At 48.8% G+C, this 121,981-nt stretch overlaps 1 protein-coding gene across 3 annotated transcripts; it reads left to right on the forward strand.

Annotated features, from left to right (window-relative positions):
- Positions 1–35,428: 35,428 nt before the first annotated feature.
- On the forward strand, positions 35,429–109,819 carry LOC122927081 (gap junction gamma-1 protein-like). 3 transcript variants are annotated; one of them, XM_044278657.1, is made up of 3 exons: positions 35,429–35,452; positions 49,422–49,520; positions 108,307–109,819. In XM_044278657.1, the coding sequence occupies exon 3, from the start codon at positions 108,327–108,329 to the stop codon at positions 109,554–109,556; it is 1,230 nt and encodes a 409-aa protein (XP_044134592.1). In that variant the 5' UTR covers positions 35,429–35,452; positions 49,422–49,520; positions 108,307–108,326; the 3' UTR covers positions 109,557–109,819. The 3 variants fall into 3 exon arrangements, with proteins under 3 accessions (XP_044134592.1, XP_044134593.1, XP_044134591.1); XM_044278658.1 differs by lacking the exons at positions 35,429–35,452; positions 49,422–49,520 and adding an exon at positions 75,280–75,382; XM_044278656.1 differs by lacking the exons at positions 35,429–35,452; positions 49,422–49,520 and adding an exon at positions 92,591–93,015.
- The last annotated feature ends 12,162 nt before the right edge of the window (positions 109,820–121,981 follow it).

Consider the following 121,981-nt stretch of genomic DNA (forward strand, 5'->3'; position numbering starts at 1 on the left):
GGGGGGGGGCACTGTAATATAATGTACCCCAAACCATGTAGTCTCATCAATATAAGGGGGGGGGGCACTGTAATATAATGTACCCCAAACCATGTATCTCATCAATATAAGGGGGGGGGCACTGTAATATAATGTACCCCAAATCATGTATCTCATCAATATAATGAGGGGGGGGCACTGTAATATAATGTACCCCAAACCATGTATCTCATCTATATAAGGGGGGGGGGGGCACTGTAATATAATGTACCCCAAACCATGTATCTCATCAATACAAGGGGGGGGGGCACTGTAATATAATGTACCCCAAACCATGTATCTCATCAATATAAGGGGGGGGGCACTGTAATATAATTTACCCCAAACCATGTATCTCATCAATATAAGGGGGGGGGGGGCACTGTAATATAATGTACCCCAAACCATGTATCTCATCAATATAAGGGGGGGGGGCACTGTAATATAATGTACCCCAAACCATGTATCTCATCAATATAAGGGGGGGGGGGCACTGTAATATAATGTACCCCAAACCATGTATCTCATCAATATAAGGGGGGGGGGCACTGTAATATAATGTACCCCAAACCATGTATCTCATCAATATAAGGGGGGGGGGCACTGTAATATAATGTACCCCAAATCATGTATCTCATCAATATAATTGAGGGGGGGGCACTGTAATATAATGTACCCCAAACCATGTATCTCATCAATATAAGGGGGGGGGGGCACTGTAATATAATGTACCCCAAACCATGTATCTCATCAATATAAGGGGGGGGGGCACTGTAATATAATGTACCCCCAAACCATGTATCTCATCTATATAAGGGGGGGGGGGCACTGTAATATAATGTACCCCAAACCATGTATCTCATCAATATAAGGGGGGGGGGGCACTGTAATATAATGTACCCCAAACCATGTATCTCATCAATATAAGGGGGGGGCACTGTAATATAATGTACCCCAAACCATGTATCTCATCAATATAAGGGGGGGGGGGGGCACTGTAATATAATGTACCCCAAACCATGTATCTCATCAATATAAGGGGGGGGGGGGGCACTGTAATATAATGTACCCCAAACCATGTATCTCATCAATATAAGGGGGGGGGGCACTGTAATATAATGTACCCCAAACCATGTATCTCATCAATATAAGGGAGGGGGGCACTGTAATATAATGTACCCCAAACCATGTATCTCAATCAATATAAGGGGGGGGGGGCACTGTAATATAATGTACCCCAAACCATGTATCTCATCAATATAGGGGGGGGGGGCACTGTAATATAATTGTACCCCAAACCATGTATCTCATCAATATAGGGGGGGGGGGGGCAACTGTAATATAATGTACCCCAAACCCATGTATCTCATCAATATAAGGGGGGGGGGGGGCACTGTAATATAATGTACCCCAAACCATTGTATCTCATCAATATGGGGGGGGGGGGGCACTGTAATATAATGTACCCCAAACCATGTATCTCATCAATATAAGGGGGGGGGGGGCACTGTAATATAATGTACCCCAAACCATGTATCTCATCAATATAAGGGGGGGGGGGCACTGTAATATAATGTACCCCCAAACCATGTATCTCATCAATATAAGGGGGGGGGGGGCACTGTAATATAATGTACCCCAAAACCATGTATCTCATCAATATAAGGGGGGGGGGGCACTGTAATATAATGTACCCCAAACCATGTATCTCATCAATATAAGGGGGGGGGCACTGTAATATAATGTACCCCAAACCATGTATCTCATCTATATAAGGGGGGGGGGCACTGTAATATAATGTACCCCAAACCATGTATCTCATCAATATGGGGGGGGGCACTGTAATATAATGTACCCCAAACCATGTATCTCATCAATATAAGGGGGGGGGGGGGCACTGTAATATAACGTACCCCAAACCATGTATCTCATCAATATAGGGGGGGGGGGGCACTGTAATATAATGTACCCCAAACCATGTATCTCATCAATATAAGGGGGGGGGGGCACTGTAATATAATGTACCCCAAACCATGTATCTCATCAATGTAAGGGGGGGGGCACTGTAATATAATGTACCCCAAACCATGTATCTCATCTATATAGGGGGGGGGGGGAGGGCACTGTAATATAATGTACCCCAAACCATGTATCTCATCAATATAAGGGGGGGGCACTGTAATATAATGTACCCCAAACCATGTATCTCATCAATATAGGGGGGGGCACTGTAATATAATGTACCCCAAATCATATATCTCATCAATATAAGGGGGGGGGCACTGTAATATAATGTACCCCAAACCATGTATCTCATCAATATAGGGGGGGGGGGGCACTGTAATATGTACCCCAAACCATGTATCATCAATATAGGGGGGGGGGGCACTGTAATATAATGTACCCCAAACCATGTATCTCATCAATATAGGGGGGGGGGGGGCACTGTAATATAATGTACCCCAAACCATGTATCTCATCTATATAAGGGGGGGGGGGGCACTGTAATATAATGTACCCCAAACCATGTATCTCATCTATATAAGGGGGGGGGGGGCACTGTAATATAATGTACCCCAAACCATGTATCTCATCAATATAAGGGGGGGGGGGGGCACTGTAATATAATGTACCCCAAACCATGTATCTCATCTATATAAGGGGGGGGGGGGGGGGCACTGTAATATAATGTACCCCAAACCATGTATCTCATCAATATAAGGGGGGGGGGCACTGTAATATAATGTACCCCAAACCATGTATCTCATCAATATAAGGGGGGGGGGAGCACTGTAATATAATGTACCCCAAACCATGTATCTCATCAATATAGGGGGGGGGAGCACTGTAATATAATGTACCCCAAACCATGTATCTCATCAATATGGGGGGGGGGGGGGGCACTGTAATATAATGTACCCCAAACCATGTATCTCATCAATATAGGGGGGGGCACTGTAATATAATGTACCCCAAACCATGTATCTCATCAATATAGAGGGGGGGGGGGGCACTGTAATATAATGTACCCCAAACCATGTATCTCATCAATATAAGGGAGGGGGGGCACTGTAATATAATGTACCCCAAACCATGTATCTCATCAATATAAGGGGGGGGGCACTGTAATATAATGTACCCCAAACCATGTATCTCATCAATATAAGGGGGGGGGCACTGTAATATAATGTACCCCAAACCATGTATTTCAACAATATAAGGGGGGGGGGGGGCACTGTAATATAATGTACCCCAAACCATGTATCTCATCAATATAAGGGGGGGCACTGTAATATAATGTACCCCAAACCATGTATCTCATCAATATAAGGGGGGGGGGGGGCACTGTAATATAATGTACCCCAAACCATGTATCTCATCTATATAAGGGGGGGGGGCACTGTAATGTACCCCAAACCATGTATCTCATCAATATAAGGGGGGGGGGGCACTGTATATAATGTACCCCAAACCATGTATCTCATCAATATAAGGGGGGGGCACTGTAATATAATGTACCCCAAACCATGTATCTCATCAATATAAGGGAGGGGGGGGCACTGTAATATAATGTACCCCAAACCATGTATCTCATCAATATAAGGGGGGGGGGGGGCACTGTAATATAATGTACCCCAAACCATGTATCTCATCAATATAAGGAGGGGGGGGGGGGCACTGTAATATAATGTACCCCAAACCATGTATCTCATCAATATAAGGAGGGGGGGGGGCACTGTAATATAATGTACCCCAAACCATGTATCTCATCAATATAAGGGAGGGGGGGGCACTGTAATATAATGTACCCCAAACCATGTATCTCATCAATATAAGGAGGGGGGGGGGGGGCACTGTAATATAATGTACCCCAAACCATGTATCTCATCAATATAAGGAGGGGGGGGGGGCACTGTAATATAATGTACCCCAAACCATGTATCTCATCAATATAAGGAGGGGGGGGGGGCACTGTAATATAATGTACCCCAAACCATGTATCTCATCAATATAAGAGGGGGGGCACTGTAATATAATGTACCCCAAACCATGTATCTCATCAATATGGGGGGGGGGAGCACTGTAATATAATGTACCCCAAACCATGTATCTCATCAATATAAGGGGGGGGGGGGAGCACTGTAATATAATGTACCCCAAACCATGTATCTCATCAATATAAGGGGGGGGGGGGGGCACTGTAATATAATGTACCCCAAACCATGTATCTCATCAATATGGGGGGGCACTGTAATATAATGTACCCCAAACCATGTATCTCATCAATATGGGGGGGGGCACTGTAATATAATGTACCCCAAACCATGTATCTCATCAATATAAGGGGGGGGGGGCACTGTAATATAATGTACCCCAAACCATGTATCTCATCAATATAAGGGGGGGGGGGGCACTGTAATATAATGTACCCCAAACCATGTATTTCAACAAAATAAGGGGGGGGGGGCACTGTAATATAATGTACCCCAAACCATGTATCTCATCAATATGGGGGGGGGGGGGCACTGTAATATACCAGTGTATAATAGCGCAGGATTCTCCAGCACCTCGCTGTCGGATGGAAAGGTCCAGTAGGGGGTGAACACTCAGATACCGCAGAGCTCCCCGGGGCGGTAGGTTCACTGAAGCCGCAGACATTCAGGACTCCATACAGGAGCTCATCCTCTAGGAGGTACAGGCCGTGGTGTACAAGGGGTTACATCGAGGTTCAGCGCGCCGGGCAGACGTGTGGCCGCTACGATACTAGCGTCCGACCCCTTTAATAATTTAATTATAATGTTTATTTATAAAGCGCCAACATGTTCAGGGGTTCATGTACTATGAGGAGATGGAGGAGACACAAGAGCTTACAATCTATGAGGAGATGGTGGAGACACAAGAGCTTACAATCTATGAGGAGATGGAGGAGACACAAGAGCTTACAATCTACGAGGAGATGGAGGAGACACAAGAGCTTACAATCTATGAGGAGATGGAGGAGACACAAGAGCTTACAATCTGTGAGGAGATGGAGGAGACACAAGAGCTTACAATCTGTGAGGAGATGGAGGAGACACAAGAGCTTACAATCTGTGAGGAGATGGAGGAGACACAAGAGCTTACAATCTGTGAGGAGATGGAAGCGACACAAGAGCTTACAATCTGTGAGGAGATAGAGGAGACACAAGAGCTTACAATCTGTGAGGAGATGGAGGAGACACAAGAGCTTACAATCTGTGAGGAGATGGAGGAGACACAAGAGCTTGCAATCTGAGGAGATAGAGTAGACACAGAAGGTAGAAGTGCTTGGTTTGTACAATGGTCCGGCCATCTTTGGAAAATCGGAGAGCAAATACAAATGAGCCGTCAGCCGCTGGTATCTGTAGTGCTTCTGGGTGCGGTGGAGGATCAGGTTCAGGAGATGATGATAAAAGGCTCTATATGGAGAGGGGTTAGATCACGGTATGTGATTGGCCAACCTGAAAAGATGTGTTTTTAGGGAGCGCCTAAAACTGTGTATGTTGTGATTTGTCCTCATTTCTTAGAGTAGTGCATTCCATAGAAATAGTGCAGCTCAGGAGAAATATTGGGAGTGAGCGGTTCGGATCATGGAGTAAGTTGTAAATCGTTTGCAGAGTGTGCAGTGGCCCACTGCCCGTGTCTGGGGGATTCCTTGCCCCTTAGGAGGTTTCTACGAAATATGTCCCTCATATAGAGCAAGTAGTCGTGACACCAGTTGCAGTTAAGCAAGGAGGACATGGAGTCCCCTTTGTAGATGGTAGTGTTGGTACCCATTGTAGGATTGTCAGAGTGGTGTAGAGTGGCCTACAATGTCTCTGTAGATGCTGTATGCACGTGTCACAGTGCTCCCACCTGGATTTTCCAGACGTGTGTAGTCCGAAGCAAGTGCTAAGGGGGTGAATAACTTGGATGGTGAAGGAATAATTGAATCCAGACTTGTAGTAACGTACCACACAGCTTTACTTGGCATAAACGGTAATCCAAACAATTTCCAAACAATATCTTGGTCATCAGCAGGTATTGGCTTAACTTTGGCAGTAAAACACATCTGCAATAATTTCAGCTCTGCTATGCGGTAGCTTTCTCAGCTCTACTATGCTAGATAGGAAACTTCTCCTCTTCTGCTGGAACTTAGTTTAGCTGTAGTCTGTCTCTTACTTTAGTCCTAGGAACTTCTTCCTGGCTTCAAGCTCTCTTAGCATGGCTTGTAGGCAATGCGAGCCTAGGAGGGGACAAGCAAGGAGGGGCCTCTGGTCCTAGCAGTATCGGGTCGTGAGACAACGGGCGGTCGATCAGAAGGAGGACCCAGTCCTCTATGGCCTTTTGGTACAAGCAACCATGTAGCCTCTGGGCCTAGCAGAGAAACACACAACCTTTCCCCAGGAGGGCGTAAGCTAGATTGACCTCTCACTAACTGACTCCTCCCTCTCTAGAGAGGTTCCTCTCCACGGAATCGAATACACTGCCAATGTTGCTGCCACCTGCTGGTGAACCAGGCACATCACACTTTAACATTGCTTTATAAGGAAGAAATAAAATATGCACATTATTCAGAGGTGACACGAAATATATTCTGGTGACATAAGTTAGCATATGGAGACAGTATCGAGGGGGCAAAGAGTGGTGATGGCACTCTGGGTCATTACATTCCCCCTTAAAAGGCAAGTCGCCCTCGGCTCGTGCTTGGGGTACAAATGTATATATGCTCTAGGGCAGGGGTGCACAACCTGCGGCCCGGGGGCCACATGCGGCCCTTGATACCATTCTGTGCGGCCCCCAACCATCTGGTAACAGACATGTATGCCTATGTCTTGTGGCTGCTCACATGCATTTTTCATGTATTTCTGCCATTAGATGGGAGTCCTGGAAGTGTAACTAGACATTAATGGTATAAAATGTCTGTTCAATATGGTATAAGTACAATATTTCAGTTGTTAATACAGCTTTAAATTTTAATTTCGGCCCTCGTCATTGGTTAAGTCTGGCAATGTGGCCCCCAACCAGGAAACGTTGTGCACCCCTGCTCTAGGGGTACCGAAACATGGATAAAGTGCTGCATGAAAATACATATAAAGACTGTCGTGTGTTACCATCCAATATTGCAACGGCTACCGAAAGGTCTCTCTGCCCTTGTGAGTAGGTTCCCTCCCAGGTATAACCAGAGAACCAAACATTGTGCATGAAGCGCTCACTACTGACTTTACTTTGTGTATTGTGTCTTTACTCTGTATTCCCACCACTATGCAATGAAAACGCCTGCAAACAGAAGGGCGGCTTTATCCTGTCTTCCCTTCTAACAACAAGGTCTAATTATGCTTTACGCTACGTCGTCTTGATGAATGAAACAGGTAGCTACACAATTTTTCCTAAGCCGGCATGCAAGGTCCTTAGGACATACTCAACCTTGGCTAAACACAAGGTGCGAATTAGGAGTAGGAGCCGGTGTTCTCCCACATCTCCATGAGGACTACTTCCTCAGAACACACATAATAGCAGCGGGTCACCCTTAACGATGTTAGTTACTTGGCACATAACCTCTCGGTTCCTTTAAGGACAAGGACCGTTAGTTTCATAATTTAACTCAAAATGAGCAATAAGAGGTGTGGCCTGCTTGGTGCTCCAAGTGAGCAATAAAGTAAGGTGCTGACCGTCTGGCTAACCATTATAAATGCATAGATAATGCAATAAGTGCACAGTAAAACATATCGCGGCACCTGAAAAGGAATGCATACAATAGGCACATTGTTCTTGAACGTTGCTGAAACTTGAAAAATTAGTGCAAAATAATCAAGGCACATTTTTATTAATGCAATTAGGTAGGACACAATAGTCAGTCTATAGACCAAGGCTATCTGGTCCATGTGTCCCATCAGTTGTCCCATGATTAGGGGTGCAGGTAGTCCTGGTATAAAAGGTTCTGGTCCAGATCCAGGTCTCTCTCGATATCGTCGGACCTCGCTCTCCTCTTCCTTTAGGTGGCTAACCCGATCCCGGGCCGCTGGACCTTCCTGCCAGTGCTTCAGCTCGGCCACCGATGCCGTGGATCTATGGAGTAGACTCACTCCCGTGGCAAAGAAACCTTTCAGGGACCGCATAGGGGTATACTGCACCTGCTCTCCTTTGCGAAGATTATGTCTGGCCTGGGGCAGACACGGCCTCTTGACAGACCGCCGACTGACAAATAGTTCCGTTCCCGATCTGTCATCTTGAATATACCGCGTACCTTTTTTCATGTCGAACCTTAGTACGGTTCATTTCCTGCGCTCCAGTATCGGGTCATGAGGCAACACATGGTCGATCAGGTGGAGGACACAGTCCTCGATGGCCTTTCGGTACAAGCAACCATGTAGACTTCAGAGCCTGGGCCTAGCAGAGCAGACAGTGCACACAACACACAACCTTTCCCCAGGAGGGGTAGGCTAGACTGACCTCTAACTTACTAACTCTTCCTTCTCTAGAGAGGGCTGGAATGGAACTAAGAGGTTCCTCTCCAGGGAAACTAACACACTGCCAATGTTGCTGCCACCTGCTGGTGAACCAGGCACATTACACTTTAACATTGTTTTATATGGAATAAATATGCACATTATTCAGAGGTGACACAAAATATATTCTGGTGACATCAGTTAGCATATGGAGACAGTATCAAGGTGCCAAAGAGTAGTAATGGGGTCATTACAAGTGTAGAGCACGGGAAGGATGGTAGACAGAGATGAGGAGGAGATGTAGGAGGTGCAGCACTGTGGAGAGCACAGGTAGGATGATAGACAGTGATGAGGAGGAGATTTAGGAGGTGCAGCACTGTGGAGAGTACAGGTAGGATGGTAGACAGAGATAAGGAGGAGATGTGGGCGGTGCAGCACTGTGGAGAGCACAGGTAGGATGATAGACAGTGATGAGGAGGAGATGTAGGAGGTGCAGCACTGTGGAGAGTACAGGTAGGATGGTAGACAGAGATGAGGAGGAGATGTAGGAGGTGCAGCACTGTGGAGAGTACAGGTAGGATGGTAGACAGAGATGAGGAGGAGATGTAGGGGGTGCAGCACTGTGGAGAGCACAGATAGGATGATAGACAGTGATGAGGAGGAGATGTAGGAGGTGCAGCACTGTGGAGAGTACGGGTAGGGTGGTAGACAGAGATGAGGAGGAGATGTAAGGGGTGCAGCACTATGGAGAGCACGGGTAGGATGGTAGACAGAGATAAGGAGGAGATGTGGGCGGTGCAGCACTGTGGAGAGCACAGGTAGGATGATAGACAGTGATGAGGAGGAGATGTAGGAGGTGCAGCACTGTGGAGAGTACGGGTAGGGTGGTGGACAGAGATGAGGAGGAAATGTAGGGGGTGCAGGACTGTGGAGAGCACAGGTAGGATGGTAGACATAGATGAGGAGGAGATGTAGGGAGTTCAGCACTGTGGAGAGCACGGGTAGGATGGTAGACATAGATGAGGAGGAGATGTAGGAGGTGCAGCACTATGGAGAGCACGGGTAGGATGGTAGACAGAGATGAGGAGGAGATGTAGGGGTACAGCACTATGGAGAGTACAGGTAGGATGGTAGACAGAGATAAGGAGATGTGGGCGGTGCAGCACTGTGGAGAGCACAGGTAGGATGGTAGACAGAGATGAGGAGGAGATGTAGGAGGTGCAGCACTGTGGAGAGCACGGGTAGGATGGTAGACAGAGATGAGGAGGAGATGTAGGGGGTGCAGGGCTGTGGAGAGCACAGGTAGGATGGTAGACAGAGATGAGGAGGAGATGTAGGAGGTGCAGCACTGTGGAGAGCACGGGTAGGATGGTAGACAGAGATGAGGAGGAGATGTAGGAGGTGCAGCACTGTGGAGAGCATGGGTAGGATGGTAGACAGAGATGAGGAGGAGATGCAGGAGGTGCAGCACTGTGGAGAGCATGGGTAGGATGGTAGACAGAGATGAGGAGGAGATGTAGGAGGGTGCAGCACTGTGGAGAGCAGGGTAGGATGGTAGACAGATGAGGAGGAGATGTAGGGGGTGCAGCACTGTGGAGAGTACAGGTAGGATGTAGACAGAGATGAGGAGGAGATGTAGGGGGTGCAGCACTGTGGAGAGTATGGATAGGATGGTAGACAGAGATGAGGAGGAGATGTAGGGGGTGCAGCACTGTGGAGAGTACGGATAGGATGGTAGACAGAGATGAGGAGGAGATGTAGGAGGTGCAGCACTGTGGAGAGCACAGGTAGGATGGTAGACACAGATGAGGAGGAGATGTAGGGGGTGCAGCACTGTGGAGAGCATGGGTAGGATGGTAGACAGAGATGAGGAGGAGATGTAGGAGGTGCAGCACTGTGCTGTGGAGAGCACAGGTAGGATGGTAGACAGAGATGAGGAGGAGATGTCGGGGGTGCAGCACTGTGGAGAGCACAGGTAGGATGGTAGACAGAGATGAGGAGGAGATGTAGGGTGTGCAGCACTGTGGAGAGCACAGGTAGGATGGTAGACAGAGATGAGGAGGAGATGTAGGAGGGGCAGCACTGTGGAGAGCACAGGTAGGATGGTAGACAGAGATAAGGAGGAGATGTAGGGGTGCAGCACTATGGAGAGTACAGGTAGGATGGTAGACAGAGATGAGGAGGAGATGTAGGGGGTGCAGCACTGTGGAGAACACAGGTAGGATGGTAGACAGAGATGAGGAGGAGATGTAGGGGTGCAGCACTGTGGAGAGCACGGGTAGGATGGTAGACATAGATGAGGAGGAGATGTAGGGGGTGCAGCACTGTGGAGAGTACAGGTAGGATGGTAGACAGAGATGAGGAGGAGATGTCGGGGGTGCAGCACTGTGGAGAGCACGGGTAGGATGGTAGACATAGATGAGGAGGAGATGTAGGGGGTGCAGCACTGTGGAGAGTACAGGTAGGATGGTAGACATAGATGAGGAGGAGATGTAGGTGGTGCAGCACTGTGGAGAGCACAGGTAGGATGGTAGACAGAGATGAGGAGGATTGGTAAGGGGTGCAGCACTGTGGAGAGTACAGGTAGGATGGTAGACAGCGATGAGGAGGAGATGTAGGGGGTGTAGCACTGTGGAGAGCACAGGTAGGATGGTAGACAGCGATGAGGAGGAGATGTAGGGGGTGCAGCACTGTGGAGAGCACAGGTAGGATGGTAGACAGTGATGAGGAGGAGATGTAGGGTGTGCAGCACTGTGGAGAGCACAGATAGGATGGTAGACAGAGATGAGGAGGAGATGTAGGGGGTGCAGCACTGTGGAGAGTACAGGTAGGGTGGTAGACAGAGATGAGGAGGAGATGTAGGGGGTGCAGCACTGTGGAGAGCACAGGTAGGATGGTAGACAGAGATGAGGAGGAGATGTAGGGGGTGCAGCACTGTGGAGAGCACGGGTAGGATGGTATTTGATTCTATACTGTATGGGCAACCAGTGCAATGACTGGCACAGGGCAGGGGCATCAGAGTAGCGGTTGGACAGATAGGTGACTCTGGCTGCTACATTAAGAATAGATTGGAGAGGGAAGAGTCTGGTGAGGGGGAGGCCAATTAATAGTGGGTTACAGTAATCAAGCCGATAATGGTTTAGGGTGACCATGAGAGTTTTTTTTGTTTCCATAATGAGAAAGGGGCAGATTCTAGAGATCTTTTTGAGGTGCAGGTGACATGAACGGACGAGAGACTGAATATAGGGGGTGAAATAGAGATCATTGTCAAACGTTACACCGAGACAGCTGGCATGGTCTTGATGGGAGTCTTGATGGGGCCATACACTGAGAGGGAGATATCAGGTTTGGGTAGGTTAGTCGATTGAGAGAACACAAGAAGTTTAGTTTTTAAAAGATTCTGTTGAGGTGTATAGTTGTGTGTCATCAGCACAGAGGTGGTACTGGCAACTGAATCTGCTGATGGTCTGTCCAATTGGGGCTGTGTAGAGAGAAGAGGACCTAGGACTGAACCCAGAGGAACCCCAACAGCAAGAGGGAGAGGTGAAGAAGTGGAGCCATTAAGTGACACACCAAAAGAGTGGGCAGAGAGATGGGAAGAAAACCAGGAGAAGGCGGTGTCCTTAAGGGCGATAAATTGGAGCATGCAGAGACGTCAAGGAGAATGAGCAGAGAGTAGTCACCGTTTCATTTTGCTGTCAGGAGGTCATTTGTCACTTTGTTGAGGGCAGTTTCCAGATTGTGATGCATCAGGGAGAGAGTGAGCAGAGAGGGAGAGCGGATGAGGCGAGAGTAGACCAGACGCTCCGGGAGTTTAGAGATGAAAAGAAGATTGGAGACTGGTCAGTAGTTAGTTGTGCAGGACGGGTCAGGAGATGTTTTTTTTTTTTTTTTTTTTAATAACGGAGTAATGATAGAGTGTTTGAAAGAGGAGGGAAGATACCAGACGAGAGAGGTTGGAGATTTTTGTTAGTTGAGTGGTTACAGCCACAGAGAGAGACTGGAGAAGGTGTGAGGGACTGGGGTCAGAAGTATGGGAGGTGAAACCTGCCAACATTAAAACCTAAAATTATAATATTTGAACATTTAAATTTCGTCTAAAATCTGCAAAATGCACACCAAAATTAAAAAGAAAATTCAGTTCCTCCATTTGAATTTTCTTTCCCACCTCCAGTGCGGGTCATAAGTGCCAAAAAGAAATGTAAAAATAAATTGCCTTTTTCATTAAAAATTTCCACTTTGTCAGTGAATTCTCCTCTTCCTGTAGTGGGGTTTTCATGTCAAAATCATAAATCAAATGAAAACACCAAGTAGAAGCTGAAAATGGTAGATTGAGGTGACAGGTTTCATCTCTTGCAGCATTTTCCCTGCCAAAAGTGAAATAAAAAGGAAAGCCCTCATTTTAACGTTGTGCTAACATTCAGCTTAATTTAACTGACCAATGCTGCTATTTACTTCCTGACAGAGCAGACAGTGAGTCTGTGTGTCCACTAGAGGGCGCTCTGCTTGTCCACATTTCCAACAGCTGCCTATCAGGTCACGTTTACAGTTCCAGTAGATGGCGCTGTGACAGTAAACGCTCAGTACTGTAGATTATGAGTCTAATAGATGCCCCCTCTATTACTGATTATATCATCAACTCTGCTGCCCTGTTCACCCCCTAGATGTCCTAATCACCCACAGCATCTATGGGGTTAATCCGCTCTGCCTTACTTGAGTGAGGATGTACAGCGGACCGGGCCACAGGGGCAGTATGTGAGTGCACGGTGGGCTGATGGGGGTAGTAGTCCTACTCATGGTTTTGCAGCTCCTCGGGTCAGCATGCAGTGATGAGGAAGACAGTACTAAATCCTCCGGGGCACTCTCTATTGCAGGGAACACCAGCCAGATGGAAGTCGAGGTGCCCTTGATGGTAGTGGGTACGCTTGGGGTGCTTTGGTGGCTGGGCCCCTGTGTAAGTGACGCCAGCACTGTGAGGTGCAATTAGGAGATTATGTGGAATAAGGAGACACATTTTCTTAAAAAACTCCCAGTACTTTACTGAAGCTGATCCAAAGGTAATCAATGTGTGCAAAAGTCATTTACAGCAAGGCGGCTTCTACAGGGATTCAGATTAGGTCCCAGAAGTTGCATAAGGGGCAGTTTTCTATGACAACCAATCTCTCTCCCTTGTTTCTCCAGGCTGAAGGGATGTACTATCTCTGCTGTACTGTATAGTCATATACTTCTGTATCCTCTCTAGGAATACTATCTCCTGACAGGCGGTCTTTCTGTCTTTGGTTATGGTGGGCAGCTGGTAGCTTACAATCTCTCCACCTAATGCAAAGGAGACTGGAGCCTGATAAACGACAATTACCTTCCTTTGCCAATATTCTCACGCCCTCTCTGGGTTGCCTGGTTCCTCTGTAAACTTTCCCTTCTATGGGCTGGTACATGGAACTAACTTTGAAGTTTTTGTAACTCTCCAAGATGGCTGCTGAGGTCATACGTCATACACACTGACCTTCTTCTCATCTGAACTGTGTGCGGGGCGGAGTCAACCCTGGGAGGCTTGTTAGAACCTCCCCCTCCCTCTGCAATTTTATTTGAACTCCTATATAAGCACAATTTACATAAAACACAATCACAGTATTAGGCAGTGTGTTTCAGGACACTGCATACCCCCCTACTTTAATATAAGCCGTCCTCGGCGCACTCTTGCCACGATGATGCGTCACCTGAAAAATATAAAAAGAGCATCTTTTTAAATAATTGTGGAGTATTTGTTGCAAAAATGCATGGAGTATGTAGTAATTACTGACATATAACCATTGCTAGTGTGAACAGCATCCAAGGATAGTTGTGGAGTATTTGCTGCAAGAATGTATGGGGCATGGTGTAATTACTGACTTCTAACCATTGCCAGTGTGAACAGCATCCGAGGATAGTACGGTGATTCCAATCAGTATTGATAGGAATGGTGCTAGTTTTTTAACTCATGCTAGCTCATGTGATACCCCTCCATGTGGGGGGTTATTCCCCTCTTATACTGAGGTTCTATGTATATTTACATATAAGAATTACATGGGATTGAGGTGTTGGAGGCTTTAGTTAGTTATTTAGTTATAAGTTTTGTATTTCATTTGTGTTTTTACAAGTCTAAGTGAGCAGTAAAGGGTTAAATGCAAGGAGTGGCTGACATTATAATCACCTGTGTGGTAATGAAAATCCTAACCTGGTTGGTGCAGTTTTTTGCATCCCAGGTATATCGGAGCATCTTACGTGCAGGTACCCCATACCAGGATTAAGATCGTATAGATAGAAACGCATTGGGGGCGTCACCATCATCTATGTGAAGAAGCTGCATTCTTTTAAATTTATGAAATAGAACTGAAGATGTTTATTTATCTCGGTGCTGGACATCTCTTACTACCTTTCTGCACCAGTACATACTACACGCCACCAGTACATACTACACGCCACCAGTACATACTACACGCCACCAGTACATACCACACGCCACCAGTACATACCACACGCCACCAGTACATACCACGCGCCACCAGTACATACCACGCGCCACCAGTACATACTACACGTGAAGACGGGACATCCTCTGCGTCTGGAAGAAAGAAGGTTTGTACACAAACATAGAAGAGGATTCTTTACTGTAAGAGCAGTGAGACTATGGACTCTTTACTGTAAGAGCAGTGAGACTATGGACTCTATACTGTAAGAGCAGTGAGACTATGGACTCTATACTGTAAGAGCAGTGAGACTATGGACTCTATACTGTAAGAGCAGTGAGACTGTGGACTCTTTACTGTAAGAGCGGTGAGACTATGGACTCTGTACTGTAAGAGCAGTGAGACTATGGACTCTGTACTGTAAGAGCAGTGAGACTATGGACTCTATACTGTAAGAGCAGTGAGACTATGGACTCTTTACTGTAAGAGCAGTGAGACTATGGACTCTATACTGTAAGAGCAGTGAGACTATGGACTCTATACTGTAAGAGCAGTGAGACTATGGACTCTATACTGTAAGAGCAGTGAGACTATGGACTCTATACTGTAAGAGCAGTGAGACTATGGACTCTTTACGGTAAGAGCAGTGAGACTATGGAATCTATACTGTAAGAGCGGTGAGACTATGGACTCTATACTGTAAGAGCGGTGAGACTATGGACTCTATACTGTAAGAGCGGTGAGACTATGGACTCTATACTGTAAGAGCAGTGAGACTGTGGACTCTTTACTGTAAGAGCAGTGAGACTGTGGACTCTTTACTGTAAGAGCAGTGAGACTGTGGACTCTTTACTGTAAGAGCAGTGAGACTATGGACTCTTTACTGTAAGAGCAGTGAGACTATGGACTCTTTACTGTAAGAGCAGTGAGACTGTGGACTCTATACTGTAAGAGCAGTGAGACTATGGACTCTTTACTGTAAGAGCGGTGAGACTGTGGACTCTTTACTGTAAGAGCGGTGAGACTGTGGACTCTATACTGTAAGAGCAGTGAGACTATGGACTCTTTACTGTAAGAGCAGTGAGACTATGGACTCTATACTGTAAGAGCAGTGAGACTATGGACTCTGTACTGTAAGAGCAGTGAGACTATGGACTCTTTACGGTAAGAGCAGTGAGACTATGGACTCTATACTGTAAGAGCAGTGAGACTATGGACTCTATACTGTAAGAGCAGTGAGACTATGGACTCTATACTGTAAGAGCAGTGAGACTATGGACTCTATACTGTAAGAGCAGTGAGACTATGGACTCTTTACGGTAAGAGCAGTGAGACTGTGGACTCTATACTGTAAGAGCAGTGAGACTATGGACTCTTTACTGTAAGAGCAGTGAGACTATGGACTCTATACTGTAAGAGCAGTGAGACTATGGACTCTTTACTGTAAGAGCAGTGAGACTATGGACTCTATACTGTAAGAGCAGTGAGACTATGGACTCTGTACTGTAAGAGCAGTGAGACTATGGACTCTATACTGTAAGAGCAGTGAGACTATGGACTCTGTACTGTAAGAGCAGTGAGACTATGGACTCTTTACTGTAAGTTGTATGTAGTTCCAGCAGCCGGAGTTATGGAGGTTGCTGATCCCTGGGTTAAATGAATGCTGCACCTTCAATGGGGCCAATTGGCCCCCCCCCCCCCCCCCCCCCTTTGCTGCCACTAGATACGCCTAATTTATGAAGAGGCGCGCCTTTGTGGCAGTCCCAGCGCCTCTGGCTTTCCTACTTTTTGGCTTACATTTGTGCCTGTGTCCGGGGCTGGAGTCCCAGTGCCCCAGACTTGTGACCCGTTTTACATCTAATTAGTAAATGTGGCCCAGTGTTTCTGTAGGGAGTGGTTGCTTTGTCTTTGTATTAAAGGGGTTCTACAGGCTAGAAATATTAATGACCTATTCTCAGGATAGGTGACCAACATCAGATCGGCGGGGGGTCTGATCCTGGGACTCCCGCCGATCAGCTGTATAAAGGGGAGGCACGATGTGCACTTTTGCCGCCTCTCTTCCTGCTCGCTGCTGCAGGAATAGATGGGAGACTGCACACACCTTCCATCATACAGCTGATTGGCGGGGGTCCCGGGTGTCGGACCCCCACCTATCTGGTATTGATCACCTGTCCTGAGGCCGGGAGAACCCCTTTAATTGTTGTGGTCAGTAACACTTGGGGAAACCGGTTGAATACGGGGAGAGTATTCAGACTCTGGTAGTGGATCAGCACACTGGACAATGAAGGCGTCCCCCCGAAACGTACATGTCTGCCCGGCGCGGGGCGCGCTGAACCTCGATGTAACCTCTTTTACACAACGGCCTGTATGTGCAGTGTGGACGATCCCCTAGAAGATGAGCTCCTGTATGGGATCCTGAATGTCTGCACAAGTCGTTGTGGTCACAGCATTTACCAGAAGATACAATAATACTGGGGGGCAAGCACTCGATACATCACGGAGCAGGCAAACTGTTTAATGCACAGCAATAACATGGGTTATATTATTAAGATAAAATAAATAACACAAATAGCACAATATTGATATAATTTACTGGCAATAAGATATCACTCTGGAAGATGGTGCAAGGAAATGTTCCTGCCGGAATAAGTGTATATCCAAATTGTGTCCTTATTAGCGCATCTGATATTACCGCTGATTTTGTAACAGCCTGTATGTAGCAGCTCGTGCACGCTCTGGTCTAGCGCTGTAGCTTGTCCGCGGGTTATGTCGGAACCGCCAGCTGGGAAAGTTTGTAACCGCAGTAAAGTGTCAACGCACGGATAGTAAAATCTTGCTCACTGAGCACTCACCCCACCTGGCATAGGGTCTTCACACTGGCTGATGCGCGCTCCTGTGTGCGCACTTGGAGCGGATCGATAACCTGTGGTGGGGTCCGACTGTCGTGCAGTTGTTCAAACTGCTCTGTGTATGGCTCCGCGTATAGTTCTCGCGGGAACTTGAGTGCGACGTCACGGGCACAGTTTCTTCTCGCGTTGTATTCTACTGTGGCTGAAAGATCGTCTCACAGATCGCCGGATTCGTTCGTAGAGTTTTTAAATCGCATGGCCATGCTTAATGGAATCTTTCAGAGCATCAGTATACTGTACAGCACCAGACGCGTTTCAAGGTCTAGCTGACCTCTTCCTCAGTGGTATGCTCTGAAAGATTCCATTAAGCATGGCCATGCGATTTAACCACCCCACCACAGGTTATCGATCCGCTCCAAGTGCGCACACAGGAGCGCGCACCAGCCAGTGTGAAGACCCTATGCCAGGTGGGGCGAGTGCTCAGTGAGCAAGATTTTACTATCCGTACGTTGACACTTTACTGCGGTTACAAACTTTCCCAGCTGGCGGTTCCGACATAACCCGCGGACAAGCTACAGCGCTAGACCAGAGCGTGCACGAGCTGCTACATACAGGCTGTTACAAAATCAGTGGTAATATCAGATGCGCTAATAAGGACACAATTAGGAATATACACTTCTTCCGGCAGGAACATTTCCTTCCACAATCTTCCAGAGTGATATCTTATTGCCAGTAAATTATATCAATATTGTGCTATTTGTGTTATTTATTTTATCCTAATATTTTAATCCATGTTATTGCTGTGTATTAAACAGTTTGCCTGCTCCACGATGTATTGAGTGCTTGCCCCCCAGTATTATTGTATCTATTTGTATTTATTGAATAGGGTGATTCAATTTCAGGGTTTTTAGCACCTATCCAGAGTCATTGGGGTTGAGCCTGATAGTATTATTCACAATTTACCAGAAGATGTCTGCGGCTTCAGTGCGGTTTTTTCTGAACTGTGGTCGATTAGGGATATTGACGTAGCGCACTGTCCTGTTTGTTTGAATCAATTAAAGGGGCCACAGTTTCATTTATGGCTGAGTTGTAGGCTCCCATCGTCCGCACATAAGATGCGGCGTTTAAGCTTGTTTTATGGTAATCGACTCCTAGCGGATAATCAGGCAAGTGTCGTGAACGTTCCCGGTCGGACGTCCGTCCTCAGATAATGCACAGAACATAAAACGCAAGATCTTATTACACGTCACATTCTAGGACATCGGATATTACACCGACATCTGAGATTGAAATCCATCAGGATGACCTGCAGTATCGGGGCCTGCGCGAAGCTTTGTCTGACCGTCCTAAAATGTCGCAGGCTTTGCACGCGTATGCGGGTGAATGTATGTACATGGACACACGTATGTAGATGAAAGAAGCCCAAGGGCTGGGCCCACAGGTACAGAGGGCACACGATGCCACACAGACAACGGTTCTTTCCCAGCAGTTGAGCTTACTAAACAATGTAGGGAACAAGAAGCTGAGAATATATAGAACAGAGTGGTGACAGAGAATAAACCACCAGTAAATGTAACACTGTCTAACAATAAACCAGTAAATGTAACACTGTCTAACAATAAACCAGTAAATGTAACACTGTCTAACAATAAACCAGTAAATGTAACACTGCCTAACAATAAACCAGTAAATGTAACACTGTCTAACAATAAACCTGTAAATGTAACACTGTGTCGGGTATATAAAGCAAATGCTTTATATAAATATTAAAAAAATGTAACGGATCAATAGAAAAATTATGCAAACGATATTGACCCATGAGATGGACATAAACATCACAAAAACAGTTCAATCGAGAACCTGAATATTTTGTGCAATCAGTAAAACAGGGTACAAGCGTCTATGCAAAAATATAAATGGTTTATTATACAATAGTTTAAAATACAATCAAAAATCAACGTAAATTTCTATAATATACAATGATATTCAGTACCCAGAATTTGCCACTATATGGTGCCAACAAAACACTACTCAACCAACACAAGAATATTATGCAATCCGGCTTTAAAATTGTGAGAGATATACAATCAATGGATTATACGAAAAACTCAATCAAGAAGATGACAGATACGAGCCCTTGCTACGCCCAAAATGATGACCAATCTCAGATATGAGGTAGTATTGCAATAAAACGTATAAATTATTGGCTTGATATCAAACTAGGGAATATAAAGATTCCCAACAGAGTTTCTCCAATATTATCTCCTTTATTCAGTTATATGCATTGTAACTGAAATCACAGAAAATACTGATGTAGCAACTAACGTTACACGTCCGCAAATGAGCGGGTATATAGCTAAGTATCAAGCCAATTAATTTAGATCAATACATTACCCAAGGGTCAAGTGATGTGCAGAGTCTCGGGGCAGCCAGCTCTCAAGAGTTTTTCCCAATAATCCAAATCTTTCTCCAGAGATCTCCCTTTCTTTCTTTGTTCTTTCTTTGTTCTTTTTGGTATCTGGTTTCTTACCAAAAACTTATCAGATGAACACGCCCTCCTAGTTTGGAACTTTCCAATCATTGTTGGATGGGCATGTGCCTTGATAAGGAGCGTGACGTCGTAATACTACCCAGAATGCACTTTTGCTACTGGTGTAGTATTAACTGCTCATATCTAGGTGGCACTGTTGTATAAGCTATAAGCATCATACCATTAAGGGTTAACTCATACATGTCTGATATTTTCAATACTACACACCTCTGACATCTGGAGGGACAAACTTTGATACGTGAATGTATACTTTGAGGAACATCTAGACAATTCTCACACTGTGGAATTCATGTTCAGATAACAAATACAATAAGGCCTCTAAATCTGCAGGTGCCGTGTATCTTCTAACTGTTCGAGCAAGGGGGGAACTAACTCTCCTTAGGGAGAGAGCACCTTAATCAGTGTTAGGAGACTTATAGGCCATACATGTTCCTCTGGAATTCTGGGAGGGAGGAAATGCAAATGAGCTCTTAACAAGCTCCGCCTCTGATGCCACCAGATGTAAGGCAGCTGTCCTATAAGTCAATATTCAGCTCTTAAAATAAGCCTTGAGACATGACTTGGATATTAAATAAGCCAGCACCTCATCTGCAGACAGCTGTTTCGGGGTCATTGCCCCTCATCAGTGCAGAGCAGAGAGTACTGGCTTAACTGGGTAGGAGGCCTCTGTCCGAGCAAGGGGGGAACTAACTCTCCTTAGGGAGAGAGCACCTTAATCAGTGTCTGTCTAAACATATAATATATTGTTACAATAACACTAGCTCTTTGAACGGCGCAGTAATCTTCTCATGGACTTACTTCGGCCTACACGTAAATCCATACAAAACAGTGAATATAAATCAACATTGCTCTTAAAGGCAATGAATATCAATTATAATTAAAATAAGTAGATATAACTGTTTACACTTATAAACAGTAAACCAGTAAACATACCAGTCTCTAACAATAAACCAGTAAATGTAACACTGTCTAACAATAAACCAGTAAATGTAACACTGTCTAACAATAAACCAGTAAATGTAACACTGTCTAACAATAAACCAGTAAATGTGATGTCACTGGACGAGTTCCTCGTTGGGTGCTCCCTAACTATTGTAATACTATTTGTAATTCACAGGGAAATGATGTCCGTCTCTTGTAACTTTAATCCCTACTCCGGCTCCCAGTATATCACACCCTATTTGCAGGCAGTGAGATAGGAAGGTGACAGCGGGTGAGTCTTTTAGGGCTATGCATTAGCTTGCAGCCTGTATACTGCAATGTAACTGTACTTGGAGAGTTATTGTATGTCCAAATGCCACTTTACCAGTGTGGTGCAATGTGACACGGCAGAGCCGCACTTACAGTTCCTTGAGCAGGTTCTTGGTGCTTTATCTTATTTCCTGGTCCACTCCAGAACTGTATCCTACAGACACGACACTCCTGGGGTTGTCGCTGCAAACCTCCCCTTCATGCTGACGCCAGTCTCCACTGTGAGCCTGTCCAATCCCTTCCAGAATCTGCAGAGAAGATCTCTTCTGGTCTCCAGAGGCACCAAGCACAGCCTCTGTCTGCTCACTTTCTGCCCCTCCAGGCCCCTCCTCCCCTTCACAGGGAGAGTGTAATGGAATAAGTCCTTTGCTAAGAGCAGTGTCAAACCTGCATATTCAGCCTGTTTTCACGCTTGTAGGGGTACACGAACAGCCATAAATTAGCTAATTACTAGCTTTGCAAGCAAAACAGGTTATTAATATTAGGCTACTTTCACACTCACATTTTGGCTATCCGCTTGTGAGATCCGTTCAGGGCTCAGCGTCCAAAACGGATCAGTTTTCATTCTAATGTATTCTGAATGGAAAAGGATCCGCTCAGAATGCGTCAGTTTGCATCAGGTCAGTCTCCATTCCGCTCTGCTTGCAGTGTTTTGGTGTCCGTCTGATGAACCTGAGCCAAACCGGGACAGATCCGTTTTCACTGACACAATCTGGCACAATAGAAAACGGATCCGTCTTCCATTGACTTTCAGTGGGGGTCATGACGGATCCGTCTTGGCTATGTTAAAGATAATACAAATGGATCCGTTCAGAACGGGTGCAGACGGTTGTATTATCTGAACAGATCCGTCCATGACGGATCCCCACAAAACGCGAGTGTGAAAGTAGCCTTACTCTTAGGCCCCTTTCACACGGGCGAGTATTCTGCGCGGATGCGATGCGTGAGTTGAACGCATTGCACCCGCACTGAATCCCGACCCATTCATTTCTATGGGGCTGTGCACATGAGCGGTGATTTTCACATTACTTGTGCGTTGCGTGAAAATCGCAGCATGTTCTATATTGTGCGTTTTCCACGCAACGCAGGCCCCATAGAAGTGAATGGGGCTGCATGAAAATCGCAAGCATCCGCAAGCAAGTACGGATGTGGTGCGATTTTCACGCACGGTTGCTAGGAGACGATTGGGATGGAGACCCGATCATTATTATTTTCCCTTATAACATGGTTATAAGGGAAAATAACAGCATTCTGAATACAGACTGCATAGGACAATAGCGCTGGAGGGGTTAAAAAGTTTTTTGAACTCACCTTAATCCACTTGATCGTGCAGCCCGGCATCTCTTCTGTCCTTCTTCTGTGCTGTGTACAGGAAAAGGACCTGTGGTGACGTCACTCCGGTCATCACATGGTCCATCACCATGGTAAAAGATCATGTGATGGACCATGTGATTACCGGAGGGACGTCATTACAGGTCCTTTTCCTGCACACAGCACAGAAGACAGACAGAAGAGATGCCGGGTTGCGCGAGCAAGTGGATTAAGGTGAGTTATAACCATGTTATAAGGGAAAATAATACAATCTACAGAACACCGATCCCAAACCCGAACTTCTGTGAAGAATTTTTCTCACGCGTGTGCAAAATGCATTACAATGTTTTGCACTCGTGCGGTAAAATCGCGCATGTTCCCGCAACGCCCGTGTGAAAGAGGCCTTCTAGGCAGCTCCATGTAGACTTTTAGCATGTTATCCTTTGCTGCCATCTACTGACCAAAGTGAGACATTGCAGTAATTATACAATTTACACATACAGAGTAATACATTTAAGGTTCCTTGCAGGGGCGGTGTAATGTCCGATGTTCTAGAACGTGACGTGTAATAAGATCTTGCGTTTCACGTGCAGTGATTTTCTAAGGACGTTTTTAGCACTTGTCCGATTATGCCTTTTTAGTTCTCAGCGCTCTGCAGACACCAGATGGCGCCAGACTCCACAATGAGCACACATGACATTACCAGTAAGCTCCTGTCCTGGCACAGCCACCAAGTATTCCTCCTCAGAGCCTCCCGGTGAACACAGGGATTAAATCAAGGATCTAAGGGGTTAAATCTGGCTGTTGTATGGATAGTATGGAAATATGTGGAATTCTCAGATATCCTAGGAACAGCTGCTATATGGAAAGTCTCAGGATAACGGGGAGAGGAACGCTGATTAGAAGTCACAAATACCGGACCGGAAAAGTGCTGGTTCGGGTTTTGGCAGCACCTGGCTGTCCTTAAATAGGCAGCTGGGCTCAGAAGCGAAGTCTCTGTGTTGGGATCTGGGAGCCTTCCTCCACCACACCGGGTTATACCCACCCCATCCTCCACCTTACCGGGTTATACCCACCCCATCTTCCACCACACCGGGTTATATCCACCCCTCCAACTTACGGGTTATACCAATCCTCCACCACACTGGGTTATACCCACCCCATCCTCCACCACATCGGGTTATACCCATCCCATCCTCCACCACATCGGGTTATACCCATCCCATCCTCCACCACACCGGGTTATACCCATACCCACCCCATCCTCCACCTTACCGGGTTATACCCACCCCATCCTCCACCACACCGGGTTATACCCACCCCATCCTCCACCACACCGGGTTATACCCACCCCATCCTCCACCTTACCGGGTTATACCCACCCCATCTTCCACCACACCGGGTTATATCCACCCCTCCAACTTACGGGTTATACCAATCCTCCACCACACTGGGTTATACCCATCCCATCCTCCACCACATCGGGTTATACCCATCCCATCCTCCACCACACCGGGTTATACCCATACCCACCCCATCCTCCACCTACCGGGTTATACCCACCCCATCCTCCACCTACCGGGTTATACCCACCCCATCCTCCACCACACCGGGTTATACCCACCCCATCCTCCACCACTACCGGGTTATACCCACCCCATCCTCCACCACATGGGTTATACCCACCCCATCTTCCACCACACCGGGTTATATCCACCCCTCCAACTTACGGGTTATACCAATCCTCCACCACACTGGGTTATACCCACCCCATCCTCCACCACATCGGGTTATACCCATCCCATCCTCCACCACACCGGGTTATACCCACCCTATCCTCCATCTTACCGGGTTATACCCACCCCATCCTCCACCACATGGGTTATACCCACCCCATCTTCCACCACATGGGTTATACCCACCCCATCTTCCACCACACCGGGTTATATCCACCCCTCCACCTTACGGGTTATACCAATCCTCCACCACACTGGGTTATACCCACTCCATCCTCCACCATACCGGGTTGTACCCATCCTATCCTCCAGCAGACCGGATTATACCCACCCCATCCTCCAGCACACCCGGCCATACCCAGCCCATCCTTCATCAGACCGGGTTATACCCACCCCATCCTCCACCACACCCAGCCATACCATCCTCCACCACACCCGGCCATACCATCCTCCACCACACCCAGCCATACCCACCCTATCCTCCACCACACCTGACCATACCAATTCCATCCTCCACCACACCGGGCTATATCCACCCCATCCTCCACTAGACCAGGTTATACTCACCCCATCCTCCACCACACTGGGTTATACTCACCCCATCCTCCACCACACTGGGTTATACTCACCCCATCCTCCACCACACTGGATTATTTACTTGTTTTTACGAGACAAATTGTAGGTAAAGAGGACCCCTCCCCGGTGTTAATAGCTTCATGCATTCCCCATGTAATAACAATTCTGGAGCATCTGCTCTAATGACTCTGACTCCGTGTTCTGCCATTCCTTTATTATTCCTGCTAGAAGTTATGAATGGCTAGCAGTCTGCAGTAAGGGTACAGAGAGGTGGTAACCAGTTGGGGGGGTGTCCCTGCACAGTCTCACTCTATCCAGTCAGTGCTGCCGTTGTAAGACTGTGCAGACACCCCCCCAACTGGTTACCCCCCCCCCCCCCCTCTGTACCCTTACTGCAGACTGCTAGCAATTTATTCATAACTTCTAGAAGAAATAATAAAGGAATGGCAGAACATAGAGTCATAAGACTAGAGGCTCCAGAATTTTGATTACATGGAGAATGCATGAAGCTATTAAAATAGACATTTTTATATTTTTTTTTATCAACACCCGATGCAACCCTAATACCCACCTCATCCTCCACCACATGCAGTTATACAGTTATACCCACCTCATTCTTTACTGCAACCAGCCATAACTACCTCATCCGCCACCACTCTTAAACAAGAGGAGTGAGGACCTGATCACAACAGCTTACAATCTATGATGAGATAGAGAAGACACAAGAGGAGTGAGGACCTGATCACAAGAGCTTACAATCTATGATGAGATAGAGGAGACATAAGGGGAGTGAGGACCTGATCACAAGAGCTTACAATCTATGATGAGATAGAGAAGACACAAGAGGAGTGAGGACCTGATCACAAGAGCTTACAATCTATGATGAGATAGAAGAGGAGTGGGGATCTGATCACAAGAGCTTACAATCTATGAGGAGATAGAGGTGACACAAGAAGAGCGAGGACCTGATCACAAGAGCTTACAATCTATGAGGAGATAGAGGTGACACAAGAAGAGCGAGGACCTGATCACAAGAGCTTACAATCTATGAGGAGATAGAGGAGACACAAGAGGAGTGAGGACCCTGATCACAAGAGCTTACAATCTATAAGGCGATTGAGGAGACACAAGAGGAGCGTGGACCTGATCTCAAGAGCTTACAATCTATGAGGAGTGTGACACAGTGAGAGGTTTTGTCTGGGAAAACAGGTATTTTCCTCCCAGCATGTTCTGCTGGGCTGATTTACAGCCAGGTGAGGTCAAATACCGGACCGGAAAAGTGCTGGTTCGGGTTTTGGCAGCACCTGGCTGTCCTTAAATAGGCAGCTGGGCTCAGAAGCGAAGTCTCTGTGTTGGGATCTGGGAGCCTTGTTTGGCGTAAAAACAGGTTGGTGCTGCTATCAGCAAGGAATCTTCGAGGCAGAATTGCCACATAGTGTGAATTACCACCAACACTGCAAGGTGACTTTTTGCTTGATTATGACTGCTTGTTTTGTCACATAAAACAGCTACGGATGTCCGTTTACCATCCGCAAACGGAAGGTCTGGTAGAAAGGTTTAACCAAACATTAAAAAGTATGTTGAAATGGGTGGTGGCTGAAGATGGGAAAGACTGGGACCTCCTTCTGCCCTATCTCATGTTCGCAGTGCGAGAGGTGCCCCATATAGCAGTTCCCTTCGAACTGCTATATGGCAAACACCCTCGCGGTCTCTTGGACGTGGCCAAAGAGGCATAGGAACAACAACCCACTCCACATAAAAGTGTCCTTGAGTACGTCACCCAGATGCAAGATCGGATAGAGACAATGCTACCTTTTGTTAGGGAGCATATGGAGGCATCTCAGCGAGCCCAGAGTCGGATCTATAATTGGCAGGCTCGGGTCCGGGTTTTGGTTCTGGTGCCGACCGTGGACAGTAAGTTCCTGGCTAGGTGACAGGGGCCCTACGAGTTACTCGAGAAAATTTGAGATGTAAACTACAAGGTACACCAGCCAGGACGGCGAAAGACGGAGCAGGTATACCATGTGAATTTACTCAAACCGTGGAAAGATAGGGAGACCTGTACAGAAGACCGCCCGCGGCTGGGTTTTCTAGGAGAAGAGGTACCGGCCCGTCTATTGTAAGAAAGGCGGCTGCCACAGTAAAAATTGCTGACAGCCTCTCATCTGAACAGACTCAGGAGGCCAGGGAGTTCGTTAGTCGGAACATGGATGAGTTCTCGGACCTCCCTGGACGCACTTCCATAATCCAGCATGACATTGTCACTGAGCCTCAGGCAAAAGTCCGGTTAAAACCATACCGGGTACCCGAGGCTCGGCGACAAGCCATATCGGAGGAGGTGCAGCTAATGTTGCAGCTAAACCTCATTGAGGAGTCAAAAAGTGAGTGGGCCAGTCCTATAGTACCGATACCCAAGCCAGATGGGACGTGGTGATTTTGTAACGACTTTCGAAAACTTAACAAGGTTTCCAAATTCTATGCGTATCCCATGCCCCGGGTGGATGAGCTCATCGAGAGGTTAGGACAAGCCTGGTATTTTTCTGTTTTGGACTTCATAGGGTACTGGCAGGTGCCCTTAACAGAGGCTGCCAAAGAGAAAATTGCCTTCATCACGCCTGAGGGGCTTTACCAGTATAAGGTCTTACGCCCCCCCTCCTCACACTTTTCAGCAACTAATGGACATCGTGCTTCGTCTACATCGTCGGTATGCTTCAGCTTACCTGGACGATATTGTCATCCACAGTACCGACTGGGAAAGTCACCTACCCAAAGTTGAGGCTGTAGTGGACTCCTTTAGGAAAGCTAGCCTAACCACTAACCCCAAAATTTGCGATTAGAAGAGACTAAGTACCTGGGGTATGTCATTGGGCGAGTGAAGAAAATAGAGGTGATAAGGAATTGACCCCGACCTGTCACCACTAGGCAAATAAAGTCAGTTCTGGGAATGGAGGGCTATTACATGAGTTTTGTTCCCTACTTTGCTACTCTAGCCGTGCCCTTGACAGGGCTCTTGAAGGGACACAAGTCAATGATGGTTCGCTGGGATGATCTGGCGGAAGAGGCTTTCTCCGCTTTGAAGTCGGCCCTGTGTGGGTCCCCGGTTTTGGTGAAGCCCGATTTGAAAAGGGAGTTTATAGTACAGACGGATGCCTCCGGAGAATGCCTCGGTGCTGTACTGCCTCAGGAAGTCACCTGGGGAGGAGCGTCCCATTGTCTTCCTCAGCCGTAAGCTCACCCCAGCCGAGACCTGGTACAGTATAGTGGAGAGAGAGTGCCTGGCTATCAAGTGGGCACTCGAGTCTCTCCGCTATTATTTATTATGGAGAGAAATCCGTGTGGTGACCGACCACTCCGCTCTCAAGTGGATGAGCCAGACCAAGAACAGGAATGCCCGGGTCACCAGATGGTTTCTTCCCCTACAAAACTTTCAGTTTTCGGTGGAACACAGAGCAGGCTGGTTACAGGGAAACACAGATGCCCTCTCCCGGGTACATTGTCTGGCGTGTGTCCACGCCCTCAGGGTTGAACAAAGGGGGGGGGGGGAGTATGTGACACAGTAAGAGGTTTTGTCTGGGAAAACAGATATTTTCCTCCCAGCATGTGCTGCTGGGCGGATTTACAGCCAGTTGAGGTCAAATGCCAGTCCGGATTTTGGCTACACCTGGCTGTCCTTAAATAGGCAGCTGGGCTCAGAAGCCAGGTCTCTGTGTTGGGATCTGGGAGCCTTGTGTCTGGATGAAGGCTTGCTACCTGTTTGGCATGAAAACAGGTTGGTGCTGCTATCAGCAAGGACTCTTTGAGGCAGAAACACCGCAAGGTGACTTTTTGCTTGTTTTGTCACTTGCCTAAAGTGTGAATAAAACACTGAACTGTTTGATCCAAAGAACTTGTCTCTATACTGAATCCGATAATCTTGTCTACCAGAGCGAAACCCTACAGGAGATAGAGGAGACACAAGAGGAGTGAGGACCTGATCACAAGAGCTTACAATCTATGAGGAGATAGAGGAGACATGAAAGGAATCAGGACCCTGATCAAAAGAGCTTACAATCTATGTGGAGATAGAAGAGGAGTGAGGACCTGATCACAAGACCTTACAATCTATGAGGAGATAGAGGAGACAGAAGAGGAGTGAGGACCTGATCACATGAGTTTATAATCTACGAGGAGACACAAGAGGAGTGAGGACCTGATCGCAAGAGCTTACAATCTATGAGGAAACAGAGGAGACACAAGAGGAGTGAGGACCTGATCACAAGAGCTTACAATCTATGAGGAGATAGAAGAGACACAAGAGGAGTGAGGACCTGATCGCAAGAGCTTACAATTTATGAGGAGAGAGAGGAAACAAGAGGAGCGAGGATCTGATCACAAGAGCTTACAATCTAAAAAAAGAGATAGAGGAGACATGAGAGGAGCGAGGACCTGATCACAAGAGCTTACAATCTATGAGGAGACATGAGAGGAGTGAGGACCTGATCACATGAGTTTATAATCTAGGAGGAGACACAAGAGGAGTGAGGACCTGATCACAAGAGCTTACAATCCATGAGGAGACACGTGAGAACCTGATCACAAGAGCTTACAGTCTATGAGAAAATAGAGGAGACACAAGAACAGTAAGGACCTTATCACAAGAGTTTACAATCTGAGGAGACACAAGAGAAGTGAGGACCTGATCACAAGAGCTTACAATATATGAGGAGATAGATGAGACACAAGAGGAGCGAGAATCTGATCACAAGAGCTTACTGTAACGGATCCCCTGGCACCCCGACCGGGTACCTCTGTCGATGGATGCTCCTAGCGCTTCCCGTGGACTCCAAGCACTCCACTTGACACCGTACACACTGCAGACCCCACGAACCGCCGAAGCTTGGTTGAGGTCTCACTGTCTCCTACCCACCCTGGACCTACGACAAGGCTCCAGGCTCCAGTGGGTGAACCTCTCCAAAATCCAGAGAGCAGGAACAGCTCTTACAAGAGCTAGTAGTTATGCCCGGGGAGTATAGCAAATCTTCAACGTATAGCAATCCCCAGTGTCGATCAGTTACCCAAACACCAGTCTCAACATGATGAACGGTAAAAACAGGAACTCTTTATTGAACACACATCATTGATTTATATACACGTGACATACTGAGGACATGACATAGCAGCCAATCCTGTACAGTTTAAACCCAAAACTAACCCTATTCAACAAACACACTGGCATTGTCTGTGACGCAATTAACAAACACACTGGCATTGTCTGTGACGCAATTAACAAACACACTGGCATTGTCTGTGACGCAATTAACAAACACAATTACCAAGCATAATGGGCTAACTTAATCACTCACAGACAGAACACACAAATTTTTTCCCAAAACACAGAAAACACCTCAAAACCCCACATATCGCCCAGTGGCGAGGTTGGTTTCGTCACACCACACTTACAATCTATGAGGAGATAGAGGAGACATGAAAGGAATCAGGACCCTGATCAAAAGAGCTTACAATCTATAAGGAGACACAAGAGGAGTGAGGAACTGATCACAAGAGCTTACAATCTATGTGGAGATAGAGGTGACACAAGAGGAGTGAGGAACTGATCACAAGAGCTTACAATCTATGAGGAGATAAAGGAGACATGAGAGGAGTAAGGACCTGATCACAGGAGCTTACAATCTATGAGGAGATAGAGGAGACATGAAAGGAATCAGGACCCTGATCAAAAGAGCTTACAATCTATAAGGAGACACAAGAGGAGGGAGGATCTGATCACAAGAGCTTACAATCTATGAGGAGATAGAGGAGACATGAGAGGAGTAAGCACCTGATCACAAGAGCTTACAATCTATGAGGAGATAGAGGAGACATGAAAGGAGTAAGTACCTGATCACAAGAGCTTACAATTTGAGGACACACAAAAGGAGTGAGGACCTGATCACTTACTATTTGAGATTGCCCTGATCTATGATGGTGGTGATGTAGTGGTGTGCAGGTAGTGTGTTGGCAGTGATGTAGTGGAGTGCAAGCAGTATGATCGTGGTGATGTAATGGTGTACAGGCAGTGTGATGGCGGTGATGTAGTGGTGTACAGGCAGTGTGATGGCAGTGATGTAGTGGTGTATAGGCAGTGTGATGGTGGTGTACAGGCAGTGTGATGTAGTGGTGTACAGGCAGTGTGATGGCGGTTATGTTGTGGTGTGCTGGCAGTGTGATGTGGTGTGTGCAGGCAGTGTGATGGTGGTTATGTAGTGGTGTGCAGGCAGTGTGATGTGGTGTGTGCAGGCAGTGTGATGGTGGTTATGTAGTGGTGTGCAGGCAGTGTGATGGTGGTGATGTGGTGTGTGCAGGCAGTGTGATGGTGATGTAGTGTGGAGGCAGTGTGATGATGGTGATGTAGTGGTGTACAGGCAGTGTGATGGCGGTGATGTGGTGTACAGGCAGTGTGATGGTGGTGATGTAGTGGTGTACAGGCAGTGTGATGGTGGTGATGTACAGGCAGTGTGATGACAGTGATGTAGTGGTGTACAGGCAGTGTGATGGCGGTGATGTAGTGGTGTACAGGCAGTGTGATGGCGGTGATGTAGTGGTGTACAGGCAGTGTGATGGTGGTGATGTAGTGGTGTACAGGCAGTGTGATGGCGGTGATGTGGTGGTGTACAGGCAGTGTGATGGTGGTGATGTAGTGATGTACAGGCAGTGTGATGACAGTGATGTAGTGGTGTACAGGCAGTGTGATGGTGGTGATGTACAGGCAGTGTGATGACAGTGATGTAGTGGTGTGCAGGCAGTCTGATGGCAGTGATGTATTGGTATACAGGCACTGTGATGGCGGTGATGTAGTGGTGTGCAGGCATTGTGATGGCGGTGATCTAGTGGTTTTCAGGCAGTTTGATGACAGTGATATAGTGGTGTGCAGGTAGTGTGGTGGCAGTGATGTAGTGGTGTGCAGGTAGTGTGGTGGCAGTGATGTAGTGGTGTGCAGGTAGTGTGGTGGCAGTGATGTAGTGGAGTGCAAGCAGTGTGATGGCGGTGATGTAGTGGTGTGCAGGCAGTATGATGGTGGTGATGTAAGGGTGTACAGGCAGTGTGGTGGCAGTGATGTAGTGATGTGCAGGCAGTATGATGGTGGTAATGTAATGGTGTTCAGGCAGTGTGATGGCGGTAATGTAGTGGTGTACAGGCAGTATGATGTGGTGTGCTGGCAGTGTGATGGTGGTGGTGTGAAGGCAGTGTGATGGTAGTGATGTAGTCGTGTACAGGCAGTGTGATGGCGGTGATGTAGTAGTGTACAGGCAGTGTGATGGCTTTGATGTAGTGGTGTACAGGCAGCTTGATGGCGGTGATGTAGTGGTGTACAGGCAGTGTGATGGTGGTGATGTAAGGGTGTACAGGCAGTGTGGTGGCAGTGATGTAGTGATGTGCAGGCAGTATGATGGTGGTGATGTAATGGTGTACAGGCAGTATGATGTGGTGTGCTGGCAGTGTGATGGTGGTGGTGTGCAGGCAGTGTGATGGCAGTGATGTAGTGGTGTGCAGGCAGTGTGATGGTGGTGATGTAGTGGTGTGCAAGCAGTGTGATGGCGGTGATGTAGTGGTGTACAAGCAGTGTGATGGCGGTGATGTAGTGGTGTACAGGCAGTGTGATGGCGGTGATGTAGTGGTGTACAGGCAGTGTGATGGTGGTGATGTAGTGGTGTACAGGCAGTGTGATGGCTTTGATGTAGTGGTGTACAGGCAGTGTGATGTAGTGGTGTTCAGACAGCTTGATGGCGGTGATGTAGTGGTGTACAGGCAGTGTGATGGCGGTGATGTAGTGGTGTACAGGCACTGTGATGGCGGTGATGTAGTGGTGTACAGGCATTGGGATGGCGGTGATGTAGTGGTGTACAGGCAGTGTGATGACGATGATGTAGTGGTGTACAGGCACTGTCATGGTGGTGATGTAGTGGTGTACAGGCCCTGTGATGGCGGTGATGTAGTGGTGTACAGGCACTGTGATGGCGGTGATGTAGTGGTGTACAGATGGCGGTGATGTAGTGGTGTACAGGCAGCGTGATGACAGTGATGTAGTGGTGTGCAGGCAGTGTGATGGCGGTGATGTAGTGGTGTACAGGCAGTGTGATGACAGTGATGTAGTGGTGTGCAGGCAGTGTGATGGTGATGTAGTGGTGTACAGGCAGTGTGATGACGATGATGTAATGGTGTACAGGCACTGTCATGGTGGTGATGTAGTGGTGTACAGGCACTGTGATGGCGGTGATGTAGTGGTGTACAGATGGCGGTGATGTAGTGGTGTACAGGCAGCGTGATGACAGTGATGTAGTGGTGTACAGGCAGCGTGATGGCGGTGATGTAGTGGTGTACAGGCAGTGTGATGACAGTGGTGTGCAGGCAGTGTGATGGTGATGTGGTGGTGTACAGGCAGTGTGATGACAGTGATGTAGTGGTGTGATGGCGGTGATGTGTAGCTTACAATCCATAAGGAGACACAAGAGGAGGGAGGATCTGATCACAAGAGCTTACAGTGTGTGCAGGCAGTATGATGGTGGTGATGTAGTGGTGTACAGGCAGTGTGATGGCGGTGGTGTACAGGCAATGTTATGGCGGTGATGTGGTGGTGTACAGGCAATGTTATGGCGGTGATGTAGTGGTGTACAGGCAGTGTGATGGCGGTGGTGTACAGGCAATGTGATGGCGGTGATGTTGTGGTGTGCTGGCAGTGTGATGGTGTTGATGTGGTGTTTGCAGGCAGTGTGATGGTGGTGATGTAGTGGTGTACAGTCAGTGTGATGGCGGTGATGTGGTGGTGTACAGGCAGTGTGATGACGGTGATGTAGTGGTGTACAGACAATATGATGACGGTGATGTAGTGGTGTACGGGAAGTGTGATGACGGTGATGTAGTGGTGTACAGGCAGTGTGATGGCGGTGGTGTACAGGCAGTATGATGATGTTGATGTACTGGTGTACAGGCAGTATGATGGTGTTGATGTGGTGTTTTCAGGCAGTGTGATGGTGGTGATGTAGTGGTGTACAGTCAGTGTGATGGTGGTGATGTAGTGGTGTACAGTCAGTGTGATGGTGGTGATGTAGTGGTGTACAGTCAGTGTGATGGCGATGATGTGGTGGTGTACAGGCAGTGTGATGACGTTGATGTACTGGTGTACAGGCAGTGTGATGGCGGTGATGTAGTGGTGTACAGGCAGTATGATGGCGGTGATGTAGCGGTGTACAGGCAGTATGATGACGGTGGTGTACAGGCAGTGTGATGGCGGTGATGTAGTGATGTACAGGCAGTGTGATGGCGGTGATGTAGTGGTGTGCAGGCAGTATGATGGTGGTGATGTAGCGGTGTACAGGCAGTGTGATGACGGTGATGTAGTGGTGTACAGGCAGTGTGATGGCGGTGATGTAGTGATGTACAGGCAGTATGATGGCGGTGATGTAGTGGTGTGCAGGCAGTATGATGATGGTGATGTAGCGGTGTACAGGCAGTGTGATGACGGTGATGTAGTGATGTACAGGCAGTATGATGGCGGTGATGTAGTGGTGTGCAGGCAGTATGATGATGGTGATGTAGCGGTGTACAGGCAGTGTGATGACGGTGATGTAGTGGTGTACAGGCAGTGTGATGGCGGTGATGTAGTGATGCACAGGCAGTGTGATGACGGTGATGTAGTGGTGTGCAGGCAGTATGATGATGGTGATGTAGTGGTGTACAGGCAGTGTGATGACGGTGATGTAGTAGTGTGCAGGCAGTATGATGATGGTGATATAGCGGTGTACAGGCAGTGTGATGACGGTGATGTAGTGGTGTACGGACAGTGTGATGACGGTGATGTAGTGGTGTACAGGCAGTGTGATGACGGTGATGTAGTGGTGTACAGGCAGTATGATGGCGGTAATGTAGTGGTGTACAGGCAGTATGATGGCGGTGCGGTTTTACTGTGTTAGGTGAGGACAGTATTTCATGTCCATCATTTTTAATCAGCGGTGACGTCTCTCGGCCTCCTCAGCCTGGAGGTGGCTCCGTGGTCCACTACTCCTCAGTGTGATGCCATGACTAATTAGATGTGCCTCCTCACACCCGGGCAGAGATCTCCCCGCTTGACAGTGCAATGTCTGCTGCCCCAGGACGGTCACTGCCCCATGTCCAGCCCCATCCGTCATCCGGAGCCCAGGTCCATCAGCCGGCCGCTCCCCACATCCTCCTCTCCATCCTGTCCTCCTCACACTCTACTCCAGCAGGTCTCAGCAGCCGGGAGCACAGAGCGGTGAGTAACTCTGCCCACTCCCGGGGCATTCATACTGGGGGCCCATGTATAATGGATGAGGGTGAGGATGCTCCTGGGGAAAGAGATGACAGTATTTATTTTCCTGACTCTGTGCTCTGGTGTAGAGTGTCAGCTCTTGAGCTCAGACTATTTTGCTCCTTCTTCTCTCCGTGAATTTCTTTTATCGCTGTTTTTGCTGGTTGAGACCCTGATAGACATTGGGGTCCAGGGACATATTGATGTCTGCCAGCGATTTAACCCCTTTCTCTCTGCGCCCTTATGGCTCCTGGAGGGCTCTGTTTGTCGGTCGGGGTGACGGTTCTTGTACTGGACAACGATTGTCGTGTGAGTCTGATTATTGCGCTGGATACTGGTTATTGTGTGGGGAGCTGGTTGTCACACTGGGTGATGGTTGTCGTGCAATGCACTGGTTGTCACTCTGGATAATGGTTATCGTGCGGTGCACTGGTTGTGAGGCTGGGTGATGGTTGTCGTGCGGTGCACTGGTTGTGAAGCTGGGTGATGGTTGTCGTGCAGTGCACTGGTTGTGAAGCTGAGTGATGGTTGTCGTACGGTGCACTAGTTGTGAGGCTGGGTGATGGTTGTCATGCGGTGCACTGGTTGTGAGGCTGGGTGATGGTTGTCGTGCAGTGCACTGGTTGTGAGGCTGGGTGATGGTTGTCGTGCAGTGCACTGGTTGTGAGGCTGGGTGATGGTTGTCGTACAGTGCACTGGTTGTGAGGCTGGGTGATGGTTGTCGTGCGGTGCACTGGTTGTGAGGCTGGGTGATGGTTGTCGTGCGGTGCACTGGTTGTGAGGCTGGGTGATGGTTGTCGTGCGGTGCACTGGTTGTGAGGCTGGGTGATGGTTGTCGTGCGGTGCACTGGTTGTGAGGCTGGGTGATGGTTGTCGTGCGGTGCACTGGTTGCGAGGCTGGGTGATGGTTGTCGTGCGGTGCACTGGTTGTGAGGCTGGGTGATGGTTGTCGTGCGGTGCACTGGTTGTGAGGCTGGGTGATGGTTGTCGTGCGGTGCACTGGTTGTGAGGCTCGGTGATGGTTGTCGTGCGGTGCACTGGTTGTGAGGCTGGGTGATGGTTGTCGTGCGGTGCACTGGTTGTGAGGCTGGGTGATGGTTGTCGTGCGGTGCACTGGTTGTGAGGCTCGGTGATGGTTGTCGTGCGGTGCACTGGTTGTAAGGCTGGGTGATGGTTGTCATGCTGGCTGATGGTTGTCGTGCGGTGCACTGGTTGTGAGGCTGGGTGATGGTTGTGCGGTGCACTGGTTGTGAGGCTGGGTGATGGTTGTGCGGTGCACTGGTTGTGAGGCTGGGTGGTTGCCGTGCGGTGCATTGATTGTGAGGCTGGGTGATGGTTGTGCGGTGCACTGGTTGTAAGGCTGGGTGATGGTTGTGCGGTGCACTGGTTGTAAGGCTGGGTGATGGTTGTGCGGTGCACTGGTTGTGAGGCTGGGTGATGGTTGTGCGGTGCACTGGTTGTCACACTGGCTGATGGTTGTGCGGTGCACTGGTAGTCACACTGGCTGATGGTTGTCGCGCGGTGCACTGATCGGCAGACTTTGTATAACCTCTCTGGGCTTCTATACAGACTTTACCGCCGTGCGTTGTTCTATGATGTTCCCACAAGCGGCAGAGAAAGTCCCGTCTGTGTGAGAGAAGACAGAAGTGCAAAAAAGTCTGCAGCCGATAAACTGGCACAGAACGGACTACACCTCCTGCCTGCGGTCTGCAAGGAGTTAAATCAAGCCCTGCAGTGCTGCTGATTGCCACTAGAGGGGGCTGCCGCTATACTACGCCGTGTGGAGACGTAGCAGGTGTCCTGGAGAGCAGAACCTTCTCAGCACCCCCTAGTCCTGTCTCCGGGGTATTACTGCCAGGTCCAATGTACGACTTCTGGGGACGTCTCACGTTTTGGGGACAGCCATGGGGGTGATGTGGCCCCGCATTTGCTATTCTCTAGTCTGCGGTCCTGGTTACGCTATATAGACGACATCTTCCTTGTCTGGTAGGTTCTGTGCGGTCCGGAAGAAACCCCCACATCTGCAGAGTTCTCCTTCCAGGTGACCGTCCAGGTCTGGACGTAAAAACCCAGACCGGCAGAAATAGAACAGCTGCCATCTTTAAAGAGTAAAAAGAACAGGGAAGGACCCCGAAAAGATGAGGAGAGACCCCGACACGTGAAACCTCCGGCCGTGAGAAGACCCCGGAGGTGCAGACTCAGCAGAACACGACAGAAACCCCGAAAATGAAATCACCTTTTATATAAAACAAAGTCTCCCCCCCCCCCCCCCAAAAAAGAACTTACTGTTCAGAAATGGTGACTCGACAACCAGTGCACCGCACGACAACCACCACAGAGCGTGACAACCAGTGCACCGCACAACAACCACCACCCAGCGTGACAACCAGTGCACCGCACAACAACCATCAGCAAGCGTGGCAGCAGTGCACTGATTGTGAGGCTGGGTGGTGGTTGTCGTGCGGTGCACTGGTTGTGAGGCTGGGTGGTTGTTGTCGTGCGGTGCACTGATTGGCAGGCTGGGTGGTGGTTGTCGTTCGGTGCACTGATTGTCAGGCTGGGTGATGGTTGTCGTGTGGTGCACTGGTTGTGAGGCTTGGTGGTGGTTGTCGTGCGGTGCACTGGTTGTGAGGCTGGGTGGTGGTTGTCATGCGGTGCACTGTTTGTGAGGCTGGGTGGTGGTTGTCGTGCGGTGCACTGGTTGTGAGGCTTGGTGGTGGTTGTCGTGCGGTGCACTGGTTGTGAGGCTGGGTGGTGGTTGTCATGCGGTGCACTGTTTGTGAGGCTGGGTGGTGGTTGTCGTGCGGTGCACTGATTGGCAGGCTGGGTGGTGGTTGTCGTTCGGTGCACTGATTGTCAGGCTGGGTGATGGTTGTCGTGTGGTGCACTGGTTGTGAGGCTTGGTGGTGGTTGTCGTGCGGTGCACTGGTTGTGAGGCTGGGTGGTGGTTGTCATGCGGTGCACTGTTTGTGAGGCTGGGTGGTGGTTGTCGTGCGGTGCACTGGTTGTGAGGCTTGGTGGTGGTTGTCGTGCGGTGCACTGTTTGTGAGGCTGGGTGGTGGTTGTTGTGCGGTGCACTGGTTTTCACGCTGGGTGGTGGTTGTCGTGCAGTGTACTGGTTGTGAGGCTGGGTGGTGGTTGTCGTGCGGTGCTCTTGTTGTCACGCTGGGTGGTGGTTGTCGTGCGGTGCACTGGTTGTGAAGCTGGGTGGTGGTTGTCGTGCGGTGCACTGGTTGTGAAGCTGGGTGGTGGTTGCCGTGCGGTGCACTGGTTGTGCGGCTGGGTGGTGGTTGTCGTGTGTTGCACTGATTGTCAGGCTGGGTGGTGGTTGTCGTGCGGTGCACTGGTTGTGAAGCTGGGTGGTGGTTGTCGTGCGGTGCACTGGTTGTGAGGCTGGGTGGTGGTTGTCGTGTGGTGCACTGGTTGTGAGGCTGGGTGGTGGTTGTCGTGCGGTGCACTGGTTGTGAGGCTGGGTGGTGGTTGTTATGCGGTGCACTGGTTTTCACACTGGGTGGTGGTTGTCGTGTGGTGCACTGGTTGTGAGGCTTGGTGGTGGTTGTCGTGTGGTGCACTGGTTGTGAGGCTGGGTAGTGGTTGTCATGCGGTGCACTGGTTGTGAGGCTGGGTGGTGGTTGTCGTGTGGTGCACTGGTTGTGAGGCTTGGTGGTGGTTGTCGTGTGGTGCACTGGTTGTGAGGCTGGGTGGTGGTTGTCATGCGGTGCTCTGGTTGTGAGGCTGGGTGGTGGTTGTCGTGCGGTGCTCTGGTTGTCACGCTGGGTGGTGGTTGTCGTGCGGTGCACTGGTTGTGAGGCTGGGTGGTGGTTGTCGTGCGGTGCACTGGTTATGAGGCTGGGTGGTGGTTGTCGTGCGGTGCACTGGTTGTGAGGCTGGGTGGTGGTTGTCGTGTGGTGCACTGGTTGTGAGGCTTGGTGGTGGTTGTCGTGTGGTGCACTGGTTGTGAGGCTGGGTGGTGGTTGTCATGCGGTGCTCTGGTTGTGAGGCTGGGTGGTGGTTGTCGTGCGGTGCTCTGGTTGTCACGCTGGGTGGTGGTTGTCGTGCGGTGCACTGGTTGTGAGGCTGGGTGGTGGTTGTCGTGCGGTGCACTGGTTATGAGGCTGGGTGGTGGTTGTCGTGCGGTGCACTGGTTGTCGTGCGGTGCACTGGTTATGAGGCTGGGTGGTGGTTGTCGTGCGGTGCACTGGTTGTGAGGCTGGGTGGTGGTTGTCGTGCGGTGCACTGGTTGTCGAGTCACCATTTCTGAACAGAAAGTTCTTTTTTGGGGGGATACTTTGTTTCTTTTCACTCTTTAAAGATGGCAGCTGTTCTGTTTCTGCCGGTCCGGGTTTTTACGTCCAGACCTGGAAGGAGAACTCTGCAGATATCGGGGTTTTTCTTTCGGACCGCACAGAACCTGCCATGTCGTCTATATAGCGTAACCAGGACCGCAGACCAGAGAATAGAAAATGTGGGGCCACGTCACCCCCTTGGCTGTCCCCAAAACGTGAGACGTCCCCAGAAGTCGTACATTGGACCTGGCAGTAATACCCCGGAGACAGGACTAGGGGGTGCTGAGAAGGTTCTGCTCTCCAGGACACCAGCTACGTCTCCACACGGCGCAGAATAGCGGCAGCCCCCTCTAGTGGCCATCAGCAGCACTGCAGGGCTTGATTTAACTCCTTGCAGACCGCAGGGAGGAGGTGTAGTCCGCTCTGTGCCGGTTTATCGGCTGCAGTCTTGTGATTTTTTTGTACTTTTGTCTTCTCTCACACAGACCGGACTTTCTCTGCCGCTTGTGGGAACATCATAGAACAACGCACGGCAATAAAGTGTGTATAAAAGCCCAGAGAGGTTATACAAAGCTGCAGACATGAGGTCTGGTGGTCCGCAGCCACCAATATCAGTGGACCCCCTAAACGTCACTGCCCCGGGAGCCACCAATGCGAGTATCGTGACCTGATCGTCCCCCACCATCCGGCCATTCATATAGTCACCCCCTGATGATGGGAGTCATTTGGGCTGCTTGGGTTTTCCTTTACTGTGTCGCATGTTAATTTGGCGCACTCGCCTATTTTTCAGCGGAATGAATGGAGGGCGTCTGCAGTGCGCCCCGCTTCACTTTACAGGCTCTGTTCTAAGGAGCACCTGTCAGACATGGGAGCGTATGCGGGAGATATAACCGCAGTGTCCAAGATGGGCCAACCCCTTTAACCCCTTAAGAACTAGGCGAAGTGTCGTTTTTGCGTTTTATATTCCTTTCTACCTTAGATTATATTGAAAAATGGGGTAAAACTAAAAAAAAAGAAAACAAGACCTGAATTCTGCTATTTTTTGGGATTCTGTGTTTACAGCGTTTGCTATAAATGACGCGGCGACCCTATTCTGCGGATCAGCATGATCACCGCCGGTTCATGTCGTTCCTATTATGTTTTACTGCTTACATAAATAAAACCTTTAAAAATGTTTATTTTCTGACCCCATAATATTTATTTATATTTCGCTCTGCAGAGTCTTTTTTTTTTTACTTGTTTTGTGCTACAGAGTTCACTGCACAGGAAGGATGATACCATTCGGATGTGATGAAGGGCCTTGTACCATAGACTGCAGTGGAATACCATTGCAGTCTGTGGGATCCTGCCAGGCTGCCTCAGGCACGGCTCTGCCGGCAGGTTGCTGTGACAGCGCTGGGAGTCTTCACATAGCGGCCGATCAGAGCCCCATGATTTCACCACAGAGGCTCCGATATGAAGGCCGAGGGAGCCTCCTTCTCTGTCTAACCCCACAATCTGTGAGGGGTTCAGTGATGGGATCAGACTCCTCTCCGATCCTGGTGACAGCTGCTGCGTATGGAGCGGACTCAGCGTGTGACTCCACTCCATAAAGCCCCTGAACGCTCATGATGTACAGGTGCCTCATGGTCGGTTAAGGGCAGTGATTGCCGGCAGACCCTGGTGCTCATTCCTAATACAGTACCCCGGGCAGATGTGAAGAACCGTTGACTTGCTATGCCATGGACTAGAGTAAAACCACCTTTACATTGCAATTTTCATTTAACTGAAGCTGACATTTTGTGTTCTGAGTTACATTGCTGAGAGATCCTGGAGTTCTGACCCACAACCCCCTCCTCACAACCCACAAGACTACCAGGACTATAGGTGACCACCAAGACTCCCAAAGTGTCAGGAGGTGCAGCAGAGGTTTCCTTTTGTCCTTCGTGACCTGTGAGACTTGGATCTCCTCTCTGTACCATCTCCAGCCCATCAGATGGCTGATCCAATGCTCCTCAGGATCCTCTACAAATTGTTCTGCAGCAGTTGGAGCATTATTCTGGAGCTGATGTCCTAATGTTCCACGATGAGTGTAATAATCTGCAGAAGTCCATGGTTACATCTAATATTTGTACCATTTACTATGGGGAAATAACATACTTCCATACGTTTCTGGGTGTAACAAGTTTTGGCTTTCTTGGCTGCCTACTTGTCGGCTCTCACCACATCGCTCAGCATCAACGACACGTTGGCTTCATTGCCCCAGCTGGATGCATCATGTAGAAATACGAGCGTTACATGTGGAGAGACATTCCTGGTGAATCACAGTCTAGCACTGTCCATTAGCCGCTCTTCCTGCCTCAGCCTCGGCTAGGATTTTTATGGCTGGTTTTTAATAACAGTCTAAAGGCCAGAACCTCAGCTATTACACATCTGGCACGTCAGCAGATGCCAGCTCTCCTCCATTCATGGTGGGATGTCTGGCTGCCCCTCCGATGACAGGAGACATTGTTTTGTGCCCAGCTCAAACTTAAATAATTGATCAATGTTCTGATTCTCAAATCATGGTTGAATGAAGAAGTAAAAATATCCAGAACTAAATTTTCTGATAGTATCTGTAGATCAGAGACAATTGAATGTCCACCCATTAGTGGACGAGTGATCTGAGAGTCTATGCCACTTCTTTGCTGACAACCCTGGGAACAGAACTCCTCCAGCACGTACTATTGTTCTTTGGTAGAAAACATATACCCCTGAACCTCCCCCCATTGAGAAACTGGCTAAGATACTATGTAAGAGATGCGAAAATCAAAGAGGGTGTGGGTGAGAAGAAGCTTTAGGAGAGGAGTGCTTGGAGTCTGTAGTTGAAGGGCAGCTCTGGGTGCAGGATGGTTAAGGGGCGAGGGACATCTATGGATGAAGTTTGGATCTGGGTAAGAAATGGCTGTAGATGATGACTGCTATGTGTGAGGGATGTTTCTGGGCGAGGGATAGCTCAGGGTAATGGCCACTGTGGGGGAGGGATGGCTCTGGGAGAGGGGCAGCTCTGGGTAAGGGATAACCCAGCGTATTGGCCACTCTTAGAGATGTCTCAGGGTAATGGCCATTCAAGGGGAGGAATGGCTCTGAGTGAGGGATGGCTCATGGCGAAGAATGGGTCTGGGTGATGGATGGCTTATGGTGAAGAATGTCTCTGGGTGAGGGATGGCTCATGGTAGATGATGGTTCTTGGTGCGGGATAGCTCATGATAAGGGATGGTTCTGGGCGAGGGATAGCTCATAGCGAAAAATGGCTCTGAGTGAGGGATGGCTCATGGTGAAGAATAGCACTGGTGAGGGATGGCTCATGGTGAAGAATGGCACTTGTGAGGGATGGCTCATGTCAAAGAATGGCTCTAGGTGTGGGATGGCTCATGGTGAAGAATAGCTCTGGTGAGGGATGGCTCATGGTGAAGAATGGCACTGGTGAGGGATGGCTCATGGTTAAGAATGGCACTGGTGAGGGATGGCTCATGGTGAAGAATGGCTCTGGTGAGGGATGGCTCATGGTGAAGAATGGCACTGGTGAGGGATGGCTCATGGTGAAGAATGGCTCTGGTGAGGGATGGCTCATGGTAAAAATTGGCTCTGGGTGAGGGATGGCTCATGGTGAAGAATGGCTCTGGGTGAGGGATAGATAATGGTGAAGAATGGCTCTGGGTGAGGGATGGCTCATAGTAGAGGATGGTTCTGGGTGAGGGATAGCTCATGATAATGGTTGGTTCTGGGCGAGGGATAGCTCATGATAAGGGATGGTTCTGGGCAAGGGATGGCTCTGAGTGAGGGGTGGCTCATTGTGAAGAATGGCTCTGGGTGAGGGATGGCTCATGGTGAATATTGGCTCATGGTGAAGAATGGCTCTGGGTGAGGGATAGCTTATGGTGAAGAATGGTTCTGGGTGAGGAATGGCTCATGGTGAAGAATGGCTCTTGGTGAGGGATGGTTCATGGTGGAGGGTGGTTCTGGGTGAGGGATGGTTCATAATTAGGGATGGTTCTGGGCAAGGGACAGTCCATAGCGAAAAATGGCTCTGTGAGGGATGGCTCATGGTGAACAATGGCTTTAGGTGAGGGAGACTCATGGTGATGAATGCCTCATGGTGGAGGAGGACTCTGTGAGAGAGATGTCTCATAGTGAAGAATGGCTCTTGGTGAGGGATCGCTCTGGGTAAGGTAGACTCATGGTGAAGAATGGCTCTGGGTGAGGGATGTTTTATGGTGGAGGATGACTCCGTGAGAGAGATGGCTCATATCGAAGAATGGCTCTTGGTGAGGGATGGCACATGGGTAAGAATGGCTCTGCGTGAGGGATGGCTCTGGGTGAGGGAGACTCATGGTGAAGAATGGATCTGGGTGAGGGATGCCTCATGGTGGAGGATGACTCTGTGAGAGAGATGGCTCATGGTGAGAGATGGCTCTGGGTGAGGGATGGCTCATGGTGGAGGATGGTTCTGGGTGAGGGATGGCTCTTGGTGGAGTGGGTTTGTTCTATTTTTTAATGTCTGAATTCTGAGCTAGTGTACTAGCCATTGTTTGTGCTCTGTCTGGGTATGCCGGCTTCTGTCTGTATTCCTGTACTGCTGTGTCTTAAGATAGCAGTGTGGTGGGTAACCAAAAGTAAAGTCCACATCCAGGGAGGCAACAGAAAAAAAATCACTTAGGAATTTGCTCAGCATCAAACTGGCTACTTGGCACAATGGTTCCACAGCCAGTGTACGTAACAAAGAGATGGGATAGGGCAGGAATAAACACTGCTGAGGATGGGATGGGGTCCAGTGCAGAGGTGGTGAGATGTGAACTGGAGAGAAGGGTGGAAAGTTCTTCTCTAATGGTGGAGAGGCAGGTTTTGGGGGAAGAGGACTGAATGGTTGTGTAGAGGAGCTGTGGGGACTGTAGGCTGAAGGTTTCTCTGATGTCGGCAGTCTTTTGTTTGAAGTATATGGCTGGGGGGGGGGCACTGGGGGACAGAGAAGAGATGAAAGTGTTAAATAGTTCCTTAGGATTGAGAGACAGGGAAGATATGAGAGATGTGGAGTCTCCTGTTTACCAGCAGCCAGCGAGGACTTTGACGAGGGATTGTTTGTGGTGAAGTGCTCCTTAGAATGTCCTCCATCTCCGCTCTGCAGTCCTGGAGGTCTCAGCTCTTTAGTCAGATTGGTGCCAGGGTTGCCTATTGATTTTTCGGGTTTTGTTATGTGTCAGGGGGAGTCGAGAGCTGTAGTATTTGTGGCAGCATCTGCATCATGGAGGCAACACATGGTAGAGAGCGGCAGAGGAGAGTCAGAGAGCAGAGGAAAGTCAGGATGTCTAACGGCTGTGTACACCTTTGGGGACAATTTTTTTATGATTCCATTTTACTTATTTGGGGCTAAAAATCATGTTTTCATTAAAAATATTGAGCTGTCTGTGATAAAGGGTTAACTGTTTTACTAGCTGTGTGCGTCCTACGTTCACACTTTGTGCCCTCATCTAATAAACCTTATCTCCGTCTGTGGAGTGGTACCTGCTGGAATCCGTGTTGCGAATGGCTCGTACGCTGGCAGTCTCACAAGTCGGCTCTCGCTGGTAGCGGCACTTCGCGCATGCGTAGTTTAGATTTCCGGACGCCAAGGTGTAACTTTTCATATACTTTTGTAGCAGTCTGTAATATAGCGGTCTGTGATGTGGCAAAAGGATGCAGCTGGTATTCAGATAATATCGCCAGACGCGTTTCAAAACCGCAAGGGTTTCTTCATCAGTGGCAGAAAAATATGTGAACATATTTATCTGCCACTGGCGATATTATCGGAATACCAGCTGCATCCCATCACAGGCCGCTATATTACAGACTGCTACAAAAGTATATGAAAAGTTACACCTTGGCTGCTGACCCAGGGTTCTGTCCTATCTGCCCTTGTTTGTGGAGTCACCTGGTGATGCATTGTTGCTGCTTTGTCTGATGGTACCTGTTCTGTGATGGTGTTTGAGGTTATGTCCGTGTCTGATCTGTACCTGTCCTGTATGATGTTTATGTCATCCTTGTCTGTTCCTTGTTTGCCTGGCAGTGCCTACTGCTTCTGATTGTAGTCTGTCCTATGTCCTGCCTGGCAGTGCCTACTGCTTCTGATTGTAGTCTGTCCTATGTCATGCCTGGCAGTGCCTACTGCTTCTGATTGTAGTCTGTCCTATGTCCTGCCTGGCAGTGCCTACTGCTTCTGATTGTAGTCTGTCCTATGTCCTGCCTGGCAGTGCTAAACTGCTTCTGATTGTAGTCTGTCCTATGTCCTGCCTGGCAGTGCCTACTGCTTCTGATTGTAGTCTGTCCTATGTCCTGCCTGGCAGTGCCTACTGCTTCTGATTGTAGTCTGTCCTATGTCCTGCCTGGCAGTGCCTACTGCTTCTGATTGTAGTCTGTCCTAGGTCCTGCCTGGCAGTGCCTACTGCTTCTGATTGTAGTCTGTCATATGTCCTCCCTGGCAGTGCCTACTGCTTCTGACTGTAGTCTGTCCTAGGTCCTGCCTGGCAGTGCTAAACTGCTTCTGATTGTAGTCTGTCCTATGTCCTGCCTGGCAGTGCCTACTGCTTCTGATTGTAGTCTGTCCTATGTCCTGCCTGGCAGTGCCTACTGCTTCTGATTGTAGTCTGTCCTATGTCCTGCCTGGCAGTGCCTACTGCTTCTGATTGCAGTCTGTTCTATGTCCTGCCTGGCAGTGCCTACTGCTTCTGATTGTAGTCTGTCCTGCCTGGCAGTGCCTACTGCTTCTGATTGTAGTCTGTCCTGCCTGGCAGTGCCTACTGCTTCTGATTGTAGTCTGTCCTAGGTCCTGCCTGGCAGTGCCTACTGCTTCTGATTCTTCTCTGTTCTTGCTTGCCTGTAGTTCCTTTCTGGTCTGTTGGTATCTTGTGTTTGCCCTGGCTTCGTGAGAGGGTCCCTGGCTTCCCTGGAGGGGGAATCTCTAGTCTGTGTGCAGCTCTGCCTGTGACCGCCATGCTTCCATCACGCTTGGGGTCCAGGCATCTGCTTCTGTGCTAGTTCCCGTTTGTCTTGTTGTCTGTTCCATGTCCTGTGGTTGCTTGGGTTCCAGTTCTGTTGCTGTCTGTTTCGCTGGTGCTTGCACCTGCGTGGTTCTTTGCAGGTAGGGGCCAAGTGTACCGGGACCTTCCTGGAGGTGCAACCTGTGAGCCCTCGGCCCAGTTCATTCCCACCACCAGGGGCTCTGTGAAGAAGAGGGCTCACAGGCTTTCCACGTTCTTGGTTTTGCCTCTGGTCTGCCGCTGCACGTGGTTCAGTGGTAGTTCTACCCCTATTGCCTACCTGCTTACTGTCATGTGCTTTTATTACACCTGTAATACAGTTCTCTGTGGGTCCTTGGTCTGTTTTGCCTGTGTCCTGTTCACATGAGGTCCCGGAGGTCTGCCTTCGGCCTCCGACACATGACACATACCTCTATCCATACTTCCTTCCATATCTCTATCCCTACTTGCTTCCATCCCTTCCTCCGTGCATGCCTACATGGTTCCATACCTTCCTCTCTTCCTACAACCACACCACCCATCACTACCTACTTCCATGTCTCCTTCACATTCTCTTTCATCTTTCAGTACTTCCTCCAGCATTGGCCCCGTCATGAGAACCTTGTCCCAGCGTCCAGCACAGTTTCCCATAGAGACCTCGCTCTTTCCATTAAACACAAGGCGCGGAGGGCAGCGCTCATTAACCTCCCTCTCCGGGGACTTCTATCTGTCATCTGAATGTGGCTGCAAATATTTTCTCAAGATCCAGATTTTTTCCAAGTAACTGGTAATGAGCTAAATGCAAGAAAACATCCGAGGATAAATAGCTGTTTACTGACCCCAAGTCCTAAATATGTCTCATACCTGACCCCATAGAAGATGGAACATGGAGTACTACAAGGAAATAGTACACACGACACGCCAAGCGTAGTATACCATCTAAAAAAAACGGAAGGATGTCCGACCTAAGCACCTACTATGGTGACATGGACCATGCTGGTATAACCTGGGCATCTCCTGTATATAATTATATATGTACAGCTGGTATAACCTGGGCATCTCCTCTATATAATGATATATGTACAGCTGGTATAACCTGGGCATCTCCTGTATATAATTATATAGGTACAGCTGGTATAACCTGGGCATCTCCTGTATATAATGATATATGTACAGCTGGTATAACCTGGGCATCTCCTGTATATAATTATATATGTACAGCTGGTATAACCTGGGCATCTCCTGTATATAATTATATATGTACAGCTGGTATAACCTGGGCATCTCCTGTATATAATTATATATGTACAGCTGGTATAACCTGGGCATCTCCTGTATATAATGATATATGTACAGCTGGTATAACCTGGGCATCTCCTGTATATATTATATATGTACAGCTGGTATAACCTGGGCATCTCCTGTATATAATTATATAGGTACAGCTGGTATAACCTGGGCATCTCCTGTATATAATTATATAGGTACAGCTGGTATAACCTGGGCATCTCCTGTATATAATTATATACGTACAGCTGGTATAACCTGGGCATCTCCTGTATATAATTATATATGTACAGCTGGTATAACCTGGGCATCTCCTGTATATAATTATATATGTACAGCTGGTATAACCTGGGCATCTCCTGTATATAATTATATACGTACAGCTGGTATAACCTGGGCATCTCCTGTATATAATTATATATGTACAGCTGGTATAACCTGGGCATCTCCTGTATATAATTATATATGTACAGCTGGTATAACCTGGGCATCTCCTGTATATAATTATATATGTACAGCTGGTATAACCTGGGCCTCTCCTGTATATAATTATATATGTACAGCTGGTATAACCTGGGCATCTCCTGTATATAATTATATATGTACAGCTGGTATAACCTGGGCCTCTCCTGTGTATATGTATATATGTACAGCTGGTATAACCTGGGTATCTCCTGTATATAATTATATATGTACAGCTGGTATAACCTGGGCATCTCCTGTATATAATTATATATGTACGGCTGGTATAACCTGGGCCTCTCCTGTATATAATTATATATGTACAGCTGGTATAACCTGGGCATCTCCTGTATATAACTATATATGTACAGCTGGTATAACCTGGGCATCTCCTGTATATAATTATATATGTACAGCTGGTATAACCTGGGCATCTCCTGTATATAATTATATATGTACAGCTGGTATAACCTGGGCATCTCCTGTATATAATTATATATGTACAGCTGGTATAACCTGGGCATCTCCTGTATATAATTATATATGTACAGCTGGTATAACCTGGGCATCTCCTGTATATAACTATATATGTACGGCTGGTATAAGTTATACATCTTCTTGTATACATTGATATACTCCTCAGTGATGACATCACGTCTCTCATCTTTCTCTGTGGACAGATCCTCAGTGATGTCATAGCTTTTTTCTCCAGGAGATTGACCATATGTTGTCTTATTAGTATTTGCCGGCCGCCTCCTGGTCTTCTGGTGTCAGGTACAGGGTTCGCAGGGATCATCCACTGATACGATGCTCTCGGCTCTGATACAATGAGGCCATTGACGACATTCTCTGTGCTGAATGATGAATTGTCTTCTCCTTGTCCCCTAGCGCCAGTCACCTCAGGAGGAGAAGAAGCTGCAAGCCTCTCTGGGATGCTGTGAGGGTCCGGGGGTCTGTAGACTCTGACACTTTCTACATAGAGAGAAGGTAATGAGATCTGTAATATAACGTGTGTGTATAATGTATGTGTGCAGCTGAGTCGGTGGATGTGCTGAGCCTGGAAGCTTCAGGACCATTAGTGGACCTGTCAGGCACAGCTTTGTATAAACTTCCTGTGTTACTGGTGAAGAGTCCTCACTGTAATGGAGAGTCACGAGGAGCCTTCTCACCTTGTAATAGACCCTGTGTGAGTGGACACAGGGCAGCGGGGCAGGCACGGAGCTGGAGTACAGCTGGAAGAAAAACTTAAGTCAGACCTTTGGAGCGACCTGGATTTCTGCATTGATTTATGATACGCAAGCACACTGAACAAACATCCACAGAGCAGGGAGAAAAATTAAGTGAACCCTTATAAGATTTCCTCAACATTGAGAAGGAATTTTCTTCCATTCCTTCCTAAACCTGTGTTTTAGTAAATAAATATTTCTGGGATGCCTTGGTTGCACTGCCCTCTCCAGGTCTACACACAGGAGGTCTACACACAGGAGGTCTACACACAGGAGGTCTACATATAGGAGGTCTACATATAGGAAGTCTACACACAGGAGGTCTACACACAGGAGGTCTACATATAGTAAGTCTACACACAGGAGGTCTACATATAGTAAGTCTACACATAGGAGGTCTACACACAGGAGGTCTACACACAGGTGGTCTACACATAAAAGGTCTACACATAGGAGGTCTACACATAGGAGGTCTACACATAGGAGGTCTACACACAGGAGGTCTACACACAGGAGGTCTACACACAGGAGGTCTACACACAGGAGGTCTACACACAGGTGGTCTACACATAGGAGGTCTACACATAGGAGGTCTACACATAGGAGGTCTACACAATGATTAGAATTATAACCACGGTCTATACTCCTGAGCTTGTTTCTAATAAAGCACCTTATGTTTGGAAGTCCCCCGGGTCATCATCCTTGTGGACCTGGTGGTTTTAACATAGTACCGGTGAGCTCGGCGAGGGAGGAGAGGGTGCTAAGTGTCTTGAGTTTATCTTGTACACCCCCTCCCTAGTGAAGTAAGTGGCCTGTTATGATGTTTAGCGTATGTTTTGGGGTTCTAATTGTAATCATTAGGTGGTGTATAATGACGATGAGTCCGGTCATCTTTATCTTCTGACGCTGTGCCCTCACAAACCAGCAGTGATGTGCACAGAGAGGACTCCTGAGCTCACACACATAATGGAGAGGACTCGAGGAGGTTTGTCAGGGCACAGCGTCAGAAGGCGAGTACGAAGATAAAGATGACGTCTCCGGACTCTTCGTCACTTACACTATACGCTCCTTACTCGGGTGGGGGGTGTTTCAGAACGGATCCCTTTAAGGCCACGACTCTGACTTGGTCATTACAACTCATAAATCTTCTTTGTCACCCATTTTAACCCCTTCACGACCCTTGACATACTAGTACGTCATGGCCGCAATGTCTTTTGGACTTGTGGAACGATCAAAAAATCTTATGTACTCAAAAATGGTACGATTAAAAGCGTCAACTCTTCCCGAAAAAACAAACCCCTACAGAAGACGATCAGGAGAAAAAAATAAATAAATATATGGCTTTCAGAAAATGGAGACTTTTTTTTCAAAAATGCTTTATTATGTAAAACTGAAACATAAAAAAAGACATATTTGGTATTGTCGCATCCGTAACAACCTGCTCTATAAAAGAAACACATGATCTTTCCTGTTAGGTGGATGCAGTACAAAAACAAAAAAGTGGTGCCAGAGCAGCCAGTTTTTAGTTAACTTGCCTCAAAAAAAGTGTAATATCAAGCAATTAAAAATCATGAGTACCCCAAATTAGTACCAATAAATGTGTCACCTTATCCCATAGTTTGCAAAATGGGGTCACTTTTTAGGCGTTTCTACTGTAGGGTGCATCAGGGGGTCTCTAAATGTCACATGGCAAATTAAAATTATCCCAGTGAAATCTGCTCTCCAAAAACCATACGACGCTCCTTCCCTTCTGCTCCCTGCCGCGTGCCCGTACAGGGGGTTACGACCACATGTGGGGGGTTTCTGTGAATCAGGGTAATAAATACTGAGTTTAGTTTGGCTTTTAACCCTTGATGTGTTACAGGAAAAATTGAAAATTTGCAAAAAGAAGTGACATTTGGAAATGTGTCCTCAACTTTCCTTTATTTCTTGTGGAACACCTAAAGGGTTAACAAAGTTTGTAAAATCATATTTCAATACCCTGAGGGGTGTAGTTACTAAAATAGGGTCATTTACCTATTATCTACGCCCCTCAAAGTGACTTCATAACTGAATTAGTCCTTAAAAAGTGAGCTTGTACTTTATCGAACATCCAGAAATCTATACAGACGTGGACAAAATTGTTGGTACCCTTTGGTCAATGAAAGAAAAAGTCACAATGGTCACAGAAATAACTTTAATCTGACAAAAGTAATAATAAATTAAAATTCTATAAATGTTAACCAATGAAAGTCAGACATTGTTTTTCAACCATGCTTCAACAGAATTATGTAAAAAAATAAACTCATGAAACAGGCATGGACAAAAATGATGGTACCCCTAACTTAATATTTTGTTGCGCAACCTTTTGAGGCAATCACTGCAATCAAACGCTTCCTGTAACTGTCAATGAGACATCTGCACCTCTCAGCAGGTATTTTGGCCCACTCCTCATGAGCAAACTGCTCCAGTTGTGTCCGGTTTGAAGGGTGCCTTTTCCAGACTGCATGTTTCAGCTCCTTCCAAAGATGCTCAATAGGATTGAGGTCAGGGCTCATAGAAGGCCACTTTAGAATAGTCCAATTTTTTCCTCTTAGCCATTCTTGGGTGTTTTTAGCGGTGTGTTTTGGGTCATTGTCCTGTTGCAAGACCCATGACCTGCGACTGAGACCAAGCTTTCTGACACTGGCTAGTACATTTCTCTCTAGAATTCCTTGATAGTCTTGAGATTTCATTGTACCCTGCACAGATTCAAGACACCCTGTGCCAGACGCAGCAAAGCAGCCCCAGAACATAACAGAGCCTCCTCCATGTTTCACAGTAGGGACAGTGTTCTTTTCTTGATATGCTTCATTTTTTCGTCTGTGAACATACAGCTGATGTGCCTTGGCAAAAACTTCGATTTTTGTCTCATCTGTCCACAGGACATTCTCCCAGAAGCTTTGTGGCTTGTCAACATGTAGTTTGGCATATTCCAGTCTTGCTTTTTTATGATTCGTTTTCAACAATGGTGTCCTCCTTGGTCGTCTCCCATGTAGTCCACTTTGGCTCAAACAACGACGGATGGTGCGATCTGACACTGATGTTCCTTGAGCATGAAGTTCACCTTGAATCTCTTTAGAAGTCTTTCTAGGCTCTTTTGTTACCATTCGGATTATCCGTCTCTTAGATTTGTCATCAATTTTCCTCCTGCGGCCACGTCCAGGGAGGTTGGCTACAGTCCCATGGATCTTAAACTTATGAATAATATGTGCAACTGTACTCACAGGAACATCTAGTTGCTTGGAGATGGTCTTATAGCCTTTACCTTTAACATGCTTGTCTATAATTTTCTTTCTGATCTCTTGAGACAGCTCTTTCCTTTGCTTCCTCTGGTCCATGTCGAGTGTGGTACACACCATATCACCAAACAACACAGTGATTACCTGGAGCCATATATATAGGCCCAATGGCTGATTACAAGGTTGTAGACACCTGTGATGCTAATTAGTGGACACACCTTGAATTAACATGTCCCTTTGGTCACATTATGTTCTGTGTTTTCTAGGGGTACCATCATTTTTGTCCATGCCTGTTTCATGAGTTTATTTTTTTACATAATTCTGTTGAAGCATGGTTGAAAAACAATGTCTGACTTTCATTGGTTAACATTTATAGAATTTTAATTTATTATTACTTTTGTCAGATTAAAGTTATTTCTGTGACCATTGTGACTTTTTCTTTCATTGACCAAAGGGTACCAACAATTTTGTCCACGTCTGTATATATTTACAAATCGAGGCCGACATCAAGTAGAGCTTTGGGAAATGTAAAGTAATACATATTTTATGCGGTGTCACTATGTGTCTTAAAAGCAGATTATTTTCATATTTATGGTAAATTTAGATTTTTTTTAAATAAATAAAGGCGACTCAAATGTGCCACTGTCATGATGTACAATGTGTCCAGAACGGCTCGGATAAGTAAAAGCTTTCCAAAGTTATTGCCACATAAAAGCGACACATGTCAGATTTCCAAAATTTGACCTGGTCCTTAAAGGGGTTATCCAGTCCTATAAAAAGCCCCCCACATTGGATATACTTACCTCGCTCCCTGCGCCGCTCCTGGTCTCTGCACCGCCGCTTCTGCCAGTGCACGGATGAAAACATCCGGTGTCGGGAGGGAGCAGCCAATGTCAGGCAGGGACGAGCCTCCCCAACATCATGGGGGACACTAGGGAAGCTCATCCCCGTCCTCGTCTACCATTGGCTGCTCCCCCCTTACACCGGAGGTTTTCATCCGTGCACTGGCAGAAGCAGCAGCGGCAGTGAGGGGACCAGGAGTGGCACGGGGAGCAGGGTAAGTATATTCAGTGTGGGGGGCCCGGCGTATTGGGGTCTTTTTATAGGACCAGATAATGTTTTTGGTTATAATGTCTTGTTGCATCCCTTAAGAACTCCTCGGCTTGAGGTCATGGACGCTGCTCCAACATTCTGTAAAATGTTTTCATACATCTTGTAATTCATTGTCCCCTCAATGATTGCAAGACGTCTATGTCCAGAAGCATTGAATCATCCCATATCCATGATGTCCACTCCACAGCATCATACATGGTGCCTCCTCCACCAGCCCCAACCCCTAATCATTCCTCCACCTGTCCCATTCCATGATTTCCCCTCCACCAGCCACAAACCATGTCTCCTCCACCAGCCACAAACCATGATTTCCCCTCCACCAGCCACAAACCATGATGTCTTCTCAATCAGCCACAAACCATGAAGTCCCCTCCACCAGTTCCAAACCATGATGCCCCCTCCACCAGCCCCAAACCCTAATCATTCCTCCACCTGTCCTAAACCACGATGTCCTCTCCACCAGCCACAAACCATGATGTCCCCTCCACCAGCCACAAACCATGATGTCTCCTCCACCATGCTTCACGGTTGGGATGAGGTATTGCAGTTTGTGTGCAGTGTGCTCTACCTCTACCTCTATAAAGTTCCACTTTCGTCACATCTGTCCACAGAGCATTTCTTAGAAGCATTGTGAAACATCCAGGAGATCTCGGGTAAACTTGAGATGAGTGACGTATTTTATGACCAGCAGTGGCTTCTTTTGTGGTTTCATTCTATGAACGCCATTTCTAGTAGCGGACACATGAGCAGAGGTCTCTGCAGTTTTTAGTCATATGTAGGTCTTCTGCTGTTACCCTTTTTGTTTCACCTATTTCAGGACTGTCCATAACAGGACACCAACTCCAAGGGAGAGGAGCTACAGTCCTCAGTTTCCTCCATTTGTGGACAATTTGTGTAACTGTATTGGTGGACACTCAGGTCTGTAGCTTATCTAGACTTTTCCAGCTTAATAATATTTTAGAACACATCTTCTGAGGTCTTCTGAAAATTGTTTGCATTGAGTCCCCACTAACCAATCTTTCTTGAGACGAGCAGATTTGTCAGTAACCAGGCTTAGTGTGCCTTTATTTAATACGAAAACACCATTGAGACAAACATTATCCATCTCCTATAATCTCCTTAACTCAAACACCTTTTGACGTTCCTCAGTAAGGCAGAGTTTCATACGCCAGTCTAACGTCCCTTAGCGTACGGTTGCACAGGCCTCTTAGCAAATGCATCTTCCAGATGTTCGAGCTCCAGAATATGAATTCTCAGTGAGCTGACGTGGACTATAATTTACAACAGTTTTTGGTAGACGTTGGTCTTGAGCTGCAGCTGTCCCTCCTCCTCCGGCTTAGCCCCAGCCACCGTTCTCACTATTGAAAAGTCTCAGTTTATAAAGCAGATGTGGCATAATACCCAACATTATTCCTCCATGAAATGGGGAAAATCGTATAAATCTGCCCTTAATACGGCATTAACGCTACAGCTGTCCACGTGGTATTGTCCACGTTAGTCTTTTTTGGCTGAACCCACCTACAATGGCGCTAATGTGTGTCGGGAGCTCACAGCTCTTCGGGCAGAAGTATTATTTTTACTCAATCCTCTTGTTCTCCTGGAAGATAAGTCCAGTAAGAAATGTCCAGCAGCAGCTTTCTCCATAGATACACGTTCTGCTGAAGCCAATGTGCGTGTGTATGGTGAACCCGGGAGGGAGAGGCAGCTGTCGGCCGACAGTTACTGAATGTGTACGGGCAGCTTTACAGCTCTGCTGCACATACACTATACACACAGCTCTGCAGCACATACATTATACACACAGCTCTGCTGCACATACACTATACACACAGCTCTGCAGTACATACATTATACACACAGCTCTGCTGCATATACATTATACACACAGCTCTGCTGCACATACATTATACACACAGCTCTGCTGCACATACATTATACACACAGCTCTGCTGCACATACATTATACACACAGCTCTGCAGTACATACAGTATACACACAGCTCTGCTGCACATACACTATACACACAGCTCTGCTGCACATACACTATACACACAGCTCTGCTGCACATACATTATACACACAGCTCTGCTGCACATACATTATACACACAGCTCTGCTGCACATACATTATACACACAGCTCTGCAGTACATACATTATACACACAGCTCTGCTGCACATACATTATACACACAGCTCTGCTGCACATACATTATACACACAGCTCTGCAGTACATGCATTATACATACAGCTCTGCTGCACATACATTATACACACAGCTCTGCAGTACATACATTATACATACAGCTCTGCTGCACATACATTATACACACAGCTCTGCTGCACATACATTATACACACAGCTCTGCAGTACATACATTATACACACAGCTCTGCAGCACATACATTATACACACAGCTCTGCAGTACATACATTATACACACAGCTCTGCAGTACATACATTATACATACACACAGCTCTGCTGCACATACATTATACACACAGCTCTGCTGCACATACATTATACACACAGCTCTGCTGCACATACATTATACACACAGCTCTGCTGCACATACATTATACACACAGCTCTGCTGCACATACATTATACACACAGCTCTGCAGTACATACATTATACACACAGCTCTGCTGCACATACATTATACACACAGCTCTGCAGTACATACATTATACACACAGCTCTGCAGTACATGCATTATACATACAGCTCTGCAGTACATACATTATACATACACACAGCTCTGCTGCACATACATTATACACACAGCTCTGCTGCACATACATTATACACACAGCTCTGCTGCACATACATTATACACACAGCTCTGCTGCACATACATTATACACACAGCTCTGCTGCACATACATTATACACACAGCTCTGCAGTACATACATTATACACACAGCTCTGCAGCACATACATTATACACACAGCTCTGCAGTACATACATTATACACACAGCTCTGCAGCACATACATTATACACACAGCTCTGCAGTACATGCATTATACACACAGCTCTGCAGTACATACATTATACACACAGCTCTGCAGTACATACATTATACACACAGCTCTGCAGTACATTCATTATACACACAGCTCTGCAGTACATACACTATACACACAGCTCTGCAGTACATACATTATACACACAGCTCTGCAGCACATACATTATACACACAGCTCTGCAGTACATACATTATACACACAGCTCTGCAGTACATACACTATACACACAGCTCTGCAGTACATACACTATACACACAGCTCTGCAGTACATACAGTATACACACAGCTCTGCAGTACATACATTATACATACACACAGCTCTGCTGCACATACATTATACACACAGCTCTGCAGTACATACATTATACATACACACAGCTCTGCAGTACATACATTATACACACAGCTCTGCTGCACATACATTATACACACAGCTCTGCAGTACATACACTATACACACAGCTCTGCTGCACATACATTATACACACAGCTCTGCAGTACATACATTATACACACAGCTCTGCAGTACATACATTATACACACAGCTCTGCAGTACATACATTATACACACAGCTCTGCAGTACATACATTATACATACACACAGCTCTGCTGCACATACACTATACACACAGCTCTGCTGCACATACATTATACACACAGCTCTGCAGTACATACATTATACACACAGCTCTGCTGCACATACATTATACACACAGCTCTGCAGTACATACATTATACATACACACAGCTCTGCAGTACATACAGTATACACACAGCTCTGCTGCACATACATTATACATACAGCTCTGCTGCACATACATTATACATACACACAGCTCTGCTGCACATACATTATACACACAGCTCTGCTGCACATACATTATACACACAGCTCTGCAGTACATACATTATACACACAGCTCTGCAGTACATACATTATACATACACACAGCTCTGCTGCACATACATTATACACACAGCTCTGCTGCACATACATTATACACACAGCTCTGCAGTACATACAGTATACACACAGCTCTGCAGTACATACATTATACATACAGCTCTGCAGTACATGCATTATACATACAGCTCTGCAGTACATACATTATACATACACACAGCTCTGCTGCACATACATTATACACACAGCTCTGCAGTACATACATTATACACACAGCTCTGCAGTACATACATTATACATACACACAGCTCTGCTGCACATACATTATACACACAGCTCTGCAGTACATACAGTATACACACAGCTCTGCAGTACATACATTATACACACAGCTCTGCAGTACATACAGTATACACACAGCTCTGCTGCACATACACTATACACACAGCTCTGCTGCACATACACTATACACACAGCTCTGCTGCACATACATTATACACACAGCTCTGCTGCACATACATTATACACACAGCTCTGCAGTACATACAGTATACACACAGCTCTGCTGCACATACACTATACACACAGCTCTGCTGCACATACATTATACACACAGCTCTGCAGTACATACAGTATACACACAGCTCTGCTGCACATACACTATACACACAGCTCTGCAGTACATACATTATACACACAGCTCTGCTGCACATACATTATACACACAGCTCTGCAGCACATACATTATACACACAGCTCTGCAGTACATGCATTATACACACAGCTCTGCTGCACATACACTATACACACAGCTCTGCTGCACATACATTATACACACAGCTCTGCTGCACATACATTATACACACAGCTCTGCTGCACATACATTATACACACAGCTCTGCAGTACATACATTATACACACAGCTCTGCTGCACATACATTATACACACAGCTCTGCTGCACATACATTATACACACAGCTCTGCAGTACATGCATTATACATACAGCTCTGCAGTACATACATTATACATACACACAGCTCTGCTGCACATACATTATACACACAGCTCTGCAGTACATACATTATACACACAGCTCTGCAGTACATACATTATACACACAGCTCTGCTGCACATACATTATACACACAGCTCTGCTGCACATACATTATACACACAGCTCTGCTGCACATACATTATACACACAGCTCTGCAGTACATACAGTATACACACAGCTCTGCTGCACATACACTATACACACAGCTCTGCTGCACATACACTATACACACAGCTCTGCTGCACATACATTATACACACAGCTCTGCTGCACATACATTATACACACAGCTCTGCAGTACATACATTATACACACAGCTCTGCTGCACATACATTATACACACAGCTCTGCTGCACATACATTATACACACAGCTCTGCAGTACATGCATTATACATACAGCTCTGCAGTACATACATTAAACATACACACAGCTCTGCTGCACATACATTATACACACAGCTCTGCTGCACATACATTATACACACAGCTCTGCTGCACATACATTATACACACAGCTCTGCTGCACATACATTATACACACAGCTCTGCAGCACATACATTATACACACAGCTCTGCAGTACATACATTATACACACAGCTCTGCAGTACATACATTATACACACAGCTCTGCTGCACATACATTATACACACAGCTCTGCTGCACATACATTATACACACAGCTCTGCAGTACATACATTATACACACAGCTCTGCAGCACATACATTATACACACAGCTCTGCAGTACATGCATTATACACACAGCTCTGCAGTACATACATTATACACACAGCTCTGCAGTACATACATTATACACACAGCTCTGCAGTACATACATTATACACACAGCTCTGCAGTACATACACTATACACAGCTCTGCAGTACATACATTATACACACAGCTCTGCAGCACATACATTATACACACAGCTCTGCAGTACATACATTATACACACAGCTCTGCAGTACATACACTATACACACAGCTCTGCAGTACATACAGTATACACACAGCTCTGCAGTACATACATTATACATACACACAGCTCTGCTGCACATACATTATACACACAGCTCTGCAGTACATACATTATACACACAGCTCTGCAGTACATACATTATACATACACACAGCTCTGCTGCACATACATTATACACACAGCTCTGCAGTACATACATTATACACACACACAGCTCTGCAGTACATACATTATACACACAGCTCTGCAGTACATACATTATACATACACACAGCTCTGCTGCACATACATTATACACACAGCTCTGCAGTACATACACTATACACACAGCTCTGCTGCACATACATTATACACACAGCTCTGCAGTACATACATTATACACACAGCTCTGCAGTACATACATTATACACACAGCTCTGCAGTACATACATTATACACACAGCTCTGCAGTACATACATTATACATACACACAGCTCTGCTGCACATACACTATACACACAGCTCTGCTGCACATACATTATACACACAGCTCTGCAGTACATACATTATACACACAGCTCTGCAGTACATACATTATACATACACACAGCTCTGCTGCACATACATTATACACACAGCTCTGCTGCACATACATTATACACACAGCTCTGCAGTACATACATTATACACACAGCTCTGCAGTACATACATTATACACACAGCTCTGCAGTACATACATTATACATACACACAGCTCTGCTGCACATACACTATACACACAGCTCTGCAGTACATACATTATACATACACACAGCTCTGCAGTACATACATTATACACACAGCTCTGCAGTACATACATTATACACACAGCTCTGCAGTACATACATTATACACACAGCTCTGCAGTACATACAGTATACACACAGCTCTGCAGTACATACATTATACACACAGCTCTGCAGTACATACATTATACACACAGCTCTGCAGTACATACATTATACACACAGCTCTGCAGTACATACACTATACACACAGCTCTGCAGTACATACACTATACACACAGCTCTGCAGTACATACATTATACATACACACAGCTCTGCTGCACATACATTATACACACAGCTCTGCAGTACATACATTATACACGCACACAGCTCTGCAGTACATACATTATACACACAGCTCTGCAGTACATACATTATACACACAGCTCTGCAGTACATACATTATACATACACACAGCTCTGCTGCACATACATTATACACACAGCTCTGCAGTACATACATTATACACGCACACAGCTCTGCAGTACATACATTATACACACAACTCTGCAGTACATACATTATACACACAGCTCTGCAGTACATACATTATACATACAGCTCTGCAGTACATGCATTATACATACAGCTCTGCAGTACATACATTATACATACACACAGCTCTGCTGCACATACATTATACACACAGCTCTGCAGTACATACATTATACACACAGCTCTGCTGCACATACATTATACATACACACAGCTCTGCAGTACATACATTATACACACAGCTCTGCAGTACATACATTATACATACACACAGCTCTGCAGTACATACATTATACACACAGCTCTGCAGTACATACATTATACACACAGCTCTGCAGTACATACATTATACACACAGCTCTGCAGTACATACATTATACACACAGCTCTGCAGTACATACATTATACACACAGCTCTGCAGTACATACATTATACATACACACAGCTCTGCAGTACATACATTATACATACAGCTCTGCAGTACATACATTATACACACAGCTCTGCAGTACATACATTATACACACAGCTCTGCAGTACATACATTATACACACAGCTCTGCAGTACATACATTATACATACACACAGCTCTGCAGTACATACATTATACACACAGCTCTGCAGTACATACATTATACATACAGCTCTGCAGTACATACATTATACACACAGCTCTGCAGTACATACATTATACACACAGCTCTGCAGTACATACATTATACACACAGCTCTGCAGTACATACATTATACATACACACAGCTCTGCAGTACATACATTATACACACAGCTCTGCAGTACATACATTATACATACAGCTCTGCAGTACATACATTATACACACAGCTCTGCAGTACATACATTATACATACAGCTCTGCAGTACATACATTATACACACAGCTCTGCAGTACATACATTATACACACAGCTCTGCAGTACATACATTATACACACAGCTCTGCAGTACATACATTATACATACACACAGCTCTGCAGTACATACATTATACATACAGCTCTGCAGTACATACATTATATACACACAGCTCTGCAGTACATACATTATATACACACAGCTCTGCAGTACATACATTATACACACACAGCTCTGCAGTACATACATTATACACACAGCTCTGCAGTACATACATTATACACACACAGCTCTGCAGTACATACATTATACACACACAGCTCTGCAGTACATACATTATACATACACACAGCTCTGCAGTACATACATTATACACACAGCTCTGCAGTACATACATTATACACACAGCTCTGCAGTACATACATACAACTTTAGTAGAAATTGGTATTTCTGCTTTTTTTGGTCTGTCCCTTCTCCCAGAGCTACTCAAGCTGCAAAGAGAGGACAAAGGGGTCCGTAGGAGAGGACAGAGGGGTCCATAGGAGAGGACAGAGGGGTCTGTATGACAGGACAGAGGGGTCCGGAGGAGAGGACAAAGGGGTTCGGAGGAGAGGACAGAGGGGTCCGTAAGAGAGGACAGAGGGGTCCGTAGAGAGGACGGAGGGGTCCGTAAGAGAGGACGGAGGGGTCCGGAGGAGAAGACACAGGGGTCCGGAGGAGAAGACACAGGGGTCCGGAGGAGAGGACAGAGGGGTCCGGAGGAGAGGACAGAGGGGTCCGGAGGAGAGGACAGAGGGGTCCGGAGGAGAGGACAGAGAGGTCCGGACGACAGGTCAAAGAGGTCCGAAGGAGAGGACAGAGAGGTCGGGAGGAGAGGACAGAGGGGTCCGGAGAAGAGGACAGAGGAATGGACAAGAGGGGTCGGGAAGTAGGACAGAGGGGACAGGAGGGAGGACAGAGGGCTCTGTAGGGGAGAACAGAGGGGTCCAGAGAAGAGGACAGTGGGGTCGGGATGTAGGACAGAGGGGACGGGAGGGAGGATGGAGGGGTCTAGGGGAGAACAGAAGGGTCCGGAGGAGAGGACAGAGGGGTCCGGAGGAGAGGACAGAGGGGTCCGGAGGAGAGGACAGAGGGGTCCGGAGGAGAGGACAGAGGGGTCCGGAGGAGAGGACAGAGGGGTCCGGAGGAGAGGACACAGGGGTCCGGAGGAGAGGACACAGGGGTCCGGAGGAGAGGACAGAGGGGTCCGGAGGAGAGGATACAGGGGTCCGGAGGAGAGGACAGAGGGGTCGGGAAGTAGGACAGAGGGGACGGGAGGGAGGACAGAGGGCTCTAGGGGAGAACAGAGGGGTCCGGAGGAGAGGACAGAGGGGTCCGGAGGAGAGGACAGAGGGGTCCGGAGGAGAGGACAGAGGGGTCCGGAGGAGAGGACAGAGGGGTCGGGAAGTAGGACAGAGGGGACGGGAGGGAGGACAGAGGGCTCTAGGGGAGAACAGAGGGGTCGGGAGGAGAGGACAGAGGGGTCGGGAGGGAGGACAGAGGGGTCGGGAGGGAGGACAGAGGGGTCGGGAGGGAGGACAGAGGGGTCGGGAGGAGAGGACAGAGGGGTCGGGAGGGAGGACAGAGGCTTGGCTGAGAATGTGTGTGTATGAAGGAGTTGGGAGAGATAACTGTTGTCTAAATGAGTGTTGAAGATGCAGGTACAGTAACTCTTCCAACACATGTACAGTGCCTTGAAAAAGTATTCACAACCCTGGAACTATTCCACATTTTCTCTCCTTACAGCCACAAACATTTTATTGGGATTTAATGTTATCGACCAACACAAAGTACAAGTCAGTGTGAGGCGAGAAGAAAATGATACCTGGTTTTCACAATGTTTAATAAGTAATAATCTGGACAGTGTGGCATGCATTAGTATTCAGCCCCCTGTACTCTGATCCCCTAAATAAAAACCAGTGTGACCAATCCCCTTCAGAAGTCACCTCAGTAGTAATAGAGTCCTCCTCTGTGTAATGTCTTCTCAGTATAACTCCAGCTGTTCTGTGAAGGCCTCAGAGGTTTGTTAGAGAACATTAGTGATCACACAGCATCATAAAAACTAAGGAACACACCAGACAGGTCAGGGATAAAGTTGTGGAGAAGTGTAAAGCAGGGTTAGGTTATAAAAATATCCCAAGCTCTGAACATCTCACGGAGCACTGTTCAATACATCATCCGAAAATGTAAGAAGTATGGCACCACTGCAAATCTACCAAGACATGTCCGTCCACCTAAACTGACAGCCCAGGCGAGGAGAGCACTGATTAGAGAAAGAGCCAAAAAGCCCATGGTCACTTTGGGGGAGCTGCAGAGATCCACAGCTCAGGTGGGAGAATCTGTCCTCAGGACAACTATTAGTCGTGGACTCCACAAATCTGCCCTTTATGGAAGAGAGGCAAGAAGAAAACAGTTTCTGAAAGCAGCCATAAGAAGTCCTGTCTGCAGTTTGCCACAAGCCATGTAGAGGACACAGCAAACATCCCCACCGTGAGACATGGCGGTGGCTGCATCATCCTGGGGAGGCCTTTCTTCAGCAGGGACAGGGAATCTGGTCAGAGGTGATGGGAAGGTGGATGGAGCTAAATACAGGGCAATCCTGGAGGAAAACCTGGGAGAGGCTGCAGAAGACTTGAGACTAGGGCGGAGGCTCACCTTCCAGCAGGACAACAACCCTCAACATCCAGCCAGAGCTGCAATGGAAGTGTCAAGATCAAAGAATCTTCATGTGTTAGAACAGCCCAGTAACCGTCCAGACCTAAATCCCAATGAGAATCTGGGACAAGACCTGAGAATTGCCGTTCACAGACGCTCTCCATCCAGTCTGAGTGCGAGCTCTTCTGCACAGAAGAATGGGCAAAAATGTCATCCTCTAGATGTGCAAACCTGGTGGAGACAGACCCCAGAAGACTGCAGCTGTGACTGCAGAGAAAGGTGGTCCTACAAAGTACTAATTTAGGGGGTGTGAATACTATTGCACGCTGCACTGTCCAGATATTTATTAATCATTGTGAAGACCTCGTGTCATCTTCTCACCTCACACAGACTTGGACTTTGTGTTGATCGATCTCATAAAATCTCTGTAAAATGCATTTAAGACTGTGGGTGTAACTTGAAAAATGTGGAAAAGTTCACACTTCTTACACTTCTCTCTTCTGTCTCTGCTCCTCTTACACTTCTCTCTGCTCCTCTCACACTTCTCTCTGCTCTCTCTGCTCCTCTCACACTTCTCTCTACTCTCTCTGCTCCTCTCACACTTCTCTCTACTCTCTCTGCTCCTCTCACACTTCTCTCTGCTCCTCTCACACTTCTCTCTGCTCCTCTCACACTTCTCTCTGCTCCTCTCACACTTCTCTCTGCTACTCTCTCTCTGCTCCTCTCACACTTCTCTCTGCTTCTCTCTGCTATCTCTGCTCCTCTCACTTCTCTCTGCTCTCTCTGCTCCTCTCACTTCTCCCTGCTGTCTCTGCTCCTCTCACACTTCTCTCTGCTCCTCTCAGCTGTCTCTGCTCCTCTCACACTTCTCTCTGCTACTCTCTCTGCTCCTCTCACACTTCTCTCTGCTTCTCTCTGCTATCTCTGCTCCTCTCACTTCTCCCTGCTGTCCTCTGCTCCTCTCACACTTCTCTCTGCTCCTCTCACACTTCTCTCTACTCTCTCTGCTCCTCTCACACTTCTCTCTGCTCCTCTCACACTTCTCTCTGCTCCTCTCACACTTCTCTCTACTCTCTCTGCTCCTCTCACACTTCTCTCTGCTCCTCTCACACTTCTCTCTGCTCCTCTCACACTTCTCTCTGCTCCTCTCACACTTCTCTCTGCTCCTCTCACACTTCTCTCTACTCTCTCTGCTCCTCTCACACTTCTCTCTGCTCCTCTTACACTTCTCTCTGCTCCTCTCACACTTCTCTCTACTCTCTCTGCTCCTCTCACACTTCTCTCTGCTCCTCTCACACTTCTCTCTGCTCTCTCACACTTCTCTCTGCTCCTCTCACACTTCTCTCTGCTCCTCTCACACTTCTCTCTGCTCCTCTCACACTTCTCTCTGCTCCTCTCACACTTCTCTCTGCTCCTCTCACACTTCTCTCTGCTCCTCTCACACTTCTCTCTGCTCCTCTCACACTTCTCTCTGCTCTCTCACACTTCTCTCTGCTCCTCTTACACTTCTCTCTTCTGTCTCTGCTCCTCTCACACTTCTCTCTTCTGTCTCTGCTCCTCTCACACTTCTCTCTGCTCCTCTCACACTTCTCTCTGCTCCTCTCACACTTCTCTCTACTCTCTCTGCTCCTCTCACACTTCTCTCTGCTCCTCTCACACTTCTCTCTGCTCCTCTCACACTTCTCTCTGCTCCTCTCACACTTCTCTCTGCTCCTCTCACACTTCTCTCTGCTCCTCTCACACTTCTCTCTGCTCCTCTCACACTTCTCTCTGCTCTCTCTGCTCCTCTCACACTTCTCTCTACTCTCTCTGCTCCTCTCACACTTCTCTCTACTCTCTCTGCTCCTCTCACACTTCTCTCTACTCTCTCTGCTCCTCTCACACTTCTCTCTGCTCCTCTCACACTTCTCTCTACTCTCTCTTCTCCTCTCACACTTCTCTCTACTCTCTCTGCTCCTCTCACACTTCTCTCTGCTCCTCTCACACTTCTCTCTACTCTCTCTTCTCCTCTCACACTTCTCTCTACTCTCTCTGCTCCTCTCACACTTCTCTCTGCTCCTCTCACACTTCTCTCTGCTCCTCTCACACTTCTCTCTGCTACTCTCTGCTCCTCTCACACTTCTCTCTGCTTCTCTCTGCTATCTCTGCTCCTCTCACTTCTCTCTGCTCTCTCTGCTCCTCTCACTTCTCCCTGCTGTCTCTGCTCCTCTCACACTTCTCTCTGCTCCTCTCACACTTCTCTCTACTCTCTCTGCTCCTCTCACACTTCTCTCTGCTCCTCTCACACTTCTCTCTGCTCCTCTCACACTTCTCTCTACTCTCTCTGCTCCTCTCACACTTCTCTCTGCTCCTCTCACACTTCTCTCTGCTCCTCTCACACTTCTCTCTGCTCCTCTCACACTTCTCTCTACTCCTCTCACACTTCTCTCTGCTCCTCTCACACTTCTCTCTGCTCCTCTCACACTTCTCTCTGCTCCTCTCACACTTCTCTCTGCTCTTCTCACACTTCTCTCTGCTCTTCTCACACTTCTCTCTGCTCCTCTCACACTTCTCTCTGCTCCTCTCACACTTCTCTCTACTCTCTCTGCTCCTCTCACACTTCTCTCTACTCTCTCTGCTCCTCTCACACTTCTCTCTGCTCCTCTCACACTTCTCTCTACTCTCTCTGCTCCTCTCACACTTCTCTCTGCTCCTCTCACACTTCTCTCTACTCTCTCTTCTCCTCTCACACTTCTCTCTGCTCCTCTCACACTTCTCTCTGCTCCTCTCACACTTCTCTCTGCTCCTCTCACACTTCTCTCTACTCTCTCTGCTCCTCTCACACTTCTCTCTACTCTCTCTGCTCCTCTCACACTTCTCTCTGCTCCTCTCACACTTCTCTCTGCTCTCTCTGCTCCTCTCACACTTCTCTCTGCTCTCTCTGCTCCTCTCACACTTCTCTCTGCTCCTCTCACACTTCTCTCTGCTCCTCTCACACTTCTCTCTGCTCCTCTCACACTTCTCTCTGCTCCTCTCAGCTGTCTCTGCTCCTCTCACTTCTCTCTGCTGTCTCTGCTCCTCTCACACTTCTCTCTACTCTCTCTGCTCCTCTCACACTTCTCTCTGCTCCTCTCAGCTGTCTCTGCTCCTCTCACTTCTCTCTGCTGTCTCTGCTCCTCTCACACTTCTCTCTGCTCCTCTCACACTTCTCTCTGCTTCTCTCTGCTATCTCTGCTCCTCTCACTTCTCTCTGCTCTCTCTGCTCCTCTCACTTCTCTCTGCTGTCTCTGCTCCTCACACTTCTCTCTGCTCCTCTCACACTTCTCTCTACTCTCTCTTCTCCTCTCACACTTCTCTCTACTCTCTCTGCTCCTCTCACACTTCTCTCTGCTCCTCTCACACTTCTCTCTGCTATCTCTGCTCCTCTCACTTCTCTCTGCTCCTCTCACACTTCTCTCTGCTCTCTCTGCTCCTCTCACACTTCTCTCTGCTCCTCTCACACTTCTCTCACACTTCTCTCTGCTCTCTCTGCTCCTCTCACACTTCTCTCTGCTCCTCTCACACTTCTCTCTTCTGTCTCTGCTCCTCTTACACTTCTCTCTGTTCTCTCTGCTCCTCTCACACCTTTCTCTGCTCCTCTCACACTTCTCTCTGCTCTCTCTGCTCCTCTCACACTTCTCTCTGCTATCTCTGCCGCTCACACGTCTCTGCTTTCCTTGGTGTCATGGTGATATGAGGTCACGTCCAGGCTGTATCCCGGATGGCGGTGAATCTTTTTCCTGGTTCCTCCTATCCTCCGCTATATATAGAGGCTCGGCCTATCTTTAGCTTATACAGACCTCCCCGGGGGGCCAGAGCCAGACCCTGTAATCCAGGACAATAACTTCCTCTGTCTATAGCAACCAGCGGGGTCCTGGGGGCCGCATACAGTGAGGTGCACCCTCATACTCTGCAGGGGCACAAACTTCTACACAAACCGTGTGACAGGAATGTTCCAGACGCTGCAGGCAGTGTGCGATGTGTTCTGGAGAGGTCCCAAGTAGCGAAGCCACACAGTGCACATGAGCCCCCAGTGCTCAGAGCGCTCCATTATACTGTCCTCCAATAATACCGCCATACAGTGCTCAGATCATACCATTATACTGTCCTCTAATAATGCTGCCATACAGTGCTCAGAGCGCTCCATTATACTGTCCTCCAATAATACCGCCATACAGTGCTCAGATCATACCATTATACTGTCCTCTAATAATGCTGCCATACAGTGCTCAGAGCGCTCCATTATACTGTCCTCCAATAATACCGCCATACAGTGCTCAGAGCGCTCCATTATACTGTCCTCCAATAATACCGCCATACAGTGCTCAGATCATACCATTAAACTGTCCTCCAATAATGCCGCCATACAGTGCTCAGATCATACCATTATACTGTCCTCCAATAATACTGCCATACAGTGCTCAGAATATGCCACAAAGAGGTATTCTACACTTAACTAATACCACCATGCAGTGCTCATATAACGTACCATACAGTGCTCATATAATGTACCAGCATACAGTGCTCATACAGGGAGTGCAGAATTATTAGTTGTATTTTTGAGGATAATTTTATTACTGAACAACAACCATGTTCTCAATGAACCCAAAAAACTCATTAATATCAAAGCTGAATATTTTTGGAAGTAGTTTTTAGTTTGTTTTTAGTTTTAGCTATTTTAGGGGGATATCTGTGTGTGCAGGTGACTATTACTGTGCATAATTATTAGGCAACTTAACAAAAAACAAATATATACCCATTTTAACTATTTATTTTTACCAGTGAAACCAATATAACATCTCAACATTCACAAATATACATTTCTGACATTCAAAAACAAAACAAAAACAAATCAGTGACCAATATAGCCACCTTTCTTTGCAAGGACACTCAGAAGCCGCCATCCATGGATTCTGTCAGTGTCTTGATCTGTTCACCATCCACATTGCGTGCAGCAGCAACCACAGCCTCCCAGACACTGTTCAGAGAGGTGGACTGTTTTCCCTCCTTGTAAATCTCACATTTGATGATGGACCACAGGTTCTCAATGGGGTTCAGATCAGGTGAACAAGGAGGCCATGTCATTAGATTTTCTTCTTTTATACCCTTTCTTGCCAGCCACGTTGTGGAGTACTTGGACGCGTGTGATGGAGCATTGTCCTGCATGAAAATCATGTTTTTCTTACCTTGCAGACTTCTTCCTGTACCACTGCTTGAAGAAGGTGTCTTCCAGAAACTGGCAGTAGGACTGGGAGTTGAGCTTGACTCCATCCTCAACCCGAAAAGGCCCCACAAGCTCATCTTTGATGATACCAGCCCAAACCAGTACTCCACCTCCACCTTGCTGGCGTCTGAGTCGGACTGGAGCTCTCTACCAATCCAGCCACGGGCCCAGCCATCTGGCCCATCAAGACTCACTCTCATTTCATCAGTCCATAAAACCTTAGAAAAATCAGTCTTGAGATATTTCTTGGCCCAGTCTTGACGTTTCAGCTTGTGTGTCTTGTTCAGTGGTGGTCGTCTTTCAGCCTTTCTTACCTTGGCCATGTCTCTGAGTATTGCACACCTTGTGCTTTTGGGCACTCCAGTGATGTTGCAGCTCTGAAATATGGCCAAACTGGTGGCAAGTGGCATCTTGGCAGCTGCACGCTTGACTTTTCTCAGTTCATGGGCAGTTATTTTGGCCTTGGTTTTTCCACACGCTTCTTGCGACCCTGTTGACTATTTTGAATGAAACGCTTGATTGTTCGATGATCGCGCTTCAGAAGCTTTGCAATTTTAAGAGTGCTGCATCCCTCTGCAAGATATCTCACTATTTCTGACATTTCTGAGCCTGTCAAGTCCTTCTTTTGACCCATTTTGCCGAAGGAAAGGAAGTTGCCTAATAATTATGCACACCTGATATAGGGTGTTGATGTCATTAGACCACAGCCCTTCTCATTACAGAGATGCACATCACCTAATATGCTTAATTGGTAGTAGGCTTTCGAGCCTATACAGCTTGGAGTAAGACAACGTGCATAAAGAGGATGATGTGGTCAAAATACTCATTTGCCTAATAATTCTGCACGTAGTGTATAATGTACCACCATACAGTGCTCAGATAAAGTACTACTATATTTAGCTACTATAATACTGCCCCTATGTACAAGAATATAACTACTATAATACTGCTCCTATGTACAGGAATATAACTGCTATAATACTGCCTCCTATGTACAAGAATATAACTACTATAATACTGCTCCTATGTACAGGAATATAACTACTATAATACTGCTCCTATGTACAAGAATATAACTACTATAATACTGCCTCCTATGTACAATAATATAACTGCTATAATACTACTCCTATGTACAAGAATATAACTACTATAATACTGCTCCTATGTACAAGACTATAACTGCTATAATACTACTCCTATGTACAAGAATATAACTACTATAATACTGCTCCTATGTACAATAATATAACTACTATAATACTGCTCCTATGTACAAAAATATAACTACTATAATACTGCTCCTATGTACAAGAATATCACTACTATAATACTGCCTCCTATGTACAAGAATATAACTACTATAATACTGCCTCCTATGTACAAGAATATAACTGCTATAATACTGCTCCTATGTACAAGACTATAACTGCTATAATACTGCTCCTATGTACAAGAATATAACTACTATAATACTGCTCCTATGTACAAGACTATAACTACTATAATACTGCTCCTATGTACAAGAATATAACTACTATAATACTGCTCCTATGTACAAGAATATAACTACTATAATACTGCTCCTATGTACAAGAATATAACTACTATAATACTGCTCCTATGTACAAGAATATAACTACTATAATACTGCTCCTATGTACAAGAATATAACTACTATAATACTGCTCCTATGTACAAGAATATAACTACTATAATACTGCTCCTATGTACAAGAATATAACTACTATAATACTGCTCCTATGTACAAGAATATAACTACTATAATACTGCTCCTATGTACAAGAATATAACTACTATAATACTGCTCCTATGTACAAGAATATAACTACTATAATACTGCTCCTATGTACAAGAATATAACTACTATAATACTGCTCCTATGTACAAGAATATAACTACTATAATACTGCTCCTATGTACAAGAATATAACTACTATAATACTGCTCCTATGTACAAGGAATATAACTACTATAATACTGCTCCTAGTGTACAAGAATATAACTACTATAATACTGCTCCTATGTACAAGTATATAACTACTATATACTGCGCCTATGTACAAGGAATATAACTGCTATAATACTGCTCCTATGTACAAGAATATAACTACTATAATACTGCTCCTATGTACAAGAATATAACTACTATAATACTGCTCCTATGTACAGAATATAACTACTATAATACTGCCTCCTATGTACAAGAATAGAACTACTATAATACTGCTCCTATGTACAAGAATATAACATACTATAATACTGCCTCCTATGTACAAGAATATACTACTATAATACTGCTCCTATGTACAAGAATATAACTACTATAATACTGCTCCTATGTACAAGAGATAACTATCGATAGATACTGCCTCCTATGTACAAAGAATATAACTACTATAATACTGCTCCTATGTACAGAATATAACTACTATAATACTGCCTCCTATGGTACAAGAATATAACTAGCGACTAATACTGCTCCTATGTACAAGAATATATCTAGCGATAATACTGCTCCTATGTACAAGAATATACTCTATAATACTATAATACTGCTCCTATGTACAAGAATATAACTACTATAATACTGCTCCTATGTACAAGAATATAACTACTATAATACTGCTCCTATGTACAAGAATATAACTACCTAGAATACTGCTCCTATGTACAAGAATATAACTACTATAATACTGCTCCTATGTACAAGAATATAACTACTAAAATACTGCTCCTATGTACAAGAATATAACTGCTATAATACTGCCTCCTATGTACAAGAATATAACTACTATAATACTGCTCCTATGTACAAGAATATAACTACTATAATACTGCTCCTATGTACAAGAATATACCCTATAATACTGCTCCTATGTACAAGAATATAACTACTATAATACTGCTCCTATGTACAAGAATATAACTACTATAATACTGCCTCCTATGTACAGAAATAAACTACTATAATACTGCTCCTATGTACAAGAATATAACTACTATAATACTGCCTCCTATGTACAAGAATATAACTACTATAATACTGCTCCTATGTACAAGGAATCTAAACTGCCTATAATACTGCCTCCTATGTACAAGATATAACTACTATAATTGCTCCTATGTACAAGAATATAACTACTATAATACTGCTCCTATGTACAAGAATATAACTACTATAATACTGCTCCTATGTACAAGAATATAACTATAATACTGCTCCTATGTACAAGAATATAACTACTATAATACTGCTCCTATGTACAAGAATATAACTACTATAATACTGCTCCTATGTACAAGAATATAACTACTATAATACTGCTCCTATGTACAAGAATATAACTACTATAATACTGCTCCTATGTACAAGAATATAACTACTATAATACTGCTCCTATGTACAAGAATATAACTACTATAATACTGCTCCTATGTACAAGAATATAACTACTATAATACTGCTCCTATGTACAAGAATATAACTACTATAATACTGCTCCTATGTACAAGAATATAACTACTATAATACTGCTCCTATGTACAAGAATATAACTACTATAATACTGCTCCTATGTACAAGAATATAACTACTAATACTGCTCCTATGTACAAGAATCACTACTATAATACTGCTCCTATGTACAAGAATATAACTACTATAATATGCTCTATGTACAAGAATATAACTACTATAATACTGCCTCCTATGTACAAGGAAATAACTACTATAATACTGCTCCTATGTACAAGAATATAACTACTATAATACTGACTCCTATGTACAAAAATATAACTACTATAATACTGCTCCTATGTACAAGATATAACTAATATAATACTGCCTCCTATGTACAAGGAATAACTACTATAAACTGCCTCCTATGTACAAGAATATAACTACTATAATACTGCTCCTATGTACAAGAATATAACTACTATAATACTACCTCCTATGTACAAGAATATAACTACTATAATACTGCTCCTATGTACAAGAATATAACTACTATAATACGCTCCATGTACAAGAATATAACTACTATAATACTGCCTCCTAGTACAAGAATATAACTACTATAATACTGCTCCTATGTACAAGAATATAACTACTATAATACTGCTCCTATGTACAAGAATATAACTACTATATACTGCTCCTATATACAAGAATATAACTACTATAATACTGCTCCTATGTACAAGAATATAACTACTATAATACTGCTCCTATGTACAAGAATATCACTACTATAATACTGCCTCTATGTACAAGAATATAACTGCTATAATACTGCTCCTATGTACAAGAATATAACTACTATAATACTGCTCCTAGTACAGAATATACTACTATAATACTGCCTCCTATGTACAAGAATATAACTACTATAATACTGCCTCCTATGTACAAGAATATAACTACTATAATACTGCCTCCTATGTACAATACTATAACTACTATAATACTGCTCCTATGTACAAGAATATAACTGCTATAATACTGCTCCTATGTACAAGAATATAACTACTATAATACTGCCTCCTATGTACAAGAATATAACTACTATAATACTGGCCTCCTATGTACAATAATTATTCTACTATAATACTGCTCCTATATACAAGAATATAACTACTATAATACTGCTTCTATGTACAGGACTATAACTACTATAATACTGCCTCCTATGTACAAGAATATAAACTACTATAATACTGCTCCTATGTACAAGATATAACTACTATAATACTGCCTCCTATATACAAGAATATAACTACTATAATACTGCTCCTATGTACAAGAATATAACTACTATAATACTGCTCCTATGTACAAGATTATAGCTGACCATCCACATTTCTGGGGTAGTCTCTTTGGGGGGTCACCGCTCCCGGCGGTCTCACTGGAGGCATCTCCTCTGCTGATCCTCGCGCTTCTTTTGAAGAGGACGATTATACTATAAAGATGTGATTCAGCAGGGAGGGGGGGGAGCAGTGACTCAGAATCCCCGGTCCCTCACCCTGCGAGGGGCATCCAGAGGAAGCCCACAGATCAGAGGAAACTGCTGAGGACATTGTGAGGAGCGGGAGGAGAGGCTGTGCATATGGAGGGTGATTCGTGAGTACATACCCTTATAATGCCTCTGGTCTGTAATAACTGCCCCCTGCTGCGGGGGTCGGAGCCCCACCATACCCCGGGGAGGCGCGTTACCCGGTTCAGAACTGTATAGACTGGGGAGGGTCAGGCGTCCATCAATTTTACATTACTATTGTGTAATGACTGCATCTGCTGAAATGTCACCCCAATCTACATCTACACATCTGTACAATCTCCGTCTGTACAATCCACATCTGTACAATCTCCGTCTGTACAATCCACATCTGTACAATCTCCATCTACACATCTGTACAATCTCCATCTACACATCTGTACAATCCACATCTGTACAATCTGCATCTGTACAATATTGCATGTAGAATTCTTGTGAGCGGTCAGGGGCCCGGGGTTGGGATGTCTCGTGGTCTCTTGGGATGTTGATCCTATGTCTGAATGTCTCATTCTTAGGAGACAGTCACTCTTGGTGACCGTTCACATTACAGACGACCTACAAGTTTCTGATAGACTTTACTTGTAATGCAATCCTTCTGCTTCCTGTCAGTGAATGGGAACAATTGTATTTACCTACAGTAGTGTAGCGCGGCGTGAGGAGGACGAGGAGACGGAACGTTCCACATTTCTTATCTTCAGGATTTTCCCTTTTAAGGAAAAAAACAAATATCCAGAGAAATTAGACTCAGATCTGCCCCACAGAAGGTGGATGAGGGGAGGCCTGTCCACTATACGGGGTCTCACCTCCCCCCGGTCAGTCCACTATACAGGGTCTCACCTCCCCCCGGTCAGTCCATTATACGGGGTCTCACCTCCCCCCGGTCAGTCCATTATACGGGGTCTCACCTCCCCCCGGTCAGTCCACTATTCGGGGTCTCACTTCCCCCAGGTCAGTCCACTATACGGGGTCTCACCTCCCCCCGGTCAGTCCACTATATAGGGGCTCACCTCCCCCCGGTCAGTCCACTATACAGGGTCTCACCTCCCCCCGGTCAGTCCACTATACAGGGTCTCACCTCCCCCCGGTTAGTCCACTATTCGGGGTCTCACTTCCCCCAGGTCAGTCTACTATACAGGGTCTCACCTCCCCCCGGTCAGTCCACTATACAGGGTCTCACCTCCCCCGGTCAGTCCACTATACGGGATCTCACCTCCCCCCGGTCAGTCCACTATACGGGGTCTCCCTTCCCCCCGGTCAGTCCACTATATGGAGTCTCACCTCCCTCCGGTCAGTCCACTATACGGGGTCTCGCCTCCCTCCGGTCAGTCCACTATACAGGGTCTCACCTCCCCCCGGTCAGTCCACTATACGGGGTCTCCCTTCCCCCCGGTCAGTCCACTATATGGAGTCTCACCTCCCTCCGGTCAGTCCACTATACGGGGTCTCGCCTCCCTCCGGTCAGTCCACTATACAGGGTCTCACCTCCCCCCGGTCAGTCCACTATTCGGGGTCTCACTTCCCCCAGGTCAGTCCACTATACAGGGTCTCACCTCCCCCCGGTTAGTCCACTATACGGGGTCTCACTTCCCCTGGTCAGGCCATTATACGGGGTCTCACTTCCCCCCGGTCAGTCCACTATACAGGGTCTCACCTCCCCCCGGTCAGTCCACTATACGGGGTCTCACCTCCCCCCGGTCAGTCTACTATACAGGGTCTCACCTCCCCCCGGTCAGTCCACTATACGGGGTCTCACCTCCCCCTGGTCAGTCCACTATACGGGGTCTCACCTCCCTCCGGTCAGTCCACTATACAGGGTCTCACCTCCCCCCGGTCAGTCCACTATTCGGGGTCTCACTTCCCCCAGGTCAGTCTACTATACAGGGTCTCACCTCCCCCCGGTCAGTCCACTATACAGGGTCTCACCTCCCCCCGGTTAGTCCACTATACGGGGTCTCACCTCCCTCCGGTCAGTCCACTATACGGGGTCTCACTTCCCCCAGGTCAGTCCACTATACGGGTTCTCACCTCCCCCCGGTCAGTCCACTATACGGATGCTCACCTCCCCCCGGTCAGTCTACTATACGGGATCTCGCCTCCCCCCGGCCAGTCCACTATACGGGGTCTCACCTCCCCCCGGTCAGTCCACTGTACGGGGTCTCGCCTCCCCCCGGTCAGTCCACTATACGGGATCTCGCCTCCCCCCTGGTCAGTCTACTATACGGGATCTCGCCTCCCCCCGGTCAGTCCACTATACGGGATCTCGCCTCCCCCCTGGTCAGTCCACTATACGGGATCTCGCCTCCCCCCGGTCAGTCCACTATACGGGATCTCGCCTCCCCCCTGGTCAGTCTACTATACGGGATCTCGCCTCCCCCCGGCCAGTCCACTATACGGGTTCTCGCCTCCCCCCGGTCAGTCCACTATACGGGATCTCGCCTCCCCCCGGTCAGTCCACTATACGGGGTCTCGCCTCCCCCCGGTCAGTCCACTATACGGGATCTCGCCTCCCCCCTGGTCAGTCCACTATACGGGGTCTCACCTCCCTCCGGTCAGTCCACTATACGGGGTCTCACCTCCCTCCGGTCAGTCCACTATACGGGGTCTCACCTCCCCCCGGTCAGTCCACTATACGGGGTCTCGCCTCCCCCCGGTCAGTCCACTATACGGGATCTCGCCTCCCCCCTGGTCAGTCTACTATACGGGATCTCGCCTCCCCCCGGTCAGTCCACTATACGGGATCTCGCCTCCCCCCTGGTCAGTCCACTATACGGGATCTCGCCTCCCCCCGGCTAGTCCACTATACGGGATCTCGCCTCCCCCCTGGTCAGTCTACTATACGGGATCTCGCCTCCCCCCGGCCAGTCCACTATACGGGATCTCGCCTCCCCCCGGTCAGTCCACTATACGGGATCTCGCCTTCCCCCGGTCAGTCCACTATACGGGGTCTCTCCTCCCCCCGGTCAGTCCACTATACGGGATCTCGCCTCCCCCCTGGTCAGTCCACTATACGGGATCTCGCCTCCCCCCGGCTAGTCCACTATACGGGATCTCGCCTCCCCCCGGTCAGTCCACTATACGGGGTCTCACCTCCCCCCAGTCAGTCCACTATACGGGGTCTCACCTCCCCCCGGTCAGTCCACTATACGGGGTCTCACCTCCCCCCGGTCAGTCCACTATACGGGGTCTCACTTCCACCAGGTCAGTCCACTATACAGGGTCTCACCTCCCCCCGGTCAGTCCACTATACGGGGTCTCACATCCCCCCGGTTAGTCCGCTATACGGGGTCTCACTTCCCCCAGGTCAGTCTACTATACGGGGTCTCACTTCCCCCAGGTCAGTACACTATACGGGGTCTCACTTCCCCCCGATCAGTCTACTATACGGGGTCTCACTTCCCCCCTATCAGTCTACTATACGGGGTCTCACTTCCCCCAGGTCAGTCTACTATACGGGGTCTCACTTCCCCCCGATCAGTCTACTATACGGGGTCTCACTTCCCCATGTCAGTCCACTATATAGGGTCTCACTTCCCCCAGGTCAGTCTACTATACGGGGTCTCACTTCCCCCAGGTCAGTCCACTATACGGGGTCTCACCTCCCCCCGGTCAGTCCACTATACGGGGTCTCACTTCCCCCAGGTCAGTCCACTATACGGGGTCTCACCTCCCCCAGGTCAGTCCACTATACGGGGTCTCACTTCCCCCCAGTCAGTCCACTCTACGGGGTCTCGCCTCCCCCCAGTCAGTCCACTCTACGGGGTCTCGCCTCCCCCCAGTCAGTCCACTCTACGGGGTCTCGCCTTCCCCCGGTCAGTCCACTATACGGGGTCTCACCTCCCCCAGGCCAGTCCACTATACGGGGTCTCACCTCCCCCAGGTCAGTCCACTATACGGTGTCTCACCTCCCCCCGGTCAGTCTACTATACGGGGTCACACTTCCCCTCGGTCAGTCCACTATACGGGGTCTCACCTTCCCCCGGTCAGTCCACTATACGGGGTCTCACCTCCCCCCGGTCAGTCTACTATACGGGGTCTCACCTCCCCCCGGTCAGTCTACTATACAGGGTCTTACCTCCCCTCCGGTCAGTCCACTATTCGGGGTCTCACTTCCCCCAGGTCAGTCCACTATACAGGGTCTCACCTCCCCCCAGTTAGTCCACTATACGGGGTCTCACTTCCCCCCGGTCAGTCCACTATACAGGGTCTCACCTCCCCCCGGTCAGTCCACTATACGGGGTCTCACCTCCCCCCGGTCAGTCTACTATACAGGGTCTCACCTCCCCCCGGTAAGTCCACTATACGGGGTCTCACCTCCCCCCGGTCAGTCCACTATACGGGGTCTCACTTCCCCCAGGTCAGTCCACTATACAGGGTCTCACCTCCCCCCGGTTAGTCCACTATACGGGGTCTCACTTCCCCCAGATCAGTCCACTATACGGGGTCTCACTTCCCCCCGGTCAGTCTACTATACAGGGTCTCACTTCCCCCCGATCAGTCTACTATACGGGGTCTCACTTCCCCCCGATCAGTCTACTATACGGGGTCTCACTTCCCCCAGGTCAGTCTACTATACGGGGTCTCACTTCCCCATGTCAGTCCACTATACGGGGTCTCACTTCCCCCAGGTCAGTCTACTATACGGGGTCTCACTTCCCCCCGATCAGTCTACTATACGGGGTCTCACTTCCCCATGTCAGTCCACTATATAGGGTCTCACTTCCCCCAGGTCAGTCTACTATACGGGATCTCACTTCCCCCAGGTCAGTCCACTATACGGGGTCTCACCTCCCCCCGGTCAGTCCACTATACGGGGTCTCACTTCCCCCAGGTCAGTCTACTATACGGGGTCTCACCTCCCCCCGGTCAGTCTACTATACAGGGTCTCACCTCCCCCAGGTCAGTCCACTATACGGGGTCTCACCTCCCTCCGGTCAGTCCACTATACGGGGTCTCACCTCCCTCCGGTCAGTCCACTATACGGGTTCTCACCTCCCCCCGGTCAGTCCACTATACGGGTTCTCACCTCCCCCCGGTCAGTCCACTATACGGGTTCTCACCTCCCCCCGGTCAGTCCACTATACGTGTTCTCACCTCCCCCCGGTCAGTCCACTATACGGGTTCTCACCTCCCCCCGGTCAGTCCACTATACGGGGTCTCACCTCCCCCCGGTCAGTCCACTATACGGGTTCTCACCTCCCCCAGGTCAGTCCACTATACGGGTTCTCACCTCCCCCCGGTCAGTCCACTATACGGGGTCTCACCTCCCCCCGGTCAGTCCACTATACGGGGTCTCACCTCCCCCCGGTCAGTCCACTATACGGGGTCTCACCTCCCCCCGGTCAGTCTACTATACAGGGTCTCACCTCCCCCCGGTCAGTCCACTATACGGGTTCTCACCTCCCCCCGGTCAGTCCACTATACGGGTTCTCACCTCCCCCCGGTCAGTCCACTATACGGGGTCTCACCTCCCCCCGGTCAGTCCACTATACGGGTTCTCACCTCCCCCAGGTCAGTCCACTATACGGGTTCTCACCTCCCCCCGGTCAGTCCACTATACGGGGTCTCACCTCCCCCCGGTCAGTCCACTATACGGGGTCTCACCTCCCCCCGGTCAGTCCACTATACGGGGTCTCACCTCCCCCCGGTCAGTCCACTATACGGATGCTCACCTCCCACCGGTCAGTCCACTATACGGATGCTCACCTCCCCCCGGTCAGTCTACTATACGGGGTCTCACCTCCCCCCGGTCAGTCCACTATACGGGGTCTCACTTCCCCCCGGTCAGCACACTATACGGGGTCTCACTTCCCCCCGGTCAGTCCACTATACGGGGTCTCACTTCCCCCCGGTCAGTCCACTATACAGGGTCTCACCTCCCCCCGGTCAGTCCACTATACGGGGTCTCACCTACCCCCGGTCAGTCCACTATACGGGGTCTCACTTACCCCAGGTCAGTCCACTATACGGGTCTCACTTACCCCAGGTCAGTCCACTATACGGGGTCTCACCTCTCCCTGGTCAGTCCACTATACGGGGTCTCACTTACCCCAGGTCAGTCCACTATACGGGGTCTCACCTCTCCCTGGTCAGTCCACTATACGGGGTCTCACTTACCCCCGGTCAGTCCACTATATGGGGTGTGAGGCAGTGACAGGCCTCATATATGAAGAGGGAAGAGATGTGTCTCCTAGAAGGTGCAGGAACCTCATAGAGGAGATGTTTGGGACGATGTTGGTTAAAGAGAGAAGAGAGATTTGGATGGTTGATGTCATATGCTCCTGATGAAGGGGTCTCTTATACCCCGAAACGCGTAGAGCAAGATTTCCTTCACCCCACCCTGTGGTTCAAATAAAGACGTTTGACAAGAAGCTCGACTGGACTGCTGTCATTTCGTGAGATTCTACAGGCGACCCAGGCGCAGGAGGTGATCCGGTGGGTGTTTTCAGTTTATCGCATCCGGGACCTCCTGGGTGAAGTGAGTTAAAATTGTTTTTATTTATTTATTTTTTATCAATTATTTATAATATGACATCATAGCCGCTATTTGAGCCTTTGAATATAGGAATTTTAATAACATAGCAAACTTAAATCCTAATAACTTATTATTAAGCGGATATTTCAATACATATCTCTCATCTAAGGGACGGTGGCGCCGTCTAAAGGGGTGAAAAACATTTTTTCTTCCTTGCGTGCCTATACTTCATCCATTAGGGGGTTCCCCTGTTGGTTCTTTCCCCCTGGCAGCCTAATATCCCTACAACAGCATCAATACCAAAGTACATCACTTTTTTGCCTTGGCCAATTACATTTGCAGGTCCATCCCTTGGCGCCCTGCTGGATACTCTTGAACTTCCTTAGGGAAGACTAGAGATTAACCCCCCCCTTCTTTTTTTTATCTCCTTTTCCCCACGAGGCCGGAGGTGAGGCCAGGTGCGATAATCACTTGAGGATAAAGCAATCCTCAGAGTGGGAGGGAATGGAAGAGGAAGCCTGCAGAGGCTCCGGGTGGTTCCAGTCAGGAGGGCTGGGGGCCACAAGGCTGAGGAAGCCTAAGTTTGGGGGACCCAGAGACATCTGAAGAAGAGAGGTGTCGCACAGTCAGTCAGGAGGACCGCTGGACCATATCCCCCCCAAGGTATTTCACTGCTTCCACCAGGAGGACTGGTGGGATGCACTGGTCACAGCTAGGAGGCTGTCTGACCGAAGCCGACTACCACGGTGTGAACACTGACCTAGAGGTGAGTTATGGAGACCTCTGTACAGTGAGCGCCCAGCCGGGCAAGGGTTTATGGGTTTGTGTTGATGTGACACATTGTGAGGTGAAGGTGGCGCCGAAGTGGAAGTGTGAGGAGCAGTGTGACGAATAACGTCTGAGCTGGAAACCCCTGTGTGATGTCACTGCCGACCCGGCCCCGGCTCAGTCCAGTATTTGGGGTCTCGCTCCCCCGGGTCAGTCCAGTATTTGGGGTCTCACTCCCCCCGGCTCAGTCCAGTATTTGGCGTCTCGATCCCCCGGGACAGTCCAGTATTTGAGGTCTCACTCCCCCCAGGTCAGTCCAGTATTTGGGGTCTCGCTCCCCCCGGCTCAGTCCAGTATTTGGGGTCTCGCTCCCCCCGGCTCAGTCCAGTATTTGGGGTCTCGCTCCCCCCGGCTCAGTCCAGTATTTGGGGTCTCACTCCCCCCGGCTCAGTCCAGTATTTGGGGTCTCGCTCCCCCGGGTCAGTCCAGTATTTGGGGTCTCACTCCCCCCAGTCAGTCCAGTATTTAGGGTCTCGCTCCCCCCGGGTCAGTCCAGTATTTGGCGTCTCGCTCCCCCTGGCTCAGTCCAGTATTTGGGGTCTCGCTCCCCCGGCTCAGTCCAGTATTTGGGGTCTCGCCCCCCGGGTCAGTCCAGTATTTGGGGTCTCGCTCCCCCCGGGTCAGTCCAGTATTTGGCGTCTCGCTCCCCCCGGCTCAGTCCAGTATTTGGGGTCTCGCTCCCCCGGCTCAGTCCAGTATTTGGGGTCTCGCTCCCCCGGCTCAGTCCAGTATTTGGGGTCTCGCTCCCCCGGCTCAGTCCAGTATTTGGGGTCTCGCTCCCCGGGTCAGTCCAATATTTGGGGTCTCACTCCCCCGGGTCAGTCCAGTATTTGGGGTCTCGCTCCCCCGGCTCAGTCCAGTATTTGGGGTCTCGCTCCCCGGGTCAGTCCAATATTTGGGGTCTCACTCCCCGGGTCAGTCCAGTATTTGGGGTCTCGCTCCCCCGGCTCAGTCCAGTATTTGGGGTCTCGCTCCCCGGGTCAGTCCAATATTTGGGGTCTCACTCCCCCGGGTCTGTCCCCACCCCCCCCCCCCCCCCGCTCTCATGTGAGACAAGTGGTCGGCGGTTCCAGGACTCGTCTCTTTTCTCGGAATGCTGGAATTATAAACAGACACGGACACGGTTACATAACGCGCTTATTACACGTGACCCCTCGCTATTACACCCCACACATGGGAGACACATGGTACACATCCGCCAGGATCAATGCTGGGAGGGGACGAGCAATGCTCTAGTCACAACCAGAGCTGCATTCTACTGATGTACAGTTCAGTATGACCCACAATGCACTCCAGAGCATGCAATACATGATGGAAGCTCAGAGTAGTGGCTGCAGCTCTGGTGGTGACTAGAGTATAAAACGCGATGTATGCAGCTCTGGTGGTGACTGAGTATGAGACATGATGTCATTCCTGATCAGTGATGTCAGCAGCAGGAGCTGCACCTGTAGAGCTCAGAGACGGGAGTGTGTGGAGCGAGGCGCCGATCTGGAGAAGGGGACAAAACCTTTCTGCTGCTCTGAGACTTCCCAGACACAGCGGCCTCCAGACATCTTACATGGAAGAAGAAGAAGAACTCGGACTCTTCCTGGAGCTGCCGCCCCCCAAACTGAGTAATCGGGGGAGAAGACCCTGGAAGAGGGGTGACCGAGAACCTGAGAAACGTCTCAGTAATGTCTGGAGGAGACCAGGCGCCGCTTATCACCTGCCCAATACCATCCCTACAGTGAGGCATGGAGGTGGCAGCATCATGTCTGGAGGAGACCAGGCGCCGCTCATCACCTGCCCAATACCATCCCTACAGTGAAGCATGGTGGTGGAAGCATCATGTCTGGAGGAGACCAGGCGCCGCTTGTCACCTGCCCAATACCATCCCTACAGTGAAGCATGGTGGGGGCAGCATCGTGTCTGGAGGAGACCAGGCGCCGCTCATCACCTGCCCAATACCATCCCTACAGTGAAGCATGGTGGGGGCAGCATCATGTCTGGAGACCAGGCGCCGCTCATCACCTGCCCAGTACCATCCCTACAGTGAAGCATGGTGGGGGCAGCATCATGTCTGGGGGAGACCAGGCGCCGCTCATCACCTGCCCAATACCATCCCTACAGTGAAGCATGGTGGAGGCAGCATCATGTCTGGAGGAGACCAGGCGCCGCTCATCACCTGCCCAATACCATCCCTACAGTGAAGCATGGTGGGGGCAGCATCGTGTCTGGAGGAGACCAGGCGCCGCTCATCTCCTGCCCAATACCATCCCTACAGTGAAGCATGGTGGGGGCAGCATCATGTCTGGGGGAGACCAGGCGCCGCTCATCACCTGCCCAATACCATCCCTACAGTGAGGCATGGTGGGGGCAGCATCATGTCTGGAGGAGACCAGGCGCTGCTCATCTCCTGCCCAATACTATCTCTACAGTGAAGCATGGTGGTGGCAGCATCATGTCTGGAGGAGACCAGGCGCCGCTCATCTCCTGCCCAATACCATCCCTACAGTGAAGCATGGTGGTGGCAGCATCATGTCTGGGGGAAACCAGGCACCGCTCATCACCTGCCCAATACCATCCCTACAGTGAAGCATGGTGGTGGGAGCATCATGTCTGGAGGAGACCAGGCGCCGCTCATCACCTGCCCAATACCATCCCTACAGTGAAGCATGGTGGGGGCAGCATCAGGTCTGGAGGAGAACAGGTGCCGCTCATCTCCTGCCCAATACCATCCCTACAATGAAGGGGCTGCAGACTTGTGTCCATGTGAGGCGGCAGATATTTCTCTCATTCTGAGGACACAATGGGAGGACTTTCTGAACGCGCTGTAGACATATGACCGGCCCCGGGCCCTGCGCGTCAGCAGACAGTCACACGGAGCCACAGCTGACCCCGAGCCCCCCCAGGACACCAGACCCTCATATATATATACACAGTATAACACTCAGAGGCAGGTTGTCAGCAGTAATAGATGTTCCTGTAGTATGAGGTGTGGATCTCATGTCTGATCTCATGTCAGTATATCAGTGATGTCATCAGCAGGGGCGGGGCTGTGACTACCTCTCAGACAGGATATACAGGCAGGTTGTCAGCAGTGATAGATGTTCCTGTAGTATAAGGGGTGTGATCTCATGTCTGATCACATGTCATTATATCAGTGATGTCATCAGCAGGGGCGGGGCTGTGACTACCTCTCAGACAGGATATACAGGCAGGTTGTCAGCAGTAATAGATGTTCCTGTAGTATAAGGTGTGGATCTCATGTCTGATCACATGTCATTATATCAGTGATGTCATCAGCAGGGGGCGGGGCTGTGACAACCTCTCAGACAGGATATACAGGCAGGTTGTCAGCAGTAATAGATGTTCCTGTAGTATAAGGTGTGGATCTCATGTCTGATCACATGTCATTATATCAGTGATGTCATCAGCAGGGGGCGGGGCTGTGACAACCTCTCAGACAGGATATACAGGCAGGTTGTCAGCAGTAATAGATGTTCCTGTAGTATAAGGTGTGTGTGACCTCATGTCTGATCACATGTCATTATATCAGTGATGTCATCAGCAGGGGGCGGGGCTGTGACAACCTCTCAGACAGGATATACAGGCAGGTTGTAAGCAGTAATAGATGTTCCTGTAGTATAAGGTGTGGATCTCATGTCTGATCACATGTCAGTATATCAGTGATGTCATCAGCAGGGGGCGGGGCTGTGACTACCTCTCAGACAGGATATACAGGCAGGTGGTCAGCAGTAATAGATGTTCCTGTAGTATAAGGTGTGTGACCTCATGTCTGATCACATGTCAGTATATCAGTGATGTCATCAGCAGGGGGCGGGGCTGTGACAACCTCTCAGACAGGATATACAGGCAGGTTGTCAGCAGTAATAGATGTTCCTGTAGTATAAGGTGTGGATCTCATGTCTGATCACATGTCATTATATCAGTGATGTCATCAGCAGGGGGCGGGGCTGTGACAACCTCTCAGACAGGATATACAGGCAGGTTGTCAGCAGTAATAGATGTTCCTGTAGTATAAGGTGTGTGTGACCTCATGTCTGATCACATGTCATTATATCAGTGATGTCATCAGCAGGGGGCGGGGCTGTGACAACCTCTCAGACAGGATATACAGGCAGGTTGTCAGCAGTAATAGATGTTCCTGTAGTATAAGGTGTGACCTCATATCTGATCACATGTCAGTATATCAGTGATGTCATCAGCAGGGGGCGGGGCTGTGACTACCTCTCAGACAGGATATACAGGCAGGTTGTCAGCAGTGATAGATGTTCCTGTAGTATAAGGTGTGTGATCCCATGTCATTATATCAGTGATGTCATCAGCAGGGGGCGGGGCTGTGACAACCTCTCAGACAGGATATACAGGCAGGTTGTCAGCAGTAATAGATGTTCCTGTAGTATAAGGTGTGGATCTCATGTCTGATCACATGTCATTATATCAGTGATGTCATCAGCAGGGGGCGGGGCTGTGACAACCTCTCAGACAGGATATACAGGCAGGTTGTCAGCAGTAATAGATGTTCCTGTAGTATAAGGGGTGTGACCTCATGTCTGATCACATGTCAGTATATCAGTGATGTCATCAGCAGGGGGCGGGGCTGTGACAACCTCTCAGACAGGATATACAGGCAGGTTGTCAGCAGTAATAGATGTTCCTGTAGTATAAGGTGTGACCTCATATCTGATCACATGTCAGTATATCAGTGATGTCATCAGCAGGGGGCGGGGCTGTGACTACCTCTCAGACAGGATATACAGGCAGGTTGTCAGCAGTGATAGATGTTCCTGTAGTATAAGGTGTGTGATCACATGTCAGTATATCAGTGATGTCATCAGCAGGGGGCGGGGCGGGGCTGTGACTACCTCTCAGACAGGATATGCATGCAGGTTGTCAGCAGTAATAGATGTTCCTGTAGTATAAGGCAGTGTTTCCCAACCAGTGTGCCTCCAGCTGTTGCAAAACTACAACTCCCAGCATGCCCGGACAGCTTTTGGCTGTGCGGGCATGCTGGGAGTTGTAGTTTTGTAACAGCTGGAGGCACACTGGTTGGGAAACACTGGTATAAGGTGTGTGATCTCATGTCTGATCACATGTCAGTATATCAGTGATGTCATCAGCAGGGGGCGGGGCTGTGACTACCTCTCAGACAGGATATACAGGCAGGTTGTCAGCAGTAATAGATGTTCCTGTAGTATAAGGTGTGGATCTCATGTCTGATCACATGTCATTATATCAGTGATGTCATCAGCAGGGGGCGGGGCTGTGACTACCTCTCAGACAGGATATACAGGCAGGTTGTCAGCAGTAATAGATGTTCCTGTAGTATAAGGTGTGGATCTCGTATGATGGGAGTTCTTGGCCGGTGCGGTTGTCAGAGGTCGGGGGTGCTGGGCAGTGTCAGGAGCTGGAGACCATTCACGGGTTGTCAGGACGAGGACTGGGCGGCTCCGGATATTGACCCCGTTACAGTTTTTGCTGTTACCCTGATTTTCCGTCTTTGCCGCCTCCATCCTCATACGTGTTCTGTGACTCAGCGCTATTAACCCCTCATGGTTAAGGGCCGGTCTCCTTTCACATTGTGCAGATTTCTGACATTTACTGAGTCTCCGCACCGAGAATCGTCATCCAGCCGGAGCCCATGAGATGAGTGTACACTGGATATATCTGCAGTGGTGGCCCCCGGTATATACACGTCTCTGCAGTGTGCGTCCCCTGGTATATACACGTCTCTGCAGTGTGCGTCCCCTGGTATATACGTCTCTGCAGTGTGCGCCCCCTGGTATATACGTCTCTGCAGTGAGCGCCCCCCGGTATATACACGTCTCTGTAGTGTGCGCCCCCCGGTATATACGTCTCTGCAGTGTGCGCCCCCCGGTATATACACGTCTCTGCAGTGTGCGCCCCCCCCCGGTATATACACGTCTCTGTAGTGTGCGCCCCCCGGTATATACGTCTCTGCAGTGTGCGCCCCCCGGTATATATACGTCTCTGCAGTGTGCGCCCCCGGTATATACACGTCTCTGCAGTGTGCCCCCCCCCCCCCCCCCGGTATATACACGTCTCTGCAGTGTGCGCCCCCGGTATATACACGTCTCTGCAGTGTGCCCCCCCCCCCCCCCCCGGTATATACACGTCTCTGCAGTGTGCGCCCCCTGGTATATACACGTCTCTGCAGTGTGCGCCCCCGGTATATACACGTCTCTGCAGTGTGCACCCCCTGGTATATACCCGTCTCTGCAGTGTGCGCCCCCCGGTATATACAAGTCTGTGCAGTGTGCGCCCCCCGGTATATACAAGTCTGTGCAGTGTGCGCCCCCCGGTATATACACGTCTCTGCAGTGAGCGCCCCCCGGTATATACACGTCTGTGCAGTGTGCGCCTCTCCGGTATATACCCATCTCTGCAGGGAGCGCCCCCCGGTATATACCAGTCTCTGCAGTGTGCGCCCCCCGGTATATACCCGTCTCTGCAGGGAGCGCCCCCCGGTATATACCAGTCTCTGCAGTGTGCGCCCCCTGGTATATACCCGTCTCTGCAGTGTGCGCCCCCCGGTATATACACGTCTCTGCAGTGAGCGCCCCCCGGTATATACACGTCTGTGCAGTGTGCGCCTCTCCGGTATATACCCATCTCTGCAGGGAGCGCCCCCCGGTATATACCAGTCTCTGCAGTGTGCGCCCCCCGGTATATACCCGTCTCTGCAGGGAGCGCCCCCCGGTATATACCAGTCTCTGCAGTGTGCGCCCCCTGGTATATACCCGTCTCTGCAGTGTGCGCCCCCCGGTATATACCCGTCTCTGCAGTGTGCCCCCCGGTATATACACGTCTGTGCAGTGTGCGCCCCCGGTATATACACGTCTCTGCAGGGAGCGCCCCCCGGTATATACACGTCTCTGCAGTGTGGCCCCCCCCCCCCCCCCCCCGGTATATACACGTCTCTGCAGTGTGCGCCCCCCCGGTATATACACGTCTCTGTGGTGAGCGCCCCCCCCGGTATATACACGTCTCTGCGGTGAGCGCCCCCCCGGTATATACACGTCTCTGCAGTGTGCGCCCCCCGGTATATACACGTCTCGGCAGTGTGCGCCCCCCCGGTATATACACGTCTCGGCAGTGTGCGCCCCCCGGTATATACCAGTCTCTGCAGTGTGCGCCCCCTGGTATATACCCGTCTCTGCAGTGTGCGCCCCCCGGTATATACCCGTCTCTGCAGTGTGCGCCCCCCGGTATATACACGTCTGTGCAGTGTGCGCCCCCGGTATATACACGTCTCTGCAGTGTGCGCCCCCCGGTATATACACGTCTCTGCAGTGTGGCCCCCCCCCCCCCCCCCCCCCGGTATATACACGTCTCTGCAGTGTGCGCCCCCCCGGTATATACACGTCTCTGTGGTGAGCGCCCCCCCCGGTATATACACGTCTCTGCGGTGAGCGCCCCCCCGGTATATACACGTCTCTGCAGTGTGCGCCCCCCGGTATATACACGTCTCGGCAGTGTGCGCCCCCCCGGTATATACACGTCTCGGCAGTGTGCGCCCCCCGGTATATACACGTCTCGGCAGTGTGCGCCCCCCGGTATATACACGTCTCGGCAGTGTGCGCCCCCCGGTATATACACGTCTCGGCAGTGAGCGCCCCCCCGGTATATACACGTCTCTGCAGTGTGCGCCCCCCGGTATATACACGTCTCGGCAGTGTGCGCCCCCCCGGTATATACACGTCTCGGCAGTGTGCGCCCCCCGGTATATACACGTCTCGGCAGTGTGCGCCCCCCGGTATATACACGTCTCGGCAATGTGCGCCCCCCGGTATATACACGTCTCTGCAGTGTGCGCCCCCCGGTATATACACGTCTCTGCAGTGTGCGCCCCCCGGTATATACACGTCTCTGCAGTGTGCGCCCCCCGGTATATACACGTCTCTGCAGTGAGCGCCCCCCGGTATATACCCATCTCTGCAGGGAGCGCCCCCCGGTATATACCAGTCTCTGCAGTGTGCGCCCCCCGGTATATACCCGTCTCTGCAGGGAGCGCCCCCCGGTATATACCCGTCTCTGCAGTGTGCGCCCCCCGGTATATACCCGTCTCTGCAGTGTGCGCCCCCCGGTATATACACGTCTCTGCAGTGTGCGCCCCCCGGTATATACACGTCTCTGCAGTGAGCGCCCCCCGGTATATACACGTCTCTGCAGTGTGCGCCCCCCGGTATATACACGTCTCGGCAGTGTGCGCCCCCCGGTATATACACGTCTCGGCAGTGTGCGCCCCCCGGTATATACACGTCTCGGCAGTGTGCGCCCCCTGGTATATACACGTCTCAGCAGTGTGCCCCCCCCCCCCCCGGTATATACACGTCTCAGCAGTGTGCCCCCCCCCCGGTATATACACGTCTCTGCAGTGTGCGCCCCCCGGTATATACACGTCTCGGCAGTGTGCGCCCCCCGGTATATACACGTCTCGGCAGTGTGCGCCCCCCGGTATATACACGTCTCGGCAGTGTGCGCCCCCCGGTATATACACGTCTCGGCAGTGTGCGCCCCCTGGTATATACACGTCTCAGCAGTGTGCCCCCCCCCCCCCGGTATATACACGTCTCAGCAGTGTGCCCCCCCCCGGTATATACACGTCTCTGCAGGGAGCGCCCCCCAGTATATACACGTCTCGGCAGTGTGCGCCCCCTGGTATATACCCGTCTCGGCAGTGTGCGCCCCCCGGTGGCGGCTGCAGACACAGAAGTTTGGCCTTTATAACGATGGTATAATGTGAGATGAGGGGAAGTCCTTTGTATCTACCTGCAACATTGTATCACTGGCGGGGGGGGGGGGGGCTCAGAGGGAAGGGCGCTGATTAATCTCTCCTGTCTGCAGGAAGTGCTGAGCGGTGGTCTCCGGTGCCCTACGAGCGGGGTTACTCCGCAGGAGGGGACATGAAGGGAGGAGCTCCATCCCCCATAACTGTCTGGTAATCAGGAGCCAGGTGGGGTCAGAGGTCACGTCAGGATGGTGCCCCCGGTGTCCGGGGATTGTGTGACACACTGAGCTCTGCTACATCTGGTATGGAGAGGTGTCTGTATGAAGCCGGTGACATCAGCTGTAGAGATTGCTGTATGTCACGGGCGGCGGTCCGCTGGGTGTATGGCGCAGAAAGTTCTGTCCCGCGTTCTGGTGATGTCCGGAGTCCTGCTCATGCGCTTCATCCTCCGCACTTCACACTGATCGTCTGTAGCCAGGACCATTGTTCGGGGGGTTCTTCTGGACCTCGCCCCCCGCAGACCTGTACGTTTCCGTGGTTCTCCTCACATTCTGTCTCTTCTTAGAACTTCCCCCAGATTCCCAGCAGTGTGACAAGGTCGGGGTCACTCCAGGTCAGCGACTCCCATCATCCTCGGTCACCCGTCAGGTCCCTATAGCGGTGCAGGTCTGGAGGGATCTTCTCTCCTGGTCCGGTGACTATGGGGGGCGGTCATCTATTTGTGTTTACCTCTGAGGATTGGTCTTAAAATATGTGGGAACCACAATTACTGCAGTGCCGAAAACGAGGAGCCTTCCAGCAGATGGAGCGTGGTCTCTGGTGACCGCGGCCAAATAGTCCGCCTCTACCTGTGCAGGCGTCATAGTCACACGTAAGGAGGCGATGATGTCATAGGGACCCCTGGTACATGATGACATCACTGCCCCAGGACCAGCAGATTCCTGACACTGGGGCAGATTTAGCGATGTGGTGACGGTGGCCGCCCCTGTGACAGTGAACACCATGACCGAACCGCCAGGCATCCCACCGTAAGCCAGTGGGGCAGGTGTGCACAGGACCTGTATGGTCACGTGTTATGTTCCAGGGTGTCCCGCTCTGTGGCCAACCCCAAAAATACTGGAAAAAAACTGAGAACATCTGGAGATGACGGCGGGCTCTTCTTGCAGGAGGCGATGGCGCCGCAGACATAATTATTACCAATCCGCTGAGGGGGCGCAGATAAATGCGGACCTCTTCCCTCTCACAGTCGGGGCAGTTTTGTGGCACAGAGTTGCGCCTGACACGTGGAGCGCGCGCTCTTCCTGTGCATGGTTCTTATTAGCTGCTCCCATCGTTTGTTTACTCTCAGGGGGAAGAAGAAGGAGGAAGGAAGGAGGGATTCCAGAGACGTCCCAGGACCCGCTGCCTCTCCTTCCCGCTGTCAGTTGGGCCTGTGGGTGCAGGGATGGCTCCTGGTCAGGCTCCACAGGATCTTACTGTATAGAGACAGCACAGGAAGAATGCAGAGGGGCAGGATGTATGGAGAGGGGCGACAGGCAGGATGTGGAACGCTCACTGCTCCCCTGGCTCCCACCCTGCTCTTCTACCCCTAGTTCCGATTTCCGTGGATCTCTGGACGGAGAGTTTTCATGACGGTGTTTGGAGAGGTGAGTGATTGGCTTCTCCTGGGGTGGACGGGGTGGGACTCCAGCTTGTCGACAACAGGGAAGTGGGGGTCTGCGGTGTGCAGAGTTGGGGTCTGCGGGGTGCAGAGTGGGGGTCGGCGGAGTGCAGGGTGGGGGTCAGCGAAGTGGATGTCGGCGGGGTGCAGAGTGGAGTTCCGCGGGGTGCAGAGTGGATGTCGGCGGGGTGCAGAGTGGAGGTCCGCGGGGTGCAGAGTGGAGGTCCGCGGGGTGCAGAGTGGAGGTCCGCGGGGTGCAGAGTGGGGGTCGGCGGAGTGGAGGTCCGCGGGGTGCAGAGTGGAGGTCCGCGGGGTGCAGAGTGGAGGTCCGTGGGGTGCAGAGTGGGGGTCCGCGGGGTGCAGAGTGGGGGTCGGCGGAGTGGAGGTCCGCGGGGTGCAGAGTGGAGGTCCGCGGAGTGCAGAGTGGGGGTCCGCGGGGTGCAGAGTGGAGGTCCGCGGGGTGCAGAGTGGGGGTCGGCGGAGTGGAGGTCCGCGGGGTGCAGAGTGGAGGTCCGCGGAGTGGAGGTCCGCGGGGTGCAGAGTGGAGGTCCGCGGGGTGCAGAGTGGGGGTCGGCAGACATTAGAAGAATTTTTACTTAGACAAATGTGGACGAGTCAGACACTGAAGCCGCAGCAGATAACGTGGAGGTGAAGTGTCCGGACCGGCAGAGACGTGTTCACAGTGCGAGCGACACGTACAGTGGGCTGCCCTTAATGGAAGATAGAGGGGCCCAGATGGCTCAGGTCTACAGGGGGTTAACCTTGGACATATCACAAAAAAGAGCACAAATTCTGTAACGTATCGATGTGACATCCACAGTGCCCCCCATAACAGTGACATCCACAGTGCCCCCATAACAGTGACATCCACAGCGCCCCCATAACAGTGACCTCCACAGTGCCCCCATAACAGTGACATCCACATTGCCCCCATAACAGTGACATCCACATTGCCCCCATAACAGTGACATCCACAGCGCCCCCATAACATTGACATCCACATTGCCCCCATAACAGTGACATCCACAGTGCCCCATAACAGTGACATCCACAGTGCCCCCATAACAGTGACATCCACAGTGCCCCCATAACAGTGACATCCACAGTGCCCCCATAACAGTGACATCCACAGTGCCCCCATAACAGTGACATCCACATTGCCCCACCATAACAGTGACATCCACAGCGCCCCCATAACAGTGACATCCACAGTGCCCCCATAACAGTGACATCCACAGCGCCCCCATAACAGTGACATCCACAGATCCCCCATAACAGTGACATCCACAGTGCCCCCATAACAGTGACATCCACAGATCCCCCATAACAGTGACATCCACAGCGCCCCCATAACAGTGACATCCACAGATCCCCCATAACAGTGACATCCACAGTGCCCCCATAACAGTGACATCCACAGATCCCCCATAACAGTGACATCCACAGATCCCCCATAACAGTGACATCCACAGTGCCCCCATAACAGTGACATCCACAGTGCCCCCATAACAGTGACATCCACAGTGCCCCCCCCATAACAGTGTGTCATCCACAGATTCCCCCCTAACCCCCCCCCCCCCATAACAGTGACATCCACAGATTTCCAGTGACATGCACAGTGGAGGGGACCTTTCCCTGGTAGATGCAGTGACAGGAGGAGTTGTCCCGGAAATACATTGTATCTCACTATTACCAGAGGACACAATGTGACACTGCGCGGGGGAGGGGCAACAGGGAGGTGACCGCAGTGTATCTAACCCCCGACACCATGTCAGCTACACTGCTGAGCTGCGGCCGGAAGGTTAGATACATGGTCAGCACTGAGAGCGGGAGGACGGAGAGGAGATGTACTCCAGGGTACACTGTATCACACAGGACAGGATTAGATACACAGCTCAGCAGACTGTATCACACAGGACAGGATTAGATACACAGCTCAGCAGACTGTATCACACAGGACAGGATTAGATACACAGCTCAGCAGACTGTATCACACAGGACAGGATTAGATACACAGCTCAGCAGACAGTATCACACAGGACAGGATTAGATACACAGCTCAGCAGACTGTATCACACAGGACAGGATTAGATACACAGCTCAGCAGACAGTATCACACAGGATAGGATTAGATACACGGCTCAGCAGACTGTATCACACAGGAGAGGATTAGATACACGGCTCAGCAGACAGTATCACACAGGATAGGATTAGATACACAGCTCAGCAGGCAGTATCACACAGGAGAGGATTAGATACAGCTCAGCAGGCAGTATCACACAGGATAGGATTAGATACACAGCTCAGCAGACAGTATCACACAGGATTAGATACACAGCTCAGCAGACTGTATCACACAGGATAGGATTAGATACACAGCTCAGCAGACTGTATCACACAGGATAGGATTAGATACACAGCTCAGCAGACTGTATCACACAGGATAGGATTAGATACACAGCTCAGCAGACAGTATCACACAGGATAGGATTAGATACACAGCTCAGCAGGCAGTATCACACAGGGTAGGATTAGATACACAGCTCAGCAGGCAGTATCACACAGGGTAGGATTAGATACACAGCTCAGCAGACAGTATCACACAGGATAGGATTAGATACACAGCTCAGCAGACAGTATCACACAGGATAGGATTAGATACACAGCTCAGCAGGCAGTATCACACAGGATAGGATTAGATACACAGCTCAGCAGACAGTATCACACAGGAGAGGATTAGATACACAGCTCAGCAGACAGTATCACACAGGATAGGATTAGATACACAGCTCAGCAGACAGTATCACACAGGATAGGATTAGATACACAGCTCAGCAGGCAGTATCACACAGGACAGGATTAGATACACAGCTCAGCAGACAGTATCACACAGGATAGGATTAGATACATAGCTCAGCAGACAGTATCACACAGGATAGGATTAGATACACAGCTCAGCAGACAGTATCACACAGGACAGGATTAGATACACAGCTCAGTAGACAGTATCACACAGGATAGGATTAGATACACAGCTCAGCAGACAGTATCACACAGGATAGGATTAGATACACGGCTCAGCAGACAGTATCACACAGGATAGGATTAGATACACGGCTCAGCAGGCAGTATCACACAGGATAGGATTAGATACACAGCTCAGCAGACAGTATCACACAGGAGAGGATTAGATACACAGCTCAGCAGACAGTATCACACAGGATAGGATTAGATACACGGCTCAGCAGACTGTATCACACAGGATTAGATACACACTGAGCATGTTTTGGGCTGCCCCAGCGCTGACCCCGGTGACCTCCGTCCTCCTTAGCGCTCGGTCATTATGTCATCATCTCCAGTAAAGGAAACGTTTTCGTGTAAAGAGGAACCTCGGGGTCAGAGGGCAGCGGCTGATCACCCTCCAGGGACCCTATAAGACGGGAGGCGTCCATGAACCCTCTCCGGGACACTGCAAGGAGAGAGGGGATCCGTTCCTTGTATACGGGGCGGTCTGTGTATAGAGGGTATCTGTTCCTTGTATACGGGGCGGTCTGTGTATATAGGGGGTATCTGTTCCTTGTATACGGGGCGGTCTGTGTATATAGGGGGTATCTGTTCCTTGTATACGGTGCGGTCTGTGTGTATAGGGGGTATCCGTTCCTTGTATACGGGGCGGTCTGTGTATAGAGGGTATCTGTTCCTTGTATACGGGGCGGTCTGTGTATATAGGGGGTATCCGTTCCTTGTATACAGTGCGGTCTGTGTATATAGGGGATATCCGTTCCTTGTATACGGGGCGGTCTGTGTATATAGGGGGTATCTGTTCCTTGTATACGGGGCGGTCTGTGTGTATAGGGGGTATCCGTTCCTTGTATACGGGGCGGTCTGTGTATATAGGGGTATCCGTTCCTTGTATACGGGGCGGTCTGTGTATATAGGGGGGATCCGTTCCTTGTATACGGGGCGGTCTGTGTATATAGGGGTATCCGTTCCTTGTATACGGGGCGGTCTGTGTATATAGGGGGTATCCGTTCCTTGTATACGGGGCGGTCTGTGTGTATAGGGGATATCCCTTCCTTGTATACGGGGCGGTCTGTGTATATAGGGGGTATCTGTTCCTTGTATACGGTGCGGTCTGTGTGTATAGGGGGTATCCGTTCCTTGTATACGGGGCGGTCTGTGTGTATAGGGGGTATCCGTTCCTTGTATACGGGGCGGTCTGTGTATATAGGGGGTATCCGTTCCTTGTATACGGGGCGGTCTGTGTATATAGGGGGTATCTGTTCCTTGTATACGGGGCGGTCTGTGTATATAGGGGATATCCCTTCCTTGTATACGGGGCGGTCTGTGTGTATAGGGGGTATCCGTTCCTTGTATACGGGGCGGTCTGTGTATATAGGGGGTATCCGTTCCTTGTATACGGGGCGGTCTGTGTATATAGGGGGTATCCGTTCCTTGTATACGGGGCGGTCTGTGTATATAGGGGTATCCGTTCCTTGTATACGGGGCGGTCTGTGTATATATGGGGTATCCGTTCCTTGTATACGGGGCGGTCTGTGTATATAGGGGGATCCGTTTCTTGTATACGGGGCGGTCTGTGTATATAGGGGGATCCGTTCCTTGTATACGGGGCGGTCTGTGTATATAGGGGGATCCGTTCCTTGTATACGGGGCGGTCTGTGTATAGGGGGATCCGTTCCTTGTATACGGGGCGGTCTGTGTATATAGGGGTATCTGTTCCTTGTATACGGGGCGGTCTGTGTATATAGGGGTATCTGTTCCTTGTATACGGGGCGGTCTGTGTATATAGGGGTATCCGTTCCTTGTATACGGGGCGGTCTGTGTATATAGGGGGGATCCGTTCCTTGTATACGGGGCGGTCTGTGTATAAAGGGGGTATCCGTTCCTTGTATACTGTGCGGTCTGTGTATATAGGGGGTATCCGTACCTTGTATACAGTGCGGTCTGTGTATATAGGGGATATCCGTTCCTTGTATACGGGGCGGTCTGTGTATATAGGGGATCCGTTCCTTGTATACGGGGCGGTCTGTGTATATAGGGGTATCCGTTCCTTGTATACGGGGCGGTCTGTGTATATAGGGGTATCCGTTCCTTGTATACGGTGCGGTCTGTGTATATAGGGGGGATCCGTTCCTTGTATACGGGGCGGTCTGTGTATATAGGGGTATCCGTTCCTTGTATACGGGGCGGTCTGTGTATATAGGGGGGATCCGTTCCTTGTATACGGGGCGGTCTGTGTATATAGGGGTATCCGTTCCTTGTATACGGGGCGGTCTGTGTATATAGGGGTATCCGTTCCTTGTATACGGGGCGGTCTGTGTATATAGGGGTATCCGTTCCTTGTATACGGGGCGGTCTGTGTATATAGGGGTATCCGTTCCTTGTATACGGTGCGGTCTGTGTATATAGGGGGGATCCGTTCCTTGTATACGGGGCGGTCTGTGTATATAGGGGTATCCGTTCCTTGTATACGGGGCGGTCTGTGTATATAGGGGGGATCCGTTCCTTGTATACGGGGCGGTCTGTGTATATAGGGGTATCCGTTCCTTGTATACGGGGCGGTCTGTGTATATAGGGGGTATCCGTTCCTTGTATACGGGGTGGTCTGTGTATATAGGAGGATCTGTTCCTTGTATACGGTGGGTATATAGGCTCCCTGTCCGTGCTGCTCCCGGTGTTCGGCTCCGCAGCAGTGAAGGGGTTACTCCCGCCTTGGATTCAGTGTCATTTGGAGGATTCCCAACATTTCTCGTCCTCGTTCAGTGAAGAGTCTTTTCCAAGAAAAACACGGAGGGGAAATCCTCCCACATCAAAGCCTCGCTCTGCCTCTAGTCACAGCGCAGCCGCCCAGCGCTGACATGAAACGGGTCAGGGATAAATCACAGGACCGATCCAGCATTATCTGTGTCACATCCAGAGCTGCACTTACAATGCTACTGCTTGTCCTCATGTCACATCCAAAGACATGATGTAATAAAAGAAGAGCCTGTTTTGTTCTGCAGTCACATCCAGAGCTGCAGTCCCAATTCTGCTGACACGTTATGCCTAATACTCTACTTGCACACGGAGCTGCAGTCACATTTCTGCTTGTATATCCTTACACTTCCCCTAGTCATATCCAGAGCAGCAGTCACTGTACATCATGTCTTAGGTCCATTCAAATCTATAGCTGCGTGAACTGTCAGAGCTGCACTTATAATTCAGCTGATATCAGATGTCATTCTCCAGACATATCCAGATCTGCAGGTACTGCACCCCCCGCTATACATCCACTGCACCCCCGCTATACATCCACTGCACGCCCATTATACATCCACTGCACGCCTATTATACATCCACTGCACGCCCATTATACATCCACTGCACGCCCATTATACATCCACTGCACGCCCATTATACATCCACTGCACCCCCACTATACATCCACTGCACGCCCATTATACATCCACTGCACGCCCATTATACATCCACTGCACGCCCATTATACATCCACTGCACGCCCACTATACATCCACTGCACGCCCACTATACATCCACTGCACGCCCATTATACATCCACTGCACGCCCACTATACATCCACTGCACGCCCACTATACATCCACTGCACGCCCATTATACATCCACTGCACGCCCATTATACATCCACTGCACGCCCATTATACATCCACTGCACGCCCATTATACATCCACTGCACCCCCACTATACATCCACTGCACGCCCACTATGCATCCACTGCACGCCCACTATGCATCCACTGCACGCCCACTATGCATCCACTGCAACGCCCACTATACATCCACTGCACGCCCATTATACATCCACTGCACGCCCACTATACATCCACTGCACGCCCACTATACATCCACTGCACGCCCATTATACATCCACTGCACGCCCATTATACATCCACTGCACGCCCACTATACATCCACTGCACGCCCATTATACATCCACTGCACGCCTATTATACATCCACTGCACGCCCATTATACATCCACTGCACGCCCATTATACATCCACTGCACGCCCATTATACATCCACTGCACGCCCATTATACATCCACTGCACGCCCATTATACATCCACTGCACGCCCATTATACATCCACTGCACGCCCATTATACATCCACTGCACCCCCACTATACATCCACTGCACGCCCACTATACATCCACTGCACGCCCACTATACATCCACTGCACGCCCACTATGCATCCACTGCACGCCCACTATACATCCACTGCACGCCCACTATACATCCACTGCACGCCCACTATACATCCACTGCACGCCCACTATACATCCACTGCACGCCCACTATACAGCCACTGCACGCCCATTATACAGCCACTGCACGCCCATTATACATCTACTGCAAGCCCACTATGTATCCACTGCGCGCCCATTATGCCTCCGCTGCACATTCACTATACATGCGCTGCACGCCCACCATACGCGCGCTGCTCGCCCACCATACGCGCGCTGCTCGCCCACCATACGCACGCTGCTCGCCCACCATACGCGCGCTGCTCGCCCACCATACGCGCGCTGCACGCCCACCATACGCGCGCTGCACGCCCACCATACGCGCGCTGCACGCCCACCATACGCGCGCTGCACGCCCACCATACGCGCGCTGCACGCCCACCATACGCGCGCTGCACGCCCACCATACGCGCGCTGCACGCCCACCACACCTCCCAGCACAGATCTTTGTGGCAGCTTGTAGTTTCTGACCCAGTTGCTATGTGAACATCGCCTTTGCCTTCGTGGCAGATTGGCCACCCCTTACTTCACACATTCGCCTGCTCAGTGACTTCTTTTCCACCAGATCACCTCCACTAATAGTAACATAGTAACATAGTAACATAGTACATAAGGCCGAAAAAAGACATTTGTCCATCCAGTTCGGCCTGTTATCCCGCAAGTTGATCCAGAGGAAGACCCCTCTCTAGTAGCTATAGCCTGTAATATTATTAAGCTCCAGAAATACATCCAGGCCCCTCTTGAATTCCTTTATTGTACTCACCATCACCACCTCCTCAGGCAGAGAGCTCCGTAGTCTCACTGCTCTTACCGTAAAGAGTCCATAGTCTCACTGCTCTTACAGTACAGAGTCCATAGTCTCACTGCTCTTACAGTACAGAGTCCATAGTCTCACTGCTCTTACAGTACAGAGTCCATAGTCTCACTGCTCTTACAGTAAAGAGTCCATAGTCTCACTGCTCTTACCGTAAAGAGTCCATAGTCTCACCGCTCTTACAGTATAGAGTCCAGCCTCACTGCTCTTACAGTATAGAGTCCATAGTCTCACTGCTCTTACAGTATAGAGCCCATAGTCTCACTGCTCTTACAGTAAAGAGCCATAGTCTCACTGCTCTTACAGTAAAGAGTCCATAGTCTCACTGCTCTTACAGTATAGAGTCCATAGTCTCACTGCTCTTACAGTAGAAGAGTCCATAGTCTCACCTTCTCTTACAGTATAGAGTCCATAGTCTCCCTGCTCTTACAGTAAGAGTCCATAGTCTCACTGCTCTTACAGTAAGAGTCCATAGTCTCACTGCTCTACAGTAAGAGTCCATAGTCCTCACTGCTCTTACATTATAGAGTCCCATAGTCTCACTGCTCTTACAGTAAAGAGGCCCATAGTCTCACTGCTCTTACAGTAAGAGGTCCATAGTCTCACTGCTCTTACAGTAAGAGTCCATAGTCTCACTGCTCTTACAGTATAGAGTCCATAGTCTCACTGCTCTTACAGTATAGAGTCCATAGTCCTAACTGCTCTTACAGTAATAGAGTCCATAGTCTCACTGCTCTTATCAGAGTCCATCACTGCTCTTACAGTAAAAGCCATAGTCTCACTGCTCTTACAGTAAGAGTCCATAGTCTCACTGCTCTTACAGTACAGAGTCCATAGTCTCACTGCTCTTACAGTACAGAGTCCATAGTCTCACTGCTCTTACAGTAAAGAGTCCATAGTCTCCACTGCTCTTACAGTAAGAGTCCATAGTCTCACTGCTCTACAGTAAGAGTCCATAGTCTCACTGCTCTTACAGTAGAGTCCATAGTCTCACTGCTCTTACAGTAAGAGTCCATAGTCTCACTGCTCTTACAGTAAGAGTCCATAGTCTCACTGCTCTTACAGTAAGAGTCCATAGTCTCACTGCTCTTACAGTATAGAGTCCATAGTCTCACTGCTCTTACAGTAAGAGTCCATAGTCTCACTGCTCTTACAGTAGAGTCCATAGTCTCACTGCTCTTACAGTAAGAGTCCATAGTCTCACTGCTCTTACAGTAAGAGTCCATAGTCTCACTGCTCTTACAGTAAGAGTCCATAGTCTCACTGCTCTTACAGTAAGAGTCCATAGTCTCACTGCTCTTACAGTAAGAGTCCATAGTCTCACTGCTCTTACAGTAAGAGTCCATAGTCTCACTGCTCTTACAGTAAGAGTCCATAGTCTCACTGCTCTTACAGTAAGAGTCCATAGTCTCACTGCTCTTACAGTAAGAGTCCATAGTCTCACTGCTCTTACAGTATAGAGTCCATAGTCTCACTGCTCTTACAGTATAGAGTCCATAGTCTCACTGCTCTTACAGTACAGAGTCCATAGTCTCACTGCTCTTACAGTAATAGAGTCCATAGTCTCACTGCTCTTACAGTAAGAGTCATAGTCTCACTGCTCTTACAGTATAAGAGTCCATAGTCTCACTGCTCTTACAGTATAGAGTCCATAGTCTCACTGCTCTTACAGTAAGAGTCCATAGTCTCACTGCTCTTACAGTAAGAGTCCATAGTCTCACTGCTCTTACAGTAAAGAGTCCATAGTCTCACTGCTCTTACAGTAAGAGATCCATAGTCTCACCGCTCTTACAGTAAGAGTCCATAGTCTCACTGCTCTTACAGTAAAGAGTCCATAGTCTCACTGCTCTTACAGTAAGAGTCCATAGTCTCACTGCTCTTACAGTACAGAGTCCATAGTCTCACTGCTCTTACAGTATAGAGTCCATAGTCCTCACTGCTCTTACAGTAATAGAGTCCATAGTCTCACTGCTCTTACAGTAATAGAGGTCCATAGTCTCACTGCTCTTACAGTAAAGAGTCCATAGTCTCACTGCTCTACAGTAAAGAGTCCATAGCTCACATGCTCTACAGTACAGAGTCCATAGTCTCACTGCTCTTACAGTATAAGAGTCCATAGTCTCACTGCTCTTACAGTATAGAGTCCAAGTCTCACTGCCTTACAGTATAGAGTCCATAGTCTCACTGCTCTTACAGTAAAGAGTCCATAGTCTCACTGCTCTTACAGTAAGAGTCCATAGTCTCACTGCTCTACAGTAAAGAGTCCATAGTCTCAGTGCTCTTACAGTAAAGAGTCCATAGTCTCAGGCTCTTACAGTAAAGAGTCCATAGTCTCATTGCTCTTACAGTAAAGAGTCCCATAGTCTCACCGCTCTTACAGTAAAGAGTCCATAGTCTCACTGCTCTTACAGTAGAGAGTCCATAGTCTCACTGCTCTTACAGTAATAGAGTCCATAGTCTCACGCTCTTACAGTATAGAGTCCATAGTCTCACTGCTCTTACAGTATAGGTCCATAGTCTCACTGCTCTTACAGTATAGAGTCCACTAGTCTCACTGCTCTTACAGTATAGAGTCCACAGTCTCACTGCTCTTACAGTATAGAGTCCACTAGTCTCACTGCTCTTACAGTTATAGAGTCCATAGTCTCACTTGATCTTACCAGTATAGAGTCCATCGTCTCACCGCTCTTACAGTTACCCAGAGTCCATAGTGCTCACTGCTCTTAACAGTACAGACGCCCTAGTCGTCCCTGCTCTTACAGTAAAGCGTCCATGCTCTCACTGCTCTTACAGTAAATAGTTCCATAGTCTGCACTGCTTCTTACAGTATAGAGTCCATAGTCTCACCGCCTCCGTACAGTACAGCAGTCCCTTAGTCTCACTGCTCTTACAGTACAGAGTCCATAGCTCTCCCTCGCTCTACAGTAAAGAGGTCCATAGTCTCACTGCTCTTACATTAAAGAGTCCATAGTCATCACTGCTCTTACAGTAAAGAGTCCATAGGTCTCCACTGCTCTTACAGTATAGAGTCCATAGTCTCACTGCTCTTCCCAGTAAGAGTCCATAGTCTCACATGCTTCTTACAGTAAGAGTCCATAGTAAGGTCAATAGTCACGCTCTTACAGTACAGAGTCCATAGTCTCACTGGCTCTTACAGATTACGAGTCCATAGTCTCACTGCTCTTACAGTATAGAGTCCATAAGTCTCACTTGCGTCTTACAGTATAGAGTCCATAGTCTCACTGCTCTTACAGTAAGAGTCCATAGTCTCACTGCTCTTACAGTAAGAGTCCATAGTCTCACTGCTCTTACAGTAAGAGTCCATAGTCTCACTGCTCTTACAGTAAGAGTCCATAGTCTCACTGCTCTTACAGTAAGAGTCCATAGTCTCACTGCTCTTACAGTAAGAGTCCATAGTCTCACTGCTCTTACAGTAAGAGTCCATAGTCTCACTGCTCTTACAGTAAGAGTCCATAGTCTCACTGCTCTTACAGTAAGAGTCCATAGTCTCACTGCTCTTACAGTATAGAGTCCATAGTCTCACTGCTCTTACAGTAGAGTCCATAGTCTCACTGCTCTTACAGTATAGAGTCCATAGTCTCACTGCTCTTACAGTATAGAGTCCATAGTCTCACTGCTCTTACAGTATAGAGTCCATAGTCTCACTGCTCTTACAGTAAGAGTCCATAGTCTCACTGCTCTTACAGTAAGAGTCCATAGTCTCACTGCTCTTACAGTAAGAGTCCATAGTCTCACTGCTCTTACAGTAGAGTCCATAGTCTCACTGCTCTTACAGTATAGAGTCCATAGTCTCACTGCTCTTACAGTAAAGAGTCCATAGTCTCACTGCTCTTACAGTAAGAGTCCATAGTCTCACTGCTCTTACAGTAAGAGTCCATAGTCTCACTGCTCTTACAGTAAGAGTCCATAGTCTCACTGCTCTTACAGTAAGAGTCCATAGTCTCACTGCTCTTACAGTAAGAGTCCATAGTCTCACTGCTCTTACAGTATAGAGTCCATAGTCTCACTGCTCTTACAGTAAGAGTCCATAGTCTCACTGCTCTTACAGTAAGAGTCCATAGTCTCACTGCTCTTACAGTATAGAGTCCATAGTCTCACTGCTCTTACAGTATAGAGTCCATAGTCTCACTGCTCTTACAGTAAGAGTCCATAGTCTCACTGCTCTTACAGTATAGAGTCCATAGTCTCACTGCTCTTACAGTAAGAGTCCATAGTCTCAGTGCTCTTACAGTAAAGAGTCCATAGTCTCAGTGCTCTTACAGTAAAGAGCCCATAGTCTCACTGCTCTTACAGTATAGAGTCCATAGTCTCACTGCTCTTACAGTATAGAGTCCATAGTCTCACTGCTCTTACCGTAAAGAATCCTTTTTGTATGTTTGTGTACAAACCTTCTTTCCTCCAGGCGCAGAGGATGTCCCCTCGTCACAGTCCTGGGGATAAAGGGATGATGGGAGTGATCTCTGTACTGACCCCTGATATATTTATACATAGTTATTAGATCTCCCCTCAGTCGTCTTTTTTCTAAAGTGAATAACTCTAATTTTGATAATCTTTCAGGGTACTGTAGTTGCCCCATTCCAGTTATTACTTTAGTTGCCCTCCTCTGGACCTTCTCCAGCTCTTCTATGTCTGCCTTGTTCACAGGAGCCCAGAACTGTACACAGTCCTCCATGTGTGGTCTGACTAGTGATGTGTAAAGTGGTAGGACTATGTTCTTATCACGGGAATCTATGCCTCTTCAGATGCCCCCATTATCTTATTGGCCTTGGCAGCAGCTGCCTGACACTGGTTTTTGCAGCTTAGTTTGCTGTTTATTAAAATTCCTAGAACCTTTTCCATGTCAGTGTTACCAAGTGTTTTACCATTTAGTATGTACGGGTGACTTGCATTTTTCCTTCCCATGTGCATAACTTTACATTTATCAGTGTTAAACCCCATCTGCCACTTATCTGCCCAAGCCTCCAGTCCATCCAGATCCCTCTGTAGTAGTATACTGTCCTCTGTAGTATATATATATATATACAGTATACTGTCCTCTGTAGTATATATACAGTATACTGTCATCTGTAGTGTATATACAGTATACTGTCCTCTGTAGTATATATACAGTATACTGTCCTCTGTAGTATATATACTGTCCTCTGTAGTATATACTGTCCTCTGTAGTATATATATATATACAGTATACTGTCCTCATCAGTGTAAATTACTTTACACAGTTTAGTGTCATCTGCGAAAATTGATACTTTACTATGCAAGCCTTCTACAAGATCATTAATAAATATATTGAAGAGAATAGGGCCCAATACTGACCCCTGAGGTACCCCACTAGTGACAGTGACCCCTCCAGTACTGACCCCTGAGGTACCCCACTAGTGACAGTGACCCCTCCAATACTGACCCCTGAGGTACTCCACTAGTGACAGTGACCCCTCCAATACTGACCCCTGAGGTACCCCACTAGTGACAGTGACCCCTCCAATACTGACCCCTGAGGTACCCCACTAGTGACAGTGACCCCTCCAGTACTGACCCCTGAGGTACCCCACTAGTGACAGTGACCCCTCCAATACTGACCCCTGAGGTACCCCACTAGTTACAGTGACCCCTCCAGTACTGACCCCTGAGGTACCCCACTAGTGACAGTGACCCCTCCAGTACTGACCCCTGAGGTACCCCACTAGTTACAGTGAGCCCTCCAGTACTGACCCCCTGAGGCACTCCACTAGTGACAGTGACCCAATCTGCGTGTGTACCGTTAATACCCCCCCTCTGTTTTCTATCCCTCAGCCAGTTACTTCCCCACATACAGACGTTTTCTCCCAGTCCGAGCATTCTCATTTTATATACTAACCTTTTATGTGGTTCAGTGTCAGATGCTTTGGAGAAGTCCAGATATACGACATCCATTGATTCGCCGCTGTCAAGTCTAGAACTTACCTCCTCATAGAAACTGATTAAATTAGTCTGACATGACCGATCCCTCACGAAGCCATGCTGATATGGCGGTATTTGCTTATTTCTGTTAAGATGCTCTAACATAGCATCTCTCAGAAAACCTTCAAACAGTTTACCCACAACAGATGTTAAACTTACCGGCCTATAGTTTCCAGGGTCTGTTTTTGGCCCCTTTTTGAATATTGGCACCACATTTGCCATGCGCCAATCCTGTGGGACATTCCCTGTCAGTATAGAGTCTGCAAATATCAGAAATAAGGGTCTGGCTATGACATTACTTAATTCTTTTAGGATACGGGGGTGTATGCCATCTGGTCCTGGCGATTTGTCTATTTTAATCTTGTTAAGTCGCTGATGTACTTCTTCCTGGGTCAGACAAGACACTTTTAATGGGGAATTTATTTTTGCATTCTGCATTTCATCTGACAGTTTATTTTCCTCAGTGAATACATTGGAGAAAAAAATATTTAACAGCTTTGCTTTCTCCTCGTCGCTCTCTGCGACTCCCCCCTCATCACTCTGTAGAGGCCGACACCTTCAGATTTATACTTTTTAACATTTATATAATTGAAGAATATTTTAGGGTTAGTTTTACTCTCTTTGGCAATTAATCTCTCGGTCTCTAGTTTGGCCGCTTTTATTTGTTTTTTACATGTTCTATTTTTTTCCTTATAGTTTTTCAGTGCTTCCGTGCTCCCCTCCTGTTTCAGTGAATGATATGCTTTCTTTTTGTCATTTATTGCTTTCGTTACAGTTCTGTTTATCCACATTGGTTTCTTTTTGTTCCTTAACCCTTTATTACCATACGGTATGTACCTCTCACAATGAGATTTTAGGATGTTTTTAAAGATATCCCATTTTGTGGCTGTATTTTTGAGGACTTTGTCCCAGTTAGTTCGGCCTATGGCCTCTCTTAGTTGGCTAAATTTAGCTTTTTTGAAGTTTGGTATTTTTGTTCCTCCCTGTAGAAACGCTCTTTTGAATGATAATTGGAAGGTTATTACTTTGTGGTCACTATTTCCCAGGGGTCCCCCAACCTGCACGTCTGTTGTTCTGTCCGGCCTATTGGTTAATACTAAGTCCAGTATGGCCGTCCCTCTAGTCGGGTCCTGAACCACTAATGATGATGACGTTTGGTTGCTGATGATGTCATCATTCCGGCGCTCCTCTCACTGCTTTGTTTGTGCTTCTTGCAGGTCATAAATGAACAGCCCTTATGCCCAATATGAGCTGGAGTTTCCTAACCCGTCTCCTAGAGGAAATTCACAATCACTCCACTTTTGTGGGGAAGGTATGGCTGACCGTCCTCATCGTCTTCCGGATCGTCCTGACCGCAGTGGGCGGAGAATCCATCTACTCCGATGAGCAGAGTAAATTCACGTGTAACACCAAGCAGCCGGGCTGCGATAACGTTTGCTATGACGCCTTTGCTCCGCTATCGCATGTGCGCTTCTGGGTCTTTCAGATCATCATGATTTCAGCTCCGTCCGTCATGTATATGGGCTACGCCATTCACAGGATCGCCCGCATGTCTGAGGAGGACAGAAGAAAACATGGCCACAAGAAGAAATCCTTCTCAAGATGGAGGGCGGGTGAGAACGTAGAAGATCCCAGCGATGAAGAAGAGGAGCCTATGATCTACGAAGCTCCAGCAGAGCCAGAGAAGGTGGAGAGTAAAGACAAGGAGAACAAGAAGCATGACGGGCGGAGGCGGATAAAGGAGGAAGGCCTGATGAAGATCTATGTCTTCCAGCTCCTCTCCAGGGCTGTTTTCGAGGTTGGCTTCTTGGCCGGACAGTATTTCTTGTATGGCTTCCAGGTCCTTCCTTTCTTTAAGTGCAGCACCTCGCCATGTCCACACACCGTAGATTGCTTTGTGTCCAGACCCACGGAGAAGACCATATTCTTGCTCATCATGTATGTGGTCAGCTGCCTGTGCCTAGTGCTCAATATCTGTGAGATGTTCCACCTCGGCATCGGCACCATCAGAGACGCCATCCGCAGCCGGAGGGATAGCAGCCCCAGACAACCGCCCTACAACTACTCCTACCCAAAGAACATGACGTGTCCCCCGGAATACAATATGGTGGTCAAATCGGACAAGTCCACCAAACTCCCCAACAGTGTGATGGCGCATGAGCAGAACCTGGCCAACGTGGCCCAGGAGCATCAATGTATGAGCCCCAATGACAACCCGCCCTCAGACCTTACCTCCTTACATAAACATCTGAGGGTGGCCCAGGAGCAGCTGGACATCGCCTTCCAAACCTACAATTCTCAGGTCAATGGCCAAACATCCCGGACCAGCAGCCCAGCGTCCGGGGGGACAGTAGTGGAGCAGAACTGGGTCAATACTGCTCATGAAAAGCAAGGAGCCAAGCCCAAAGCCGGCTCAGATAAAGGCAGCACCAGCAGCAAGGACGGGAAGACCACTGTGTGGATATGACCTGGATCTCCTCCGATCACTGCCGAAGCTGCACACAAGTCTAACCCGTCTGCTTACATGCCTACACTTCTAACCGACGGCCTGGGGGCTAAAGTGTCCCTCAGGGGGTCCTGTTCTGTGGACCAGATCTGGAGACGCTGCAGCGTTTGCACATTTTGGGGTACAGACAGGGGAACCCCCGATTCTTCTCATGTTTCTAATTGTAACTTTTATTTGTACAAATTGTTTCTGTTTTTTATAAAAAAGAAAAATCATTGAAACCTGACAAATCCAACATCTTCTCCTCATTCCTGGGATGTGAGGGGTTAACAGGTCCCAGGAAACCCCCCCCCCTCAGCATCGTGACAAGTAAGGGGACCCCAAAACATAGAGGCCACGCCCAACACTGGTCACATGACCCCCAAGAGAGGCAGGTGGAGTGGGGGGGGGGATAAAACCTACTGGAACCGTTATGGGCACAGATGCCACCCCTGATATAGAAAGGGGGGAGGGGCGAACCGCGGAGGAAACCGCCCGATATATATAAAGAGGGGAGGGGCAAACCACGGAGGAAACCACCTGATATAGAAAGAGGGGAGGGGTGAACCGTGGAGGAAACCGCCTGATATAGAAAGAGGGGAGGGGTGAACCGTGGAGGAAACCGCCTGATATAGAAAGAGGGGAGGGGCGAACCGCTGAGGAAACCACCTGATATAGAAAGAGGGGAGGGGCGAACCGCTGAGGAAACCACCTGATATAGAAAGAGGGGAGGGGCGAACCGCGGAGGAAACCGCCTGATATAGAAAGGGGGGAGGGGCGAACCGCGGAGGAAACCGCCTGATATAGAAAGGGGGGAGGGGCGAACCGCGGAGGAAACCACCTGATATAGAAAGAGGGGAGGGGCGAACCGCGGAGGAAACCGCCCGATATAGAGATACATGTGAGCTTCTCCAAGACCGTATCACACAGGAGAGGATTAGATACACAGCTCAGCAGTCAGTATCACACAGGATAGGATTAGATACACAGCTCAGCAGACTGTATCACACAGGATAGGATTAGATACACAGCTCAGCAGACTGTATCACACAGGATAGGATTAGATACACAGCTCAGCAGGCAGTATCACACAGGATAGGATTAGATACACAGCTCAGCAGACTGTATCACACAGGATAGGATTAGATACACAGCTCAGCAGACAGTATCACACAGGATAGGATTAGATACACAGCTCAGCAGTCAGTATCACACAGGATAGGATTAGATACACAGCTCAGCAGTCAGTATCACACAGGATAGGATTAGATACATAGCTCAGCAGACAGTATCACACAGGATAGGATTAGATACATAGCTCAGCAGACAGTATCACACAGGATAGGATTAGATACACAGCTCAGCAGACTGTATCACACAGGATATGATTAGATACACGGCTCAGCAGACAGTATCACACAGGATAGGATTAGATACACGGCTCAGCAGACAGTATCACACAGGACAGGATTAGATACACGGCTCAGCAGACAGTATCACACAGGACAGGATTAGATACACGGCTCAGCAGTCAGTATCACACAGGATAGGATTAGATACACAGCTCAGCAGTCAGTATCACACAGGATAGGATTAGATACACAGCTCAGCAGACAGTATCACACAGGATAGGATTAGATACACAGCTCAGCAGACAGTATCACACAGGATAGGATTAGATACACAGCTCAGCAAACAGTATCACACAGGATAGGATTAGATACACAGCTCAGCAGACAGTATCACACAGGATAGGATTAGATAAACAGCTCAGCAGACAGTATCACATAGGATTAGATACACAGCTCAGCAGACAGTATCACACAGGATAGGATTAGATACACAGCTCAGCAGACAGTATCACACAGGAGAGGATTAGATACACAGCTCAGCAGACAGTATCACACAGGATAGGATTAGATACACAGCTCAGCAGACAGTATCACACAGGATAGGATTAGATACACGGCTCAGCAGACTGTATCATACAGGATAGGATTAGATACACAGCTCAGCAGCAGAAAGTATCACACAGGATAGGATTAGATACACAGCTCAGCAGGCAGTATCACACAGGATAGGATTAGATACACAGCTCAGCATGCAGTATCACACAGGATAGGATTAGATACACAGCTCTGCAGGCAGTATCACACAGGATAGGATTAGATACAACACTCTTCCCGAGCACAACCTCTTTCAGCAAAGTTCCTGTACTTCAAGTTGCCCCTTACTTACAGCCTCCCGTGGAGGCCACGCCAATCCAGATCCCAATTCTTCTGCGGGATCCTCACTGAATTAAAAAGTTTTAATCCCACCTCGAGGACCTCACTTGGACAGTCTTTGAACGCCTGCAGCTTCTGGAAATGGGTCAATAAAACCCTACTGTCAGGTAACCTTCTAGACAAGGTCTTGCTCTTCCGCAGCTCCAGATCCCACCGACGAATCATTTTCAAAACCAGGCGGTATAAGCAAGGAGATGTCCATGGGGCGTCTCCAAGTCTTTCACCTGCCCTCCATTCTTCCATTCCTGGAAAAAAGGCCGAAACCATCCCATAGAGGAGGATATCTACGGAGGAGCCCTCTCTTGCCAGAGGTTTGCCAGGTTCATCTTGACAAAGGTGTTCACAAGGAACACCACAAGGTTAACCATACATAACCCTCCTAGTCTCCTCGATAGGTAAGTAACCTCCATCTTGATTAGGTTAAGCCTAATAATAACAAGAATAACAAGAAAGTGACTCGTTACAGGTCAAAATGGTCACCTTCCTGACCCTATTTTGGCGAAAAACTGCTTCTACAGCAAAATCTCACCAGCCGTTGTTCATCAGCTCATAATTTCCCCAGAAGACCTCAAGGCCTCCCGGGTGAACAAAGCTGATGTCAAACTCAGCCATACCACAAGGATGTATCAAGGCAAAGATGTCATCGCGGTGTTTGACCGAATAGCCAGGCACTCTCTCCACTATACTATACCTGGTGTCGGCAGGGGTAAGCTTCCGGCTGAAGAAGACAACGGGATGCTCCTCCCCGTTGACCTCCTGAGACATTACAGCACCGAGACCCACCTCGGAGGCATCGGTCTGTACTATAAACTGCCTTTTGAAGTCGGGTGTCACCAAAACAGGGGACCCGCACACTGCTCATTCCACTGGACTGTCACTGACTTGCGTCCCTTAAAGGGAGTCTGTCAGCAGATTTACCCCTTTTTAACAGTTGCCATTATGCTGTAGCCGCAAAACAGACGATTAACACAGTACCTTTATACGCTTTGGTGGACTTTTAAATCTGCCAAAAACGAACTTTGATGAGGGCTTGCAAGTGCCCAGGGCGGAGTCCACCGTGTTGGAGCCCAGGCAGCTCTGCCTCTTCGGCTCTTATCCCCGCCCAGCCTCCTCCTCTGCCCGCCTATCTGTTGTCTCTCCCCCTCAGCGAGATCCCGCGCCGACGCGATGACTTCCTTGGTCGGGGCATGCGCATAAGCTACTGCGATGCCGTGTCAGCAATGGGCATTGCAGTGCGCATGCCCCGGCCAAGGAAGTTATCGCGTCGGCGCGGGATCTCGCTGAGGGGGAGAGACAACAGATAGGCAAGCAGAGGAGGAGGCTGGGCGGGGATAAGAGCCGAAGAGGCAGAGCTGCCTGGGCTCCAACACGGTGGACTCCGCCCTGGGCACTTGCAAGCCCTCATCAAAGTTCGTTTTTGGCAGATTTAAAAGTCCACCAAAGCGTTTAAAGGTACCGTGTTAATCGTCTGTTTTGCGGCTACAGCATAATGGCAACTGTTAAAAAGGGGTAAATCTGCTGACAGACTCCCTTTAAAAAGGCCTGTCAATGGTGCAGCCATTGTGGCAAAGTGGTGGACAAACCTCATATAGTATCCCACCATTCCCAGGAACGAGTAGGGACAGGTCGGGGCCAATTCTGAATTGCCTCAATTTTGTTCGCCTGAGGTTTAATAATTCCACGCCCAATTACATACCCCAGGTACTTGTCTCTTCTAACCCTATTGTGCACTTTTTTGGGTTAGTGGTTAAGCCAGCCTCCCTAAGGGAGTCCACTACCGCCTGTACTTTAGGTAGGTGACTTTCCCAGTCGGTGCTATGGATAACAATATCATCCAGGTACGACGAAGCAAACCAACGATGTGGACGAAGTACAATGTCCATTAGCCTTTAAAACGTGGCAGGAGCGCGATGTAGACCAAAGGGTAATACCTTGTACTGATACAGCCCCTCTGGTGTGATGAAAGACATTTTTTCTTTGGCAGCCTCCGTCAAGGGTACCTGCCAGTACTCTTCGGTGAGGTCTAAAACAGAAAAATACCGGGCTTGGCCTAACTTCTCAATAAGCTCACCCTCTCGAGGCATGGGATACGCGTCAAGCTTGGAAACCTCATTAAGTTCGCGAAAGTCGTTACAGAATCGTAACGTCCCGTCCGGCTTGGATATTAAGACTATCGGACTGGCCCATTCACTTTTTTGACTCCTCAATGACACCCGTGGGACTGGAAACTCTATCCCAGAAAAATCAGCCGGGGCCTGTTGTCCGTACTGGTCTCCCTATCTTTCCGGTTTCAGTAAGTTTATATGGTACATCTACTCCGGCTTTCTCCGCCCGGGCTGGTGTACCTTGTAGGTTACCTCCCCAACTTTTTCGAGCACTTCGTAGGGGCCCTGCCACCTAGACAGGAACTTACTGTCCACTGTCGGCACCAGAACCAAAACCCGATCTCCTGGGTTAAAATTCCAAACCCGAGCCTGGAGATTATAGACCCTACTCTGAGCTCGCTGGGCTGCCTCCACATGTTCCTTAACCAGCGGCAATACTGTCTCCATCCGCTCTTGCATCCGAGTGACGTACTCAATCACACCTTTATGCAGTGTGGGTTCTTGTTCCTACGCCACTTTGACGCGGATGTCGGCCATACAGCAGTTCGTAGGGCGAGAACCCAGGAGAGGCCTGGGGCACCTCTTGCACTGCAAACATGAGATAGGGCAGTAGAAGATCCCAATCCCTCCCATCTTTAGACACCACCCGCTTTAACATGTTTTTCAAGGTTTGATTAAACCTTTCTACCAGGCCGTCCATTTGTGGGTGATAGACGGACGTCCGCAACTGTTTGATCTGTAGTAGTTTACCGAGTTCCCTCATGACTTTTGACATAAAAGGAGTCCCCTGGTCGGTCAGTATCTCTCTCGGTAGGCCCACTCGGGAAAACATCTCCACTAATTTTTTGGCTATAAGTTTGGCAGAGGTATGTTGCAGCAGCACCGCCTCTGGGTACCGAGTGGCATAGTCCAGGACTACCAAGATACAATCCGCTCGAATGGAACCTGAATAATCGGGAAAGGAACCAAGGGGCTACGGAAATGTGGCTGGGGGCTGGTTCTCTGGCAGGTTGGGCAAGACTTGCAATACTCTTCCACCTCTCTGAACACACTGGGTGAAAACGCTGTAAAATCCGGTCCTGCGTTTTCTGCTGGCCCAGGTGTCCCCCAAGAACATGTTGGTGGGCTAACTCCAACACGAGCTTGCAATACGCCTTGGACACCACCAACTGTTCAATATGCTCACCCCGTAGTTGATTTACTCTGTACAGCATCTCTTGTTGAACCACAAAACGGGGGAACATAGACTTGGCCCCCGGTTGTTGCGGATCACCCTCAACTACTACCACATTTTCCCAGGCCCGATAAATAGTCGGGTCCAGGCCCGCAACTGTTCCCTGGAGCACCCCCTTGCGGCAATCTTCCTTGCCAAGTGATAGGTGTTCCGCAGTCTGGTGCTTTTTTGAGGAAAGAACTGTCATTTGCAACCTGTGTCATACAAAAATGAGCAGGGGCGTTAACACTAGCAACCTCACCACCACCAGCATGATCCGCCACATGGCATCCAAGCACCGTAATAAGCGGGATGAATGCCTGGGTCCACAATCAGTGTCTGTGGGTCACACCACTGCCTCCTCTACCCCTGTGTTACGTGATGGCCAATCTCCTGTCGAAGGCGCAGGCTCGGGTGCTTCCCGCCCTGCACCTGGACCTTCGCAAGCACCGTCAGCGACCACATCCACTTCTGTGTCCCAGCACAGCGTACAGATGTCCATACCCCAGGCATTTGAACGCAAGCACAAATACCCAGCCACCCACCCACAGGGTCCCACTACCTGAACAATTGTACCACAATGTGGATGAGGCCTCCTTTATGTGATATACAGGTCGTATTGGAGCCTCTTCCTTGTCATTTTTGGCAGCACTTGCACTTTATATACAAGTAAATATACAGGAAAGAATGTTTCCTAACTATTTTTCCTCTAAAATCAATGTTATCTTCGGTTTTGTGCGTATTATTGTCAGTCTGTAAAAGTGGCGCACTACTCGGACAACATCGTTCCAGCAGCGACCTGGGAGTCCAAGATGCATCCAGATGTCCTCCCCATGCTGTTCCCGATCCATTTCACTGGTGTTTCCATCAATTTCTGACCTTTTACTATGAACCAGACGCCCTCCCCTGGTTTAATGCTCGGGTTCTCCCGATGACTTCCATTGAGCATCCCGAGGTGTTCTACTCGAGCACCCGAGCACTATGGTGCTCGACCAACACTAGTCACCTGCCTTAAAGCCCATCACCACCCTCTTTCTGGGAGGGCATGCATCATTGCCACTCCACCGGAGACAGACTACATTCCTCTTGGCACCAGCTTGCCCAGCTGTTGGGAGCGACCACTGAGCTCCCCTTTTTTCTCAGAAAGCTCCTAGTCCATGTCTGCTAATCCACAAGGACAAGTCTCTCTGCTGGCCCCCTGCTGATATGGACTGTCCCCTGCCCGTAGAGCACCTAGGAGGCGTTGTTGCAAAATGCCGTCCCTAGAAATGAAAGATGAGGGGGGGGGGCACGGCGTTCCACCTGCCGCAACACTAGCATAAGTCCTGCCAGGAGGAGCAACCGGACCAGGAGGAACTACAGAGGTCCATATTTCAGGACCAACATCACCAATAGCAACAGCAGCATTAACCTCTGAAACATTATTACCATCAGCAGCAGCATTAACATTACCATTCATCTTCACACTCACATGCCTGGACATCCTACCATCACTCATACGGCCGGGCTGGTCAGTCCAGATGTTCCTGACCCTATTTTCGCTGAAACCTCTACATCCTTGGGTGTGGTTGCACAGAGGCATTACCATATGTCATGGGTGGTGCCAGGACCCTCCGCTTCACAGGTTAGTTTATTGCCCCGGCCCAGTGTTTTTACCCCTGGCATGGCTGTAATGCCGTCCAGACTGGCACTGGATCTGCATCTCTTTGCCATAGGCCTGGGCTGTGAAACAGACTGTTTGGGAGAAGGGGTACCGCAGCCCCCCTGCCCCCACCAAACGTAGCGCTACTTTGCAGTAGTGTAAACAATGGGGCCGCTGAGGCTACCGGAGCAGGTTCTGGTGCCGGACCCCTCCCACTGAGGAATAGCCAACAGCAGTGGAACCTCCCACTTTCGCGCCCATGTTTTCGCCACACTGGCTTCCGTCAACCTACCGCCATCGCCATCAATCAACTTTAGGGTGGTGAACGCCGGAGGCTTCCGGTCTGCGCCTTCAGCACAACCCACACCACCCTCACTGCTGGGACACATGCTCCCACATTCAGGCCCCATTTCAGAGGCAGAACTTGGGGTCAAACGGGACTCGTACCCTGGACTGACTTTTCAGTTGGCTCAGAGCACGGGGGAGACTGTGGTATATAGCATAGTCTCACCTAACCTTCTGCAGGCTTCTGCTTCTTTTGTTGTTCTTGTTCTTTTTGTTTTTCTTTGCTCTGTCCTCTGCAGGTAACTCTGACCCAAAGTAGAGCTGCCCCATTCTGGCAGGTGATTCCAAGGTGCAGATCTGGGTCAGCGTGCCAGGTGGATGGTGTCCTTCCTCATCAGGGGTGTTAATTGGCAGACACACCTACCTGGTTCTCAGGTGCACACTCTCCAAGCTCTCCTCATCCAGGGTCAGCTCAGTGGGTTTGGGATCCTGGACTGTTCCTCCATTTCCCTCCACAGAGTCCTGACCCCCTTCCTCCATGCTGCTTTCCTCCTGGTCAAAGTCTTCACAAGAGACAGAGGAGTCCTCTGTACAACCATCCTCAGATGATGACTCCCCTACCTCATGTACCTCCTGTTTTCTTCCCCCATTTTCCTTTTTTTTCAGGTCTCACAGGGGACATCCTTTCTCGGAACCGGTCGTAATTCTGGAGTTTCTTGGAGAAGGCCCCTCCACCTTCCAGTATGCACCAGAGACCTTCCTGACCTAGACCTGCTACGACCGGGCTACAGGGGTGTAGTGAGTGCACGGTGAGAGTGGTGATAATGTGCCGAATGGGTGCAGTAGTTGTACTCACATTTCTGTAGCTCCCTGGGCCGGCGTGCAGTAGAGGGGAAGACAGCACTAAATCCTCCGGGGCACTCTCTGTTTCAGGGAACACCAGCCAGATGGAAGTTGAGGTGCCCTTGATGGTAGTGGGTATGCTTAGGGTGCTTTGGTGGCTGGGCCCCTATGTTCGTGATGCCAGCACCGTAAGAAGCAATTAGGAGATGGAGTAGAATGATGAGAGAGGCAGTAGTTGAACCAAACAGGAACTTTACTTGGAAGTTGTAGTCTTGCAATAAGTATAACATTCAATAGCAGCACTTTGTCTTACATGAAGATGGTAAAGATGATAAAGTTGCAAATCCCGATTAGCAGGCTCTGTAAGGTGACGTATGTAGGTTCCAGGTCAACGTATGCAGGAGTGATGATGATACTTTACTTGGTTCCTGACCTTGCTCTGGCTATTGAGTCTTGCAATAATATGGATCCTCTGGTACTAATAATATACAACCCAAGAGCGGTCTCCCTCATGGCAGGCAAACTCTCTGCTCCATTCTTTGAAAAGGTTGTCTGAACTATAGTCCAAGTAGTCTCTGGCCTTGACTGTACAATGTAGGATTACTAAATCCTGCTTCTGGATTCCAAAAGTTCAAGTAGCTTACCTCCTGGACAAGGCCCAGGAGAAGAGAGCAAAGTCTGTCTCCTCTCCTCCTCCTAATCTCTGAACTCCTAATCTCACTCTAACTTCCTGTGGCTGACCTATATAAATGGTGTTATGGTGACCTCTAGTGTTGGTAGTGTGTAATGCATTTCACCAGCCTAAAATAGGAATTTAGCAGCACTGACAACAGAAAATACAGTGATTAGTGCAAGATGACATGAAAGGGCATATAGCAATGTGGGGTGACCCATACACATAAGTGGGACACTACAGACCCTCGCCGTGCTCAGCTCAGCCCCGAAGCCAGCACAGGGATCTTCCAGCCTCCTAGTAATCCTGGAGCCGGGCTCTTGCCATGCTCAGTTCAGCCCCGGAGCCGGCACAGGGAACTTTCAGCCTCCTGGTAATCCTGGAGCCGGGCTCTTGCCATGCTCAGCCCCGGAGCCGGCACAGGGATCTTCCAGCCTCCTAGTACTCCTGGAGCCAGGCTCTTGCCATGCTCAGCTCATCCTGGAACTGCCGCAGGGATCTTTCAGCCTTCTGGTAATCCTGGAGCCAGGCTCTTGCCATGCTCAGTTCAGCCCCGGAGCCGGCACAGGGAACTTTCAGCCTCCTGGTAATCCTGGAGCCGGGCTCTTGCCATGCTCAGCCCCGGAGCCGGCACAGGGATCTTCCAGCCTCCTAGTACTCCTGGAGCCAGGCTCTTGCCATGCTCAGCTCATCCTGGAACTGCCGCAGGGATCTTTCAGCCTTCTGGTAATCCTGGAGCCAGGCTCTTGCCATGCTCAGTTCAGCCCCGGAGCCGGCACAGGGAACTTTCATCCTCCTGGTAATCCTGGAGCCGGGCTCTTGCCATGCTCAGCCCCGGAGCCGGCACAGGGATCTTCCAGCCTCCTAGTACTCCTGGAGCCAGGCTCTTGCCATGCTCAGCTCATCCTGGAACTGCCGCAGGGATCTTTCAGCCTCCTGGTAATCCTGGAGTCGGGCTCTTGCCATGCTCAGCTCATCCTGGAACTGCCGCAGGGATCTTTCAGCCTTCTGGTAATCCTGGAGCCAGGCTCTTGCCATGCTCAGTTCAGCCCCGGAGCCGGCACAGGGAACTTTCATCCTCCTGGTAATCCTGGAGCCGGGCTCTTGCCATGCTCAGCCCCGGAGCCGGCACAGGGATCTTCCAGCCTCCTAGTACTCCTGGAGCCAGGCTCTTGCCATGCTCAGCTCATCCTGGAACTGCCGCAGGGATCTTTCAGCCTCCTGGTAATCCTGGAGTCGGGCTCTTGCCATGCTCAGCTCATCCTGGAACTGCCGCAGGGATCTTTCAGCCTTCTGGTAATCCTGGAGCCGGGCTCTTGCCATGCTCATTTCAGCCCCGGAGCCGGCACAGGGATCTTCCAGCCTCCTGGTAATCCTGGAGCTGGGCTCTTGCCATGCTCAGCTCACCCTGGAGATGCCGCAGGGATCTTCCAGCCTCCTGGCAATCCTGGAGCCGGGCTCTTGCCATACTCAGCTCACCCTAGAGCTGCCACAGGGATCTTCCAGCCTCCTGGTATTCCTGGACCCAGGCTGCTATACGGAAGCTGAAGGTAGGTGTTGATTCTCCAGCTCTCAGCAGCGCCCACTCCTCCACCTCCCTGCGGCTCTTCTGGGCCTGCTCCGGAGAGGCCACAATCTGAGGCTTTTCGGGTTCTTTCCTCGTAGGCTTTTGCAGCCTAATTAGCCCCAATCTCAAGGGGGGGGGGGGGGCTGAGGCCGCATTGCTGCGACCCCCGAGCTGATAGTCCTAACCCCTGAGGCTGGTTGGGACAACTTCCTACCCTCCGCCGGCTTACTCCGTGTAAGGCTCCATCCCTGGATTGACCCTTCAAGACCAACTCTATCCAGAGACAAGAGCAGGTCCTGGCCAGGGATGGAAGGCAGGAGCTCCTCCACCACACGTCTGCTCAGCTCACAGCATAGGATTAGATACAGCAGGATGTATCACACATGATAGGATTAGATACACGGCACAGCAGACTATGGATGTGACTGGAGTGTAAGACACAATGTAGCACTGTGTCTGCAGCTCTAGATGTGACTTGAGTATAAGACACGATGTAGCTGCAGCTCTGGATGTGACTGGAGTATACGACATGATGTAGCACTGTGTCGATAGCTGTGGATGTGACTGGAGTATACGACATGATGTAGCACTGTGTCTACAGCTCTGAATGCGACTGGAGTGTACGACATGATGTAGCACTGTGTCTACAGCCCTGGATGTGACTGGAGTATACGACATGATGTAGCACTGTGTCTACAGCTCTGGATGTGACTGTAGCATAAGACATGATGTAGCACTGTGTCTACAGCTCTGGATGTGACTGTAGCATAAGACATGATGTAGCACTGTGTCTACAGCTCTGGATGTGACTGGAGAATAAGACATAATATAGCACTGTGTCTACAGCTCTGGATGTGACTGGAGAATGAGACATGATGTAGCACTGTGCCTGCAGCTCTGGATGTGACTGGAGAAAAAGACATGATGTAGCACTGTGTCTGCAGCTTTGGATGTGACTGTAGCATAAGACATGATGTAGCACTGTGTCTGCAGCTTTGGATGTGACTGTAGCATAAGACATGATGTAGCACTGTGTCTGCAGCTCTGGATGTGACTGGAGAATAAGACATGATGTAGCACTGTGTCTGCAGCTCTGGATGTGACTGGAGAATAAGACATGATGTAGCACTGTGTCTGCAGCTCTGGATGTGACTGGAGAATGAGACATGATGTAGCACTGTGTCTGCAGCTCTGGATTTGACTGGAGAATGAGACATGATGTAGCACTGTGTCTACAGCTCTGGATGTGACTGGAGAATGAGACATGATGTAGCACTGTGCCTGCAGCTCTGGATGTGACTGGAGAATGGGACATGATGTAGCACTGTGCCTGCAGCTCTGGATGTGACTGGAGAATGGACATGATGTAGCACTGTGTCTGCAGCTCTGGATGTGACTGGAGTATACGACATGATGTAGCACTGTGTCTGCAGGTCTGGATGTGACTGGAGTATACGACATGATGTAGCTGCAGCTCTGGATGTGACTCAGTAGAGGATAAATGCTGTAAGCAGCTTGTGCTGCAGGTGGTGCCTCCTATGGACCTCATTATCGTGTTAACCCCTCAGCTGCCGTTGGGGTGACACCCTCCATTTCCAGTGAAGGAAGGAGCCGGACTAATGATGAGGGGAACACCCTGTGACCCCATCAGCAGCGGCAGGATGTCAGGTTGGGAATGACAATACAGAGCCCACCATCCAGCACTGGGAGGGAGTGGGGCCTGGGCGCTGGCATCGGGTGAAGGTGGCACACCCCCCTCCAGCGGAATGTTCCGGATCCGGAGGAGGCCAAATA

The sequence above is a fragment of the Bufo gargarizans genome, chromosome 2 (genome assembly GCF_014858855.1).
Source record: "Bufo gargarizans isolate SCDJY-AF-19 chromosome 2, ASM1485885v1, whole genome shotgun sequence".
Taxonomy (NCBI): domain Eukaryota; kingdom Metazoa; phylum Chordata; class Amphibia; order Anura; family Bufonidae; genus Bufo; species Bufo gargarizans.

What these genes read in the sequence shown, in the direction of transcription:
- LOC122927081 (XM_044278657.1), top strand. Translation starts at nt 108,327, where the DNA reads ATGCCCAATATGAGCTGGAGTTTCCTAACCCGTCTCCTAGAGGAAATT.